General features: G+C 42.7%; 3 protein-coding genes and 4 pseudogenes across 3 annotated transcripts; 4 read left to right on the top strand and 3 right to left on the bottom strand.

The window, feature by feature from the left end:
• The first annotated feature begins 29,537 nt into the window (after nt 1-29,537).
• On the top strand, nt 29,538-30,473 carry LOC140897062 (olfactory receptor 10C1). The gene has a single exon (XM_073309338.1). The coding sequence runs from the start codon at nt 29,538-29,540 to the stop codon at nt 30,471-30,473; it is 936 nt and encodes a 311-aa protein (XP_073165439.1).
• Nucleotides 30,474-42,527: 12,054 nt separating this feature from the next.
• Nucleotides 42,528-43,463, top strand: LOC140897061 (olfactory receptor 10C1). Its single transcript, XM_073309337.1, has one exon. The coding sequence runs from the start codon at nt 42,528-42,530 to the stop codon at nt 43,461-43,463; it is 936 nt and encodes a 311-aa protein (XP_073165438.1).
• A 5,713-nt stretch (nt 43,464-49,176) lies between these two features.
• On the top strand, nt 49,177-50,091 carry LOC140896758 (olfactory receptor 10C1-like; annotated as a pseudogene).
• Nucleotides 50,092-61,629: 11,538 nt separating this feature from the next.
• Nucleotides 61,630-62,586, top strand: LOC140896757 (olfactory receptor 10C1-like). Its single transcript, XM_073308801.1, has one exon. The coding sequence runs from the start codon at nt 61,630-61,632 to the stop codon at nt 62,584-62,586; it is 957 nt and encodes a 318-aa protein (XP_073164902.1).
• Nucleotides 62,587-73,895: 11,309 nt separating this feature from the next.
• On the bottom strand, nt 73,896-79,104 carry LOC140896756 (olfactory receptor 14I1-like; annotated as a pseudogene).
• A 6,611-nt stretch (nt 79,105-85,715) lies between these two features.
• Nucleotides 85,716-86,706, bottom strand: LOC140896755 (olfactory receptor 11A1-like; annotated as a pseudogene).
• Nucleotides 86,707-91,532: 4,826 nt separating this feature from the next.
• On the bottom strand, nt 91,533-116,346 carry LOC140896753 (olfactory receptor 12D1-like; annotated as a pseudogene).
• Nucleotides 116,347-144,179: the final 27,833 nt, after the last annotated feature.

Genomic DNA, 144,179 nt, shown 5'->3' with positions numbered 1-144,179 from the left:
CAAAGTTTGTATCTTGGGGAAGTTTTTAATCTAAGCTGGTAAGAATAAGCTTAGGGGGTCTTTCATGCAGGTCCCCACATTTGTAACCTAGAGTTCAGAGTGGGGAAGGAACCTTGACACCTTCCTTCCTCCGGTTCTGATTAGCAGAAATTAGCATTTGACCTTGCCTCCAGAATCCCTGCTTATTCATATTAACCCGTAACTAGGTGGTTTTCTATTTTATCAATTTGTGGTAGCTGAATGCACACAATATGGTTCCAATTAGCTTAATCAAATTCTGGGGTACACACACCCCTCAAATCTGGGACAATATGTACCATGATGTGGTGGGAAGGCTTGTGTGCTCCAATGAGCCCGAGACCCATGCCTGTGGGCATTGTAATTCATGGTAGAGCCAGCCAGCTCCTAGGTGGGAGCCAGATGAAAACCAGTCTGCTCAGCCTCCAGATTGGGAGTTGACAACCTGTCTTCATAAACAAGTTAAGTCATAGAAAGATAGCAAGATATAAAACAGCCTGATATACAGGATTAGTGAAGCCTTCTTCATGCCTTCTGTGATGTCTGATGGCACAGAAAATGTTGAAATTCAGATTCTGTATGTACACGCCAGTGTGAGGGACTCCAGAGTCTATGCATGAGGAGTGGGCCAGGTGAGTGAGGATGGTCTGCAGTCAAATGGTACACAACTGGTACAACAGAATGGTAGGATTGGACCAGAGGCCCTGCTGTCAAATGAGCAGATTCTTGTGCATTTAAAAAAAAAAGGCTTTTCCATATTCCAGAGTGAGTGGGAAGCAGTAGGGTCACATTCTCCTCTCACTGATGTAAATCAGGAGTGATCCCATTGGAATCAATGACCCTGATTGTCCCCTGTAATTTACCCTGGTGTAAATCAGGACTAACTCCATTGGAGTCAATGGATTTGTCAGTAGAGTAAAACTGGTGTACAGGCACAGTTAGGCCCTAGGAGTCTGTTATTCTGTCCTCTTCTTCACTGGGGTAGAGTTAGTCAGGAATAAATCTACAGATGCCAAAGGTGATGCTCTGCCCCTACAGGCTAATATGTGGTTTTACCCCCACCCCCCATAAAACATGATGAAAAAATTGGTAAGGGAAAATCCATCAGCTATCTAAGCTGCCATTCCTCTAGGATCAGAGGACCTCACAAAATCCAGTGTATTTATCCCCACACTGTCCTTTATGCTATGGCTGTGCTATTATTCCCATTGCACAGATGTGGAATTGAGGCACACAGAGGCTAAGCAAATTGGCTAAGGCCAAGCAGGAAGTCTGTAGCACAGCAGGCAATTGAACCTGTATTTCCTAAGTGACAGGGGAGACTGCTAACCATTGGATAATTCTTCCTCTCTGTCACCCTTGATAATAGTGCCAGACTGCCCTCTCACTTGTGCCGAAGTGCAATGGACATCTGTAGAATTTCTCCATGTCAACCAAGTCCAGAATCACTTACTATTATTCATTTGTGCTGGGCACTGTATGGACATCTAATAGAGACAATCCCTGCCTCAAAGCGGTTAGAGTCTGTTTTTCCCAGGTTCTTTGATGATCAATTCAGTATAAAGGTGCATAGAGATAGATAGATTAGATTAGGTAGATGTGTGCCTGAGATGTATGGATAGTCAGATAGAAATGTTCATAGGGATGGATTGATAGATGGATGTGTGCGTGAGGATGGATGGATAGATAGATGTGTGCATGAGAACTGACATATATCTGGATAGATTGATGTGTGCATGAGGACAGATGGATAGACATGTGCATGGAGATGGAACTAATGCTAATGGAACTGTTATCATATAGGCAAGACTTCCTGAAGCTTTGGAAAAGTAATAAATACTTTACTAATAAGTAGAAAGATATTGCTTATAGAGGAAAAATATGTTTAAGAACCAGTTTCATAACAGAATTTTAAGGTTGTTTTTATGACTGGGATTGGCTAAAATAGTTGGAACTGAAACCACAAGCAAGTGATAACTAGGTAAACACCTTATAAAAGGAGAAACAATGTAAATTGCTAGCCAAAGAGTTTTATTATTGGTACATGAATCGTCTTGTGGAAAATGTTAAATCTGAGTCTGTCGCCAGCCGTAAAGGGCAAAATGAAATGAGTGGTTAAGACTCTTGTTTTGAATCCACGCTAAGTTCTTGATAAATATGTCAAAGTAGTTCCAGTTCTTTGGAACTGGAAATTTAAGTCAATCCTATCTTTCAGGATGTCACAGTTCAAGGCTGGATGAACCTTTGACCCCTCTCAGTCTCCTTGAGTGAATTCTTCCAGATGGCAAATGCTGAGCCTTCATCTCTATGGAGCAAACCACACAATTCTCCCACTCTTTAGACTGGATCCTTGGGGTGCATCCCCTGTGTACCAACCAGGATTACTCTGCAGGGCTAACTGTATTTGGCTTCCCTGCAGGACTTCCCTTTTGGAGCTGTGACCAGTGTGAACAGAATGACAGAAAATAGCTTTTTCCAAAGAAACTACTGTTTAATCTCAACAATAGGAAAAAAGGGCTTTCAACGCAACTGTCAGTGTTCCTTCCCCACTCTGAATTCTGGGGTACAAATGTGGGGACCCTCATGGAAAGATCCCCTCAGCTTATTCTTACCAGCTTAGGTTAAAACTTCCCCAGGCACAGATTCCTTTCTTGCCTTGGGATCGCTGCCATCACCAAATGATTTAACAAACAATCAGGGAAAGGACCTCTTGGAGTCCTATTCCCGCAAAATATTTTCCCAAGCCTACACCCTCTTTCCTGGGGAAGGCTTGAGCATATATTCTCACCAATTGGTTACAAAGGGACTACAGATCCAAACCCCTGGGTCTCAGAACAATGGAAAATCAGTCAGGTTCTTAAAAAGAATGATTTTATTTAAAGAGAAAAAGGTAAAAGAATCACCTCTGTAAACTTAGGCTGGTAGTTAACCTTACAGAGTAGCAGAAAATTCAAAGAGCACAGAGAAACCCCCTCTAACCTTAGTTTCAAAGTTACAATAAAACAGGGATAAACCTCCCTCTAGCAAAGGGAAAATTCACAAGTTGAGAAAACAAAGGTAAACTAATATTCCTTGCCTGGCTGTTACTTACAAGTCTGAAATATGAGAGACCTGTTCAGAAAGACTTGGCGAACATGGATTGATGTCCTCTCCCTCTTAGTCCCAAGAGCAAATGGCCCACAGAAAACAAAAACAAAACACAAAGCCTTCCCACCCCCCACCCCCGCCCAGATTTGAAAGTATCTTTGGCCCCTATTGGTTCCTTTGGTCAGGTGCCAACCAGGTTACTTGAACTTCTTAACCCCTTACAGGTAAGGAGGAATTTTAGGCTACCCTTATGGTTATGACAGCAACAAACGGCCTACATGCATTTGTGTGAGCTTAGATTGGCTTTGTATATCCAGAGACACCCCCTGTTCTGGTACTGTTGGAGTCAGATTCACTTGCTCAGCAGATGGGTCTAAGAAATCTTAATTAAAGAAAAACCCTCAGCAAGTGATGATCAAATACAAGTGGGACGCAAATCAGGACTATCTTATTACAGTTGCCTGCAGCACCAGACAATACAACTTCAACCTCCCTTTGTTACACTGACATATTTATACTTTTTGTAATTTTTTCTTTTCTTTTACATACGTATTAGTCTCTCATTTCCATGGTAACGCACCTCCTCTGTCAGTAAAGGTTTAGTTTGAGTTCACACAGGTCTTTTCTATCTTTTTAGTTATTTTATCTTTTATTTTCCTCAGAGACATGATTACTCTGCCATGTCTTACACATGTGCAGTTCTACTTATGGTTATGCTGCTAAATATTATTAGAACAGTCTCTTAAAATTCAGAGCAGGCTTTTCTCAGGCCTATATTTGCTTTCACTGCCAACAGGGTTCAGTCTGCTGCCCCACAGTCCCTATGCTTCCCTCCCTCTGTTTTCAGGAGAAGAAATTGTATCCCCCTTCAAGTTCCTTTGTCTGTCCAGAGCCTCCTGAACTTGATCAGATGAGTTTATTTAACCCAGCAGGAGGAGGTCAGGGATGGACTTCACAGTTCTAAGTAGTGCTCCTGTTGAATTTCAATGAGAGTTGGACACCTAGCTCACCTTTGAAAACCCCAGCCTTAATCTGTCAGTGCCCTCCTCCATTCCCCATTGATGGGAGAGACTTCTTTCTCCAGTGCTTCTGCATGTCTTGCAGATTATCATGTCTCAGGAACTCTCACTATCTAGATCAGGTATCACCCACATTTACCACAGCATCTGAGCACCTTAAAATCCGTAATGATTTTCAGAACATAAGAATGGCCATAGTGGTCATTCCAGAGGTCCAGTATTCTGTCTTCCAACAGTGGCCACTGACAGATGCTTCAGAGTGAGTGAACAGAACAGACAATCCGTGAGTGATCCATCCTGTTGCCCATACCCAGCTTCTGGCAAACAGAGGCTAGGGACACCATCCCTGCCCATCCTGGCTAGAAGCCATTGATGGACCTATCCTCCTTGAATTTATCGAGTTCTTTTTTGAACCCTGTTATAGTCTTAGCCTTACCAGCATCCTCTGGCAAAGAGTTCCACAGGTTGACTGTGCATTATGTGAAGAAATATTTCCTTTTGTTTGTTTTAAACTTGCTACCTAATAATTTTATTTGGTGACCCCTAGTTCTTGTGTTATGAGAAGGAGTAGATAAAACTTCCTTATTTACTTTCTCCACACCAGTCATGATTTTCTCGACCTCTGTCATATCCCCCCTTAGTCATTTTTTTCAAAGCTGAAAAAGTCCCAGTCTTATTAATATCTCCTCATATGGAAGCTTTTCCATACCCCATTTCTGTTGCCCTTTTCTGTACCTTTTCCAATTCCAATATATCTATTTTTAAGATGAGATGACCATATCTGCATGCACTATTCAAGATGTAGGCATACTATGGATTTATATAGAGGCAATATGATATTTTCTGTTTTATTATCTATCCCTTTCCCAACATTCTGTTCGCTTTTATGACTGCCGCTGCACATTGAGAGAATGTTTTCAGAGAACTATCCACAACGACTCCAAGATCTCTCTCTTGAGTGGTAACAGCTAATTGAGACCCCATCATTTTATATGTATAGTGTTGATTATGTTTTCTGATGTGCATTACTTTGCACTTAACAACACTGAATTTCATCTGCCATTTTGTTGCCCAGTCATCCAATTTAGTGAGATCCCTTTGTAATTCTTGGCAGTCTGCTTTGGACTTAACTATCTTGAGTACTTTTGTATCATCTGCAAATTTTGCCACCTCACCGTTTACCCCTTTTTTTCCAGATCATTTATGAATATGTTGAACAGTATTCGTACCGACACAGACCCCTGGAGGACACCACTATTTACCTCTCTCCATTCTGAAATCTGGCCATTTATTCCTACCCTTTGTTTCCTAGCTTTTAACCGGTTACTGATCCATCAGAGGACCTTCCTTCTTATCCCATGACAGCTTACTTTGCTTAAGAACCTTTGGTGAGGGACCTTGTCAAAGGCTTTGTCATAAATATAAAGGGAAGGGTAAACACCTCCTGGCCAGAGGAAAAACCCTTTCACCTGTAAAGGGTTAAGAAGCTAGGATAACCTCGCTGGCACCTGACCAAAATGACCAATGAGGAGACAAGATATTTTCAAAGCTGGAAGGGGAGAGAAACAGAGGCTCTCTCTGTCTGTGTGATGCTTTTGCCGGGAACAGAAAAGGAATGGAGTCTTAGAACTTAGTATGTAATCTAGCTAGATATGCGTTAGATTCTGCTTTGTTTAAATGGCTGATAAAATAAGCTGTGCTGAATGGAATGTAGATTCCTGTTTTTGTGTCTTTTTGTAACTTCAGGTTTTGCCAAGAGGGATTCTCTATGTTTTGAATCTAATTGCCCTGTAAGGTATTTACCATCCTGATTTTACAGAGGTGATTCTTTAACTATTTTTCTTCAATTAAAATTCTTCTTTGAAGAACCTGATTGCTTTTTCCTTGTTCTTAAGATCCAGGGGTTTGGGTCTGTGTTCACCTATGCAATTTGGTAAGGATTTTTATCAAGCCTTCCCCAGGAAAGGGGGTGTAGGGTTTGGGGAGGATCTGGGGGGGAAAGATGTTTCCAAGCGGGCTCTTTCCCTGTTATATATCTGTTAGATGCTTGGTGGTGGCAGCAATAAAGTCCAAGGGCAAAAGGTAAAATAGTTTGTACCTTGGGGAAGTTTTAACCTAAGCTGGTAAAAATAATCTTAGGGGGTTTTCTTGCAGGTCCCCACATCTGTACCCTAGAGTTCAGAGTGGGGAAGGAACCTTGAGAGGCTTTGTGAAAATCTATGTACACTATGCCCACTGGATCCCCCCTGTCCACATGCTTGTTGTGCCCCTCAAATAATTCTAGAAGATTGGTGAGGCATGATTTCCCTTTATAAAATCCATATTGACTCCTCCCCAACAAATTGTGTTCGTCTATGTATGATCATTCTGTTCTTTACTATAGTTTCTACCAATTTGCCTGGTACTGAAGTTAGGCTTACTGGCCTGTAGTTGCCGGGGTCACTTTTCGAGCCTTTTTAAAAAATTGGCATCACATTAGCTATCCTCCAATCATCTGGTACACAAACCAATTTAAATGATAGGTTACATACCACAATTAGTAGTTCTGCAAATTCACATTTGAGTTCCTTCAGAATGCTTGGGTGAATACCATCTGATCCTTGAAACTTATTACTATTTAATTTATCAATTGTTGCATAACCTCTTCTAATAACACCTCAATCTGGGACAGTTCCTCAGATTTGTCACCTAAAAAGAATGGCTCAGGTTCGGGAATCTCCCTCACATCCTTTCTGAACCCAGTTATAATGTTAGCGTTCACAACACTCCCTGGCAATGAGCATCACAGGTTGACTGTTGTGTGAAGAAGTACTTATTTTTGTTTGCTGTATCCCCACAACAGGCTCGTGTGCTATTGCAATGCCATTATCCCCATTGTACAATTGTGGAACTGAGCCTGAGGGCCAGCTTTCTAAAGATATTTAGGTGCCTAGTAAGATTTTCAAAAGCACCTAGCTTCCCATCTCATTGATATTTAATGGGAATTAGAAACCTACATAGGTGACTTTAAAAATTCCATTAGGCACCTGTCTGCATCTGTTGGCACCTGAATACTTTAAAAAATCTCTCTCATACATAAGTTGCCCAAAGTCAGAAAGGGAGCCTCTGGTAGAGCCAAGACTTGATCTGAGATCTCCCAAATCTTAGGCAAATGCCCTAATTACTGGGCAATCCTTCCTCTCTGGAACAGACTGCCCCCAGTCTCTACTGGAGCATTTAGGTGCCACTGCAATGTGAAGGAATAATATGAAGCCTACATCACGCAGCAAGCCAGGATGTCATCCTTAGGATGGTAAAAGCAGACCATGGAAGCAGCTATCCTTTAAAGGGCTGAACCAGTTTTCTGCAGTGTGAAATAAGTGGCCCACAAGAACTACACTACATCCAAGCCAAGAATCCATCCTGCAAAGGCTACCAAAACCATGAGCCTGGTTCTGCCACCAGCCAGATGTTGCCCCTTGGCAACATCACACATGGAGTAGTATCTTACTCCATTGGTAGTCCTGTTGAAATCAGTAGGACTAATCACAGACTGAGGTACTATTCCATGTGAGTAAGGAAGGCAGAACTGGACCTTTAAATTGCTCGTGGCTGCAGTGCTAAATAAAGGCCAGATTGTGAATCCTTTGCTCATACTGGCAAGCAATTACTCTCATCATGGAATTCATTTGCAAATTGGATACTATTAATTTAGGCTTAAATAGAGACTTGGAGTGGCTAAGTCATTATGCAAGGTAGCCTGTTTCCTCTTGTTTTTTCCTACCCCCCCCCCCCCCCAGATGTTCTGGTTTAACTTGGATTTAAACTTGAAGAGCGGTCAGTTTGGATGAGCTATTACCAGCAGGAGAGTGAGTTTGTGTGTGTATGGGGGTGGGGGGGATGTGAGAAAACCTGGATTTGTGCAGGAAATAGCCCAACTTGATTGTCATGCACATTGTGTAAAGAGTTGTCACTTTGGATGGGCTATCACCAGCAGGAGAGTGAATTTGTGTGGGGGGGTGGAGGGTGAGAAAACCTGGATTTGTCCTGGAAATGGCCCACTTGATGATCACTTTAGATAAGCTATTACCAGCAGGACAGTGGGGTGGGAGGAGGTATTGTTTCATATTCTCTGTGTATATATAAAGTTTGCTGCAGTTTCCACGATATGCATCTGATGAAGTGAGCTGTAGCTCACGAAAGCTTATGCTCAAATAAATTGGTTAGTCTCTAAGGTGCCACAAGTCCTCCTTTTCTTTTTACTCTCATCATTAGCTCCCTTGATTTCAAAAGGACTATTTGCCTGAGTAACTAGTCTCCTGTTTGCAGAAGGGATTGACAATCTAACCCTCAGTTAGCACCCATACTGGTCACCAGTATCCTAGTGGACAGATATTAACCAGTGTGATGTAGATTTGAAACACCATGTGTAACCCATTCCCTGAGCTGTGCAGCCCCTTAGCTGTTCTGAGGGTTCTCCTAAAAGCATATAGGGCTAAACTCATCTCTGGTGTAATCCCACTACCCAGAATGGCGTCACTCCAGGGATGATTTTGGCCCCCGGATGTTTACATAGATCTGTCTGGATTCCCCTTGATGCCTTTTGAGTAACGACTATCCATAGTTAATAGCTGTTTTGGCTCTTTTGAAGACGAATTGTCCGTCTCCAAAGACAGCTCCACCACTTGCTACTCTGGGACTCAGTGCGGAGGATATTTCTCTTGTGAGAATGAAGTCTTCCATCAATTCTACTACATTTAATGGGTCAGCTCCTCAGCTGATGAAAATTAACATAGCTTCATTGACTACCATGGGGCGATACCAACACCAGCTGAGGATCTTGTCCAGAGAGTTTTGTGCTTCTTGTTTCTCAGAAGGTTGCTTTTAGTTGCTTAATATAACATCAATTTTGTTTTATCCTTAATTATCACTGCAAAGTCCATAAGGATCGTCTGTTGCTAGGCATGTAATGCCATGGGCCAAATTCATCCTGGATGCAACTTTGTGGACTCCAGTAGTGCTACATCAATTCAGCCTGCTGAATTTTAACAATCCCCTTTGCGACCTCTTTGAAGTTGAAACTTTGTTTCAGGATCTCTGTAAAGACTTTTTAATAATGCCCAGTGGGACCCATTAAAATTAACCTCCATTCACTGTTAGCTGATCAGCAGAAGAGATACATTGAAGAGATTCATTGGAAGAGATACATTGATACAAGTTACAAGTTATACAGATCAATAACATTATTATAATAAAATCCACGTGGGCCCTATATCAGGTAGCTATCAAGCTTAGATACCAAGGTGATGGGCACATTAGCTATATATAAGCTGGATAGATAAGAAGTCTCTTAATCCCCATTTCAAATGCTGACTGCAGAGTCATTATCTCTGAGGCTATGTGGCTCAGGAGAATGCTAATTTGTCATTTGAACAGAGCACGGCAGCAGTGAAGTCTGTAGAATTGTTCATGTTAGATGATTTGCAGGGTCTCAGACTAGTTCACAGTGGAATGATGGAGTTCGTGGAGGATATGTCCATCAATGGCTATTGGCCAAGATGGTTAGGGATGCAACCCCATTTTCGGGGTGACCCTAAACTTCTGACTACCAGAAGCTGGGAGTGGAAGAGAGGAGTAATTGCCCTGTTCTGTACACACCCTATGAAGCTTTGGTATGATTGGGAGAGACAGGATACCAGGCAAGATGGACCATAGACTGACCCAAAAAGGCATCACTTATGTTCTTATAAAGATGTCCACATGAAAAAAAGGAGACTGGGATTTTCCAATGGATTAAGGGAATTAAGCATCTGTTTCCCATTGACTTGCAATGATGTTAGGTGCCTAACTCCTTTAGGTCTCTTGGAAAAGCCCCGGCTAACTCAACATCACAGTTAACTCTAATTAAACAGCCTTCCATGCAGGTTTAGCTGAGAAGCCAAGAGTGTATGGACACAGAAATACAGCTCCCCTGCCACCTGAAATTCTATCCAATTAATGGTCACCATAGCCAGTTCCAGCTGCCACACAATTCAGTTTGTTCCCACACTTTAGCCATCACAACTGTGTTTGTGCACAGGGTATGTGTGTGTACCAGTCCATTGTGGGAAAATTTGTGCAGCTATCCTATAATGCCTGTGATGGGGCAGGTGTTCCAGAAAGACTTACACGTAGATCTGTGCATGGGGTAAACCCCTATGAGATGTCCTAGTGCACAGAGAGCTGGAAGGAAGGACTGGACATATTTGTCAAGGACATGATTAGAAGATGCTTTCTCCACTGCAGAAAATCAGTGTGACAGATCACTTACAGGAAGAAAAGCACTGGCCAGCTCATGCATCAGACAGGAGTGATATAATTTTAGCAACCATTGGCCTGGGTTTTCTGAAGTGACTAATGATTCTGTGGGCCTCAGTAATCGGCAACCTATGCTGAGACGCCTGAAAAGGATCCTGATCTCCAGAGGATTAGGTCCCTGTTAGGTGTCTCCATTAAGATACCCCAAATCTCTTGTCACTTTTGAATATTTAGGGTGGGATTTTCAAAATGGCGAAGGAAGGCAGGTGCTCAACTCCTACTGTAGGTCAATGGGAGTTGGACTCCTAAATCCCATAGGCTCAATTGAAAATCCCAGCCTAAGCATGGAGCATGCAGGTACAAGCCATATTTAGAAACACCCTGGACATCAACTCCGTTAGAAGTTGTATGGTGGGAAGGGACTTAGAGCGGGGGCTACCTAAACAAGATAGAGACATGTTTAGGGAGTATGCCCTGAAAGAAATCAGTGGGTGTTAGGTGCCTACTTGCTTTTGAAAATCTCACTAGGTTTTGAAATACTTTTAAAATCTGGCCCCAAAATACTTGCTCCTGGTTATTCAGCAGAGCTGGGAACTCCCATCTCCCATCTCCTGAGTTGACTGTTTTACTAATTAGCCCAGACAACCTCTAGAAGGCAATGGAAAGAAAGGGAGTTTAAGTTAAATTAATGCATTTAGGGCCAGATTTTTTAAAGGTATTTACATGCCTAATGGGATTTTCAAAACTGCATTTAGGCAGTTAACACTCATTAAAATCAATGAGTTGGAGGCACTTAGGTATTTTTGAAAATCACAAATAGATGCCTAAATACCTTTAACATTCTCGGCCTTAATCTTAGCCATTTAAAATATCTTCCTATCTGTGGATAGCAAAAGCACATGAATTTATAAATGGTAAGCTTAAAATTTTCAAAAGTGTCTAAGTGGCTTAGGAGCCTATGTCCTATTTTCAAAAGTAATTGAGGGACAAATTTTTAAAGGTATTTAGGGGCTGTGAATTAGGTTCCTACGTATCTTTGTCATGGAAAAAATTAACCATGAGTTGTGTTTGGATCAGAACAAAGCCTGACGTCTGTTTATTCAAGCATGCACATACAGGGAGAGTCAGCTGAAGCTGCTCTGATGTATACAGAAAATACAGGAGCTTATATTGCTGAAAACCACAATTTGTTAACCCCACTTCCTTTAACAGCATTTTCCTTATTTGTCATATAGTGCAAGTTTCAACAGTAGATTTGTCTTATTTGGAGTTTAGCAAAACCAAGCTTTTTCTGTTATTGACAGGAGTTTTTCTTTGTGGTTAATGGTTTTTTCTAACTTCTAGCGGTTATGGTTACATTTCTTAAGCTGAGCTGTTTGTAATTGCCCCTTAATGGAATTTTCCACACTCTTTTCTTATGCTTCATATACACAGTTAAATTGACCAAAGTTTTAGGCCTACTTGGGAAGTTTAGGCCTACTTGGGAAGTTTAGGCCCTCTTGGGTCCACTGAATTCTTCCTCCACATTCCCCTCTTTTGGTGCCTTTTTTGGCACCGCAAATTGGGCCTAAACTTCTATAGCCATGAGCTTGTTAATTTTTTTTTCTTTTTGTTCTTTTGTGTTCAATTCCATTCCCCAAACTGTGTCACACACTTTATTTACAATTATTAGTGCCACCTGCTTCCTTGCACTGATGTTGGCAGGTCTAGGGCTGGATAGGTAATGATAAATACATTTATTACAGCAACAATAACATAACCCTATGCTAAACAGCAGTAAAAGCAACAACATTTTCCATCATAATAATATGATGTGGTTGGGATTGGTGAATAGCTTTAGTCACAAAACACAGTACATTAGTCTGGGTACACAAAGGAGACATTCTAAAGGCAGTATAAAAGGCATTCTTTTTGGCTTGACATATATTTTGGAGCATGTAAATTTGTCCCTGTAATTTGGAAATTTTCTGAACCTTTAATAGGACTGAAAACAAATTTTGGAATCGGTTAGATACTAAAGCAGTCCAGTGAAAGGGTATCTGGAACCTAAGGGCTAATTGTAGAGTTTTATCTGCAGGCCAATAAATGATATGATTGTCTGAGGCTGTGGTGAGATTAAAATGTACATCATTTAAGGTAGTGGTCTTAACATGCACACAGCTATTATTAGCTTGGAAAAATAGATGTCCTGTCAGTGTAGTCCCATGTCCCATACCCTCCCAACAAATGTTGTCATGAACAGTGACAACCTCTTTTGGTTTTAGTTTATGTACATACTGAAGTTGAGGGGATTTTAATGGCTAGAGTGTCCACTGGCTTCCAATCCCTACCCAAATGTCAGGCGTTACTCCAGGAGCAGTGACTACGAATCGGTTGGGCATACCAGGTAGTTTAAGTTCCCAAAAGTCTTGGTGAATTATCCAATCCCACATGCATCCTCCCCACGGACCCAGCAGGATTCGGTAGGTGGGAGCCCATACCCCTCCGACTGGCCCGTATGCTTGGAAGGAGCACTGTGATCATCTGCATTTCCATTCAGAAAATCTTCAAACTCTTCACTGCCACAGATTAGATGGAACTCCTGAGGTATTTGTAAGGACAGTAGGCCACACCAAATGTTTAAGATCCCTCTGAATGGCAGTGAGCTGGTCATTCAGAAAATCCTGAACCTCTGAACGAGCCAGATCCCACTGCAATACCTTTTCAGCATTGGTGATACCCAGTACCATTTCTATTAACAGTTTTTGGGTCATTGAACTAAGGGTGGAGATAACGTGTAATTCACCAACACCAGCCTGAGCCTGGGCTAGCTGTGCTCCAGTAATAGGGCCCATGGCTTTTTCTAACTGTCCCACTTTTTCCTTATGTTGCTGACCTTTATAGATATTTTAGATTGCAGCTATGCTATTTGCACATTCCATAGGTGTCCAGCCAAGTCTCTTCTTTCTAGGGGAAATCCAGGTCCATTGCTGTGCCAACATAATGGCACCTCCCTTTGAACAATTAGGATATATAGAGGTAATCTGAAAACTAGATAAGGATAGTGTAAATTTTACAGTCCCTAGTGTAGCATTAATTACAGTCCATTGAAACTTTAACCCATCTCTTTTTGATGAAGTATTATACCACATTTGATGGCTGAACACCCTTATATACTTTTGAGAGGCCTCAGCATCAATATCATAGGACGGGGTGTACTGCAATATGGTGCAGGTTAAATTATTAGTTATTGGGACATTTTTAGTACAGGTAATTTTAATTTTAGCAGCAGAACAAACCTTTTGTGTATTTGTTTGATTATTTACCAGTTGGGTGACCAAATAACAATAAGGGCCTTTTTTATCTATCATGCGACAAACTTTGGGAATGGCCATTTTATCAGTCCCGCTATGGGCCCCATTAATTTTAATTTTTGACTTTTGGGGATCAGTTTCAGTGATATTATATATTTTTCTTTCCACCAACCCACCTGTTTTCCACTTTATTATTTGCTTATATGAACTATTTTGAACTTTAAAAAATAATATTTTTTAACAAAATTTTAGTAAATTACTAAGATGTGAAGGTGTGGGCCATTGGGTTTCATTAGAATATACAGTATTATTTGTATTCGGGTAAATTTTAGGGGTGGCGACAGAGATGGAGGGAATGATAGGAGCAATGTCGATGGCAGCAAGGTGTTTTTGGTATTCATTCTCCGGAAGCAAATTAGGGAGGGCAGTGCATTTTGATGGTACTTGTCAGTAAGCACAGAGCCCAGCCCCCGGAAAAAACAAACCCACCCCACCACTTAACTCCACATTTCCAAGCGTGGTTCCCACAATTCCCTCCCTGCCAATTAACAATACTTTGTCTTTTTCATCAGGACCGATTTTCAATATGTTTTGTAGTCAGGAATCCCTGGACTTTCGTGGTTTCAGCAGAGCGAGTTTTCCTTCTTTCTTGGAACAGCCGTGGTTTAGCATTATGCAGGGGAGAGGTTACTAGCACATCACCCCGTAATGGTTTGGTTCTTTTAGCAAAGTCCAAATGCACAGTAGTTCTGTCAGTGGATAACGGAGAGGTTACCTGCTTTTCACCTTGTTCTTTACTCCTGCTGTCCAGAAGGAGCAACAAAGCCAGAAGGAAAGATAGACCGATCATCAGTCAGGGAGACATTACAGTGAGAAACACGGGCAGGTAGTCAATTTTGGCACTTCACAGCGGTGTTGATAATTAACAGGACTTGATAAGGGTCTTTCAGCATGGGGCCAAGGCAGTTCCTCGCTGATGCACCTTTATGTAGATCCAGTCTCCTGGTTTCAACAAGTGGCAGGGCAGCTGTATATAAAAAGACCTAACACATTTTGTTAGTGCCTGACAATAATTAAGCATTGTGTCATCCATTAAATGACTGTCCATCTGAGCCAGGGCCAGTGGGGGCGCAGCCAGTAGTCGCATCGGGTGCCCTGCTAGAATTTTACGAGGGCTGAATCCAGTCTTTCGATTTGGAGTGGCCCTTATATTCATTAATGCTAGTGGGACAGTATTTGGACACTTTAAATTTGTTTTTAGCACACATCTTGGCCAGTTTATTTTTTTAAAAACCCATTTTGACGTTTTACTGTCCTGGCAGACTGCGGGTGGTGGGGGCAATGAAGATTGTATTGGATCTGTAAAGCTGCACATACCTTGTTATAATTTGTCCAATAACATTAGGTCCACTATTACTGTTGCTACTCACAGGTATGCCAAATTGTGGTACAAAATCCTTAAACAAAGTTTTACAACAGTTTTGGCATCTGCCTTTTTACAGGGAAAGGCCTCAACCCAGCTGGAAAATACATGAACTAAAACTAACACACTTATAATTGCAACATTTAGACATTGAATTAAAATCAATTTGAATATTTACAGAAGGTCCCCAGGAAGGGGGATGTGCTGCCTGCCTAACCTTGACAGCTTTATCAACAGTATGTAACTGGCAGATTACATACTGTTGGCAGTATTGCTTAAAATATACATATATATATATTTACAAACACCCTTGCTGATTGCAAGCAAAACTGAGGAATTACTCCCCATATTTTCCTGTATTTGTTTTATAGGCAGGTTAGGTTTTAATGGCTTCTATTTTTATTATTTAGGAGATTTACATTAACACAGACATTTTTAGCTTGCTTTTGGATTCAACATTATTAGCCACTTAGAGACTTTGTCTTAAAAGCACAATTAACTTTTAACTTTTGCTTTTAAACACACATTGATTTGAAAAGGAAAACACAACCCATTTTGGTTTCCTTTTGGCAAAGTGACCATTGATTACAGAGAACCACCTTAGGACTTAGTGTGGGGCACTGATTACAGCTTTTATCTGCTATTTGTTACCAAAACAGATTTAATTTTTTTTTTAATTTTTCTGGCTTTGACTGCCCTGCTGCAGCCACAACTTTGGTCTTTATTTAAAGACATTTTAAATCTTATAAAGCATTAAGTCACCTTAAGGATTAAATGCTAAATACCAAAATTAAATAACACTCGGTTTTTTTGTCTGGCAAAAGTATTTTTTGGTTTTACAATTTTCAAAACAACACCAATTTATCTTAAACTTATCAAACAAAGATTGTACACACCAGGAGTGTTTTTTTAGCAAATTTGACTAACTTGTTCATAGTTAAATGATTTTACTTAAATAACCTTTTGCCTGGATTATTTACAAAAAATCTTCCAGAGAAATGTGCCCTTTCTCCAAAGGAATGGCTGCAAAGAAACCAAGAATTTTCTTTTCATAACACCTTTTTCTAACATTTGTACAAAGTTTCACTGCTTAATTTCCTCCAGTAACTACAGAGTTAACGACAGGTTTCAGAGTAACAGCCGTGTTAGTCTGTATTCGCAAAAAGAAAAGGAGTACTTGTGGCACCTTAGAGACTAACCAATTTATTAGAGCATAAGCTTTCGTGAGCTACAGATCACTTCATCTGATGAAGTGAGCTGTAGCTCACGAAAGCTTATGCTCTAATAAATTGGTTAGTCTCTAAGGTGCCACAAGTACTCCTTTTCTTTTTTTACAGAGTTAACCTCTCACTTTCTTTCTTTTAACTTCCTCAAACTGTGGTTGCCTGCTTGTTTGGGCCAGATCCTTTATTTTTTTTTTTGTTGCCTTATTTTTTTCCATGGGCACAGGCATTGTTTCACTACCAATTAAGCAAGGAGGGTGGGCTTTTTGACTAACCCCCCGTTTATTTATGTATACACATCTATTTACATACACACACATTTATTCCTCATATCTAGATGCATCTTATTTAACAATAACCTTAATCCTTTTATGTTCTGACTTAATACAAACTTTCCCTTATTTGAGGCGGTAACAACCCCTCAGCACTGGTGCTTTGCAGGAAAGCATAGTAGCAGGGCTAGGGACAACGGGAAAGGTAGGAAGAACAGCAGCATTAACAGCACGGTAAAATGGGGGAGTTACACTCACTGACCATAGGAATAATGACTCCTGGCTGAATGCAGGAGGTAAGAACAGGTTGGATTTTTCCTTGGCCTGTTTTGATAGAGGGTACTGCTGCACCTCGGGAGGGGTTGCTGGGTTTAGGTGAATTTTAACTGGTTGGGCAGACCCAGTTCACCCAATCTGGTTGGCATGATTGGCTCACAAGGCTTAAAAGGAGGGAGACACCTTAGCCAGCAGTTCCTGTTGCAACGAGGAAGGGCTGGGGTCGGTCTTCTCCTGTAAACTGCCAGGACCTCATTGTGAGTGGGATCAGGCACATCCAGATACACACCATTTGGGGTACAGCAGATTATACCATTTAATGTACACAGCAAGTGTTTTCCCAAAAGGTTAGCAGGTGAACAAGGGCTTAGGAGGAAAGCATGACGGTCAAACAAAGGACCAATAGAAATGGACAGAGGTGAAGAGATGGGGTGGGGAATAAAAGTATTGGATCGACCAGGGCTGTAGGGACATTTACTCTATTTAATGGCCCATTTGTTTGCTATAGTAACACGCACCATCACTGGGTTCCTATGGGAGGTGGACGGTGGGGACCTTGGTTTGGCCTTCCCCTTCTTCCCTGCAATGGGCGGCTATTACAGAGTCCCTGTATGTTCTGGAGCTGGGAAGTCATTAACATAGTTTTAATGTGGCTGTGAGAGTATTTGGGCTTTATTTAAATTTTTATTTTTACTTTGTTTATAGGTGCTATTTTTTGCTCCAGTGGGCTGGCTGTCTTTGGGCAGACTGTGAGAATTTTATTTAACAACTTTTTTCGGATTTTATTTAACTTTTTCTGGTTCTGGCCTGGATTTTGCTTGGGCCACTAAGCTTTTTCACAAAGGCGACACAGTGTTTCCCTAGGCATGACCCCTCGTAGAAGCTGGTTTAAATCTGCCCATGTAGGGTTGTAACAGTTTATAATAATTTGCAATTCCTTTTTTAATTTAACAGGATCCTCTCTTATTTTTGGAAATTTTTAAATTAAATTATACAATTTTGTAGGAGACCAAGGTGCATGTGCAGACACTGAGGTCTCATGACCTGAAGCACCAATGCCCGGGAATTGGCGCAAGGGGAACATTTCCTCAGTACAGGTTTCAGAGTAACAGCTGTGTTAGTCTGTCTTCGCAAAAAGAAAAGGAGTACTTGTAGCACCTTAGAGACTAACCAATTTATTTGAGCATAAACTTTCATGAGCTACAGCTCACTTCATCGGATGCATACTGTGGAAACTGCAGAAGACATTATATACACAGAGACCATGAAACAATACCTCTTCCCACCCCACTCTCCTGCTGGTACTAGCTTATCTAAAGTGATCACTCTCCTTACAATGTGTATGATAATCAAAGTGGGCCATTTCCAGCACAAATCCAGGTTTTCTCACCCTCCGCCTACCCACACACAAACTCACTCTCCTGCTGGTAATAGCCTATCCAAAGTGACCACCCTCCCTACAATGTGCATGATAATCAAGGTGGGCCATTTCCAGAACAAATCCAGGTTTTCTCACCCCCCCCCCCCCGCACAGACTCACTCTCCTACTGGCAATAGCTCATCCAAACTGACCACTCTCCTTAAAATGTGTATGATAATCAAGGTGGGCCATTTCCAGCATAAATCCAAGTTTAACCAGAACGTCTGGAGGGGGGGTAGGAAAAAACAAGGGGAAATAGGCTACCTTGCATAATGACTTAGCCACTCCCAGTCTCTATTTAAGCCTAATTTAATAGTATCCAATTTGCAAATGAATTCCAATTCAGCAGTTTCTCACTGGAGTCTGGATTTGAAGTTTTTTTGTTGTAAGATAGTGACCTTCATGTCTGTAATTGCGTGACCAGAGAGACTGAAGTGTTCTCCGACTGGTTTATGAATGTTATAATTCTTGACATCTGATTTGTGTCTATTTATTCTTTTACGTAGAGACTGTCCAGTTTGACCAATGCACATGGCAGAGAGGCATTGCTGGCACATGATGGCATCTATCACATTGGAGGATGTGCAGGTGAACGAGCCTCTGATAGTGTGGCTGATGTTATTAGGCCCTGTGATGGTGTCCCCTGAATAGATATGTGCCTACCTTGATTTTCATACACATTGTAAGGAGTGGTCACTTTGGATAAGCTATTACCAGCAGGAGAGTGAGTTTGTGTGTGTGGTTTTTGGAGGGGGGGTGAGAAAACCTGGATTTGTGCTGGAAATGGCCCACCTTGATTATCATACACATTGTAAAGAGAGTAGTCACTTTGGATAGGCTATTACCAGCAGGAGAGTGAGTTTGTGTGTGGGGAGGCGGAGGGTGAGAAAACCTGGATTTGTGCTGGAAATGGCCCTACTTGATTATCATACACATTGTAAGGAGAGTGATCACTTTAGATAAGCTAGTACCAGCAGGAGAGTGGGATGGGAGGAGGTATTGTTTCATGGTCTCTGTGTATATAATGTCCTCTGCAGTTTCCACAGTATGCATCCGATGAAGTGAGCTGTAGCTCACGAAAGCTTATGCTCAGATAAATTGGTTAGTCTCTAAGGTGCCACAAGTACTCCTTTTCTTTTTTCCTCAGTACAGGGAGACACTGTCTGAGGGGTGAACTCAAGGGGCTTCTGTTGCTTAATATTTCTTGCTGGCTTAGTTGGATTTAAATTCTTTGCCAATTTTTTTTATCTCTTTTAATTGTGTTGTAAGTTTCTCCTAAAAGTCCTTGAGACTCCTTACTTGAGATTCACAGCACCATTTCTTCTCTTCTTCTTCTTCTTTTGTTTTTTTATGCCAATAGAAATATGCCTCACACTGACATTGGCCAGAAGCGCACTTCTGAGGTCCACAATCTTGTCAAGGTCGAAGCTTTTCCTCAAAGGGAAACCATAAATTTAAATGATCCCTTTCCCTGGTATACCAATTTCAATTTTTCCAGAAACTTGCAAATGAACTAGAGTGTGCCTTTTGGCGGGATGGTGATCCTTCTTGACTCACCAGCCCCCATCTGTACCTGGCGAGAGGGGAATACTCTTGGATCCTCCGTCCCCCAGTACTTAACTCAATTCACTTGTCACACTAACACAGGGACCTGGTGAGGCGGGGATCCTCTTGGACCCTCCGGCCCCCAGTGTCTGATTCAATTTACACTGGCATGCAGAACCAGGTCTAACCATGATCTGCCCAGGTCTATTGACGACCTGCCCAGCCACCGTCAGTGGCTCTTCCCGGTGAAACCAAACCTGGATGGGACTCTGACCCTCCCCAAGGGTGTCAGGCGTGTCTGGCAGCAAAAGTCCGAATAGAGTGTACAACTTACCCAAGCGCACCAGAAACCCAGAAAAATATAGAGATTTAAAAAGGTCTCTTACCTTTTCAGATGGGCCCGGGGTCTGGTGGGGAATAGCTCGCGGTCCAGCTCTCGGGGGTCACTGTCTATCCTAGTCATGGCACCAAGAATTGTCGTGGAAAAATTAACCATGCATTGTGTTTGGATCAGAACAAAGCCTGACGTCTGTTTATTCAAGCATGCGCGTACAGGGAGAGTCAGCTGAAGCTGCTCTGGCATATACAGAAAATACAGGAGCTTATATTGCTGAAAACCACAATTTGTTAACCCCAATTCCATTAACAGCATTTTCCTTATTTGTCATATAGTGCAAGTTTCAACAGTAGCTTTGCCTTGTTTGGACTTTGGCAAAAACAAGCTTTTTCTGTTATTGGCAGATGTTTTTCTTTGCAGTTAATGTTTTTTTCCAACTTCTAGCTGTTACGGTTACATTTCTTAAGCTGTGCTGTTTGCAATCACCCCTTAATGGAATTTTCTACGCTCTTTTCTTATGCTTCATATACACAATTAGTTTGACCAAAGTTTTAGGCCTACTTGGGAAGTTTAGGCATATTTGGGTCCACTGAATTTTTTCTCCACACCTCTAAAATCTGGCCCCTAGGAACATAGCAGTCTAAATTTAATGGAAAATCAATGGGTTTTAGGTTCCTAAGTGGCTAAATCAGTTTTGAAAATGGGATTTTGATTTCCATGTCATTGGGCTCAGACTTTTCAAAGTATTTTGGCACCTAAAGATGCAAATAGGTACCTGGCAGGATTTTCAAAACCACCTTGGAAACTAACTTCCTTTAAAACCAATGGAAGTTGCACAGCTAGGTGTTTTTGAAAGTCCCTTTAGGCATCTATCTACTTCTTTAAGCACCTAAATATCTTTGAAAATCTGGCCCTTTGCCAATTTTGAAAATTTTGCAATGTGTCAATATCTCCATTTTATAGATTAGGGAAACATGACTTGATTTAGATCACACATAAAGTCTCTGGCAGAGTCAGGAATAAATCTCAGGGTTCTTGACTTTTAGGCCAATTCCCAAATTATTATATGAAGGTCACTGTTGCACTTGATGCTGTGGCATGGAAAATAAACTATCCCAGATGTTTCCTGTTTGCAAAAATTGGGAAAAAGAGCATGTTTAATGTCCAGTATTTAATTCCCCTTGTTTTGTCATACACAAACATATCTGTGTTCATGTGTCTCTCTACAGTTGGCACAGTGTCATAGAGTCCATGTACTTATGACCCAAATCCACCCACGCCCCATCTGTTGACAAACTGCCTTCCCTGTGCTGTAGTGTTGTAATTCCATTACTGAACCCCATTATCTATATCTTGTGGAATAAGGAGTTTAAAGGAGCCCTGAGGAAAATCAAGGAAAATGGTTTTTATATGAATATCCAGTAGAGCTGGACAAAATTGTCAACATTTTGAAGATATTTTTCATTATAAATTTCATTTTCTATGAAAATAAACTCCAAATAAATGTCAAAGAAAGTTTTTATTGAAAATCATTGGGGTTTATTTGACCAGCCACAGTGCTGGTCAATTATTTTTCAGCGATTGTAAAGTTTCAAGAAAACTTTGAAATGTTAATTAACATTTTTCAAAATTTTGAAAAACACTGAATTTAAACAAAATCCTGTGGGTTTTCCCCCCCTGCTTTTTGTTTGGTTTTGATTTTTTAACAGTTCTAACCTCAAAAAGATGGTCTAATGCAGAAAGAACCAGATTGGTAATTAAATTATGTAAATTATTTTATTATATTAATGGGGAAAATGAGGGCTTCTGTCAACATAGCTAGCATCTTTTGTTGAGATAGTGTTCCTACACTGGAAGAAAACACTTTTGTTGGTGTAAACAGCATCTACATAATGGTTATAGGTAAGGACTGAAAAAAAATAGGTAAGGGCTTGAAAGATTGGCCCTCACTCATCACTTCGTTGGTACTGTTTACACAGATCTTAGAACTACAAAAGAAATCGGAGAAGAAAAAAAGAAATATTGGGCATGATTAATGAATGAAACCCCTGTTTTATGTTGGTGCAACTCATCAAAGTCAATGGACCTGCTGCTCACAAACCGGGTAGAATTAGTGGGGGAAGCAAAAGTGGATGGGAATCTGGGAGGCAGTGACCATGAGTTGGTTGAGTTCAGGATCCTGACACAGGGAAGAAAGGTAAGCAGCAGGATACGGACCCTGGACTTCAGGAAAGCAGACTTCGACTCCCTCAGGGAACGGATGGCCAGGATCCCCTGGGGGACTAACTTGAAGGGGAAAGGAGTCCAGGAGAGCTGGCTGTATTTCAAGGAATCCCTGTTGACGTTACAGGGACAAACCATCCCAATGAGTCGAAAGAATAGTAAATATGGCAGGCGACCAGCTTGGCTTAATGGTGAAATCCTAGCGGATCTTAAACATAAAAAAGAAGCTTACAAGAAGTGGAAGGTTGGACTTATGACCAGGGAAGAGTATAAAAATATTGCTCGGGCATGTAGGAATGATATCAGGAGGGCCAAATCGCACCTGGAGCTGCAGCTAGCCAGAGATGTTAAGAGTAACAAGAAGGGTTTCTTCAGGTATGTTGGCAACAAGAAGAAAGCCAAGGAATGTGTGGGCCCCTTACTGAATGAGGGAGGCAACCTAGTGACAGAGGATGTGGAAAAAGCTAATGTACTCAATGCTTTTTTTGCCTCTGTTTTCACTAACAAGGTCAGCTCCCAGACTGCTGCGCTGGGCATCACAAAATGGGGAAGAGATGGCCAGCCCTCTGTGGAGATAGAGGTGGTTAGGGACTATTTAGAAAAGCTGGACATGCACAAGTCCATGGGGCCGGACGAGTTGCATCCGAGAGTGCTCAAGGAATTGGCGGCTGTGATTGCAGAGCCATTGGCCATTATCTTTGAAAACTCATGGCAAACGGGGGAGGTCCCGGATGACTGGAAAAAGGCTAATGTAGTGCCAATCTTTAAAAAAGGGAAGAAGGAGGATCCTGGGAACTACAGGCCAGTCAGCCTCACCTCAGTCCCCGGAAAAATCATGGAGCAGGTCCTCAAGGAATCCATTCTGAAGCACTTAGAGGAGAGGAAAGTGATCAGAAACAGTCAGCATGGATTCACCAAGGGCAAGTCATGCCTGACTAATCTAATTGCCTTCTATGATAAGATAACTGGCTCTGTGGATGAAGGGAAAGCAGTGGATGTATTGTTTCTTGACTTTAGCAAAGCTTTTGACACGGTCTCCCACAGTATTCTTGTCAGCAAGTTAAGGAAGTATGGGCTGGATGAATGCACTATAAGGTGGGTAGAAAGCTGGCTAGATTGTCGGGCTCAACGGGTAGTGATCAATGGCTCCATGTCTAGTTGGCAGCCGGTATCAAGTGGAGTGCCCCAAGGGTCGGTCCTGGGGCCGGTTTTGTTCAATATCTTCATAAATGATCTGGAGGATGGTGTGGATTGCACTCTCAACAAATTTGCGGATGATACTAAACTGGGAGCAGTGGTAGATACGCTGGAGGGGAGGGATAGGATACAGAAGGACCTAGACAAATTGGAGGATTGGGCCAAAAGAAATCTGATGAGGTTCAATAAGGATAAGTGCAGGGTCCTGCACTTAGGACGGAAGAACCCAATGCACAGCTACAGACTAGGGACCGAATGGCTAGGCAGCAGTTCTGCGGAAAAGGACCTAGGGGTGACAGTGGATGAGAAGCTGGATATGAGTCAGCAGTGTGCCCTTGTTGCCAAGAAGGCCAATGGCATTTTGGGATGTATAAGTAGGGGCATAGCGAGCAGATCGAGGGACGTGATCGTTCCCCTCTATTCGACATTGGTGAGGCCTCATCTGGAGTACTGTGTCCAGTTTTGGGCCCCACACTTCAAGAAGGATGTGGATAAATTGGAGAGAGTCCAGCGAAGGGCAACAAAAATGATTAGGGGACTGGAACACATGAGTTATGAGGAGAGGCTGAGGGAGCTGGGATTGTTTAGCCTGCAGAAGAGAAGAAAGAGGGGGGATTTGATAGCTGCTTTCAACTACCTGAAAGGGGGTTCCAAAGAGGATGGCTCTAGACTGTTCTCAATGGTAGCAGATGACAGAACGAGGAGTAATGGTCTCAAGTTGCAGTGGGGGAGGTTTAGATTGGATATTAGGAAAAACTTTTTCACTAAGAGGGTGGTGAAACACTGGAATGCGTTACCTAGGGAGGTGGTAGAATCTCCTTCCTTAGAGGTTTTTAAGGTCAGGCTTGACAAAGCCCTGGCTGGGATGATTTAACTGGGAATTGGTCCTGCTTCGAGCAGGGGGTTGGACTAGATGACCTTCTGGGGTCCCTTCCAACTCTGATATTCTATGATTCTATGATTCTATGATTTCCAGCAGTGTAAAACAGGAATAAAGCCGTGCCGTGTTAGAGCCTAATGTAAATAATCTGGCAATATTGACTGGTATTTGGCTCACTGACTCCAATAAAGAACTGATTTACCCCAACTGTGAATCTGCCCCAGTGACTTCAATGAAGGTACACCAATTTGAATTAGATGGGGACATGGTTTATTGACTTCAATGGAGCTATGTTAATTTACAACATCTGTGGATCCGGTACCATTCACTTTTAGGGATGCACACTGAATTACACCAGCTGGCATCTGGTCCAAAGACACACAAACAAGTTAAATGCCAAGTCTACTCCCACTGAAACCAACAGATGTTTTGGCACTGATTTCAAGGGGAGAGAGAGTAGTCCCTTAATAATTACGTTATGCATTCATATAATGGGGTGTCTGAGATGCCTCAAAGACCAGCTCCCTAGGGCTGCTAAAGAAGCTGTTAAATATACCAGTTCCATCCACAATAAAATTCTTTGGTAAGCAGAGAGATGAGACCAATGTGGGTTGCACAGGTAGGTGATACATTTCTTTATTTTAGTAGAGTCATGCTGAATTCCTTTGGATTATTCTGAAGGATGAATCTAGATGAGCCTTGTTATGTTCCTTTTGTCTTCTAGACTGAAATGTTCACTGTTTTTAAGTTTGAAGCCCTGATTCTTGTGTCACAGTGAAGGCTTGTCCAAACAAACACGTAATTCATGGCCAGCTGGGGTGTAGATCAACCTTGCGCTAGCCTGCCATGCACTACTGCCCAGGTGGACCCAGCAGCCACACACTAAAATTCCTTAGTATGCTTTCATCTACTCCTGTTTCAAACCAGGGATGGTCAAAGTGCACAAAGGAAATTGTAGTGTTAGGCAGCAGGGTCCACATAGGTTGTTAGAACAGAGCAGCTAGCACAAAATGGATTTTCACTCCAGCTTGCTGCAGACTAAGGATGTGTCTACATTTGAGCTAGGGGATTGATTCCCAGCTTGAGTAGATGTACCCTTGGTAGCTCTGCCCGAACAAGTGCCTAAAAATACAAGTGTGTCCAGAGTAGCCTGGGCAGCTGCTCGGGCTAGCAGCCCTATGCAAAATCCTGCCTGACCTTTTGGGTACGTAGCTGGAGCCGCTGCCTCTGCCATCACAGACATTGCACTAGCTCAAACAAAGCTATCAGGAGTATATCAATGTGAGCTGGGAACCACACATCCCAGCTCAAATGTAAACGTACCCTAAATGTTCGTATAGATAAGTAAGACTGGAAGGGACCTTGGGAGGTTATCAAATCCATCCCATGCAATGAGGCAGGACCATGTTTACTTAGACCATCCCTGAGAAGAGTTTGTCTAACCTGTTCTTAAAAATCTCTAATGATGGGGATTCCACAACCCATGAATGCCTATTTCAGAACTTAAGTACCCTTAGAGTTAGAGAGTTTTCCCCTAATATCTAACCTAAATCTCCCTTACCGAAGATTAAGCCCAAAACTTTTTGTCCTACCTTCAGTGGACAGTTGATCACCATTCTCTTTGTAACAGCCCTTAACTTATTTGAAGGCAGTTCATAGATTCATAGATACTAAGGTCAGAAGGGACCATTATGATCACCAAGTCCGACCTCCTGCACAACGCAGGCCACAGAATCTCACCCACCCACGCCTGCAAAAAACCTCTCACCTACGTCTGAGCTATTAAAGTCCTCAAATCGTGGTTTAAAGACTTCAAGGAGCAGAGAATCCTCCAGCAAGTGACCCGTGCCCCATGCTACAGAGGAAGGTGAAAAACCTCCAGGGCCTCTTCCAATCTGCCCTGGAGGAAAAATTCCTTCCCGACCCCAAATATTGTGATCAGCTAAACCCTGAACATATGGGCAAGATTCACCAGCCAGAAACCCAGGAAATAATAACCCAGAAAGTAATAACTCAGATCCCACCCCATCTAACATCCCATCACAGGCCATTGGGCCTATTTACCATGAATATTTAAAGATCAATTAATTGCCAAAATCATGTTATCCCATCATACCATCTCCTCCATAAACAGGTATCAGGTGTTCCCTCAGTCTACTTTGCTCAAGACTAAACATGCCCAGGTTTTTTTAACTTTTCCTCGTAGGTCAGATTTTCTAACCCTTTGATCATTTTTGTGGCTCTCCTCTGGACTCTCTCCAGTTTGTCCACATCTTTCTTAAAGTGTGGTGATTGGAAATGGACACATTACTTTCACTGAGGCCTCACCAGTGCCGAACAGAGCAGGACAATTACCTCCCATGTCTTACATACAACAAGCCTGTTAATACACCACAGAATGACGTTAACCTTTTTCATAACTGCATCATATTAGTAAGGGACAAAGTAGGTTAGTAATATCTTCTATTGGACCAACATCTGTCAGAGAGAGACACAAGCTTTTGAGCTACACAGAGCTCCTCTTCAGGTCTGGGAAAGGTACTCAGAGTGCCCCAGCTAAATAAAGGATTGAACAGATATTTTAGCCTAAATAGTTAGCTCATATTCTAAATGACCATTCATGGTGAAGTGGCCCGTTAACAGCCCTGTAGTTATAGGACAAAAAGAGAGGTTAGTGGGTTACAGATTGTTGTAATAAGCCATAAATCCAATGTCTTTATTCAAACCAGGATTTTTAGTGTCTAGCAAAGTTATGAATTTAATGAGTAACTCCCCTGGAGTTAATAGTAGAGTTCCTGGAAAAAAATCTAGCAGAACAGTTTTCCATCCAAAAATGCTGATTTGATGAAATCAGAACATTTTACATGGGAACATTTTAATTACATCTACGTTTCCAAGAGGCAATTATAAAAATGTTTTGACCTTAATATAATATAATATAAATGATAAAGTTGAAACAAAATGATTCAACCTTATGAAAATTAAACAAATGAGCCTCATCTAAATGCCAGAAGCTAGGAATGGGTAATGGGATGGATTATTTGATGATTACCTATTCTGTTCATTGCTTCTGAATCACCTGGCACTGGCCACTGTTGGGAGACAGGATACTGGGCTAGATGGACCTTTGGTCTGACCCAGTGTAGCCATTCTTATGTTCTTATGATTTGTTCTGACTTCATCAAAACAACATGTTTTGATAAGATTGAAATGAAATATTTTCAGATTATTTTGTTTTGCAAAAAATCTGATATTTTGTTTTTTTGTCCTGATTTAACATGAAATGAAATTTCAAAGTTTGAGAATTTACTATAGGTTGTAAATTCTGTTGTTCAACCAGATGTAGTTGATGGTATGAAGCCCCACCCACCTCTGAAACACATGAATTGCTCTATTCTGATCTCGCTTACATTACATTTACACTGATGTATCCACATTGATTTCAATGAAATGACTATTTACATTAACTGAAGATCTGCTCTGAGAGATATAGATCCACCACACCATTACTCCTGTTTTACATGTAACTGAACTGATTTCAATGCTTTGCACCAGCATCCAACTGTGGTATCAGCAATGAATCATAATTCTTTTCTGTTTGAGAAAGAGGAAAATCAAGCCGTAAATAATCACAGTTAGACAAAGATGTGGGAGACTGTACAAATATTTTTATATAATTATGGAGGTTGGGATTTTCATAGGACATAGGACTGAAAGGGACCTTCTGGGTCATCAAGTCTGATCCCCAGCTTTGGTAGGCAGTCCTGTCATATAATCCTGTTCATAAATGTATCAGGCTACATCTTTGACTAGTTAGGTTGTTTGTCCACATTACTCCTACTGGGAGGCTTCCAGAATGTTACAAACATTCTTAATTTCCAGCATAAATGTATCTGTGGCCAGTTTATTTCCATTTGTTTTTATGCCAACACTGTCCTTTAGCTTCCAATACTCTTCTCCCTCCCTGGTATTTACCCTCCTGACGTATTTGTAGAGGGCAATCAGAACCCCTTTCAGCCGTGATTTAGGCTAAACAAGCCAACCTCTTTCAGTCTTCTCTTGAAAGATACGTTCTCCATTTACCTCCTCTTCCTAGAAGCCCTTCTCTGCAACTTTTCCCATTTGAATGAGTCTTTCTTGAATTTGAGTGACCAGAATTGTACGCAGTATTCCAGATGAGATTTTCACAATGATTTGTATGATGGCATTCATAATTGCCTATATCTAGCAGAAATACTTTACCTGATACATCTTAGAATCACATATGTTGTTTTCACAGACACGACACATCATTGGCTCATACTCATTCTGTGTTTTACTAATACACCATGGCCTTTCTTCTCCTGTGTCACTTTCAGCTGATGAGCTCACTGTTTATATCAGAGGTCTGTGTTATGGGCTCCTCAGTCTATGACCTTTCACTTTGCAATATTAAATTTCATCCCATTTCCATTACTCTGGCCCTCAAGGTTATCCATTTCTTTCTGTATAATATTCTGATCTTTCTCAGGATTAACAATGCCTCCCATGAGGCATTTCCTGAACCAATGAGGCATTTCCATGCACAATTTCCATGAGGAAATTTCACGCCGAGGCCACTAATGATAATATTAAATAAGATCAATCTAAAGACTGATCCTTGAGAAAGTCCAGTAGTAACCTGATTCCAGTCCAGCGGTTCACCTTTCATCAGAACCTGTTGCTGTCTCCCCTTTACCCAGTTTGTTATCTACTAAACATAGTCTTCTCCAATTTAATTAATATTTCCCATGTGCTATTGCCTCAGGTGCCTTGCTGAAATCCAGACATTTTAGATTTAACACAGTCTCCTTGTCTAATAATCAGTTATTTATAAAGGAAAGAGACCAGATTAGTCTGGCATGACTAAAAGATAGATAGATAGATAGATAGATAGATAGATAGATAGATAGATAGATAGATAGATAGATAGATAGATAGATGCCAATTTTACTTTACATAAATCATATATCAAACTCATGTATAGTCTTTTTTTTTTAATTCTTAAGACAAAATATGCTGAAGAAGAGATGAGAAATGACACCTCCGTGGCCAAATTTGTCCTGCTGGGGTTCTCTAACCACCCAGGCACGAATCTCATTCTCTTCATGGTGTTTCTATGCATTTACATCATCACAGTGCTGGGCAACATCCTCATCATCATCATCATAAATGTCGATCCAGCCCTTCACACGCCTATGTATTTCTTCCTCAGGAACTTGTCCTTCCTGGAGGTCTGCTACACCTCGGTCACCCTGCCCAAGATGCTGGCCAACCTCCTCTCAGAAGACAAAACCATATCGTTTGTTGGCTGTGCAGTACAGATGTATTTCTTTCTATTCTTTGCTGTTACTGAGTGCTTTCTCCTTGCATCTATGGCATATGACCGCTACAGTGCCATATGCAACCCTCTGCGCTACACGGCTATCATGGACAAGAGGGTTTGCATCCAGCTGGCTTTAAGCTCATGGATCTGTGGCATCCTGGTGGCCCTGGGGCACACAATCTTTGTCTTCACACTTCCTTTTTGTGGGTCCCAGGTGATCAACCACTTCTTCTGTGAGATCCAGCCGGTGCTGAAGCTGGTGTGTAGGGACACCTATTGGAACGAGATCCAGATCATTGTGGCTGCTGCCTTCGTCCTCATGATGCCTTTCATGATGATCCTGGTTTCCTACATCTGTATCATCTCCACCATCCTGAAAATGCAGTCCGCCGAAGGCAGGCGCAGAGCCTTCTCCACCTGCTCCTCACACCTCATTGTGGTGACCTTGTTCTACGGGACGGCCCTTATCATGTACGTGCGCCCCAAGTCCAGCTTCTCTCCAGATGTGAACAAGTTACTCTCTCTGTTCTACTCAGTGGTGACTCCGATCTTGAACCCCATTATCTACAGTCTCAGAAACAAGGAGGTGAAAGATGCCTTGAGGAAAACAGGGATGAAAATATTCCATCCACAAAAATAGACATTTTTCCTCCAACTGAATTATTCCCTGGGGAATATCTCAGCTCTCAAGAGACTCTATGTTGCTAAAGAGACTGAGAGACAGCTCAGCATCACATCGAATGTAGTGTTGGTCTACTTTTTCTGAAATTTGTATTTTAATGACATTTTGTCATTAAGATTCTGAATTTCAACAAATAAATCTGTGAATCTTGTAGAAAACAAAAGAAAATAAATGAAAAATGCAAATAAAAAATAAAAGGAAATTACACTGCTGCCTCCTCCCATTGTTTCACCAGTTCTAATTGAAGTATATCTGCATTGCATAGTACCGCCCCCCCCCCATTTTAATTAGAGTTGGTTGAAATTTTCTGAGTTTCCCAAATATTTCTCCTCCCAAAAGTTAATGACAGAAATGGGTAGAGAAACTTGAAAATGTTTTGCAATTTTCTCTTCTCCCTCAGTAGATTAGTTCAATTATTTAGAACTTTCCATTAAATTTCAAAAAACGCTTACAAAGGAATTTCAGATATCTCAAAAAGAATGTCAACAATCACTCTCTCCCATTTGTCAATCTTTTCTAATTCAGCAACATCTTAGACTATCCTTAATATCAGAATATCCTTAATCATAAGATTGCACATGGGTCACCTGAGGTCTAAGAGGAAACCTCTATTGCTGGTCAATTCATTTTTGTCATTCTCTGGTCCTGGGACATGCAAAATCATTAATCACGGCATCTTTTCCCCCAGGAATTCATTGTGAGTAAAGGCTACATCCAGTTTGATGAGTTTTTCTCCCTCTCACAAAACCTAACTTTTAGGTACATAGAAAACCATTTGGATTCACAAAGCCTGGGTTAGGGGCTCAGGTTCCCTACTCAATGAGTGGAGGTATATAGGCACCAAATAATAGGTTCCACAAAAGCCAGGATGGTGAGTGGGGAGCTGCCTAAACTAGCTAACAGGAGATGCTGAGTAGAGCGGTGTGTGCTAAGCCCTGCCCCTCAACAGGAACGCAGCACCTAGGTCCAGGATGAAGTTAAGTGCATATCTTTGCTTGGGGTCTACAGCCAGGAACTGTCTCCTGGAGGTAGGTTCTGGAGGGGTCTCTTGCATGAAACAATGTAGGAGGAGTTGGGTGCCACAGCAGCTTCCTTATAACTTTTAGCTTAGAGGCTTTGGTACTTACCTGGGAGGTGGGAGACCCCCCAGTTCAGTTCTCCAACTGTCTGATGAGGAGAAGGTATTTGTAGAGGGGTTTTCACCTCCGGGTGAGTGCCTTAACCATTGAGCTGTGGGATATTCTGCTGGGGGGTTCCCTCAGCCTCTCCTATTGATTGAAGTTCTGCTTTACATAGATAATTAAAGAGTCATCAGAGCAGGGAAATTGGGTCCTTGGGCTGTCACCTTCCAGTGGTGTACCCCAACCACTGCCCTGCAGGGTCATCCTCACATGCTCTCTGGCCCAATTAATATGTACGCTTTTATTAAAAAAATGAAACAGCTGTAGCTGGAGAGATTGAGGGGGACCTCTGTTAGAACATCCCATAGCCCAGTGGTTAGGACATTGCCCTAAGAGGTAGGAAATACATGTGCAAATCCTTTCTACTTGTTGTTGTTGGTTGTTAGCCAGTACAGGAGATGGTGATCAAACTGCCCAAAAAGTCCACAGACTCAGTTCAGTGGTGAAGGTGCTTGGCCAGGTTTATTGTTAATGAAGTCTGGTCCTAGTGCTCTGGCTCAATGGTTACAGTAGCACATGTACACCCATTACAATGGACAAGCTCAGCGAGCAGCAGGACTTCCCACTCCTACCTAGGCCAGACTAAGAGTTAAGGTGAGGCATCCCAACATTTATAGACTGAGACAAGCAATCTGGGATAAACAACTTACATACCACGTTACATGTTTCATGACATGTTTGTTATCTCCTATTGTACCTTTCTCCTGATGTTTCAGACAACATATCCTTATTCATCACCTCAGTCAAACCATTTTATCGTGTTCTAGGTTGGGGTGTTCTTGTGGTGGCCTGCTGGAATGTGTTTCATATTCAGTGTGTTTTAGTGATGCCAGCAACGATGTTTGCTTTCTTTGCAACAGCATTACACTGTTGACTCATATTTAGCTTGTGATCACTATGTGATCCAGACCCCTTTCCGCAGTACCCCTTCCTAGGTAGCCATTTCCCGTTTTGTATGTGTGCAAGTGATTGTCCTTCCTAAGTGGAGTACTTTGCATTTGTCCTTATTGAATTACATCCTATTTACTTCAGACCATTTCTCCAGTTTGTCCAGATCATTTTGAATGTTAATCCTATCCTCCAAAGAACTTGAAACCCCTTCCAGCTTTGTATCACCCCCAAATTTTAAAAGTGTACTCTCTATGCCATTAACTAAATCACTGATGAACCGGACCCAGAACCGATCCCTGCGGGACCCCACTCGTTATGTCCTTCCACTTGTTTTGACTGTGAACCACTGATAACCACCACCTGGGAATGATTTTCCAACCAGTTATGCACCCACCTTACAGTAGCTCCATCTAGGCTGTATTTCCCTAGTTTGTTTATGAGAAGGTCATATGAGACAGTATCAAAAGCTTTACTCAAAAAACAAAAGACAAGATATACCACACCTACCAGTTTCCCCCTATCCACAAGGCTTGTTACCCTGTCAAAGAAAGCCATCAGGTTGGTTTGACATGATTTGTTCTTGACAAATCCATGCTGACTGTTATTTATCACCTTATTATATTCTAGGTGTTTGCAAATTGATTGCTTAGTTATTTGCTCCATTATCTTTCTGGGTACAGAATGAACTCCCGGTATGACACTTTGGCCAAAAGAACTAATTCCATCCTGTAATGTATAAACAGTGGAATCTTGAGAGAAGGAGAGAGGTTATTTCACCACAGTATTTGCTATTGTTGTCACCACTGCTGAAATACTGTCTAGTTCTTCTGTCCACAATTCTATTGATAATTTTGAGAGGTTTCAGAGAAGAGCCATGAAAATGATTAAGGGATTAGAAAAGCCTGCCTTATAGTGATAGACTAAATGAGCTCAATCTGTTTAGCTTTAGAAAGAGAAAATTAAGGGGTGACTCAATTGCAGTGTAGAAGTATCTACATGAGGAACACATATATAATGATGGGCTCTTCAGACTAGAACCAAAAATTCTTACATTATCCGATAACTAGAATTTGCAATAAGACAAATTCAGACCAGAAGTAAGGAGTAACATTTTTAATGGAGGAGGCAATTACCCACTGGAACAATTAACCAAGGGTCATAGTGGATTGTCCCTCACTGACAATTTTTAAATCAAGGTTCTATGTGTTTCAAAAAGATCTGTTCTACGAATTATTTTGGGGAAGTTCTGTGGACTGTGTCATACAGGAGGTCATACTCGATCATCACAATGGTCCCTTATGTTCTTGGAATCTTTGAATCCATTGGGGTAAAGAGAGGCTGCTGTGCTCACGCCCAGAGCCTTACAACAGGGTACCTAGGGCTTAGGCATTTAACTACCTTTGTGAATCTAACCCTAACTCTTCCTCAAGTTAAAGAAGTATGGGCTGGATGAATGGACTATAAGGTGGATGGAAAGCTGGCTAGATTGTCGGGCTCAACGGGTAGTGATCAATGGCTCCATGTCTAGTTGGCAGCCGGTATCAAGTGGAGTGCCCCAGGGGTCGGTCCTGGGGCCGGTTTTGTTTAATATCTTTATAAATGATCTGGAGGATGGGGTGGATTGCACCCTCAGCAAGTTTGCAGATGACACTAAACTGGGAGGAGTGGTAGATACGCTGGAGGGGAGGGATAGGATAGAGAGGGACCTAGACAAATTAGAGAATTGGGCCAAAAAAAAATCTGATGAGGTTCAACAAGGACAAGTGCAGAGTCCTGCACTTAGGACGGAAGAATCCAATTCACCGCTACAGACTAGGGACCGAATGGCTTGGCAGCAGTTCTGCAGAAAAGGACCTAGGGGTTACAGTGGACAAGAAGTTGGATATGAGCCAACAGTGTGCCCTTGTTGCCAAGAAGGCCAATGGCATTTTGGGCTGTATAAGTAGGGGCATTGCCAGCAGATCGAGGGACATGATCGTTCCCCTCTATTCGACATTGGTGAGGCCTCATCTGGAGTACTGTGTCCAGTTTTGGGCCCACACTACAAGAAGGATGTGGAAAAATTGGAAAGAGACCAGTGGAGGGCAACAAAAATGGCTGGGGCCTGGAACACATGACTTATGAGGAGAGGCTGAGGGAACTGGGGATGTTTAGTCTTCAGAAGAGAAGAATGAGGGGGGATTTGATAGCTGCTTTCAACTACCTGAAAGGGGGTTCCAAAGAGGATGGCTCTAGACTGTTCTCAGTGGTAGCAGATGACAGAAGAAGGAGTAATGGTCTCAAGTTGCAGTGGGGGAGGTTTAGGTTGGATATTAGGAAAAACTTTTTCACTACGAGGCTGGTGCAACACTGGAATGCGTTACCTACGGAGATGGTGGAATCTCCTTCCCTAGCAGTTTTTAAGATCAGGCTTGACAAAGCCCTGACTGGGATGATTTAGTTGGGGATCGGTCCTGCTTTGAGCAGGGGGTTGGACTAGGTGACCTCCTGAGGTTCCTTCCAACCCTGATATTCTATATTCTCACAATGAGGATATGAGTCGTGGGGCAATGTTTCCATGTTCCCATTGACTTGCATTAAATGCCAGATTTTCAAAGTATTCAGGTAATTCAGGTGCCTAATTCTGAGTCAACTCAATGGGAATTAAGAACATACATACCTCAATAAACGTGGGCCTGGCTGCCTAAGTCACTTCCAAAAATGGTACTTAAGCTTGTAAATCAAAAAGATGTTTAGAACATTATTTAGATTAGCTTGATTAGCAAATTTCACTCTTGATTAGTTAGGAGCAGGTTTTGCCAGTCTTATTCACATTGAAAATAATGGGGCTTCTGCAGATGAAGGAACAATTTATTGTTTTTAAGAATCTTCCCTCTGCCCTTGTGAAATTGTCATCTGTTGAAAGCAGCACTGGCTCAGTCCATTAATTGTGGTGCGATGCCAGCATTCTGCCATTGTCCTTGGGTGGGAATTGCATATACTTAGTGGCATTTTGCTGGAGGCATCCTGCATTTGAACCAAACACTGAGGTCCTTGTTTGGTTATGAGAGGTGGAATTTGGAAATTTGTCCATGGGATTTAGGAGCTAAGGCACCAGCTGGATGTCTGTCCCAAAGATGCAGAACATTCAATGCCATATTCTACTCTGTTGAAATCATTAAATGTTTGGCACTGATTTCAAGAGGAGAAAAAGTACAGTATTCCCTTAATAATTATGTTGTCACTTTATATAATGAGGCATCTGAGGTGTATCAAAGCTCAGGTCCCTGGGGCTTCTAAAGAAGCTGTTAAATATTCCAGTTCCATCTGTGACAGAATTCTTTGGTAATCATAGAGAGGACATGAATGTGGGATACAGACCAGGTGAGAAATTCCTTGATTTGTCAAGAATTATGTATATCTCCTTTGGATTGTTCTAAGTGAGCTCAACCTAGATGAGTCTTGTGAAATCCCTATTATTTCTTGAATTGAAATGTGCTCTGTTTTAAAGTCCTGAGTTCAATCGTATTTAACGTAAACACTGGGTAACTCTAGTGCAGTTAATTGTAGAACTGTGTGAAAATATTCCAACTGAACAATTTTCCATCAGATAATTCTGGTTGGATGGAATGAAAGCCTTTTACATGGGAATGTATTAATTTTATCTACATTTTGAAATATCATTATCAAAATGTTTTGTCTGCTCTATTCTTTTCTAATCAAAATGATAACACTGAAAGATATTATTTGACCTTATTAAAATGAAACATTTTTACATTATTGAAATGAAACATGCTAACACATGCTTGTAAGGTTCAAAGAAAATATTTTTGACTATATCATTCCTCATAAAAAAATCTGAGCATTTGCCTTTCATCCTGATTTGAGATTTAATGAAATTTTGAAAACTCAGCATTTACCATGGGTCATAAATTCAATTTTTTGACCAAATATACTTAATACTCTGAAACAGGCAGATGAATTGCTTGATTTTGATCTCATTTTCCTTGGTTTTCCACTAATGGAACCACAAGACATCAGAAGAAGATCTGATGGGATAGATGTAGAGCTACCATGTCTTCACTCCTGTTTTTCACTGGTGTAACTGGATCAATTTGAGTGAGTCACCCAAGGAGAAACTATGGTATCAGTACTTATTCATGATTTTCCTCCATTTATAGACAGGAGAAACATGCCCTAAATAATTGTTGATTGACAAAGGCATTTGGGAGACTCTCAAAATATTTATTCAGTTCAGTTTGGGACTTTCAAAGGAGCATAAGGAAGTTAAATTTCAGTGAAGAGTAGGTCTCATACATATGATAAGATAAAATCAAATAAAATTAAAATAAAAACTGCATTCAGTAATGTTATACCAATAAAATAAAGACCAGTAGGATCTTATTAAAGGGGATACGGCAAAATGCCACGTGTATTGTGAATACAGAAAGAACCAGAGTAAGCAGTCAGCTACAGCTATAACATTCCATTCACTCACACATGCACACACAAGTTCTGAAAGGTTGTTATAGTTACCAGCCGAGGAGTTGCTGGTGCCAAGTCACTGGCCAGGTAGCCTGGACACGAGGGTGGAGCCATGTCAGATGCGCATCCAATGCTCCTGGAGGGTGGTTGCAGAACCAAACTGAAAGTTCTCAGTTTTTAGGTTCTGTTTTTATAGGAATTCACTACTATACCAGTCTATGGAATCTGCTTCATCACGCTGCTTTTACTTTTGAAGTGATAATCAATCACCATTCCCTCGTTTGAAGTGATGTTTAATCAGCACATGGTACATCTGTGACAGCTTGGTGTTATCTCATTCTTCGGTTCTTCATTCCCATCTTCACTCTTGGGGGTGTTTGGGGGTGGAGTGTGGATTCCAGTTTGCCCTCAGGGTCACCCGGTCATTTCACTCCATACTTTCTTTAGACAAGTGATATTAGGGGTTGTAATTTTCAAGCTGGCACTTCGAAGCTTTTATCATCCATCCAAGCCAAACATACATTTACATTCACCCTCTATTTCACTTAACATACTTCCTATTACATCTCCATTTTATTACCTATCCTTCCTTTAACATAACCCTCCTACAATCATGACAGGTCTCAATATATCTGTCCATACCACTTGCTACATAGGAAGAGAAAACAAAGAAGATAAAAGAAACTAACACGGCTGTTCCTCTGAAAGAAGATAAAGAGTACTAAGGGTGAGAGCCAACAAGCCTTTTGTTATGTTCCGGAGGACAGATGTTTTTACAAAGTTCTTATCACTTCTCAGAACAGACTGTTTGTCTAGGGATGCGCTGGTACAATTAGCACTGACCTTCTAAATTTCACAGAGAAGCATTTATTTCAATTAGTGCAGCCTTGGTGTGTTAGCTGCAAAATGCCACATTTTTTTCCAATGGTCAGGCTCAGTTTAGGTCCTGCTCTGAACTATGCTGTTCTATATCAAAATGAACATTGATTTCTATTTTAATCCAACAGTAATACCGATTCCTTTTTAAGGTACACATTCAAGAGAACAATAACCCTTTCCAAGCATGACTAGATGTCTTACATCAAGGCTTTGTCTTCAGTGGTGGCACAGGGTAGAGTACAGGACGATGTGTATATCTCTATGCCACAGTGAAAGGAAGTCCATGATCACACTGCTGTGTGTAGTTATTAGGGCTGTTGATTAATTGCAGTTAACTTGTGATTAACTAAAAAAATTAACAGTTATTAAAACAATTAATCATGATTAATCACACTGTTAAACAAATAGAATACCCATTATAATTTATTAAATATTTTTGGATGTTTTTCTACATTTTCAAATATATTGATATCTATTACAGCACAGAATACAAAGTGTACAGTGCTCACTTTATATTATTATTTTATTACAAATATTTGCACTGTAAAAATGATAAAAGAAATAGTATTTTTCAATTCACCTCATACAAGTACTGAAGTGCAATCTCTTTATTATGAAAGTGTAACTTAAATGCAAATTTTTTTGTTCCATAACTGCACTCAAAAACAAAACAATGTAAAACTTTAGAGCCTACAAGTCCACTCAGTCCTACTTCTTGTTCAGCCAATTGCTAAGACAAACAAGTTTGTTTACATTTACAGGAGATGCTGCTGACTGCTTCTTATTTACAATGTCACCTGAAAGTGAGAACAGGTGTTTGCATGGCATTTTTGTAACCGGCGTTGTAAGGTATTTACATGCCAGGTATGTTAAGCATTCATATGCCCCTTCATGCTTCAGCCAGCATTCCAGAGGGCATGCTTCCATGCTGATGATGGTCCTTAAAAAAAAGGTGTTAATGAAATTTGGGACTGAACTCCTTGGGGGAGAACTGTATGACTCCTACTCTGTTTTACCCACATTCTGATATATATTTCTTTTTATAGCCATCTCAGATGATGACCCACCATATGTTCATTTTAAGAACACTTTCACAGCAGATTTAACAAAATGCAAAGAAGATACCAATGTGAGATTTCTAAGGACAGATACAGCACTTGACCCAAGGTTTAAGAATCTGAAGTGCCTTCCAAAATCTGAGAGGGACAAGGTGTGGAGAATGCTTTCAGAAGTCTTAAAAGAGCAACACTCCGATGGGCAAACTACAGAACCCGAACCACCAAAAAAAAATCAACTTTCTGCTGGTGACATCTGACTCAGATGATGAAAATGAATATGCGTTGGTCTGCACTGCTTTATCATAGAATCATAGAATCACAGAATATCACAGTTGGAAGGGACCTCAGGAGGTCACCTAGTCCAACTCCCTGCTCAAAGCAGGACCAATCTCCGACTAAATCATCCCAGCAAGGGCTTTGTCAAGCCTGACCTTAAAAACTTCTAGGGAAGGAGATTCCACCACCTCCCTAGGTAACGCATTCCAGTGTTTCACCACCCTTCTAGTGAAAAAGTTCTAGGGAAGGCAAGAAGGGTTTGATGTTTCCCTCTGTTGTTATCAGGACCAGTGATCTCCTAGATCACTCCAATCTTCGACTCTGGGAGCCAGCCTTACCCTGCTCTGCTGTGATCAACCCTGATCTTAAAAACTTCTAAGGAAGGAGATTCCACCACCTCCCTAGGTAACGCATTCCAGTGTTTGACCAGCCTCGTAGTGAAAAAGTTTTTTCCTAATATCCAACCTACACCTCCCCCACTGCAACTTGAGACCATTACTCCTTGTTCTGTCATCTGCTACCACTGAGAACAGTCTAGAGCCATCCTCTTTGGAACCCCCTTTCAGGTAGTTGAAAGCAGCTATCAAATCCCCCCTCATTCTTCTCTTCTGAAGAATAAACATCCCAAGTTCCCTCAGCCTCTCCTCATAAGTCATGTGTTCCAGTCCCCTAATCATTTTTGTTGCCCTCCGCTGGACTCTTTCCAATTTTTCCACATCCTTCTTGTAGTGTGGGCCCAAAACTGGACACAGTACTCCAGATGAGGCCTCACCAATGTCGAATAGAGGGGAACAATCATGTCCCTCGATCTGCTGGCAATGCCCCTACTTATACAGCCCAAAATGCCATTGGCCTTCTTGGCAACAAGGGCACACTGTTGGCTCATATCCAACTTCTTGTCCACTGTAACCCCTAGGTCCTTTTCTGCAGAACTGCTGCCAAGCCATTCGGTCCCTAGTCTGTAGCGGTGCATTGGATTCTTCCGTCCTAAGTGCAGGACTCTGCACTTGTCCTTGTTGAACCTCATCAGATTTCTTACGGCCCAATCCTCCAATTTGTCTAGGTCTCTCTGTATCCTATCCCTACCCTCCAGGGTATCTACCACTCCTCCCAGTTTAGTGTCATCTGCAAACTTGCTGAGGTTGCAATCCACACCATCCTCCAGATAATTTATAAAGATATTAAACAAAACCGGCCCCAGGACCGACCCCTGGGGCACTCCACTTGATACTGGCTGCCAACTAGACATGGAGCCATTGATCACTACCCGTTGAGCCCGACAATCTAGCCAGCTTTCTATCCACCTTATAGTCCATTCATCCAGTCCATACTTCTTTAACTTGCTGGCAAGAATACTGTGGGAGACCATGTCAAAAGCTTTGCTAAAGTCAAGGAACAACATGTCCACTGCTTTCCCTTCATCCACAGAGCCGGTTATCTTGTCACAGAAGGCAATTCGATTAGTCAGGCATGACTTGCCCTTGGTGAATCCATGCTGACTGTTCCTGATCACTTTCCTCTCCTCTAAGTGCTTCAGAATTGATTCCTTGAGGACCTGCTCCTTGATTTTTCCAGGGACTGAGGTGAGGCTGACTGGCCTGTAGTTCCCAGGATCCTCCTTCTTCCCTTTTTTAAAGATGGGCACTACATTAGCCTTTTCCCAGTCGTCCGGGACTTCCCCCGATCACCATGAGTTTTCAAAGATAATGGCCAATGGCTCTGCAATCAAATCCACCAACTCCTTTAGCACTCTCGGATGCAGCGCATCTGGCCCCATAGACTTGTGCTCATCCAGCTTTTCTAAATAGTCCCAAACCACTTATTTCTCCACAGAGGGCTGGTCACCTTCTCCCCATGCTGTGCTGCCCAGTGCAGTAGTCTGGGAGCTGACCTTGTTTGTGAAGACAGAGGCAAAAAAAGCATTGAGTACATTAGCTTTTTCCACATCCTCTGTCACTAGGTAGCCTCCCTCATTCCGTAAGGGGCCCACACTTTCCTTGACTTTCTTCTTGTTGCTAACATCCCTGAAGAAACCTTTCTTGTTACTCTTAACATCTCTTGCTAGCTGCAACTCCAGGTGTGATTTGGCCTTCCTGATTTCACTCCTGCATGCCCGAGCAATATTTTTGTACTCATCCCTGGATCCCTTTGGATCGTCATTGAGCAGAACCCCTCATCAGCATGAACGCATGTCATCTGGAATGGTGGTTGAAGCATGAAGGGACATACGAATCTTTAGCCCATCTGGCACTTGCCGGCTTGCAATGCCGGCTACAACAGTGCCATGTGAACGCCTGTTCTCACTTTCAGTATGAAATCCCTGTATGCCTCCATAAGTACTGTGCAGTATAGATGTATCCATACAGCGAAACATGGACCCTAATCTTCCTTACTATACTGTAACATTTGTGCAACCCACTTGGGTCCAGTGAAGCTACTCCTAATTTTAGTCGTAGTGTCAGTAAAAGGACAATTGGTGGAAAAGAAAGGGATTGCAAAAGGTTTAGAATGTACGAAACAGGGAAAGGTTCATGGGTAGATAATGAGAAGCACAAACAGAGGTGCAGGCATGAACGATGAAGGGACAAAGTGAATGAGATCAGGATTAAGGGCACTGAAGTCAATGGACTGTTGCCAACCTCATGAAAAGGAGATGAGAAGCAAGCCATCTCTCTAGCACAGTGTATAACATAATCATGCAGTGAAATTATGATAAACAAAGTCTGTGTTCTCAGCTGATGTATATTGACCTAGCTTCCCTGATTGTGCCACATGCCAGGAGAAAATCTGCTAAGGGGTCATATGTTATTTTAACATACATCTTCCAAAAGACTTGGAAGCAGATTTTGATGTTAGTTCCACCAGAGTAAATCCATTGAAGGCATTTCAGATCACACTCGTGGTTTACACAAGTACAATTTTATCAGTCAAAGTTTTTTTCCTTTGATGCTAGTAAAAAGGTGCATTTACACTGAGGTTAGGAACATGCACCAATGTAAAGCTGTTGTGACTGAGAGGAGAATGTGAACCATCAGCCTTATTGAAGTTACTCTGGATTGACAGTGTTGTGACAGGAGAATTGGAACAAAATAGTGTTGGTCCTGATTCATATTAGACAGAGGGATGTATGTGTGGAGAGATAGGGGAAAAGTCATGATAGATAGATCAATTAGATTGGATGTCAGTTTGACTTGATTTAAAGTACCAAACTAATATGTAGTTTTTCTTTTCAAGTCTCAAGTTGAATTATACTGAAGAAGAAAATGAGAAAAAACACCTCTATGACTGAGTTTGTCATACTGGGCTTCTCTGATCATCCAGACATGAATCCTGTTTTATTCTTGGTATTTCTATGTATCTACATCATCACAGTGCTGGGCAACATCATCATCATTATCATCATAAGTGTGGATCCTGTTCTTCAGATCCCTATGTATTTCTTCCTCAGGACCTTGTCTTTCCTGGAGATCTGTTACACATCAGTCACTCTACCCAAGATACTGGCCAACCTGGTCTCAGAGAGTAAAACCATGCCCTTTGCCAGCTGTGCTATACAGATGTATTTCTTTCTATTCTTCGGTGTTACTGAATGCTTCCTGCTTGCTTCTATGGCATATGATCGCTACAGTGCTATATGCAACCCACTACATTACACTGCCATCATGAATAAGAGGGTTTGCATCCAGCTGACAGGTGGCTCATATATCTGTGGCATCTTGGCAGCCATGGGGCACACAACTTTTGTCTTCACACTTCCTTTTTGTGGATCCAATGTAATCAATCACTTCTTTTGTGAGATACAGCCAGTGTTGAAGCTGGTGTGCGGGGACACCTCTTGGATCGAGATCCTGATAATTTTGGGTGCTGCCTTCGTCCTCATGATGCCTTTCATGCTGATCCTGGTTTCCTACATCTGTATCATCTCCACCATCCTTAAAATTAGGTCCACTGAAGGCAGGCGCAGAGCCTTCTCCACCTGCTCCTCACACCTCATTGTGGTGACAATGTTCTATGGGACAGCCCTTATCATGTACGTACGCCCCAAGTCCAGCTTCTCTCCAGATGTGAACAAGTTACTCTCTCTGTTCTACTCAGTGGTGACTCCAATCTTGAACCCCATTATCTACAGCCTCAGGAACAAGGAGATGAAAGGTGCTTTGAGGAAAACAGGGATGAAGATATTTCATCCAGAAAAATAGACAATTTCCCTTCAACTGGATTATCCCCTGGGGAATATCTCACCTCTCAAGAAACTTTACAGCATGGAAGAAACCAAGAAACATTTCAGCATTATAAAGAAATTTATCTAATGTAAATTTATCAAATGTAGTGCTGGAGAACTTTTTTTGAAGTTTGTATTTCAATTAATTTTTGTAATTAAAATTATTAATTTCAGCAAAAGAAACGAGGTTTTTTTTTTTCAATCCCCTTCTGGTCTAAAAATCTGTGACTATTTAGAAAAGAAAAGAAAATTACACTGCTTCCTCTTCACATTTTTTGACCTGTTCTAATTCCAGTATATCTATATTTTGTAGGAAAATCTCCCATATTTAAATTAGATGTGACTGAAATTTTCTAAATCCTCAAAGATTTATCTTCCCTAAAGTCAAAGAGAAAAGCATATATTGGGTGGAGGAGCTTGAAAACGTTTTGCTATTATTTTTTCACCTTCAGTAGAAGTATTTCAAATTTTTAGCACTTTGCAATTAATGTCAAAATATACTTTCAAAGGAATTTCAGATATCTCAAAAAGAATGTGAACTATTATTCCCTACCTGCATGAATAGCTATGATATGGCTTCATATAATGGGGCATTTGAGGTGAAACAAAGACCAGGTCCCCAGGGTTTCTAAAGAAGCTGTTGAATTTTCCCATTCCTTCTGATACTGAATATGTTGTTGATGACAGAAAGGAGATGAATGTGAGCTATGGAGGAGGTAAGAAATTTCTTGTTTTGACTATATTTCCTTTGGATTCTTCTAAATGTGCTGAATCTAGATAAGTCTCCTTAAATTCCTATTATTTCTTGAGCTGAAATGCGCTCTGTTTTAAAGTTTCAAGCACAGATATTAAACTAGTGCAAAATCACAAGTGACTGTATTGCAGGTTGTCAAGGTTCCTTCCCCACTCTGAACTCTAGGGTACAGATGTGGGGACCTGCATGAAAACCCCCCCTAAGCTTATTTTTACCAGCTTAGGTTAAAACTTCCCCAAGGTACAAACTATTTCACCTTTTGTCCCTGGACTTTATTGCTGCCACCACCAAGCGTCCAACAAATATAACAGGGAAAAAGCTCACTTGGAAACGTCTTTCCCCTCAAAATCCCCCCAAGTCCTACACCCCCTTTCCTGGGGAAGGCTCGATAAAAATCCTCACCAATTTGCATAGGTGAACACAGACCCAAACCCTTGGATCTTAAGAACAAGGAAAAAGCAATCTGGTTCTTAAAAGAAGAATTTTAATTGAAGAAAAAGTAAAAGAATCACCTCTGTAAAATCAGGATGGTAAATATCTTACAGGGTAATCAGATTCAAAACATAGAGAATCCCTGTAGGCTAAAGTTGATTGCTTACTGACTTTTTACAGTAGTTCTGACCTGCATTCCTGCTCTGGTCCCTGCAAAAGCATCACACAGACAGAGAGAAACCTTTGTTTCGCCCCTCTCCAGCTTTGAAAGTATCTTGTCTCCTGTCATAAATATAAAGGGAAGGGTAAACCCCTTTAAAATCCCTCCTGGCCAGAGGAAAAATCCTCTCACCTGTAAAGGGTTAAGAAGCTAAAGGTAACCTCGCTGGAACCTGACCAAAATGACCAATGAGGAGACAAGATATTTTCAAAGGCTGGGAGAAGGGAGAAAAACAAAGGGTCTGGATCTGTCTGTGTGATGTTTTTGCTGGAGACAGGACAGGAATGGAGTCTTAGAACTTGGTAAGTAATCTAGCTAGGTATGTGTTAGATTATGATTTCTTTAAATGGCTGAGAAAATAGCTGTGCTAAATAGAATGAATATTCCTGTCTGTGTGTCTTTTTTGTAACTTAAGGTTTTGCCTAGAGGGATTCTCTATGTTTTGAATCTTATTACCCTGTAAGGTATTTACCATCCTGATTTTACAGAGATATTATTTTTTATTTCTATTAAAAGTCTTCTTGTAAGGAAACTGAATGCTTTTTCATTGTTTTAAGATCCAAGGGTTTGGGCCAGTGGTCACCTATGCAAATTGGTGAGGATTTTTACCAAACCTTCCCCAGGAAGTGGGGTGCAAGGGTTGGGAGGATTTTGTGGGGAAAGACGTTTCCAAACTACATTTTTTTCAGGAACCCAGATAAAGTTTGGTGGTGGCAGTGGAAGTCCAAGGACAAAGGGTAAAATAGTTTGTACTTTGGGGAAGTTTTAACCTAAGCTGGTAAAAGTAAGCTTAGGAAGTTTTCATGAAGGTCCCCATATCTGTACCCTAGAGTTCAGAGTGGGGAAGGAACCTTGACATCTCCTCATTGGTCATTTTGGTCAGGTGCCAGCGAGGTTATCTTAGCTTCTTAACCCTTTACAGGTGAAAGAGTTTTTCCTCTGGCCAGGAGGGATTTAAAGGTGTTTACCCTTCCCTTTATATTTATGACACAGGTAATAGTAGAGCTGGTGGAAAATATTCCAACAGAACAGTTTTCCACCAGAAAATTCTGATTTGATTAAATCAAAACCTTTTACATTGCAACATATTGATTCTGTCTAAATTTGGATAGGACATTATCAGAAAATTTTGGCTATTCTATTCAATTCAAAATGATTGCATAGGAAGATATTATTAAAATGTACCAAAATGAAATATTCTTAGATGATAGAAATGAAACATTTCATCATGTATTCATAAGATTCCAACACAATATTTTTGGAACATATAATTTTGTAAAGTAAAATCAGAGATTTTTGCCTTTTCATCCTGGTTTGTGATTAAATGAAATTTTGAAATCTTAGTATTTACCGTGGGACATAAATTCTGCTTTTTGAGCAAATGTAGTTAATAATATGAAAAAGGAAATTAATTCCTCAACTCTGATCTCACTTCATTGAGTTTACACTGATGGAACCATGTGGACTTCAATGAAATGACTGTGTGCAGCAGAAGATGATCTCATAGGGTAGACGTTTAGCTACCTCAGCTTTCCTCCTGTTTTTTACTGGCGTAATTGCATTAATTGCTGTGAGTTTCATAGGGATAAGAGAGTGGAGAACCATGCTCTAAATAACTGTAATTTGATAAAGAGACTTAGACGACTATCAAAATTTGTCACTATTTGTTCAATATCTTCATAAATGATCTGGAGGATGGGGTGGATTGCACTCTCAGCAAATTTGCGGAAGATACTAAACTGGGAGCAGTGGTAGATACGCTGGAGGGGAGGGATAGGATACAGAAGGACCTAGACAAATTGGAGGATTGGGCCAAAAGAAATCTGATGAGGTTCAACAAGGACAAGTGCAGAGTCCTGCACTTAGGACGGAAGAATCCAATGCATCGCTACAGACTAGGGGCCGAATGGCTCGGCAGCAGTTCTGCGGAAAAGGACCTAGGGGTGACAGTGGATGAGAAGCTGGATATGAGTCAGCAGAGTGCCCTTGTTGCCAAGAAGGCCAATGGCATTTTGGGATGTATAAGTAGGGGCATAGTGAACAGATCGAGGGACGTGATCATTCCCCTCTATTTGACATTGGTGAGGCCTCATCTGGAGTACTGTGTCCAGTTTTGGGCCCCACACTACAAGAAGGATGTGGATAAATTGGAGAGAGTCGAGCGAAGGGCAACAAAAATGATTAGGGGTCTAGAACACATGACTTATGAGGAGAGGCTGAGGGAACTGGGATTGTTTAGTCTGCAGAAGAGAAGAATGAGGGGGGATTTGATAGCTGCTTTCAACTACCTGAAAGGGGGTTCCAAAGAGGATGGCTCTAGACTGTTCTCAATGGTAGCAGATGACAGAACGAGGAGTAATGGTCTCAAGTTGCAGTGGGGGAGGTTTAGATTGGATATTAGGAAAAACTTTTTCACTAAGAGGGTGGTGAAACACTGGAATGCGTTACCTAGGGAGGTGGTAGAATCTCCTTCCTTAGACGTTTTTAAAATCAGGCTTGACAAAGCCCTGGCTGGGATGATTTAACTGGGAATTGGTCCTGCTTCGAGCAGGGGGTTGGACTAGATGACCTTCTGGGGTCCCTTCCAACCCTGATATTCTATGATTCTATGATTCTATGAAAATATGTATTCAGTAATAATTCATTATTGGACTTTTGGTGAAGACTCAGGGTGCAATTTTGGTGAGAAGCAGGTCTGAAATATAACTAAAATAAAACAAAATTTAAAATTGCACTCAGTAAAAATGGATTCCCTTATATATACACATTCAAGAGGACAATACTTTTTACAGTCATGATCTAGATGGTTTACACAGGGAGAGACATGTGTCTTCCTTACCATAATGTAATGTTACTGCAACTCATTTAGCTCCAGTGAAGCTACTCTTAATTTATCGTACTGTAATTAAGCATAGAAAAGGGACAACTAAGGGAGGAAATGTTAGACTTCTATAAAATCATGAATGGTGTGGAGAAAATGAAAAGGGAAATCTTATTTATTCCTTTGCATAACACACAAACCAGGGATAACTCAATGGAATTAATAGGTAGCAGGTTTAAGACAAGCATAAGGAATTATTTTTTCATATGTACACAGCGATCGTGCAGAACTCATTGCCAGGGATGTTGTGAAGACCAAAAGTATAACTGGGTTAAAAAAAGAATTAGATAAATTCATGGAGGATACATTCATCAATAGCTATTTTTGAAGAAAGCCAAGGACACAACCCCATGCTCTGGGTGTCCCTAAGTTTCTAACTATTAGAAGCCAGGACTGGATGAGAGGGGATGGATCACTCATTAATGGCTCTCTACTTGTTCACCCCTTCTGAATCATATTGCACCGTCCACTGTTAGAATACAAGATACTGGGCTAGATGGACCATTGGTCTGACTCAGCGTGAGCACCCTTACTTTCTGAAGTAAGAGTAGAATTGGTGAAATGAACAGGATTAGTAAAGTTTTAGGATATGTTTAGGAAGGTTAATGGGTAGATGAAATGGGGCACAAACAGAGGTGGAGGGATGAAGAAAGAGGGGACAAAGTAAATGAGATCAGGATTACTGGCACTGAAGTCAATGGACTGTTATCAGCTTAGTGCAGAAGAGAGGAGAAACAGTCCATTAGAGTATGTGTATATCTATCTATCTATCTACCTATCTATCTGCTATAGAGTAGCACAGTGAATAGCATAACCCCCACACATGCTTTTCATATCAAGAGTTGGAATTCCCATGTAGTGAAATTATGATAAACCAGTCCATATGCTCAGTTGAAGTATATTGGCGAGGCTTCCCAGGTTGTGCCACATTCCTGTTGAGAATAAAAAAAAACGGTGACATATTATTTTAACATACATGCTCCAAGAGACTTGAGTGCATATTTTGAAATTACTTACTCCAGTGTAACTCCATTGAACCTGATTCTAGTTGTACCTGTTTCATATAATTATAACATCACTGATTCAAGTATTTTTCCTCTGATGCTAGTATAGAACAGGTGCATTTCCACTGAGTTTATTAACATACACCAATATAAAGCCAGGGATACTGAGAGAAGAATGGAAACCATTGACTTCAGCAAAGTTATTCTGGATTTACTGTGTTGTGATAAGATATTGGTCCAAAATTATGTCAGTCCTGATTCATATCAGACAGGCAGAGGGATGGTTCCATGGAGAGTTAGGTGAAAGAACATAGATTAATAGATAAATTGATAACTAGTACCAAACTAATATGTAGTTTTTCTTTTTATTTCTCAAGATGAGCTATGTTGACCGAGAAAATGAGAAATAAGACCTCTGTGACTGAGTTTGTCATACATTGCTTCTCGAACCACGCAGATGGGAATATCATTCTGTTTGTGGTGTTTCTATGCATATACATCATTACAGTTCTGGGCAACATCCTCGTAATTGTTGCCATAAGTATTGATCCGGCCCTTCACATCCCCATGTATTTCTTTCTCAGGAACTTGTCCTTCCTGGAGATCTGCTACACCTCGGTCACTCTGCCCAAGATGCTGGCCAATCTCCTCTCAGAAGACAAAACCATCTCCTTTGCTGGTTGTTGTATTTCTTTCTATTCTTTGGTGGAACAGAGTGCTTCCTCATAGCTGCTAAGGCTATGACTGCTACTGTGCCATATGCAACCCACTGCACTACATGGCCATCATGAATAAGAGGGTTTGCATCCAGCTGTCTGGTGGCTCATGGATCCGTGGCACTCTGGTGACCCTGGAGCACACAATCTTTATATTCACACTTCCTTTTTGTGGATCCAATGTTATCGACCACTTCTTGTGTGAGATTCAGCCGCTGCTGAAGCTGGTGTGCGGGCCACCTACTGGATTGAGATCCAAATCATTGTGGGTGCTGCTGTCATCCTCACTCTGCCATTGTTGCTGCTCCTGGTGTCCTACACCTGTATCATCTCAACCATCCTTAAAATTAGGTCTGCCAAAGGCAGGCTCAGAGCCTTCTCCACTTGCTCCTCACACCTCATCATGGTGATGTTGTTCTACGGAATGGCCTTTATTATGTACGAGCACCCTAAGTCCAGTTTCTCTCCAGATGTGAACAAGTTACTCTCTCTGTTCTACTCAGTGGTGACTCTGATATTGAACCCCATTATCTACAGCCTCAGGAACAAGGAGGTGAAAGACGCCTTATGGAAAACAGGCATGAAGATATTCAGTTAAGACAGAGATTATTTTCCTTCATCAGGTTTGTCATCCGTGGGCTGTCTAAACTCTAATGGGACTTTACAGCTCTGAAGAGACCAAATGGCATTTGAGCTCTACAAAGAATTTCCCTTTACCGAACTGGTCAACCTGTTCTGAAGTATTGTATTTCCAGTAAATTTTTCATTAATATTTTGAATGTTGACAAAACAAATGAGGAAATATTAATTAATTTATTCCTTTTAAATCCCCTTCTGGTCTTAAAAACAAATAATTCTATTAAAATAAAGAAAAAGAAAGGAAAACTTTGATATGTCATCTCTTCCCTTCCCATTGTTTGAGCAGCTCTAATTCTGTAATTCAAGGATACCTGGATTTTATGAAAAAAGTCTCCCTTATTTTAATCAGAACTAGTTTAAATTTCGCATATGACCTTTTTCTCCCAAAAGCTGATGATAGAAATGTGTGTTGGGTAGAGAAACCTTTATGGGACATCCGAGGTCTAAGAGTAAATTTGCATTGTTGCTGTGATGCTTACCAGGGCAATCTAGGGTTGCTTATAGTGAAATCAAATGTAAGTTTATTAAATAAAACACAGATATTCAAATGATAGTAGGCAGAAGCATTGGAAACCAATGGTTACATATAAAATACAATCATAACTGTGGTGTAGAAACCCCACACTGGGCAAGAAGGGGTTAAGGGATTATTTTGGGCTGAGCCAGTAGTCTCCTCCACTCCTCACACCCCCGCCCCCCCAATGCAGCAAATGCTCCATCTGATGGAGGCATTAAAAAACAGGGAATGAATTCATTTGAATCACAGAGCTGGAGGTGTGCAGACCTGCAGCCCATAGCTCCAGCAGTGCAGAGCAGAGGGAAGTCTAAAGGCTCTCACACAACTGCCCAAAGGGACCCTCCCTGAGGGAAGGGAGGACCTCAACAGAGGGAAAATTACTTTTTGGAGTGACCCAGCCCCTTTTTTTGCCTTCCTCATCATGCAGCATGGGTCACTTGCAAGCTTAAACTAGTGTAAATGGTGAATTCTCTGTAACTTTAAGTTTTTAAACCATGATTTGAATTTTACAAGCCAGTTTTTTTTTAACTCTTGGGAATAGCTAGGTTAAAAACAGAGTGGTTAAGATGACAAAAAGCAATATCTAACAGAAACTGGAATTAGCCAGATTGGAAGCTGAGGAAAGACAGAAGGAACATGAAAGACGGGCAGAATTCAGACAGATGGAGATTGATGCACAAGCGGCCAAAGAAAAAGCCAGGGTGGAAGCACAAAAAGCTGCCAGTGAGGCAGAAATGGCCAAAAAAAAAAGGCAGGGTGGAGGCAGAAGAAGCTGCCCACAGGAGAACTATGGAGGCAAAAGCAAAAGAAATGGAGGCAAAAGGAAAAGAAATGGAGGAGAGAGAAAAAGAGAGGAAGCATGCACTGGAGATAGAGAAGGCAAGGGCTCAGCAGAATATACCAGATAACTCTAAGAATCCTTCCCCAACAATCCACAAATGGGAGTGACTATGTCCACAGTATGATGAATCCAGTGATATTACTGAATATTTTCTCACCTTTGAGAGACTGTGCTCACTCCATAAAATTCCTAACGCTCACAAGATGACCACATTGGTAGCAAAATTGACTGGAAGAGCTCTAGACATATTCAATAAGATGCCTATAAGTGAGGCTTCTGATTATGGTAAATGTAAGGATTTGGGTTTAAGACAATTTCAAGTTACACCTGAAACTTACAGAGTAAAATTTAGAGCCCTTAAGAGAGGGCCTGGACTAAGTAATGTGGCTTAGGTAAACCAGACGATAGATCTGTTTTCATAAATGGCTCAAAGGACAGGATATCACTAGCTGTGGAGGAATGCGGGATTTGATGATACAGGAGCAATTCCTGAATATGTCCAAGGATGATATAAAACAGTGTTTATGGGATAAGGAAATGGACTCAGCAGGAAGTCTTGCTTCTTATGCTGATCAATACAAGCAGTCCCAGACTGCCAGAGAGGCAGGGCAAACCGGAACAAAACGGGTGGAGGGAGGAGAGAGAAACAACCCTGGTCACAGTTTGAGTGGATACCAGAAGGGACACCCGGAGACCACATCCTACTACCTGGGGCAACCCAAAGCTCCAGCTCCACCCCTAGAAAAACCTCAGACACCTTATTGTCTCACCACACCATTCTCCAGCAACCCACCTCACCCCAGTGACCAGTCAGCTGGCCGATGTTTTAAATGTAATGAGCTGGGGCACGTAAAGGCCAACTGCCCTAAGAACTCCAACAGATTACAGTTCATTGCATTGGGGTCCCACCAATGGTCCTCAGGCCCAGATGCCTCGCAGATACCCTCAGAGCAGAAGGAAATTGTGAGTGTGGGCGGGAAGAAGGTTACAGCGTGGAGGGACATGGGAGCACAAGTGTCGGCTATCAATGCTGCCTTAGTGGACCCCAGTTTAGTTGACCCAGAGGTCCAAGTGATGATTCAACCCTTCAAGACAAACTCTTTTGACTTGCCTACAGCGAAGTTGCTGGTCCAGTACAAGGGCTGGTCAGGAACGTGGACTTTTGCAGTCTATGATGATTATCCCATCCCCATGCTGTTGGGGGAAGACATGGCCAATCATGTGAAGCTAGCCAAGAGGGTGGGAATGGTCACTTGCACCAGACCCATTGCCATCACTGAATCCAGTATTTGCAACCCCAACACCAGTGGGCCCCACCGAACCTGCACTGGCAGCAGCAGATAATCCGACACAAGATGCTCAGCTGGAGCTGGGCTGGTCACCTTCTCCCCATGCTGTGCTGCCCAGTGCAGTAGTCTGGGAGCTGACCTTGTTTGTGAAGACAGAGGCAAAAAAAGCATTGAGTACATTAGCTTTTTCCACATCCTCTGTCACTAGGTAGCCTCCCTCATTCCGTAAGGGGCCCACACTTTCCTTGACTTTCTTCTTGTTGCTAACATCCCAGAAGAAACCCTTCTTGTTACTCTCAACATCTCTTGCTAGCTGCAACTCCAAGTGTGATTTGGCCTTCCTGATTTCACTCCTGCATGCCCGAGCAATATTTTTATACTCCTCCCTGGTCATTTGTCCAGTCTTCTACTTCTTGTAAGCTTCTTTTTTATGTTTAAGATCAGCAAGGATTTCACTGTGAAGCCAAGCTGGTCGCCTGCCATATTTACTATTCTTTCTACACATCGGGACGGTTTGTCCCTGTAACCTCAATAAGGATTCTTTAAAACACAGCCAGCTCTCCTGGACTTCTTTCCCCCTCATGTTATTCTCCCAGGGGATCCTGCCCATCAGTTCCCTGAGGGAGTCAAAGTCTGCTTTTCTGAAGTCCAGGGTCCGTATTCTGCTGCTTTCCTTTCTTCCTTGTGTCAGGATCCTGAACTCGACCATCTCATGGTCACTGCCTCCCAGGTTCCCATCCACTTTAGCTTCCCCTTCTAATTCTTCCCGGTTTGTGAGCAGCAGGTCAAGAAGAGCTCTGCCCCTAGTTGGTTCCTCCAGCACTTGCACCAGGAAATTGTCCCCTACACTTTCCAAAAACTTCCTGGATTGTCTGTGCACCGCTGTATTGCTCTCCCAGCAGATATCAGGGTTATTGAAGTCTCCTATGAGAACCAGGGCCTGTGATCTAGTAACTTCTATAAGTTGCCAGAAGAAAGCCTCGTACACCTCATCCCCTTGGTCCGGTGGTCTATAGCAGACTCCCACCACGACATCACCCTTGTTGCTCACACTTCTAGTCTGACCTCCTGCAGAACGCAGACCACTGAATCTCACCCACCAACTCCTGCGATAAACCTCTCACCTATGTCTGAGCTATTGAAGTCCTCAAATCATGGTTTAAAGACTTTGAGGTGCAGGGAATCCTCCAGCAAGTGACCCGTGCCCCATGATACAGAGGAAGACAAAAAGCGCCCAGGGACTCTTCCAATCTGTCCTGGAGGAAAATTCCTTCCTGACCCCAAATATGGTGATCAGCTGAACCCTGAGCATATGGGCAAGATTCACCAGCCAGATACCCAGGAAAGAATGCTCTGTAGTAACTCAGATCCCACCCCATCTAACATCCCATCACAGGCCATTGGGCCTATTTACCATGAATAGTTAAAGATCAATTAATTGCCAGAATCATGTTATCCCATCATACCATCTCCTCCATAAACTTATCAAGTTTAATCTTGAAGCCAGATACGTCTTTTACCCCCACTGCTTCCCTTGGAAGGCTATTCCAGAACTTCATTCCTCTGATGGTTAGAAACCTTCATCTAATTTCAAGTCTAAACTTCCCGATGGCCAGTTTATAGCCATTTGTTCTTGTGTCCACATTGGTACTAAGCTTAGATAATTCCTCTCCCTCTCCGGTATTTATCCCTCTGATATATTTATAGAGAGCAATCGTATCTCCCCTCGACCTTCTTTTGGTTAGGCTAAACAAGCCAAGCTCCTTGAGTCTCCTTTCATAAGATGGGTTTTCCATTCCTTAGCTCATCCTAGTAGCCCTTCTCTGTACCTGTTTCAGTTTGAATGCATCCTTCTTGAACATGGGAGACCAGAACTGCACACAATATTTCAGATGAGGTCTCACCAGTGCCTTGTATAACGGCACTAAAACCTCCTTATCTGTACTGGAAATACCTCGCCTGATGCATCCCAAGATCGCATTAGCTTTTTTCATGGCCATATCACGTTGGCGGCTCATAGTCATCCTGTGATCAACCAATACTCCAAGGTCCTTCTCCTCATCTGTTACTTCTAATTGATGTGTCCCCAGCTTATAACTAAAATTCTTGTTATTAATCCCTAAATGCATGACCTTACACTTCTCACTATTAAATTTCAACCTATTACTATTACTCCGGTTTACAAGGTCATCCAGATCCTCCTGGTCCTTCTCTAAATTGGCAATACCTCCCACCTTTGTAGCATCCAGAAACTTTACTAGCACACTCCCACTTTTTGTGCCAAGGTCAGTAATAAAAAGATTAAATAAGATTGGTCCCAAAACCAATCCCTGAGGAACTCAACTGGTAACCTCCTTCCAGTCTGACAGTTCACCTTTCAGTATGACCCGCTGTAGTCTCCCCTTTAACCAATTCCTTATCCACCTTTCAATTTTCATATTGAACCCCATCTTTTCCAATTTAACTAATAATTCCCCATGTGGCACGGTATCAAATGCCTTACTGAAATCTAGGTAAATGAGATCCACTGCGTTTCCTTTGTCTAAAAAAATCTGTTACTTTCTCAAAGAAGGAGATCAGGTTGGTTTGGCACGATCTACCTTTTGTAAAACCATGTTGTATTTTGTCTCATTTACCATTGACCTCAATGTCCTTAACTACTTTCTCCTTCAAAAATTTTTCCAAGACCTTGCATACTACAGATGTCAAACTAACAGGCCTGTAGTTACCCAGATCACTTCTTTTTCCTTTCTTAAAAATAGGAACTATGTTAGCAATTCTCCAATCATACAGTACAAACTCTGAGTTTACAGATTCATTAACAATTCTTGCTAATGGGCTTGCAATTTTGGATGCCAATTCCTTTAATATTATTGGATGGAGATAATCTGAGCCCCCCGATTTAGTCCCATTAAGCTGTTCGAGTTTTGCTTCTACCTCAAATATAGTAATATCTACCTCCATATCCTCATTCCTATTTGTCATGCTACCATTATCCCTAATATCCTCATTAGCCTTATTAAAGACTGAGGCAAAGTATTTGTTTAGATATTGGGCCATGCCTAGATTATCCTTAACCTCCACTCCATCCTCAGTGTTTAGCGGTCCCACTTCTTCTTTCTTTGTTTTCTTCTTATTTATATGGCTATAGAACCTTTTACTGTTGGTTTTAATTCCCTTTGCAAGGTCCAACTCTACTTGACTTTTAGCCTTTCTCACTTTATCCCTACATGTTCTGACCTCAATAAGGTAGCTTTCCTTTCTGATCCCTCCCATCTTCCACTCCCTGTATACTTTATGATTCACATAACCATCATCTGCTGCATGCTGCACGAGTTGTGTGAGAGTAAGCAGGAGAACTTCCATGCAGAGTAGGCAGAGAGCATGTCTGGTTCACAAACAGTCTACAGGCAGCCAGATACCAGCCACATGCAGACTGCTCTGGATTGGAAATGGGCAAGAGAAATCAGGGATGACTTTTGTGCATGTATTTGGCACGACCTCTTCTGCCTGTTCCAAAGGAAACTTTCACAATCTTTGCAGCCACTGGAGAAACACATGAGGGATCACTGGCACTAATCGCTCTGTTAGCATTTTGTTCCCTTGTAGCTGACGGTCATTAGCCATTTGTTCCTGTGACTATTCACCCATTACAGACGATTACTGCAGGGTGCCTCTATTGTGGTAGGGTTGGGTTTGTGGCGTGTAGCATGGCAGCCAGGTTGTATTGCAATCAGATTGCAAATCTCTTTGTGTTTATGTTCTCACTTGTTCATGAACCTTTTTGGAATGGGGAACACTCAATTGGTCTGAATGACTCACCAAGATTCTTTTCTTTCACCATTCACTCTTTGGCAGTGCTAAGTGTACCTAGGGCATGTCTGCACAGCAAAGAAAAATCCATGGCTGGCCTGTGCCAGCTGATTCGGGCTCGCAGAGTTCGGGCTGTGAGGCTGTTTCATTGCTGTGTAGCCTTTCAGGCTCAGGCTCTGGGACCCTCCCACCTCGTAGGTTCCTAGAGACCATAGTCCAGCCCTAATCCAGACTAGACAGCAATGAAGTCTAAACAGCAATGAAAAAGCCCCGCAGCCGGAGTCCTGCATGAGCCAGAGCTGGCAGGGATGGATGAGCCACAGATGTCTATTTGCTGTGTAGCTGTGCCCTAAGTGGCTGTAATGGAGCACTTAACAGAAGGCTGAAACTGGTCAAGGTTTGTGAGGGTATGTAGTTTGTGGGGGAAAAGGGGCTGTTTCATCACTGGTTGCCGCATTGTAACTTGAATTGTGTCTCATTGTTCTGTATTATTTAAGCCATAAAGACATTTATCTACCCTTTTTCTTTGTTGTGAGTTCTGCTGCTTTTAAAACTACCGGTGCTTCCTAAGCACATAACAATGCACTTCCCCCATCCCTCTCATGTATCCTTGAGACTTGAGATATATATGGACCTGGGGGTGGTGGTTAGTGAGGGTGGAATGGACAGAAAAATGCTTTCAGTGTGATGACATCAGACAGTTACACTATTCTTACGAATGTGCTGGGAATAATGGGGCCCAGTTCCCAACCTGACAACATCTTATGTTCACCATACTTAGGAAGGAAGGTTCACACACAAATAAAGGAAAGTTGTAATGTTTATTAAAACTGAAATATCGGATGTGTAACTGAAACTTTTGTAAAAGGATGTGTAAATAAACAAAACACGGTGGGACAGATTCCCTGAACGATGGACAACTGTCAGAGTTTCTGAACCTGTCTCCTTGCCCTTCCCTACCACCTCACCCTGAGAAGGGGAGAACGACTATGGGGGACAACCAGCAACGTGTCCTGTGTGGGGTTTTGGGGTTTGGCACTTGATGGGCTTCCAGCACTGCTTTCAGGCTCTTTGTTAGCCTCTTGAAAACTGAGGTGGTTCCCTCTGTGAGGGGATTTGGGTTCTGGTGTAGGTTGTCCTGGGATTCCTGTGGTCTCCTCTTGGTCTCATGGGCCCTGGGTTCTCTGCCAAAGCAGCACCATTTGTGCCAGCTGGAGAAGGAGGAGATGGTGCCTGTTCCCAAAGAGATCCAGCGGCCATGGCAGCAGGCAGATTCCGAACTCATTGGCCCACCACACCTGTGAGTCTCTCCACTAAGGTCCAGTGAATCCCTGATTGCTCCAGCCTCTATGAAAGTTCCCTGTACAGGTGTACATCCTTCTTACTCCAGGGGAAGTCATGGACATCAGTGTACAGTGGCCACACATGTGTGCTCAGCTGGCCAAGCGGCCACTCTAGGAGAAGGTTCCATGTTCACCTGGAGTGATCAAAAGAATGTAGCAGAAAAGTGTTCTGGTGAGGCACTGCAGCTCACCATTGCCAGTTAAATCGAGGGGGAGGGACAGGGACAATTACAGACTGGGTAAGGGTCAGGCAGAAAAGGGTACAATGCACTGGGGGAAAGGGGGTAGAGGACTATTAGAACTCAAATCCTGGTGAGTACTTCTTCCCCCTTCTACATTGCACACTGGCATGGACACAGGGCCATTCCACAGCCTGAGGCATGTACTTATTCACACCACCCAGGCATGCTAGCTTACTCACCCCATACTCACCCTGAGACAGGTGATACTGGGTTTCATGGTGGGCAAGAGAGAACTATCGCACAACCACACAGGTACATGTAGACACATGAACAGCCAGTACTATAGATGTATTTTGAGCCACCTCCAAAATTTTGCCAGAAGCTTGGAGTGGGTGACAGGGGATGGATCACTTGATGTTTACTTGTTCTGTTCACTCCCTCTGGGGACCTGGCACTGGCCACTGTCAGAAGACAGAATACTGGGCTAGATGGACCTTTGGTCTGACCCAGTCAGGCTGTTCTTATATTCTTATGTTAATGGTACTGAAGTTTCCAAGTCACTTAGGTTTTGAAAATTTTACCCTGAATTAATTAGGGCCAATTTCTGCCAATCTTACTCATATTGAAAATGTTGAGGCTTCTGTACATCAAAGAATTATTGTTTGTAAGAATCTTCCCTTTGGACTGGTGCTGTTGTCATTTGTTGAAACCTTTATGGGCCCAGTCCTGTAACTGTGGTGTGTTGCAACCATTCTGCAAGTCCTTGGATGGGAATTGCATGTACTCAATGGCTTCTCGCTGGAAGCATCCTGCACTTGGACCAAACCCTGAGGTCCTTGCTTAGGTATTAGAGGTGGGACTGGAAAATGTGCCCATGGGATTTAGGAGCTTAAGTGCCAGCTGGATGTCTGTCCCTAAGATGCAAAACATTCAATGCCATATTCTACTCTGTTGAAATCATCAGATGTTTGGCACTGATTATAATGGGAGCAAAAGTACTCTCTTAATAATTATGTTATGGCTTCATATAATGAGGCATCTGGGGTGTAAAAAAGTATATGTCCCTGAGGCTTATAAAGAAGCTGTTAAATATTCCAGTTCCACCTGTGACTGAATTCCTTGGTAATCACAGGGAGGAGACAAATGTGGGATACAGACCAGGTGAGAAATTTCTTGATTTGTCTAGAATTATGTTTATTTCCTTGGATTCTTCTAAATGAGCTCAATCTAGATGAGTCTTGTGAAATCCCTATTACTTCTTGAACTGAAATGTGCTCTGTTTCAAAGCTCTGATTTCAATCCCACTTAGCGTAAAGCCATGGGTAACACTACAGCAGTTAATTGTAGAACTGTTTGAAAATATTCCAACACAACAATTTTCCTGCAGAAAATGCTGGTTGGATGGAATCAAAACATTTTACATGGAAACATATTGATTTTGTCTGCATTTTGAAATAACCATATCAAAATGCTTTTTTCTATTCTATTCCGGTCCAATCAAAATGATAACACTGACCTTATTTGACCTTATTGAAATGAAACATTCCAATATGTGTTTATAAGATACAAACAATTTTTAAAAAATATATAATTCGTCATAAAAAAATCAGAGACTTTGCCTTTCATCCTGATTTGTGATTAAATGAAATTTTGAAAACTTAGCATTTACCATGCATCATAAATTCAAATTTTCTACCAAATATACTTAATACTCTGAAGCAGGCAGGCAGATTGCTTGATACTGATCTCATTTACATTGGTTTTCCACTAATGGAACCACAGCGACATCAGAAGAGGATCTGATTGGATAGGTGTAAAGCTATCACAGCTTTACTACTATTTTTATTGGCATAACTGCATTAATTTCAATGAATTACTCTAGGAGAAACTGTGGTATCAGTAGTTATTCATGATTTACGTCCATTTAAGAGAGAGGAGAAACATGCCCTAAATAATTGTAGATTGACACATACATTTGTCAGACTCTCAAAATATTTATTCAGATCAGATTGGGACTTTCAAAAGAGCCTAAGGAAGTTAGACAACCAACTCTATGTCACTGAAGAGAAGTCCTCATATATAGCTAAATATAATAAAATTACAATAAAAAGCTGAACTCAGTAATGCTGATTCCTTTTTAGGGTACACATTCAAGAGGGTAATCACCCTTTCCAAGCATGATCTAGATGTCTTACATCTTGTCACTGGTGGCAGTGAGTAGGGTACAGGAACTACCCATGTATCTATATGCCACAGGGAAAGGGATGCTGTGTCCTAACTGCAGGGTGTGGCAGTGAAAGGCTCTAGCAATGGGAGGCTGTAGGGAGCTACCGGAGCTTTTCGCCATTTCCAAATTTGTTGCCTGTGGTAGTGAAAGGCTCCCAGCAGTGCGGAGGCTGCAGGACACTACACTGCTAGAAATAAAAGTGTATGTGTGTCAAGCACTGCTTAGGAATGTTGAAAGCCGTGTAGGGTACATATGCTAAGGCTCTCAAATGTCTTTCCTGTAAGCCATGCCTCACCATCTACACTGCTGTGTTAAGGGACTCATACAGTGTATGTACTCCAAACACCTCCAAACATCTGTGCAATATAGACATACCCATAGAGAGAAACACAGACCCTGATCTTCCTTACCATACTATAATATTGGTGCAAATCACTTGGGTCCAGTGAAGCTATTCCTGATTTATCTTAGTGTCATTAAGAGGAAAATTGGTGGAAAAGAAAGGGACCAGAAAAGGTTTAGAATGGGGAAGGTTAATGGGTAGATAAAGAGGGGCACAGAGGTGGAGGCATGACCAAAGGGGGCTAAGTGAATGAGATCAGGATTAAGGGCACTGAAGTCAATGGACTGTTGTCAATCACATGGAAAGGAGAAGAGAAGCAGACCATCTCTGTAGCACATTGTATAACGTAACCCCCATGTCTGTTCCCATGTAGTTAGTAGGAATTGCCATGCATTGACATTATGATAAGAAAGTCTATGTACTCAACTAATGTATATTGGCCTAACTTCCCTGATTGTGCCACTCACAAGCCAAGAATCTGGTAAAGGGTAATATTTTATTTTAATATACATGCTCCAAGAGACTGGAGGCAGATTTTGACATTTAGTTCCACCAGTGTAAATCCATTGAAGCTGTTTTATACAATTATAATTTCATTGGTCAAAGTTTTGTTCCTCTGATGCTAGTATAAAACTGTATTTCTACTGAGGTTAGGAACATACACCTATATAAAGCTGGTGTGACTGAGAGGAGAAAGCGAACCATTAACATTTTTGAAGTTACTCTGGATTGACAGTCTTGTGACAGGAGAATTGGTCTCTTTCATGGTTCATATCAGTTTGAGGAATGTATGTGTGGAGTGATAGGGACAGGTCATGAAAGAGAGAGAGAGAGAGAGAGAGAGAGAGAGAGAGAGAGAGAAGCCAATTTGACTTGATTTAAAACATCAAACTAACAAGTTTTCTTTTTTACTTCTCAGGATGAAATTTGCTGAGGGAGAAAATGAGAAAAAACAGCTCTGTGACTGAGTTTGTCATTCTCGGCTTCTCTAATGACCCAGACACGAATCTCATTCTGTTTGTGGTGTTTCTATGCATTTACATTGTCACAGTGCTGGGCAACATCCTCATCATCGTCATCATATATGTCGATCTGACCCTTCACACGCCCATGTACTTTTTCCTTAGGAACTTGTCCTTCTTGGACCTCTGTTACACCTCAGTCACTCTACCCAAGATGCTGGCCAACCTCCTCTCAGAGAATAAAAATATTTCCTTTTCCAGTTGTGCTGTACAGATGTTTTTCTTTCTATTCTTCGGCATTACTGAATGCTTTCTCCTGGCTTCTATGGCTTATGACCGCTATAATGCAATATGCAGCCCATTGCGCTACACTGCCATCATGAATAAGAGGGTTTGCATCCAGCTGACAGGTGGTTCATGGATCTGTGGCACGCTGGTGGCCATGGGGCACACAACCTCTGTCTTCACACTTCCTTTTTGTGGGTCCAATGTGATCAACCACTTTTTCTGTGATATCCAGCCGGTGCTGAAGCTGGTGTGCTGGAACACCTACTGGATTGAGATCCAGATCATCGTGGGTGCTGCCTTCGCCCTTATGATGCCATTGCTTCTGAGCCTGGTGTCCTACATCTGTATCATCTCCACCATCCTGAGAATTAGGTCCACTGAAGGCAGGCGTAGAGCTTTCTCCACCTGCTCCTCACACCTCATCGTGGTGACATTGTGCTACGGGACTGCCTTTATCATATACGTACGTCCCAAGTCCAGCTACGGTATGGGTGTGGACAAGCTGTTCTCTCTTTTCTATTCAGTGGGAATTGCGCTCTTGAACCCCATTATCTACAGCTTCAGGAACAAGGAGGTGAAAGATGCTTTGAGGAAAATAGCAATGAAAATCTTTTTAAAAGAATCAGATAATTTTCCCTCAGTCACATAAGCCTCCGAGAGTAGTAGTAGCACTCTCCCAAGTAGTGTCTCAGCCACAATGGAGAAGTTTCCCTTGTGTGACATAGCACTGGTAAAATTTACCGAGTTTTGTTTTTCCATGAAATGTTTCCTTTAATATTTTTATTTTAACAAAAGAAATTAGGAAAAAATGTCATTTTTAGAATTTTGTTGTATTATTACTTGAATCCTCTTCTGGCCTTAAAATATATTAATATTTTAGGGAAAAAACAAAATACAAAAACAATATGAATGGACACATCTCAGTTCTATAGAAAAGAGCCCTTGAGTGGTTAACCTTTTTTTCTGAATTTCCCAAATATTTTCTCAGAATGTTGATGTTAGAAATTGGTAGGGGGAAAAGGAACTCAAAATATTTTACATTTTTTTTTATAATGAGCCAGCTAAAACCATTATATTTTATGTCATCACTGGTCCCCTTTCCTATAAGTAGTTTGGCTTGGGCTACTGTACCGGGGACCTCAGAATTGCGTAAGTGTTATAAAAGCCGAGCTGGAAAATAACCAGAATTCCTGTCCCCCAGGAAAAGCTGGCATTTCAACATTTGTTTTTATTCCAAATGAGGATAAACAAAATTAAAATTTTGAAATTTTTCACAGAATTGAAATTCTGAAAAATTGTGACTTGGAAATATTGAAACATTTTATTAAGAATATAAGAAAGGCCATACTGGGTCAGACCAATGGTCCACCTAGCCCATTATCTTGTCTTCCGACATTAGTCAATGCCAGGTGCTTCAGAGGGAATGAACAGAACAGGTAATCAACAAGTGATCCATCCCCTGTCGCCCCATTCCCAGCTTCTGGCAAACTGAGGCTAGGGACACCATCCCTGCCCATCCTGGCTACTAGCCATCGATGGACCTATCCTTCATGAATTTATCTAGCTCTTTCTTGAACTGTGTTATAGTCTTGGCCTTCACAACATCCTCAGGGAATAGTTCCAAACGTTGACTATACATTGTGTGAAAAAATACTTCCTTTTATTTCTTGTAAACCTGCTGCCTATTAATTTCATATTGTGACCCCTAGTTCTTGTGTTATGAAGAGGAGTAAATAACACTTCCTTATTTACTTTCTCCACACTAGTCTTCATTTTATAGACCTATCATATCATAACACATTTTGAGATTCCAGCAATAAAAATATTTATTTTTGGTTCATTAAGCTGACCAGATGGCTCCATTCTCCCATCTGAAAGAGGCTCATTGAATGTACTACCTCTCTGATAATCCACCCGGAGACATATGACTCCATCATGCACCATGGAATGTGGGCAGGTGGAATTCCACATTGTATTACTGGTGATGTAGACCTCCAGAGAGACTGGCCCTTAAGAAAGAATGGGGGCTGGAATTACATCTCCCAGAAGGTAATGCAAAATGCAGTTTAATGTTTTGTTGAACGGCTTTGAAACAAATCATTTTGGGTCAGTTTCAAAAAACAAAATATTATCATCTGAGTCGAACAGACCCAAATCATAACATTCCTATTTTAAATTTTCCAACGGAATTCATTTTTGCGGAAACTGCATTTTTTGCCAGAAAATCCATCCTACAAAAAATTCCCAAGCACCTCTACTTAAAAGCCTTCCCTATGTGACTTTGGTCTTAAATTGAAGCATTGGAGGTTTTAAAAAACAGGTTAGACAATCACCTATCAGGGATGCTCTAGATAATACATAGTCCTGCCATGAGTGCAGGGGATTGGGCTAGAAGATCTGTCGAGGTCCCTTCCAGTCCTACATTTCTATGACTCTATTATTCTCTGCTATTTTGAATAGATAGCAATTCAGTATTTTCTCCCAAGTAGATACTTACAGACAGTAATCAAGTCATTCCTCATCCTTCTCTTTGTGAAGAAGAATAGACTGTTGTACAGTGTATACTGGACAGTAAACCTTAGGGTGCAGCAGAGGGTGAGGGACTAAAAAGGGGTGGCTATACTGTATAATGCACAATAGGAGCAGCAGACTTTGAAGGATAGGGAACGGGCGGCTATATTGTATAATGGGCTCTAGGGGCAGGAGGGGTGGGGGTGGGAAAGGGGTGACTATACTGTACAATGGGCACTAGGAGGCAGCAGAAGATAAGGAAGAGAAGGGGACAGGTGCACACTGTACATTTGCAAGGTCATGTCTCAAATTGCACAAAACTAGAAGCTGAGTTGAGAAGCTTTTAGAGCAGTAAAAAGAAAAGGAGTACAGTGGGGAGATTTATATACCCAGAGAACATGAAACAATGGGTGTTACCATACACACTGTAAGGAGAGTGATCACTGAAGGTGAGCTATTACCAGCAGGAGAGCAGGGAGTGGGGGTGGCTTTTTGTAGTGATAATCAAGGTGGGCCATTTCCAGCAGTTGACAAGAACGTCTGAGGAATAGAGGGGGGTGGGAGGGAATAAACATGGGGAAATAGTTTTACTTTGTGTAATGACCCATCCACTCCCAGTCTCTATTCAAGCCTAAGTTAATTGTATCCAGTTTGCAAATTAATTCCAATTCAGCAGTCTCTCATTGGAATCTGTCTTTGAAGTTTTTTTCTTGAAGAATTGCAACTTTTAGGTCTGTAATCGAGTGACCAAAGAGATTGAAGTGTTCTCCAACTGGTTTTTGAATGTTATAATTCTTGACATCTGATTTGTGTCTTGGGTAGAACCATAAACCTGGAAATCCTGGACGCCCCATCATCTCAGGCATTGGCACCCTGATAGCAGGATTGTCTGGCTATGTAGACTCCCTCCTCAGATCCTACACTACCAGGACTCCGAGCTATCTTCGAGACACCACTGACTTCCTGAGGAAACTACAATCCATCGGAGATCTTCATGAAAACACCATCCTAGCCACTATGGATGTAGAAGCCCTCTACACCAACGTTCCACACAAAGATGGACTACAAGCCATCAGGAACAGTATCCCCGATAATGTCACGGCAAACCTGGTGGCTGAACTTTGTGACTTTGTCCTCACCCATAACTATTTCACATTTGGGGACAATGTATACCTTCAAATCAGCGGCACTGCTATGGGTACCCTCATGGCCCCACATCATGCCAACATTTTATGGCTGACTTAGAACAACACTTCCTCAGCTCTCGTACTCTACTTGCGCTACATTGATGACATCTTCATCATCTGGACCCATGTAAAAGAAGCCCTTGACGAATTCCACCATGATTTCAACAATTTCCATCCCACCATCAACCTCAGCCTGGAGCAGTCCACACAAGAGATCCACTTCCTGGACACTATGGTCCTAACAAGCAATGGTCACATAAACACCACCTATACCAGAAAACCTACTGATCGCTATTCCTACCTACATGCCTCCAGCTTTCACCCAGACCACACCACATGATCCATTGTCTACAGCCAAGCTCTACGATACAACCGCATTTGCTCCAACCCCTCAGACAGAGACAATCACCTACAAGATCTCTATCAAGCATTCTTACAACTACAATACCCACCTGCTGAAGTGAAGAAACAGATTGACAGAGCCAGAAGAGTACCCAGAAGTCATCTGCTACAGGACAGGCCCAACAAAGAAAAGAACAGAACGCCACTAGCCATCACCTTCGGCCCCCAACTAAAACCTCTCCAACGCCTCATCAAGGATCTACAACCTATCCTGAAGGACGACACATCACTCTCACAGATCTTGGGAGACAGGCCAGTCCTTGCTTACAGACAGCCCCCCAAGCTGAAGCATATACTCTACAGCAACCACACACCACACAACAGAACCACTAACCCAGGAACCTATCCTGGCAACAAAGCCCATTGCCAACTGTGTCTACATATCTATTCAGGGGACACCATCATAGGGCCTAATCACATTAGCCACACTATCAGAGGCTCTGTCATAAACATAAAGGGAAGGGTAAACACCTTTAAAATCCCTCCTGGCCAGAGGAAAAACCCTTTCACCTGTAAGGGTTAAGAAGCTAGGATAACCTTGCTGGCACCTGACCAATGAGAAGACAAGATATTTTCAAAGCTGGAGGGGGGAGAAACAAAGGCTCGCTCTGTCTGTGTGATGCTTTTGCTGGGAACAGAAAGGAATGGCATCTTAGAACTTATTAAGTAATCTAGCTAGAGATGCGTTAGATTCTGTTTTGTTTAAATGGCTGAGAAAATAAGTTGTGCTGAATGGAATGTAGATTCCTGTTTTTGTCTCTTTTTGTAACTTAAGGTTTTGCCTAGAGGGATTCTCTATGTTTTGAATCTGACTACCCTGTAAGGTATTTACCATCCTGATTTTACAGAGGTGATTCTTTTACTTTTTCTTCAATTAAAATTCTTCTTTTAAGAACCTGATTGCTTTTTTCATTGTTTTTGAGATCCAAGGGTTTGGGTCTGTGTTCACCTATGCAAATTGGTGAGGATTTTTATCAAGCCTTTCCCAGGAAAGGGGGTGTAGGGTTTGGGAGGATTTTAGGGGGAAAGACGTTTCCAAGCGGGCTTTTTCCCTGTTATATATATTTGTTAGACGCTTGGTGGTGGCAGAAAAAAAGTCCAAGGGCAAAAGGTAAAATAGTTTGTACCTTGGGGAAGTTTTAACCTAAGCTGGTAAAAATAACCTTAGGTGTTTTTCATGCAGGTCCCCACACCTGTACCCTAGAGTTCAGAGTGGGGAAGGAACAATTTTTCACTCTCTTCCTTGTAACAACCTTTTATTTACTTGAAAACTGTTATCATGTCCTCTCTCAATCTTCTCTTCTCCAGACTAAACAAACCGATTTTTAATCTTCCTTCATAGGTCATGTTTTCTTGACCTTTAATAATTTTTTTTGTTCTTCTCTGGACTTTCTCCAATTTCTCCACATCTTTCCTGAAATGTGGCACCCAGAACTGGACACAATACTCCAGTTGAGTCCTAATCAGCTCAGTGGTGGGGCTTCCTCGGCACTCGTGGCCTTCCACCCTCCCGAGTTACCTAGTATGATGCCCAGTGTCACCAACAACTTTATACCCCAATACAAACAAGTTAGTATTGCCCCTCTGTCATAGTTACTGTAGTTACTGCCTCCTAACATGGCTAGTTATTATTCATTACCTTTTACATATTGGTTTAATTAAAACATTTTTATAAAGTACTGTTATCCTGACCTTATCTTTTAGGAGCCATCAGTATGTTTCTTTTGTCCTTGGGGAATGTTTTTGTACCATCCTTAATATCAGAATGTTCTGGTACCACTTAATATTAAAATGTGTTTGCGTAAGTACTCTGTGACTAGTACTTCTTAGAAATGTATATTTCTGCAATATTAGTCCCGTTCTTGCCAGATTTCGTGAGCACGTACTGTCTCATACCAGGCCTTATGTCTCACGCTCTTTTGCTAATACAGTGGCCAATGGAAGAAATTCATCACCATGGAGGTCCACTTCTGGAGGTCATTTAATTGTGGCATGCAACTGCTGTCTGGGAGCATGCAAGCTCCATGCATACATTAGCGTGACCAGGGACAGCTGCTGGTGAGCCTGGTGCTTGCACCCGTGGGCCATGCTGGGGGCAGTACAGCCATAAAGAAAGAACTGCCTGGGCTGGGTGCTGGCTCTTGCGAGCGGAGGCCCGACATTCTGCTGCTTTGGCCGCTGCAGTTTATGGTCCAGTTGCTGGCCTTGATCCTGCTGGTCTCACACATTGTCACTAGAGCCCTGCAGCTCCACAAAGGTCCAATTTATATGTGTGGATATACACAGCCACGGATATACATTTTGTATCTGTGCATAGCTCTAAGTGCAGATAATCTCAAATCAATGGACCAGATCCCCAACTTGGGTAAATCAGTGTAGATCCATTGAAATCAGGTGAGTTCCCCAGATCCCCAGTATAGCTCCAATGAAGTCAGTGAGGCCAGGGGTATACAATGGATTTATGGATGTCAAGGTTCCTTCCCCACTCTGAACTCTAGGGTACAGATGTGGGGACCTGCATGAAAAACCCCCTAAGCTTATTTTTACCAGCTTAGGTTAAAACTTCCCCAAGGTACAAACTATTTTACCTTTTGTCCCTGGACTTTATTGCTGCCACCACTAGGCACCTAACAAATATATAACAGGGAAAGAGCCCGCTTGGAAACGTCTTCCCCCCAAAAATCCTCCCCAAACCCTACACCCCCTTTCCTGGGGAAGGCTTGATAAAAACCCTCACCAATTTGCATAGGTGAATACAGACCCAAACCCTTGGATCTTAAGAACAAGGAAAAAGCAATCAGGTTCTTAAAAGAAGAATTTTAATTGAAGAAAAAGTAAAAGAATCACCTCTGTAAAGTCAGGATGGTAAATACCTTACAAGGTAATCAGATTCAAAACATAGAGAATCCCTCTAGGCAAAACCTTAAGTTACAAAAAGACACAAAAACAGGAATATACATTCCATTCAGCCCAACTTATTTTCTCAGCCATTTAAACAAAACAGAATCTAATGCATATCTAACTAGATTGCTCACTGATTTTTTTTTACAGGAGTTCTGACCTGCATTCCTGCTCCGGTCCTGGAAAAAACAACACACAGACAGAGGGAACGTTTGTTTCTCCCCCCTCCAGCTTTGAAAGTATCTTGTCTCCTCATTGGTCATTTTGGTCAGGTGCCAGCGAGGTTATCCTAGCTTCTTAACCCTTTACAGGTGAAAGAATTTTTCCTCTGGCCAGGAGGGATTTAAAGGTGTTTACCCTTCCCTTTATATTTATGACAATGGAGATTTAAGGAATTTGAGAACATGGCCCATTCTGAGGACACAAATCCCAAATGAACATAGGCTAAGGCACGGCTAGGAATATTACAGAACTTTCTTCATAAGAAGTGTGATGTTGCACCTCATAATGCTTTATGGAAATATACTTATGAATGTAAATATGACATAACTGGAATATGTTTTATGCTACATATGCCTTGTAACATATCTCTGCAAAGATTATGTTCTACTGAATATATTCATCCTATTTGTATGCATGTATCATTTTTGTATTCAAAGTTATGAATATTGGCTGTGTACTTGTTTGATTTTAAGTAGCCTGTCACGGAGTGTGGGGGAGTCCAGGCCCTGCACCCCTCTTCCTGGGATTCACTGAGACTCTCAGCCAGCCAGTAAAACAGAAGGTTTATTGGACAACAGGAACACAGTCCAAAACAGAGCTTGTGGGTACACCCAGGACCCCTCAGTCAAGTCCTTCTGCGGGAGCAGGGAGCTTAGACCCCAGCCCTGGGGTTCCCTGTGTTCCTCCACCCAGCCCCCAAACTGAAACTAAACCCCCCCCCCCCCCAGCAGGCTCTCTCCTGCAGCCTGTCTTCACATTCCTGGGCAGAGGTGTTACCTCCCCCTCCCCCTCCTGGCTCAGGTTACAGGCTCTCAGGTCTCCCATCCCCAAGGCACATTCCCAGGTCAACACTCCCCCCTCCCTGCTGCGTCACATCGTCACATAGCCTTAGTGAGGTATTTGGTCAGCTTCTTTAGAAAGGAATTTGCAAGTTAAGTGCCCAATCAAGGAACACTTAATGGATGATGGATCTTGGAAGGCGACAATCCACATAAGAAGTCTACTTGAGGATGTTCAAGATAGCATGTAAACAATGACTGCTGCCTGTAAAAACTGAGTCATGCACGGACATGTGACTTGCCCATGTGACTCCAAAACTCCATATTGGAGCTAGATTTTGCATACGAGAGAGGAGGGGTCTCCACCCACAAGGGAGAGTCTGTTTAAGCCCCCGGGAGACCCCTCCATTTGGTATTCAGGTGGCTCAAGTGATAGCTTCTCCATCCCCAAAGGATACTTGAAAGAAACTGGAACAAAGGACAGTAACCGCAGGGGTGTGAGTGATTGCTGGACCCAGACTAGAAGGAGCCTAGTCTGTAAAAGGAGCTTACTGGAACATCTCTGAGGGTGAGATTTCATCTGTAAACACTTTCTTACTGTATTAGACATAGACTTGCATGTTTTATTTTATTTTACTGGGTAATTCACTTTGTTCTGTCTGTTATTACTTGGAACCACTTAAATCCTACCTTTTGTATTTAATAAAATCACTTTTTACTTATTAATTAACCCAGAGTATATATTAGTACTGGGGAGCTGGAATGGGGGGGGGCAAACAGCTGTGCATATCTCTCTATCAGTGTTATAGAGGGCAAGCAATTTATGAGTTTGCCCTGTATAAGATTTATACAGGGTAAACCAGATTTCTTTAGGGTTTGGACCCCATTTGGATCTGGGCATCTGAGTGTTGGAGACAGGAGCACTTCTTAAGCTGTTTTCAGTTAAGCCTGCAGCTTTTAGGGGACATGTTTCAGACCTGGGTCTGTGTTTTCAGCAGGCAAGCATGTCTGGCTCAAACCAGGCAGGGCCCTGAAGTCCTAAGCTGGCAGGGAAAACAGACTCAGAGGTAGTCAAAGCACATTTGGTGGCAGTCCCAAAGGGGGTTTCTGTGATCCAATCCGTCACAAGAAGGTGAAGAAGAGATAACTGCATGACACAGTACAAGATAAAGGGTGCATGAGACTCCACAATGTGCAGTGATCAGGAATACATTTCTAAGTGGCCTATCCTTATCAGAGACTGGGTTGCAGTACAGAGCATGGTGAGGGCAGTGTCTCCATCCAAATGTAGGGATGCTGAGGCAACCTCAATGCACTGCCAAATCTACAGCACCTATCCCAGGGTTGGAAATGTCCAAGTAAAGTGCACTACAGCTGCTTGGGAGATGACAAAAGTAACTACAACCAGGAAGGAGGTGAGACGTTTTCCCACAGTTTCTGACTCCCTGTTGTCCTGTGGAAAGGTAATGGACCCTGAGCTGGGCAGGAGAGGAAATCTGCTCTCCTTGCCTGAGTGTTTGGGGAACAACAGGCCATCCCCGTGGAGTGGGGAATCAATATCCCTCCAGCTTCCCCCAGAAAAGCTGAATTTAGACCACCAGAATTCCTGGGCCCTGATTGCCGGTGAGATGGGGCAGAGAGAGGAATTTAGCCAATGGGGAGGTCTGAATAATCTCCCTTGCTAGACCTCTCTGATGTTACAAGCAGTGCATGGTGGAGAGCTACTTGACAGGGAGGCATCCCTGCCTTATTTCTACTTTTGGTTGAAAAAATTGCCATGTATAATATTTCCATGGTGGGGAGATGTTCAATCCATTGTGGGGTAGCCATCCCCTTGAGGGACAATGGAACGCCACACACAAGCCTTACAAACCAGATGGGAGATGGGAGTGGTAGGACAAGGTTGCATGTTTACACCCAATTATTTGGGGGCAAGAAGGGTTTGATGCAGCATCCAGTGGACATAACTGGATACTGTAAGAAGGAGGTTCGTAGGATTGTGTCTAGGACTGGAGATATTGGCTAGTGTCATTCGGTTGCACAATCCATGTAGCTTACATGCCAGAGGCTGTGCGTGAACAGCCCAGGAGAGCAGCAAGAAGGCAAGAAGGGTTTGATGTTTCCCTCTGTTGTTATCAGGACCAGTGATCTGCTAGATCACTCCAATCTTTGACTCTGGGAGCCAGCCTCACCCTGCTCTGCTGTGATCAACCCTGATCTTAAAAACTTCTAAGGAAGGAGATTCCACCATCTCCCTAGGTAACGCATTCCAGTGTTTGACCAGCCTCGTAGTGAAAAAGTTTTTCCTAATATCCAACCTACACCTCCCCCACTTCAACTTGAGACCATTACTCCTTGTTCTGTCATCTGCTACCGCTGAGAACAGTCTAGAGCCATCCTCTTTGGAACCCCCTTTCAGGTAGTTGAAAGCAGCTATCAAATCCCCCCTCTTTCTTCTCTTCTGCAGGCTAAACAATCCCAGTTCCCTCAGCCTCTCCTCATAAGTCATGTGTTCCAGTCCCTTAATCATTTTTGTTGCCCTCCTCTGGACTCTTTCCAATTTTTCCACATCCTTTTTGTAGTGTGGGGCCCAAAACTGGACACAGTACTCCAGATGAGGCCTCACCAATGTCGAATAGAGGGGAACAATCACGTCCCTCGATCTGCTGGCAATGCCCCTACTTATACAGCCCAAAATGCCATTGGCCTTCTTGGCAACAAGGGCACACTGTTGACTCATATCCAGTTTTTCATCCACTTAACCCGTAGGTCCTTTTCTGCAGAACTACTGCCGAGCCATTCGGTCCCTAGTCTGTAGCGGTGCATGGGATTCTTCCATCCTAAGTGCAGAACTCTGCACTTGTCCTTGTTGAACCTCGTCAGATTTCTTTTGGCCCAACCCTCCAATTTGTCTAGGGCCCTCTGTATCCTATCCCTACCCTCCAGCATATCTATCTCTCCTCCCAGTTTAGTGTCATCTGCAAACTTGCTGAGGGTGCAATCCACACCATCCTCCAGATCATTTATGAAAATATTGAACAAAACCAGCCCCAGGACCGACCCTTGGGGCACTCCACTTGATACTGGCTGCCAACTAGACATGGAGCCATTGATCACTATCTGTTGAGCCTGACAATCTAGCCAGCTTTCTATCCACTTTATAGTCCATTCATCCAGCCCATACTTCTTTAACTTGCTGGCAAGAATACTGTGGGAGACCGTGTCAAAAGCTTTGCTAAAGTCAAGGAACAACACGTCCACTGCTTTCCCCTCATATATACAAATATATACAAATATTACACAAACTTTGCATTCATTACAATGGACTCCAAAGACTTTGAAACTTAATACAGTCAGGTTTTTTCAATGCTATTGCAGGAACTTGCGAGATCTGTCCCACGCACCATGTTTAAACACTGCTTAGAGACACATTACTGATTTTAGTATGTAATGAAGACTCCCAGAATTGTGTTCTGCTGTACATGACTTTTCATAATATACCCATCATCACAGTACCTTAGCACTGTCCTGTAGTGCAGGGGTTCTCAAACTTCATTGCACCATGACAACCTTCTGACAACAACAATTACTAAACAACCTGAAGCCTGAGCCCGCCCGAGCCCCTCCACCCAGGGCAGGGGGTCAAATCCCAAGGGTTTCAGGCCCAGTCAGGGATCTACAACCTGAGCCCCTCTGCCCAGGCCTGAAGCCCTCCAGCTTTGACTTCAGCATTGGATGGTGGAGCTCAGGCTTCTGCCCTGGGCCCCAGAAAGTCTAAGTGAGCCCTGGTGACCGCATTAAATTGGGGTCAGGACCCATTTTGGGGTTCCGACCCACAGTTTGAGAACTGCTGCTGTAGTGAATTTAAAAGCATCTCTGCATTTGAAAGGAATTCCGCCATTCATTTATGAATACGAGACCCTGGACAGGGGAGGGAATATTAACCTATATACATATTAAGAAGTAAAAAGGCTCTTGGTAAAAAATATCTTGCTTGAAATTTTGCCCAGAGCTTCTTTTATCTCTTTGTTTCTCAGGCTGTAAATGAGTGGATTTATTACTGGGGTAACCACAGAATACAATATAGTAGCCAGCATGCCCTGATATGGGGAAGATTCTGATCCTGGCCTTAGCTACATGTATATTCCAGTGCTGATAAACAATGAAAACACAACTAGGTGTGGAGAAGGCTTTATACCTGCCCTGTGCAGAGGGAATTCTCAGCACAACAGAAAAGATGTGAATGTAGGACACCAATATGGAGATTAAGAAAAATAACCCCACAAAAGCACTACATACAATATCCACTATTTCATTAGCACTTGTATCAGCACGAGAGTTTCAGTAGCTGTGGGATATCACAGAAGAACTGATCAACAACACTGGACACACAGAAAGGTAATAGGAAGGCATTAGCAGTGAGGAGCAATGAATAAATACAGCTGCTGATCCAGGAACCAGCTGCCATCTGTGCACATGCCCCTCTGGTCATGATGACCCTGTAACGCAAAGGATGGCAGATTTCAATGTAGCAGTCATATGCCATCACTGTGAGAAGGACCAACTCTGAAAAGGCAAAGAAGATACCAAAATAGACTTGGGCAACAGAGCCAGAGAAAGAGATCTGTCTGGTGTTGGTTAGGGAGTTCACCATGGACTTGGGGATGGTGACGGAGATGTCTAGGAAGAAATACATAGGGCTGTGAAGATGGTGGTCAAGGGCTACAGCTACGATGATAAGAAGATTGCCCATCAGGGCTGCCAGGTAAATCACCAGGAACACCACAAAGTGCAAAATCTGCAGCTCCCGAACATCAGAGAATCTCAGGAGAAGGAACTTGGTCACGGTGCTTTGGTTGGACATTTCCTGCTGTGTGGAGAGAAATGCAAGATAAAACCAGATGAGGGTAAAAAAGAAGAAAAGAGGACACTATATGTAGTTATTCTTCTGTAGAAAAGATTCTGGATTCTAGAACTAGTGCAAAGAATAGTCCTTTTCTAAGGTCATTCAGATCCAAGGAGAAAGTATTAGTGACAAATTATTCTCAATGAAACATTTATTCAGATACATTTTGCGAATTTAATGTTCATGCTATGTCCTATAGTCGATTGAAATTTTCCCAAATTTATTTGCTCTTCAAAATGATTCAGCCTCATTTACAGCTAGAGAAATGCATTGGGACAAATTCTGTTTCACAGTTACAATAATTCATGAGTTTTAAGCATTTTTTCCTTGCATTTTATCTATTTAAATTTTCACAGTTGCTGGAAATTATTTGGAGGACAACATAGAATGGGGCACAGACAATATTTGTGTAATGACATTGAAACTGAAAAAATTAAAGGTTTGTAACCGTTAAAATGCAAGTTGTCAATATCACGTCAAAATATTCAAAGTAAATACCCTGAAAACGAAGCACAACTAAGTTCTCAAGTAGGATTTTTCTTATTTTACATTGCTGCACATTTTTATTATTATCAGTGGAAATATTTTTCATTGGTTTTTGTGTATATATTGAAATTAATATTTACCGACTTTTCTTGATAAATCTCTTATTCTTCCAAGCATTCTTATAATTCAATAGAGAGGACATTGGCACACTCCATGGCCATGTATTTACAGTGTTATATAGGGTATGTCAGCATTGCAAAAAAACTCCCTTTAGCGATGAGTATCAGAGGCTAGGTCAACTGATTTGAGCTCGTGATACTAGGCTAAAAGTAGCAGTGTAGACATTCCCGGTTGGGCTGGAGGACCGGCTTTAAAACCCAGTGAAGTGAAAGGATCTCAGACCCCAGCTCCAGCCTGAATGGGAATGTCTACTCTGCTATTTTCAGCCCTGTAGCCTGAGCCCCATGAGCTCGTGTCAGTTGACTGAAGCTTGAAGCTTTGAAGCTTGCTGCTGTGGGGCATTTTTATCCCCCAGTATGGACGTACTTATGGTGTTAAAAAAAAAACAATGATGCTGTTTTTGGTGGGATAACCAAAAGAAACAGGTGGTGGTGGCTGGGAGTCTCATTCTATCTGATTCCCCAGGGCACCTTGAACAGTACATTCAGTGCTAGGCATAAAAAAGAAAGATAATGAAAAATGAAGACAGAAGTGGGGAGGAACAGAGTTTTTATAGGTTGGAAGGAATCAACTGTGAAGAAAATGTATTATGTCCCCATAAGCAGATATCTATATAACTGTCATAAATATAAAGGGAAGGGTAACCACCTTTCTATATACAGAACTATAAAATCCCTCCTGGCCAGAGGCAAAACCCTTTCACCTGTAAAGGGTTAAGAAGCTAAGATAACCTCGCTGGCACCTGACCAAAATGACCTATGAGGACAAAAGATACTTTCAAAGCTGGAGGAGGTGGTGGTGGGGAACAAAGGGTCGGGCTGTCTGTGTGATGCTTTTGCTGGGAACAGATCAGGAATGCTCTTCAGAACTCCTCTAAAAAGTTAGTAAGCAATCTAGCTAGAAATGCGTTAGATTTTCTTTTGTTAAATGGCTGGTAAAATAGCTGAGCTGAATGGAATGCAGATTCCTGTTTTTGTGTCTTTTTGTAACTTAAGGTTTTGCCTAGAGGGATTCTCTATGTTTTGAATCTGATTACCCTGTAAGGTATTTATCATCCTGATTTTACAGAGGGGATTCTTTTACTTTTTCTTCAATTAAAATTCTTTTTTATAGAACCTGATTGCTTTTTCCTTGTTCTTAAGATCCAAGGGTTTGGGTCTGTGTTCACCTATGCAAATTTCCAAATTTCCAAATTTCCCCAGGAAAGGGGCTGTAGGGCTTGGGGGGATATTTTAGGGGGAAGATGTCTCCAAGTGGGATTTTTCCCTGTTCTTTGTTTAATACGCTTGGTGGTGGCAGCATAGGGTTCAAGAACAAGGCAAAGTTTGTACCTTGATGAAGTTTTTAACCTAAGCTGGTAAGAATAAGCTTAGGGGGTCTTTTGTGCAGGTTCCCACATCTTTAACTGTAGAGTTCAGAGTGGGAAAGGAATCTTGACATGGTGGCAGAACGGTGGGATTAGTTTGAGATTATTTTTTGAGATCATTTTGAAACAGAAGCACAGTAGGATTTTAAAAGGAATTTTCTTCCACTTTGGGCTGCTTAGAAGCAGGTTTTAAGCTGAAAGCAGTTAGAGTTTCGCTGTCTCTGCCTGGGGGCCAGAGCAGCAGGCATAACAAACGGGATTTATCCTTTTTGAGCTGGAGTTTTTTCTACCTCAAGGCAGGGTAGTTAACCTCCTGCAGGAAAATTCACAAGTTTTTCACAGACCTGAAGAGGTTGTTTTTTTTCTTTTAAGCTAAGAGCAACTAGAGGGTTTTTCTGTCTATTTGTCTGGAGAAAAAAGATTTTTCTGTAGGCTAAGAATAGCTATCAGAGAACATAGGTATCACATTACAGCACAAAAATTTTACAAGCCAGTTTTTTTTTTTTTAACTCTCAGGTGTAAAGTTAGTAAAAAAAGGAGAGGCTAAGATGACAGAACCCAAGGCAGAAAAAGCCAAAGAGGCTGCCCACAGGAGAGAAATGGAGGTAAAGGAAAAAGAAATGGAGGCAAAGGAAAAAGAGTGAAAGCATGCACTGGAGATGGAGAAAGCAAAGGCTCAGCAGAATATACCGGATAACCCTAACAATCTTTACCCAACAGTCCACAAATGGGAGCAACTATGTCCACAGTATGATGAATCCAGTGATATTGCTGAATATTTTCTCACCTTTGAGAGACTGTGCACACTCTACAAAATTCCTGAAGCTCACAAGATGACCATGTTGGTTGCAAAATTGACTGGAAGAAATCTGGACATATTCAATAAGATGCCTATTGATGAGCCTTCTAACTATAATAAATTCAAGGATTTGGTTTTAAAGGAATTTCAAGTTACACCTGAAACTTACAGAGTAAAATTTAGAGCCCTTAAGAGAGGACCTGGACTAAGTAATGTGGCTTATCTAAACCAGATAAAGGATCTGTTAGATAAATGAGTCAAAGCAAGGGGTGTAACTAGCTTTTAAGGAATGTGTGATTTGATGGCTCAGGAGCAATTCCTGAATATGTACAAGGAGGAAATGAAACAGTGTTTGTGGGATAAGGAAATGGACTCAGCAGAAAGTCTTGCTTCTTATGCTGATCAATACGAGCAGTCCCAGACCACCAGAGAGGTGGGGCAAACCGGAACAAAACGGATGGAGGGAGGAGAGAGAAGCAACCCTGGTCGCAGTTGGAGCGGATACCAGAAGGGACAACCTCAGACCTCACCCTACTATCGGGGGCGCCCAAGGCCCCAACTACACCCCAAGGAACACTCCAGACACCTTATAGTCCCGCCACACTGTTCTCCAGCAACCCACCTTGCCCCAGTGACCCGTCAGCTGCATGATGTTTTAAATATAACGAGCCGAGGCATGTAAAGGCCAGCCGCCCCAAGAGCCCAAACAGTTTACAGTTCATTGCACCAGAATCACACCAGAGGTCCTCAGGCCCAGTTACCTCCCAGATACCCTCAGAGCGGAGGGAAGCTGTGAGTGTGGGTGGGAAGAAGGTCACCGTGTGGAGGGACACTGTAGCACAGGTGTCGGCTCTCCATGCTTTCTTAGTGGACCCCAATTTAATCGACTCAGATGTCCAAGTGACGATTCAACCCTTCAAGTCAAACTCTTTTGACTTGCCTACAGCCAAGTTGCCAGTCCAGTACAAGGGCTGGTCAGGAACATGGACTTTTGCAGTCTATGATGATTATCCCATCCCCATGCTGTTGGCCAATCATGTGAAGCTAGCCAAGAGGGTGGGAATGGTCACCCGCAGCCAAGCTAAGCAAGCTGTCACGCCTAGCTCTGTTCCGGAAACTTCTACCAGGACCCGGTAAGAGGTGATGGAACCAGACCCCATGCCAAAGTCTGCAAAGCAGTAGTGGATCCAGTCTCAGAGACCCAGACAGAGCCAGTCTCAGAACCGGAACTGGCAGAACAAACAGCAATAGAACCATTCCCAGCACTGAATCCAGTACTTGCAACCCCAACACCAGTGGGCCCCACTGAACCTGCACTGGCAGCAGCAGATAATCCGACACAAGAGGCTCAGCTGGAGCCTGAACCCCAACATAGTGCACCAGCGGAGAGCTGTTCACAGGCAACAGAAACAGCCCTATCACCTGCATCGCTTCCAGAGGAACCAAGCCCAGATCCACAATCCAGTGAGGAACTGATATCTTCAGCATCAAGGGAACAGTTCCAGACCGAACAGGAAGCAGATGAAAGCCTCCAAAGAGCTTGGATGGTGGCACGGAGCAACCCACTGCCTCTCAGCTCTTTTCAGCGATCAAGGTTTGTTGTAGAAAGAGGACTTTTATTCAAGGAAACTCTTTCTGGTGGACACCAGAAAGACTGGCATCCTCAGAGACAGTTGGTAGTTCCAACTAAGTACCGGGTACAGTTCTTAAGCTTAGCCCACGATCATCCTATTGGCCATGCCGGGCTGAACACTGGGAGGGAATGGGCAAGGATATTTCTCCCTATGTCCGGACTTGTGAGGTGTGAAAAGAGTGGGAAAACCCCAAGACCAGGTCAAAGCCCCTCTCCAGCCACTCCCCATCTTTAAGGATCCATTTCAGCAAGTAGCTGTGGATATTCTGGGTCCTTTTACGAAAAAGGCACCCAGAAGAAAGCAGTACACGCTGACTTTCATGGATTTTGCATCCAATGGCCGGAAGCCGTAGCTCTGAGCAACACTGGGGCTAAAAGTGTGTGTCAGGCACTAACAGACATTTTTGCCAGGGTAGGTTGGCTCTACAACATCCTCACAGATGCAGGGACTAATTTCCTGGCAGGAACTAAGGAAAGCCTTTGGGAAGCTTATGGGGTAAATCACTTGGTTGCCGCTCCTTACCACCATCAAATAAATGGCATGGTGGAGAAGTTTAATGGAACTTTGGGGGGCATGATACGAAAATTCGTAAATGAACACTCCAATTATTGGAACCTAGTGTTGCAGCAGTTGCTCTTTGCCTACAGAGCTGTACCACATCCCAGTTTCATGTTTTCACCATTTGAAGTTGTATATGGCCGTGAGGTTAAGGGGCCATTACAGTTGGTGAAGCAGCAATGGGAGGGGTTTACACCTTCTCCAGGAACTAACATTCTGGACTTTGTAACCAACCTACAAAACACCCTCCAAACCTCTTTAGCCCTTGCTAAAGAAAACCTACAGGATGCTCAAAAAGAGCAAAAAGCATGATATGATAAACATGCCACAGAGTGTTCCTTCTAAGTAGGGGACCAGATCATGGTCTTAAAGGTGCTCCAGGCCCATAAAATTGAAGCGTCATGGGAAGGGCAATTCACGGTCCAGGAGCGCCTGGGAGCTGTTAATTATCTCATAGCATTCCCCACCTCCAACCAAAAGCCGAAGGTGTACCATATTAATTCTCTAAAGCCCTTTAATCCAGAGAATTAAAGGTTTGTCAGTTTACAGCCCAGGGAGGAGATGATGTTGAGTGGCCTGAAGGTGTCTACTATGAAGGGAAAAGTGCTGGTGGTGTGGAAGAGGCGAACCTCTCCATGACCCTTGGGCGTATGCAGTGACAGCAGATCAAGGAGCTGTGCACTAGCTACGTGCCAACGTTCTCAGCCACACCAGGACTTAGTGAACAGGCATACCACTCCATTGACACAGGTAATGCTCACCCAATTAAAGTTCAACCTTACCGGATGTCTCATTAAGCTACAACTGCTATAGAACGGGAGATGCAGGATATGCTACAGATGGGTGTAATCTAGTGGTTCTAGTGTAATCCAGTGGTTCTAGTTCCCAAACCAGGTGGGGAAATATGTTTTTGCATGGCCTACTGTAAGCTAAATGCTGTAACTTGCCCAGACAACAATCCAATGCCATGCACAGATGAACTTTTGGAGAAACTGGGAATGGCCCAGTTCATCTCTACCTTGACCTTAAGCAGTACTGGCAGGTACCACTGGATGAATCCGGAATGGTAAGCCCTCACCACACATGTCGGGATGTATGAATTTAATGTACTCCCTTTCGGGCTGTGGAATGCACCCACAACCTTCCAAAGACTTGTAGATGGTCTCCTAGCAGGATTGGGAGACTATGCAGTCGCCTACCTTGACAATGTGGCCATATTTTCGGATTCCTGGGCAGAACACCTGGAACATCTACAAAAAGTCTTCGAGCACATAAGGGGGGCAGGACTAACTGTTAAGGCTAAGAAGTGTCAAATAGGCCTAAACAGAGTGACTTACCTTGGACACCAGGTGGGTCAAGGAACTATCAACCCCCTACAGGCCAAAGTGGATGCTATCCAAAAGTGGCCTTTCCCAAAGTGAAAGAAACAGGTCCAATCCTTCTTAGGCTTGGCCGGATATTACAGGCAATTTGTACCACAATACCGCCAAATTGCCATCCCACTGACCCACCTAGCCAAAAAGAAACAGCCAAATGCCGTTCAGTGGACCCAAGAGTGTCAGAAGGCCTTTAACGAGCTTAATGTGACACTCATGTCTGACGCTGTGCTAAGGGCCCCAGACTTTGACAAACTGTTCCTAGTAACCACAGATGCATACCGAGCATGGTGTGGGAGCAGTTTTAACGCAGGAAGGACAGGGTCAAGAATTCCATCCTGTAGTGTTTCTCAGCAAGAAGCTGTCTGAGAGGGAAAGCAACTGGTCAGTCAGTGAAAAAGAATGTTACGCCATTGTCTACTCTCTGGAAAAGCTACGCCCATATGTTTGGGGATGGCGTTTCCACCTGCAAACAGACCATGCTGTGCTACAGTGGCTTCATACCACCATGGGAAATAACAAAAAAACTTATTTGGTGGAGTTTAGCTTTCCAAGATTTCGACTTCGACATCCAACACATCTCAGGAGCTTCTAACAAAGTGGCTGATGTACTCTCCCATGAAAGTTTCCCAGAATCAACTGGTTAAAATCATCCTTGAGATGTGGAAAATATTGTTAGTCTTTATATCCTTGGTAGTATATTTAGAGGTGCATGTGTCTTATTAACTCTGTTTTCTCCTAGAGCTCCAGGAAGAAATCCCAGCCAGTGTTTCACCCTAGCTGAGATTTGGGGGGCGTGTCATAAATATAAAGGGAAGGGTAAACCCCTTTGAATTCCCTCCTGGCCAGGGGAAAGCTCCTCTCACCTGTAAAGGGTTAAGAAGCTAAAGGTAACCTCGCTGGCACCTGACCAAAATGACCAATGAGGAGACAAGATACTTTCAAAGCTGGGGGGGCGGGAACAAAGGGTTCTCTCTGTCTGTGTGTCTTTTGCCGGGACCAGAGCAGGAATGCAGGTCAGAACTCCTGTAAAAAAAAAATCAGTGAGCAATCTAGTTAGATATGCATTAGATTCTGTTTTGTTTTAATGGCGGATAAAATAGGTTGTGCTGAATGGAATATATATTCCTGTTTTTGTGTCTTTTTGGAACTTAAGGTTTTGCCTAGAGGGATTTTCTGTGTTTTGAATCTGATTACCCTGTAATGTATTTATCATCCTGATTTTACAGAGGTGATTCTTTTACTTTTTCTTCAATTAAAATTTGTTTTTGAAGAACCTGATTGCTTTTTCCTTGTTCTTAAGATCCAAGGGTTTGAGTCAGTGTTCATCTATGCAAACTGGTGAGGATTTTTATCAAGTCTTCCCCAGGAAAGGGGGTATAGGGCTTCGGGGGATTTTGTGGGGAAAGACGTTTCCAAGCGGGCTCTTTCCCGGTTATATTTTGTTCGATGCTTGGTGGTGGCAGCAATAAAGTCCAGGGACAAAAGGTAAAATAGTTTGTACCTTGGGGAAGTTTTAACCTCAGCTGGTAAAAATAAGCTTAGGGTTTTTTTCATGCAGGTCCCCACATCTGTACCCTAGAGTTCAGAGCGGGAAAGAAACCTTGACAGCTGCTTAGCAGCCTCTTGTTCATATTCTGACCTATTCATGATGACGACAGCACCTCCTTTGTCAGCCTTTTTGATTATGACGTCAGAGTTGTTTCTGAGGCTGTGGATGGCATTGTGTTCTGCACAGCTGAGATTATGGGGCAAGTGATGCTGCTTTTCCACCATTTCAGCCCATGCACGTCGGCGGAAGCCATCTATGTAGAAGTCTAGTCTGTTGTTTCGACCATCAGGAGGAGTCCACACACAATGCTTCTTTTTGTAGTGTTGGTATGAAGGTATCTGTGGGTTAGAATGTTGTTCAGAGGTGTGTTGGAAATATTCCTTGAGTCTGAGATGTCGAAAATAGGATTCTAGGTCACCACAGAACTGTATCATGGTTGTGGGGGTGGAGGGGCAGAAGGAGAGGCCCCGAGATAGGACAGATTCTTCTGCTGGGCTAAGAGTATAGTTGGATAGATTAACATTTTTTAGAGATGAATTGAGTTTACTCTAGCAGCACCTCTTTGAGGGTGGTCTATGTTATTCGCATGCAGATGGGGAAACCAGAGCATGGGTGTTTGATACACAGCTTCCCAACAGGGGGTGGTAGAATATGATATTATGCTTCGGTTTTGTGCTCTCTTTTCTTATGGATGACCACTGAACAATAAAGAACATTTGGGTGGAGGGATAGCTCAGTGGTTTGAGATTTGGCCTGCTAAACCCAGGATTGTGAGTTCAATCCTTGAGGGGGCCATTTAGGGATCGGGGCAAAAATTGAGGATTGGTCCTGCTTTGAGCAGGGGGTTGGACTAGATGACCTCCTGAGGTCCCTTCCAACCCTGATATTCTATGATTCTAAGTGACTCAGCAAAGGTCATCCAGGGGGTCTGTGGTTGAGCCAAAAATGTAACCAGGCCTTCTGAGTTCCACAACGATGCCTTCTAAATTAGTTGGTTGAAAAAGGAACGTTTTCCAGCCTAATTTACCAAATGAAACATAAGGGCAAATATGACCATTGTTACTGGTTTCCAACTGGAGTAAAGTTGGTGATGTATAAGAAAATCTGCAGGAAATTCCTTTTTCACACTCTTTTTACTGTTTAAAGCAATAAAACCACCTGATTAATGTATTGTCTTTGAATGTAAATGGGATTTGAGCATCTAACTTCCTTAGTCTCCTTTGAAAATCCCAGCCATAGTTCATAAAGTCTACAATGTTATTGACTAACCTGAAAACAAATAAAAATAATAATACCAGCAAAACTCCACAAAATTATGGATCTTTTGACATGTACCATAGCTAATGTGGAACATTTCTTACCATTAAGCCATGATTTGAACTCTGGAAGCTCTCTGGAAGCCGTTTTGTGAAATGTTTTGTTCAATGGAAGGACCTGATATGGTCATCATCTCTTCTAAAATAATTCTTCTTTCTGCTCAGCCTACCGGAAGGATCAATGAGTAAGTGGCTGAGATTTGGGAGGTGGGCAATCCTGAATTTGACAGCTGTGTCCTACTGGTTCAGGAGGCATTGATGAGTTTTGATGTATTGATGAATTTAAGCTCCCAAGCTCATCTTTTGAAAGGTTTCCTTTGAGGATGAGGACTGAGAGGTCAGATATGGAGTGATCATTTTGTGAAAAGTGTTTGCTCATCAGTGATAGTTTGCTTTTGTCTTTTATCATTTTTCTGTGTGAGTTCTTTCATGAGCGTACTGATTGTCTCATTTCACCGATATTGTTGCTGTTGGGGTAGTTGGTGCTTTGGATGAGTTTTACACCATATGTTATGATTGGCATGTGTAGGCCTACAGAGTCTTAGAAGGACAAGCTTGTGTGACCAGAGGCTGGTGGTTTCAGGGAGCTAATCCACATCAGGCACAAACAAGTCTCCCTTGCACCAAGGACAGGTGTTGGCAAAGTGCCTCCCAAACCCAGGTTCCTCTGGGAAGCATCACAATGGCCATGGGAATTTAACCTGAAAGTTTCACCAAAATGACCAGCACTTCATCCATCCACTCATCCACCCCTCCATGAATGATTGTGATGTATGAAAAATATCAGTCCAGAAAGTTAATGAGAAATCTAGCTCAGTAGTAGAAATGGTTGAGATTTTCCATTAGAAACATGGGGGGGGGCAGAGGGGAGGAGTTTGGGCAGAAAATGGCTATTTCATCAAAATGGACTTTTCCTTGGGGAAATGTCTATTTTCAATTTTTAAAAAATAGTGGTTGATTTTTGTCGTTGAAAATCTCAAAAAAATCATCAAAAAATGTAGCTGAAAATGGATTTTTTTTCCAAATTTTTTCATGGGGTGTGTGTGGATGGAATTCCTGATTAGTTCTATTCAGAAGAAACCACAGCATGATAGGCACTGAATTTTATGCTCACAGCACAAACACAGAAATTTAGATGCAAACATAAAACACTCTTGCTGGAAGGTTGCAACATAATATGACTTTATTTCTTAGAATACAGAACGATAGTTCACAAAACCCCCAAACCAGTGAGAGACAAAGCAGGCTTCTCCCTCAGGCATAATTCACTGCATCTTGCTCTAGGTTGGCTCTGTGCAGACTGACTCCTACTCCTAGATTGCAGGCTTCTCTACAGAGCCCTTTGCCTGCATGCAGGACCAGTAAACCCCTTCCAAACTTGGAATGATAACTTGTGATTTTAACACACTTGTCAATACACAATACAATTCAATACATGGCACATTCAGTGAACACCTGTAAATCACATTGATTTCAGTAGGACTGACATTCCATATAGTTTGTTTCAACGGGATAACGTTCATGAAGGACTGACTTGAGCCAAAGATAGCAGGATCGGACTCCGAGTTCAGATAACATGAGCTGCATCACATGGTCTCCATTTTCATTTTGATCTAAAGGCATTAGCTTGAATTCTCTGAACTGCTGTGAAAGTCCCAAGTTTCCTGACAACTTTCCTCAGGGCCTCCTTTACTTCTTTGTTTCTCAGGCTGTAGATGAGGGGATTGACCAGTGGTGTAAGGATGGTGTAGAAGACAGAGAAGACTTTGGTCATGCCTCGCAGTGTGTTGATGTCTGGGAGCAAGTAAACAATGATTAGGGTCCCATAGTAAATGGTCACCACCATGAGGTGAGAGGAGACAGTGGAAAATACCTTTTGCCTGCCAGTGCTGGAAGGGATTCTCAGGATGGTGGTGATGATAGAAATGTAGGAAGTCAGGGTTAATAGAAATGGTGGTAGTGTGAATAAGGAGGACAGCAGGAAAGCCACAAGTACCATGCTGTGGGTGTCACTGCAGGAGAGTTTTATCACTATGTTGAATTCACACAGGAAATGGTCAATTTTATTGGGACCGCAGAACATTAACATCGATATCCCAGATACTATTATGGAAGCAGCCACAAATCCACTAATCCAAGACCCTACCACTAGCTGGAAGCAGAGCCTATCATTCATAAGGGACACATAGTGCAGTGGTTTACATATCGCTAAATACCTATCATAAGACATCGCTGCCAGGAGATAGCATTCTGAACATGCCAAGACTCCAAAACAATAAAGCTGCATGAAGCAGCCACTCACAGAAATCCCCAGTCTGGAGACTGGCCAGCATCCTGGGCAGGATGTTGGAGGTGTAGCAAGTCTCTAAGCAGGACAGGTTCCCCAAGAAGAAGTACATGGGGGTCTGAAGGTGCGGATCAGCCACAACTAGCACAACAGTGAGGATGTTCCCGGCCATGGTCATGATGTAGATCACTAGAAACAACAGCAAGAGAAGAACCTGCAGTTCTGGTACATTCCCAAATCCCAGGAGGATAAATTCCATGATGAACGTTTGATTTCTGCTTTCATGTGTGCCAGGGGGAGTATCCATGGGAGGGGGGAAGAGAACGCTGCAATGATAATAAAGAGACATTTGCTTTTGTAGTACAGTGCCAACATTTACAATTCAATTATTGCAAAAAAGGACCCCTCTGATGATTACCATCCCTAGTCTTACTTGAAGAAACTGGACTGGGGTGTTTACCACCAGCTATCACTGCTGCTGGAGAAATCTAAACATTTTCCTCAGCAATATTGCTTGTATATTTCTCTTGCCACATGATCCGTTGCTGGAGTGACACCTCTCCAATGCACTGTGGGTGGGCTGCATTGTAGCATGGAACTGAGAAGACCTGGGTTTTGTTTCCAACCTTTGGTCAGTCATTCCACCTCTCAGCTGAGAGACCATGCACAATGTTCTGCATTCAGAAATATAGAAACAACTTCCTCTTGCCATCATGTCTGCTGTTTATATTTATGCCCATCAGTGTAGATTTTTTTATAGCCATTTCACTCTGATCATTCTTAATGGAGGACAGATGGAAGGATGCATTGATTTCTCTACACTGGACCTTTTGGCAACCACATCACTTTACAACCACTCATTTTATTTTTAGTTTTTCCCCATATCACCCTTGGAGCCCAATAGTGCAATGAATGGAAGTCAATGGGACTGATTATAGTGTGCAAAATTAAATATGTGGGCAATTTTTGTAAGATCAGGGCCTTAGTTGTGATACCATAGTAATGTAGATGGATAGATAGATAGATAGATTTTTCTGTCCGTGTTACTAACCTCTAGCTCTGTCTGTTTCCTTCTGTCGTGTATGTCATTCAGAGATGTATTTGAAAATACTTTGGGTATTTCATTAACATGCCCCTTTCAGATAATTAACGCAGACGTTAAATGAAATGTGAGGTAACACTGGCCCTCTAACTTCCATTTTTTTAAATCAACGCCCACTTGTATGGTCTGTTGGCCAATTCTCCACCACTGGCATTTCTCGAGAGGATTGAATAACACAGAACAAAGAAGTTATTTCATGAATTGCAGCTTTTCATCATTTCTATTACTTTCTTTTTTGAATTGTCTGAGAACAGAAACAAAAATTCTCCAATATATTCATGATATAAAAGTGCTCATAGAGTTCATCAGTAAAGAATATTTTGTCTCCAGATCATTCTCAGAAAGTGTGTTACTCAAAATTTACACAGAGGTGTTCTGTTACATTTCTCTGGCGGTGTTTCCTCCACCCTTCATTGGATGACTGCCTAGCCTGGCATGTACTATAAGTTGAGGCTTAAAGGTATCATTTAACTTTGTCTCCTGGGCTGTATTTCAGCTTGTTAATCTTAAGGGTCATGTCCTCAGCTGATATAAATCACAATAGCTCCACCGGCATTAATGCAGCTACATCAGTTTATATGAGGTGTGGGTCTGGCCTTGTGTGCTCATATGTTCATGGAACGCAAATGCAAAAGGGTTGTGTGACCGAATGCACCCCTCTATTGCAGTAATCTTGGTACAACTTATGCCTTGTGAGGTATCATTTGAAAACTAATAACTTGCTGGTCAATACTATTCTGGTGAAATGTATGTAGCAACATGATATGTCAAATTATGAAATCTCCCTCTATGATGTTATAAGCCCATGTCCAAAAGCACATAGCCCAAAACAAAGAAATGCATGTTTACATATAAATAGTAAACAGGGTCCTCTGGACAGCAAGAGGGGGTAGACTGGTTTCTCAAAGACAAAGGACAAGCTGATGCCTCTAGCCATGTGTTATCAAAGTTGATGGGCAATCGCCTTTCAGGTGGCCATTCTTTGAGCAACTGGTTTGGAATGCAGTATCCAAAACAGAGATGAGAAAAGTATAGAACAAAGCAACAAGTTATGGAGCTGTTACAAACTGGTGGGTTGGATTTTCATGATGTATAGCGTTTTGTAACTTGTCAAAACGTATTATAAAGGTAACTAGCTTCAATGCATATTTCTGGAGCATATCTTTTGATTTCCATCCTCTTTGAAACAGCCCGTCACATATCAGAAGACTGTTCTCAGGTCCCCCCTCGGTCGTCTTTTCTCAAGCGTGAACACGCCCAGTTTTTTTAACCTTTCCTCACAACTCAGATTTGCTAAACCCTTTGATCATTTTCATTGCTCCCCATTGGACTCTATCCACTTTGTGCACATCTTTCTTAAGCCCTACACACAGTTGTTAGGGAAAAAGGGTTTCCCTCCCGTCTAGGGTTGAGGGGGAGCCTTCCCTGGACTTCTGTATTAGCCAAACAAACACAGAGTCAGGACTCTTAGATAAAATGAGGCACTTTAATGCTAGCAAGTACGACAGCTGAAGGGCTCACCAATTCCTACACAGAGAAATATGGTGAAGCCGAGAGCAAAGAACAAGGTAGAGCTTTTATAGCTTGGTTCAACATATTTTGTGATACCTCTTCCAGTTCAAACCGGTCAACCCCTGTTGGTCTGAGTCCTGAGGTATGAACATGGAGGCCCATCTGTATAAGGAATTCTTTCCCCAAACGGGGAACACAGGTTACACATAGTTCAAATTCTTTCTACCCATAAACATAGGGAAAGGACAGATAAGCATAGAAAAAAGACAGAAGCCTAGCTGTACATGATTATAGGGTTGTTTTCTGGTTCTTTTCTTTATCAGTTCCCCCCTTTGAGCCTGAAGATAATTATCTTACATGGCTCATTATTCATTGTTTAACATGTTCATATGCTTTTCATCTTGGTTAACAGCACCCTTTCTTACATATAATATCTTCACTGGGCTCATGGCTTTTGTACATACCCGGTGGAAGAGGGCACAACAACTGGACACACAGCAGAACAGCAGACCTACAATCATAAGGAATCCCACTCCATACACAAACAAGGTTTTTAGCCATCCAAAGTTAGGCAACCAGCTGGTGAGCCAGCCCCATAAGTCAAATATAGGAGAAAATATAGGTCTGCTTATGAAAGAAGACTGACACGTTTGCAATTATATTGGCACATTTATTTGGGCATAAGCTTTCTTGGGCTAGAGCCCACTTCATCAGATGCATCTGATAAAGTGGGCTCTCGCCCATGAAAGCTTATGCCCAAACAAATTTGTTAGTCTCTAAGGTGCCACAAAGATTCCTCATTGTTTTTGCTGATGCAAACTAACACAGCTACCACTCTGAAACCTTTAATCTATATATTACTGTGGAATCAGCATTGTACAATTTTATTAGATAGATAGATAGATAGATAGATAGATAGATAGATAGATAGATAGATAGATAGATAGAGCTTCTCAAAAAAATGGAAAATTGGAGTTTTGGTTAAAACTAAATTTTTCACAGAAAATTAAATTTTCATCAGAAAATCCAAAAAAAATGTATATACTTTTGTTTTAGGGCTGAAATATTTTCACTTCTTGGTAGTTTTTTGCCCTTTTTTAAAAATTTAAAGTCAAAATTTACTGGTGCTAATTTTCCCTATTGGGAAAAAAATCAACCAGCTTTGTCAGACAGTTAGATACATTGATTAAATGGCTAATCTTGCACACAATGTGTCAAAATATCCAATGGATGGAAGCTTATTCTAGAGAAATTCAAACTGTAAATAAGTAATATCTCTTCAACAGTGAGATTAAGTAACAATTGGAACTACTTATCCAGGGATGTGATGGATTTCTATCACCTGAAGTGTTTAAAGTATCTGGCTGGTGAATCTTGCCCATATGCTCAGGGTTTAGCTGATCGCCATATTTGGGGTCGGGAAGGAATTTTCCTCCAGGGCAGATTGGAAGAGGCCCTGGAGGTTTTTTGCCTTCCTCTGTAGCATGGGGCACGGGTCACTTGCTGGAGGATTCTCTGCTCCTTGAAGTCTTTAAACCACGATTTGAGGACTTCAATAGCTCAGACATAGGTAAGGTTTTTTGCAGGAGTGGGTGGGTGAGATTCTGTGGCCTGCGCTGTGCAGGAGGTCAGACTAGATGATCATAATGGTCCCTTCTGACCTTAGTATCTATGAATCTAATGCAAGACTAATGTAGGAAGTACTGAGAGAAATTATATTCCATATAATATGCAGACTAGATGATTGTAATGGCCCCATTTGCCCTTAAAATCTATAGAAAGATAGATAATTCTTCACTGTATTGGAACTGACCTGCAAGGTAAATTGTTAAAGGAAAAGAGTGATTTCCTGACCCAAAGACATAGTGAGAACAAGGTTTTCTTCCCTGATGAATTTGCACATTTAGAGAAAATATTGTGTTAAGACAAAATAAAAAAATCGGGAATATTTTCATTTCAAGGGGTTAAAAACAAGTTTATTTCAATAGTTTTTGTACAATTTTTTCAATCCTTTTTTTTTCATTTTGTTGAACATATTATTGAAATGGCTATTAATTCTTTTCATTTACCAAACAGTGGATAAATGAAACATTTTAAGAATCCTTTAAATGTGATTTTCTTTGAAAAAATATTAAAAATGTCATGATATTTTTTGCAGAAAATTACATTTTTTGATTATTTTCATAGGAAAAAACACATATAACTAAGGACCACACACATGAACAAGAGTTTACCAGAGGGGTGGGTGTTAAGGGATGGGGCACAGCATGCTGAGCTCTGATTGGGCAGGGATGGTGTCCCTAGCCTCTGTTTGCCAAAAGCTGGGAATGGGTGACACAACGGGAGACACAACAGGTATCACTTAATGGTTACCTGTTCTGTTCATTCCCTCTGGGGCACCTGGCATTGGCCACTGTGATAAGACAGGATACTGGGTTAGATGGACCTTGGGTCTGACCCAGTATGGCCATTCTTATGTACCTCCATTTCATGCAAATGTTAGCAAATCGAGTTTGCCTTTACTGATTTTTGTGGGAAAGGCACACATTTACCAGAGCTTTCCTCAGGGCCCTGTTCACCTCCTTGTTTCTCAGGCTGTAGATGAGGGGGTTGACCATGGGAGTCAGGACTGTGTAGAAGACAGAGAATACTTTGTTCAGGTTTCCCACTGTAGCACGATCTGGTAGCATGTAGACAATCATTAGTGTTCCATAGAAAATTGTCACCAAAATGAGGTGAGAAGAGCAGGTGGAAAAGGCCTTTTGCCTCTTGGTGGTGGAAGGGATTCTCAGGATAGAGGCGATGATAGAAATGTAGGATGTCACAGTTAATAGGAATGTGGGAAGAGTGAAGATGGAGGCAAGTATGCAGGTCACAAGTTCCATCTGGCTGGTGTCACTGCAGCAGAGTTTGATCAGAGGGGTGAAATCACAGAAGAAATGATCAATTTCATTTGGGCCGCAGAAAGTGGACTGTGCTAACAAAGATGTTGTGACAGTGCTAGCCAGAAAGCCACTAATCCAAGACAAAGATGCCATCTGGAGGCACAAGCTGACATTCATCTGCATTGCATAGTGCAGGGGTTTACATATTGCTAAGTACCGATCATAAGACATCACTGCTAGGAGAGCACATTCTACAGCTACCAGGGAGCTGAACCAATTAAATTGCATGATGCACCTGCTAACAGAAATGGTTCTGTCCCCTGTCAGGAGACTGGCCAGCATCCTGGGCAGGATGGTGGAGGTATAGCCGATCTCCAAGCAGGACAAAAGCAGGACAATTTCCCCAGGAAGAAGTACATGAGGGTGTGCAGGTGTTGATTAGCCACAATTAGAACAACAATGAGGATGTTCCCAGACATTGTCACAAAGTAGATCACTAGGAACAGCAGGAAGAGAAGAATCTGTAGTTCAGGGAGATCCCCAAATCCCAGCAGGATTAATTTTGTGATGGGCGTTTGATTTCCAGCTTCTGCATGGGTCTGGAAGTGAAGCTGGGGGAAGAAAAGAAACTTTATAGTATGTTTAGTATTAACTAAGTATCAACTAGTATTGCAAGGAGATCAGTTTTATACAAAACTGGTTTACATGTGTTCCAAATTTTATTTTTATTTTTTCTTGTGGAGTTTTCACTCAGATCTCTCCTTACGGCAATCATATGGAGGCTCAGTGTCTCTACAAAAACCATTACTGGCTTTATTGGTAACTCGATTATACTGAAAATGCATGTCCACTTTTTTGTCCTTTGATAAAGCACTCAGACACCGCAGCAATGATCATGTGAGAGAGAGAGAGAGCTTGTTTGAATCAAAGAATGGGAAGTCAGACAAACAGAGATAGATTGAGATTGATGGACAGAAGAATGGATAGGCAGACTGACAAAGAGAGAGACAAAGTGACACACACTCAAGAATGAATGAGCAGAGAGAGAGAGTAATTGTTGGAAGTGAAGTATAGTGAGGCAGATGAACATAGATAGATATCTTTCATTATTACCGCTTTCCAGGTTTTGCCCTCTGTCAAGGTTCCTTCCCCACTCTGAGCTCTAGGGTACAGATGTGGGGACCTGCATGAAAAAACCATTAAGCTTATTTTTACCAGCTTAGGCTAAAACTTTCCCAAGGTACAAACTATTTTACCTTTTGTCTCTGGACTTTATTGCTGCCACCACCAAGCGTCTAACAAATATAAAACAGGGAAAGAGCACGCCTGGAAATGTCTTTCCCCCCAAAATCCTCCCCAAACCCTACACCCCTTTTCCTGGGGAAAGCTTGATAAAAATCCTCACCAATTTGCATAGGTGACCACAGACCCAAACCCTTGGATCTTAAGAACAAGGAAAAAGCAATCAGGTTCTTCAAAGAAGAATTTTAATTGAAGAAAAAGTAAAAGAATCACCTCTGTAAAATCAGGAGGTAAATACCTTACAGGGTAGTCAGATTCAAAACATAGAGAATCCCTCTAGGCAAAACCGGCGGAGGGTGAGAAAACCTGGATTTGTGCTGGAAATGGCCCAACTTGATTATCATACTCATTGTAAGGAGAGTGATCACTTTAGATAAGCTATTACCAGCAGGAGAGTGGGGTGGGAAGAGGTATTGTTTCATGGTCTCTGTGTATATAATGTCTTCTGCAGTTTCCACAGTATGCATCCGATGAAGTGAGCTGTAGCTCACGAAAGCTTATGCTCAAATAAATTGGTTAGTCTCTAAGGTGCCACAAGTACTCCTTTTCTTTTTATAAACAAAACAGAATCTAACGCATCTCTAGCTAGATTACTTACTAAGTTCTAAGACTCCATTCCTGTTCTGTCCCCGGCAAAAGCATCACACAGACAGAGAGAACCTTTGTTTCTCCTCCCCACCTCCTCCAGCTCTGAAAGTATTCTGTCTCCTCATAGGTCATTTTGGTCAGGTGCCAGCGAGGTTATCCTAGCTTCTTAACCCTTTACTGGTGAAAGGCTTTTTCCTCTAGTCAGGAGGGATTTTAAAGGTGTTTACCCTCCCTTTATATTTATGAGACCCTCCAATTCAATACATATTCAGTTTGGCTTTCCCTCTATGAATTGCCTGCATCTTCCCAGGCTGAATTTTGTTTTCTCCTTTTCTACCCATATTTCTAACCTCTGACTCTTTCTTCATCCTGACTTCAAACGCTCAATGGAATTCAGTTCCAAACCAATAATGGAGGAAGACATTCCTATGAAACCCCTTCTACTTTCCCTCTTGCTAATACTGACTCTAAATCAACACAGTGATTTACATCTGCTACTCCCTGGTGAAGGAAATGTCAAAAAAAAGGTTATGACTCCTTTCTGTCTAAAGTATTATGACCCCAATTCAAGAAGATACTCAACTTGCACTTAGCTTTTAGCACAGGAGCAGTCCGATTAACTTACATGGGATTGGTCATAAGCTTAAAGTTATGCATATGTTTAAGTACCTTCCTGAATCAGAGTCTATAGTGGTTTCCAACTTAGAGGGGCAAATGTTGCAGTGGAAACAAAGGATTCCGCAAGATGATCTATCAAATCTTTTATCTTCCCTAAAGAGGATAGAAAACTGGAACTACTTACAAAGGGATGTGATATAGTCTCTGTCACTTAAAGTTATAAAAGTCATGACTGAATATGTTTCTTAAAGGTATGCCCTAATTTCAACCAGAAGTTGTCATTCTATGCAAGAATCACTGGCTGAAATTATCTTGCCTGTATTATGCAGGAGGTCAGACTAGATGACCATAATGGTTCTTTCTGTCCTTAAATTCCATAAATCTGTAAATTGGTTTACCTTTAAGAAGGAGGTATTACCAGCCAAAATCTCTGATGTGAACTCTTCACTCATAGTATTGACACCAGGATATGGGTTCTGCTGTCTATCTTCCATCCTCCTCATCATCATTATGATGCATGGGTGCCGGCTTCCTCTGGAGGAGCACCCATGGAGTCAGCGACTATGTTCAGGTGAGATCGTTCAATAAGGAGTTTTGCCTATGCTTGACTATATGTGTCAGTTCTGCTACCCAGCTGCATTCATTTTGCCTTCTATCCGTCTATTGAATGTCAGCGTCTCTCCTAATTCCTTATTTATTCGTTGTGGGAGAAGGGGAAACCTCCCTTGACATTTTAGCTGATGGCGGCAATAACAATGGCAGGGGTTTCCATGTGGGATTTGAACACAGTCCTCCCTTTTGTTCTTTTGAAAAAATCAGCCATTTTATTTATCGTTAGATATAGAGATGGTCCAGACTCTTTTTTAAAAACTTTTGTTTTCCACTGGAAAATGCCAGTTTATCAACACTGACACTGTTCTTTCAGAAGAGAAAGTTTTGACACATTTCCTTGTGTTGGGAATCCAAAATGACTGAGCTTGTCCTCATCCACAAAAATCCTCATCTCAACATTTCCTAAATGAAAAGCTTCCAATTATTGTTGCAGCCACATTTGCATTTTTGCATTTCACATTGAAATTTATTTTAACTTATTGCAAAAAATAAAAAGGTCAAAATTGAAATGAAACATTTTGAAATTGTGGGAGCAATGCATGTCAGCTGACCCAATCCCAGTTTTGTGGGAGGTGGGGGGGATTATCTTTTCACAGTAACATTCAGGTTGAGATTTTCAGAGTTGCCCAAGGGAGTTAGATGCCTAATTTCCATTAGAAGGAAGGGGAATGGACGTCCCATACCTTAAAGGGCTCTGAATCTCTCATACAACCCTTGTCCACTGATCAAAGGCAAAGTATGTTATCTCAGTATGGTTTCTATATTTCTGTTGTTATTGGTTTAATGCCAAGAGATCTCAGCTGAGACCAGGGCCCCATTGTGCTAAGTCCTGTGCGTGCACATAGTAAAAAACAGATCCTGCCGTGCTGAGAGTACAATCTAAATGGATTAAAGGTGGGAGTGGAAACTGAGTCACATAGCAGGGAAGTGACAGTGCTAAAAGTCAGTGGTAGCGTTAGAAAAGGAGCCCAGGTTTTCTGACTCCTTGTCCCAGGCTCTATAAAGTGTGCACAGCATTACTTCTACAAACTTTTGGCATTATCGAGTCATTTAAAGGCTCATATTTTCAAAGTTTCAAAGTTGCCCAGAAGATACGAACATACAGTTCCAACCACATCATGTGGGCATCTCTAAAAATCCCAGCTAAAATCTGTACATTTAACCCTGCAGGAAACTCAATATTTGTGACTTTATTTAGTCACAGGAACATGCAAACTCAGACTGACCAAAATCACAAACACTTTTAGAGCTCATGTAGGGAATTTTGTGGATCTCAATTTAAATGTCAAGGTGCTGTTAAGTTATCAACATCATCTCTATGTCGAGCTCTGCAGAGATTCTTTACAGCCTATGGACTCAGGCTTACAAGCACTTTCAATAGACTATGATCAATGGCTCCATGTCTAGTTGGCAGCCGGTATCAAGTGGAGTACCCCAAGGGTCGGTCCTGGGGCCGGTTTTATTCAATATCTTCATAAATGATCTGGAGGATGGTGTGGATTGCACTCTCAGCAAATTTGCGGATGATACTAAACTGGGAGGAGTGGTAGATACGCTGGAGGGGAGGGATAGGATACAGAAGGACCTAGACCAATTGGAAGATTGGGCCAAAAGGAATCTGATGAGGTTCAATAAGGATAAGTGCAGGGTTCTGCACTTAGGACGGAAGAACCCAATGCACAGCTACAGACTAGGGACCGAATGGCTAGGCAGCAGTTCTGCGGAAAAGGACCTAGGGGTGACAGTGGACGAGAAGCTGGATATGAGTCAGCAGTGTGCTCTTGTTGCCAAGAAGGCCAATGGCATTTTGGGATGTATAAGTAGGGGCATAGCGAGCAGATCGAGGGACGTGATCGTTCCCCTCTATTCGACATTGGTGAGGCCTCATCTGGAGTACTGTGTCCAGTTTTGGGCCCCACACTTCAAGAAGGATGTGGATAAATTGGAGAGAGTCCAGCGAAGGGCAACGAAAATGATTAGAGGACTGGAACACATGACTTATGAGGAGAGGCTGAGGGAGCTGGGATTGTTTAGCTTGCAGAAGAGAAGAATGAGGGGGGATTTGATAGCTGCTTTCAACTACCTGAAAGGGGGTTCCAAAGAGGATGGCTCTAGACTGTTCTCAATGGTAGCAGATGACAGAACGAGGAGTAATGGTCTCAAGTTGCAGTGGGGGAGGTTTAGATTGGATATTAGGAAAAACTTTTTCACTAAGAGGGTGGTGAAACACTGGAATGAGTTACCTAGGGAGGTGGTAGAATCTCCTTCCTTAGAGGTTGTTAAGGTCAGGCTTGACAAAGCCCTGGCTGGGATGATTTAACTGGGAATTGGTCCTGCTTTGAGCAGGGGGTTGGACTAGATGACCTTCTGGGGTCCCTTCCAACCCTGATATTCTATGATTCTATGATTCTATGATTCTATGATTCTATGTGTTGGTATGACCCACTCATGAGTGTATATTACCAGCCTCCGTCCCTAACCCCGAAGCCCCATGCTAATTCATAGAGTATATGACTTTTACAGCCCATACTTACAAAGGTTTGGCTTTTTAGCTCATTCTGTACTGGTTCATATATTTAGCCCTTAACACTCCCTGTTCAGTTCTGGATGTGCCAGCCACAAGGGTGGTTGGAATATTTAGGACTAGGTCTCAATGAACATATATTAAAGCAGCAATCCTAAAAGTACAGTGCAAACCTTTGATCCTTAAAATTTGAGGGTTTCCAAGCTGCCTAGGAGAATGGGCCCCCAATTCCCATTAGATTTAATGGGATTTGAGTATCCATATCAGCAAGGCAGCTTTGAAAATCTCAGCTAAAATCTCTAAGTTTAAAATGACATGAAACTCAGCATTTATAATTCTATCAAGCCATATTAAGATGCAAAATTTGGACTGACAAAAAACACAGAAATCTTGTCCCTTTTTTGCTTGCAAAAAACCCCATAACTACCAAATAACAAACAAAGAAAGAAACAAAAAACCCTCTTAACTGAAAAATCTGAAAACCAAACATTTTCAGTCCAAACACAACTTTTGTTTTCAGCTGAAATGTCTTGGTTTTCAACCAAACCCCTAATATTTTCATCTGGAAAACCCTAAATATATTTTATTTTGAGAAAAAAATTTTTTTTTGGTTGGGGGAGCTAAAAAAAAAAGGATTGTCAGGGTTTCTTTTTGATAAGCAGAGTCACTTCTTTCCAGTATAAGTCCCCCATCCTGCAAGTATGACCAGTTTTTCTTTGTCCTAGATGTATAACCTCTATTCAGCACTGGTGAGGCCACATCTGGAGTACTGCATCCAGTTTTCGGCCCCCCACTACAGAAAGGATGTGGACAAATTGCAGTATGGGCTGTAAAAGTCATATACTCTATGGATCAGTATGGGGCTTTGGGGTTAGGGACGGAGGCTGGAAAAAATGTCATTTTTTCAGGAACCCAGATAAAGTTTGGTGGTGGCAGTGGAAGTCCAAGGGCAAAGGGTAAAATAGTTTGTACCTTGGGGAAGTTTTAACCTAAGCTGGTAAAAGTAAGCTTAGGAGGTTTTCATGCAGGTCCCCACATCTGTACCCTAGAGTTCAGAGTGGAGAAGGAACCTTGACATGGTGGCAGAGTGGTGGGATTAACCTGAAATCAATTTGAGATCAATTTAAGATTTTTTTGAACCAGAAAAACAGATTTTAAAAGGAAATTTTTAAAATCCTTTGGGCTGCTAGAAAGCAGCTCTCCAACTGGAAATAGTTGGAAAGGTGGTTTTTTTTGCTTTGCTTCGGGGCCAGAGCAGAGATAAAAGGGAATTATCTTTTCTGAATTGCAGTTTTTTTCTACCTAAAGGCAGAGTAGTTAACCTCCTGCAAGGAAATTCACAAGTCTTCACAGACCTGAAGTTTTTCTTTTACCTAAAAGTAACTAGAGGGGTTTTCTGCCTATTTGCCTGGAGACAAAGGTGTTAGGGTTTTTTTTTTTTAAGGATTTTTTTTAAGGATTCTGTAGTTTTTGGTTTTTTTTAGGATTTCTCTGCAATCACTATCAGAGAATATAGGTATCATATTCAGCACAGCAAAATTTTACAAGCCAAGTCTTTTTTTTTTGTTTTGGTTTTCTGTCTAACTCTTGGGTGTAAAGTTAGTTAAAAACAGAGAGGTTAGGATGACAGACTCCACAGCTCAACAAAAGCTGGAATTAGCCAGATTTGAGGCTCAGGAAAAATAAAAGGAACATGAAAGACAGATAGAACTCATGCGGATGGAAATGGAGGCAAAGGACAAAGAAATGGAGGCAAAGGACAAAGAAAGGGAGGCAGCGAAAGAGACAGAACAACACCAAGCGGCTGCTCACAGGAGAGCTATGGAGGCAAAGGAAAAAGAACTGGAGGAGAAGGAAAAAGAGAGGATGCATGAACTGGAGATGGAGAAGGCAAGGGCTCCGCAGAATATACCAACAAACCCTAGCAATCCTTCTCCAGGTACCACTTCCCAGCCCAGTAAGTTCCCCACCTACAAGGCAGGCGATGATATCGAGGCCTTCTTAGAAACTTTGAAAGGGCCTGCCACTAAATTTCACCCAAGTACCCCATTCTCCAAGCCTAATATGTTGACTAAAGCACCTTCTGGACAAGAATTCAGTCTTGATCTGAAGACATCAAGAGATGAAGAATCTCACTCTTCCTTGGTAGTTTGTTCCACTGATTAATCAACATCAGAAAGTGTGCCTAATTTCTAATCTGGATTTTTCTGGCTTCAGTTTCCAGCCATTGGTTCTTGTTACGCCTTTCTCCACTAGATTAAAGAACACTTTCATACTCAGTATTTTCTCCCAGTGAATGTAATGTAATTTCTCCCTGTGATCGACTCCCCTCTCAATCTTGATTGAATTATCTAGCTCTCTCACTGTTGGGCATATTCTCCAACCCTTGGATCATTTGTGTGTGTGTGAGTTTTTCTTTCTTTCTTTCTTTCTTTCTTTCTTTCTTTCTTTCTTTCTTTCTTTCTTTCTTGCACCCTCCCATTTTTTCATGATGCTTTCGAAGGATGCAAAACTGGATGCAGTATTCCAGTACCAGTCTCAGCCAATGCCGTATATGCAAATAAAATCCTCACCTCCTCATTACTCCCCTGTTTATACATGCAAGGATCACATTAGCCCTGTTTTTCATATCATTGCACTGGGAAATTTTGTTCAGTTCTTTGTCCACTATGACCTCTAAATCCTTCTCACTCCTTTTTTCCTGGATAGAGTCTCCCATTCTGTACATATGTCTGGGATTCCATACTGGAAAACTTTGCCTTTTTCTCTTTTAAAATATATTCAGTTTGTCTAGGCCCAACTTACTAAAAGCTTCAGATCACTCTGTGTGACTGCGTTTTTCCTCATCTTGATTTACCACTCTGCTAACCTTTGTGTCTTCTATAAATTTTATCAGCAATGATTTTGTATTTTCTTCCAGATCTTTGATGAAAATGTTGCAATGCTGCAATGACCTATTGGCCATGTTAAAACTCTCCTGTAGTGATACACACCAGGTCAGGCTGGTTACCTTTGTGTTGGTGTCTGTAGGGACATTACCCCATTTCTGCTATCAGTGGCCTCCTACGTTTATACCATCATCAGCATCCTGAGAATCTAGACCACCACCGGGAGGAAAAAGGATTTCTCCACCTGCTCCTCTCACCTGATTGTGGTGACCATCTTCTAAGGGACCTTGATCGTTGTGTATCTGTCACCGACAGCTGACACTTGGAGAGAGCTGAATAAAGTCTTCCCTCCCTTTCACGTGGTCCTGACTACTGCCATCAACCCCCTCATCTGAATCAGTGCATGCCTTTCAAAAAAAGCCACCATGTTCCATGTGTATTTTAGAGGCTTTTCAATGCTGAGATAAAATGGTCATTTTAAAAATAGCATGGGAAGACAATGAAAATATAGCTTGTCTTGTCATTTATTGAGGTTCTGTTTCTTCTCAAGAAAGTCATACGGGGAAAATTCTGCCTGGCCAACACAATTATTATTATATACAGTAGAATTTCAGAGTTACAGACACCTCGGGAATGGAGGTTGTTCATAACTCTTAAGTGTTATGTAACTCTGAACAAGACGTTAAGGGGTTCAATGGGGGAGGGGGATTGAATCATAGAATCATAGAATCATAGAATATCAGGGTTGGAAGGGACCTCAGGAGGTCATCTAGTCCAACCCCCTGCTCAAAAGTAGGACCCATCCCAAATTAAATCATCCCAGCCAGGGCTTTGTCAAGCCTGATTCCACCACCTCCCTAGGCAACGCATTCCAGTGTTTCACCACCCTCCTCGTGAAAAAGTTTTTCCTAATATCCAACCTAAACCTCCCCCACTGCAACTTCAGACCATTACTCCTTGTCCTGTCCTCTTCCACCACTGAGAATAGTCTAGAACCATCCTCTCTGGAACCACCTCTCAGGTAGTTGAAAGCAGCTATCAAATCCTCCCTCATTCTTCTCTTCCGCAGACTAAAAATCCCAGTTCCCTCAGCCTCTCCTCATAAGTCATGTGTTCCAGACCCCAATCATTGGATTATTTTATATTACAAATTGTATATTATAGTCATGCCTAGAAGCCCTACCTGGGATTGGGGCTCCATTGTACTAAGTACCGTACATACAAACAGTGAGAGACAGCCCCTACCCCAAAGAACTCACAGTCCAAATAGACAAGGCAGACACAGGGTGGGAGGAGGAGCAGAGGCACTGGGAGGGGAAAGAACTTTCCCAAGATTACACACTCAAGCCTGGGCTACACCTAAAAATTAGGTTGACCTAGCTACATTGATGAGGACTGTGAAAAATGTCATGTCCTGTGCGATTTAGGGGGTCTAATGAAGACCCACTAAATTGACAGCAGAGCACTCTCCGGTCGACCACTGTACTCCAATCATAGAATCATAGAATTCTAGAAGGAAGGAAGGAGATTCCACCACCTCGCTAGGTAACGCATTCCAGTGCTTCACCACCCTCCTAGTGAAAAAGTTTTTCCTAATATCCAACCTAAATCTCCCTCACTGCAACTTGAGACCATTACTCCTTGTTCTGTCATCTGCTACCACTGTGAACAGTCTTGATCCATCCCCTTTGGAACCCCCTTTCAAGTAGTTGAAAGCAGCTATCAAATCCCCCCTCATTCTTCTCTTCTACAGACTAAACAATCCCAGTTCCCTCAGCCTCTCCTCATAAGTCCTGTGTTCCAGACCCCTAATCATTTTTGTTCCCCTCCGCTGGATGCTTTCCAACTTTTTCACATCCTTCTTGTAGTGTGGGGCCCAAAACTAGACACAGTACTCCAGATGAGGCCTCACCAATGTCAAATAGAGGGGAACGATTACATCCCTCTATCTGCTGGCTATGCCCCTACTTATAGAGCCCAAAATGCCATTGGCCTTCTTGGCAACAAGGGCACACTGTTGACTCATATCCAGCTTCATATCCACTGTCACCCCTAGGTCCTTTTCTGCAGAACTGCTGCCGAGCCATTTGGTCCCTAGTCTGTAGCGGTGCATGGGATTCTTCCGTCCTAAGTGCAGGACTCTGCACTTGTCCTTGTTGAACCTCATCAGATTTCTTTTGGCCCAATCCTCCAATTTGTCTAGGTCCCTCTGGATCCTATCCCTTCCCTCCAGCGTAACTACCTCTCCTCCCAGTTTAGTGTCATCTGCAGACTTGCTGAGGGTGCAATCCACACCATTCTCCAGATCATTTATGAAGATATTGAACAAAACTGGCCCCAGGACTGACCCTTGGGGCACTCCACTTGATACCGGCTGCCAACTAGACATGGAGCCATTGATCACTACTTGTTGAGCCCGACAATCTAGCCAACTTTCTATCCACCTTATAGTCCATTCATCCATCCTGTACTTCTTTAAGTTGCTGGCAAGAATACTGTTGGAGACTGTGTGAAAAGCTTTGCTAACGTCAAGGAAGATAGGACAACTGACCAGGGAAGAGTATAATATTATTGCTCGGGCATGTAGGAATGAAATCAGGAAGACTTTAGCTTTGCTAAAGTCAAGAAACAATATATCCACTGCTTTCCCCTCATCCACAGAGCCAGTTATCTTATCATAGAAGGCAATTAGATTAGTCAGGCATGACTTGCCCTTGGTGAATCCATGCTGACTGTTTCTGATCACTTTCCTCTCCTCTAAGTGCTTCAGAATGAATTCCTTGAGGACCTGCTCCATGATTTTTCCGGGGACTGAGGTGAGGCTGACTGGCCTGTAGTTCCCAGGATCCTCCTTCTTCCCTTTTTTAAAGATTGGCACTACATTAGCCTTTTTCCAGTCATCCGGGACCTCCCCCGTTTGCCATGAGTTTTCAAAGATAATGGCCAATGGCTCTGCAATCACAGCCGCCAATTCCTTTAGCACTCTCGGATGCAACGCGTCCGGCCCCATAGACTTGTGCACGTCCAGCTTTTCTAAATAGTCCATAATCACCTCTTTCTCCACAGAGGGCTGGCCACCTCCTCCCCATGCTGTGCTGCCCAGTGCAGCAGTCTGGGAGCTGACCTTGTTCGTGAAGACAGAGGCAAAAAAAGCATTGAGTACATTAGCTTTTTCCACATCCTCTGTCACTAGGTTGCCTCCCTCATTCAGTTAGGGGCCCAAACTTTCCTTGGCTTTCTTCTTGTTGCCAACATACCTGAAGAAACCCTTCTTGTTACTCTTAATATCTCTTGCTAGCTGCAACTCCAGATGCGATTTGGCCTTCCTGATCTCCAGGTGCAATTTGGCCTTCCTGATTTCACTCCTACATCCCCGAGCAATATTTTTATACTCTTCCCTGCTCATTTGTCCAATCTTCCACTTCTTGTAAGCTTCTTTTTTGTGTTTAAGATCAGCAAGGATTTCACTGTTAAGCCAAACTGGTTGCCTGCCATATTTACTATTCTTTCTGCAGTTCGGGAGGGTTTGTCCCTGTAACCTTTAAAATACAGCCAGCTCTCCTGGACTCCTTTCCCCCTCATGTTATTCTCCCAGGGGATCCTGCCCATCAGTTCCTTGAGGGAGTCAAAGTCTGCTTTTCTGAAGTCCAGGGTCCGTATACTGCTGCTCTCCTTTCTTCCTTGTGTGAGGATCCTGAACTTGACCATCTCATGGTCACTGCCTCCCAGGTACCCATCCAATTTTGCTTCTCCTACTAATTCTTCCCGGTTTGTGAGCAGCAGGTCAAGAAGAGCTCTGCCCCTAGTTGGTTCCTCCAGCATTGCACCAGGAAGTTGTCCCCTACACTTTCCAAAAACTTCCTGGATTGTTTTGCACCGTCGTAGTGCTCTCCCAGCAGATTTCAGGGTGATTGAAGTCTCCCATGAGAACCAGGGCCTGTGATCTAGTAACTTCCTTTAGTTGCTGGAGTTCCAGCTCTCCAAGAAGATTGAGAGGGGACATGATAACAGTTTTCAAGTACATAAGAGGTTGTTACAAGGAGGAGGGAGAAAAATTGTTCTTCTTAACTTCTGAGGATAGGACAAGAAGCAATGGGCTTAAACTGCAGCAAGGGAGGTTTAGGTTGGACACTAGGAAAAATTTCCTAACTGACAGGGTGGTTAAGCACTGGAATAGATGCCTAGGGAAGTTGTGGAGTCTCCATCACTGGAGATTTTTAAGAGCAGCTTAGACAAACACCTGTCAGGGATGGACTAGATAATACTTAGTCCTGCCTTGAGTGCAGTGGACTGGACTAGATGACCTCTCAAGGTCCCTTCCAGTCCTATGATTCTATGTTTTTGACACAACTTTGTTCAAAAACATAAAGTAAACCAAATAAACAAACAAATAAAAATGCAATTCACTATGGTTGAAATATTCCATTTTCACTTTATTAGGATGGAACATTTTGACTTTTTTATTTGAAATATCTTCTTTTGTTTAGAAATGAATTTTATGTTATATCATAACTTGTAGTGGAATATAATGTAAAATACTACACAATGCAATTAAAATAACATAAAAATAAAATATCACAAATTCGAATACAAAAATAAAAGTAAAATTATATATAATGAACTTTAAAAAGTCAAAATTGAACCAATGTGTTTTATTATTTTGTATCAGGTCTATCTCTGCTATATACCAGAAAGAAAGAAAAAAATCCTGACCATCATTTGATAATCACATTGGTTGATAGCGCTAAATACGCCAGTTTGGTTCACTTCAGGTGCTATTCCCATTCATTCTCACCACCAAATATATTTTTACCATCTTTTTAAGCCACTGGCCTGTATAACATCCTCAGTTAAGGATGCACTGAGAAGAAGTGGACTTTCACTTACTCTGCTTTTAACCTTATTTTCTATTTTATTGTTTCACTATTTCTTTCTCTTGAGAAAGTTTGGCCTTCTCTAATAATTCATTACATTATATATGGGCTGGTCAAAAAAATTCTGCTGAAACTTCTTTTGAACAGAAAATTAGATTTTCAAGGAAATATTTCATGAAAAGTGTCTTTTTTCCATAGAAAATTGCCTTGAAAAATTAATACTCTAAAGATTCAATGGGAGATGGGCACCTAATTTCTATAGGAAATGTCCTCAAATCTCAGGGACATCTGAGTTCTCAGTGGGAATTGGGAGCATTTAAGGGCAATTCCCAGCACCTTGCAGGATTGAGCCCTGTACAGTTGTGGTGTTTTCAATCTCTCTGGCTGGGATTCTCAAAGAAACCCAAAAGATCAATGAATCTGTAAACTTCAGGGGTCGTACCCTATGACTGGAGAATTGCTAATATAGGTCCTATTTTTAAGAAAGGGAAAAAAGTGATCCAGCAAACTGCAGACCTTTTAGTTTGACCTCAATTGTATGCAAGGTCTTGGAACAAATTTTGGAAGACAAAGCAGTTAAGAACATAGAGGTGAACAGTAATTGGGATAAAATGCAACACAGTTTTACAAAAAGTTGATCATGCTGGACCAAACTGATCTCCTTCTTTGAGAAGATAACGGATTTTTTAGACAAAGGAAATGTAGTAGATCTAATCTACCTGGCTTTCAGTAAGGCATTTGATACAGTTCCACCTGGGAAATTATTAGTTAAATTGGAGAAGATGGGGATTAATATGAAAATTGAAAGGTGGATAAAGAACTGGTTAAAGGGGAGACTACAATGGGTCATACCAAAAGGTGAACTATCAGGGTTGAAGGAGGTTACTAGTGGAGTTCCTCAGGGATCGGTCTTGGGACCAATTTTATTTGACATTTTTTATTACTGATCTGGGCATCCCTGTAAACTGGAATTAATAGAAATGGAATGAAATGTAATAGTGCAAAGTGCAAGTTCATGCATTTAGGAACTAACAACAATATTTTTTGCTATAAACTGGGGACGTATCCGTTGGAAGTGGCAGAGGAGGAGAAAGACCTGGGTATATTGGTTGATCACAGGATGACTATGAGCCACCAATGTGATGCAGCTGTGAAAAAGGGCTAATGCAGTCCTAGGATGCATCAGGAAAGACATTTCCAGTAGAGACAGAAAAGTGTTAATATATTATACAAGGCGCTGATGAGACCTCATCTGGAATACTGAGCAATTCTGGTCTCCCATGTTTGAGAAAGATGAATTCAGACTGGAACAGGTGCAGAGAAGGGTTACTAGGGTGATCAGAGGAATGGAAAACCTACCTTGCGAGAGGAGGCTCAAAGAGCGTGGCTTGTTTACCCTAACTAAAAGAAGACTGAGGAGAGATATGATTGCTCTCTATAAATACATCAGAGGAAAAATATCAGGGAGGGAGAGGAGTTATTTAAGTTAAGCCCCAATGTGTACACAAGAACAAATGGATATAAACTGGACATCAACACGTTTAGACTTGAAATTAGATCAAGGTTTCTATCCACCAGAGGAATGAAGTTTGGAACAGACTTCCAAGGAGAGCAGTAGGGGCCAAAAAAAAACTAACTGACCATCTTATTTGGGACTAGGAAGGAATTTCCCCCAGGTCAGACTGGCAGAGCCCCTGGGGGCTTCCACCTTCCTCTGCAGAATGGTGCACGAGTAACTTGCTGGTTTAAACTAGTGTAAATGGTGAATTCTCTGAAACTTGAAGTCTTTAAATCATTATTTGAGGTCTTCAGTATCTCAGACGGAGGTTAGGGGTCTATGAGAGGAGTGGGTGGGTGAGGTTCTGTGGCCTGCAATGGGTAGGAGATCAGACTAGATGATCATGATGGTTCCTTCTGGACTTAAAGTTTATGAATCTATGAGGCCCATAGCGATATTTAGGTGCCTAAAAAAGCAGCTGGGTGTCCAGAGGGATATTCAATAGTGCCCAAGCCCCTAACTCCCACTTGTATGCCTTTAAAAACTGTCCCTTATGCTCCTAAATCACATAGGTGCTTCTGTAAATTGCACTTGTTAGCTTCCAGTTTCCCGAGCCCTTACAAAGTCCTGAGGTGGGCTGCGGCTGCAGGTGCTATCATAACCTGCTGGGCTATCATTCCTGCCCAGCAATTCTCAGCTGCTAGTTCAGTTGCAGAGCTTCCCAAGGGGCTTTCCCGGTACTTGTGTACATTGAAAATGCTGTGAATGACCCAGCTCGACTCAAATCACAGGGGATGCACAAGGGGAGGGTGGTTTCACACATAATTCAATTACGGGCTCTGGCCAGGGATGTGGGACCCACAGTGAGAGGTTGATTAGATGTGAAATGACAAGCGACAGGAGTGTCAGTCATTGCAGCTACAGACACATCAAAGATGCTCCCAGCTTTGCCTCTGGGATGCCCAGCTGGTAAGAACCCCATTCATCTAGTCTAATGAGACCCTACAGGACATGCAAAGCTACACTGTTTCCTTGCCGTGACTTCCTACCTTAATTAGCAGGGAGGCAATTTTTAACCAAGCTCTAAAAAGTCCCTGTAGACCCAGGGCACTGACTGGGCTTAGGGCCAAGAAAATCCTTCACCTAATGAAACACCCAGAAAAAAAAGGCTTCTGATTTTATTCTTTCACAGCTTGGTTCCCAACTAGCAAAAGACAGCAGAGAGACAAATCTCTGTTAGCATGCCTGCTTAATACATTAGGTGAAAGCAAGGGGAACAATCATAATACAAACACAACCCTATTGTCATTATTATTAATAAATTGGGCACATATTACAACAATAGTTTACTTTTATAGTCTTATTGATGATGATCAGAAATTGGCCTATGTTCATATGCCTATTGTCATATAGCGATAATAATAATTGGAATTGTGCTGTCTCTCTGCACAAGGGATGGAGTTTCCAAAGGGCCTAAGGGAGTTAGGCACTTTACTCCATTGTGATGCATTAGGAGTTGGGTGTTTTAACTGAAAATCCCCAGCTTGGGGAATTTCACCCAAAGTGATATCAAATGCATGTATTAGACAAAGTGACTCAGTCGAGGACAAGACAATTTTCCTCTAAACTCTTTCCATTCTACCAATCTTAGGCGTCTGGCAACGACAATCATTTATATTTAGGCTCAGAATGATTTGAATTTTATTAGTAAAAGTTGATTTCATCACATACATACAAACTGATGTAAGGTCTGAATGGAAAAGTTACAATTCATAAAATATTATTATCCTGGTTAAATCTATGTGTCATCTTTATAGCTAAAGTAATGAATATTGACTATGTATTTGTATCTCAGATGTGTCTGTTCTTTGGTGACACCTCAAAAATAGATTCATAGCAAGGCCAGACAGCTATGTGTTGATTTTCCATTGAGGACACTTCACTCTAACAATGGGTCATAGAAGAAACTCATTCCACCCAGATAGCTCTCCGTGAGGATGCTTTAGACACTGACCACCAGTGACCACCCCCTGTGATTCAGCCAACTATGTAAGGACATGTGATATGCTCATGTGACCCTGGACACCATCTTGCTCCAGTAACTTTCCAAAAAGCTTTCACGAAAGCTCATGCTCAAATAAATTGGTTAGTCTCTAAGGTGCCACAAGTACTCCTTTTCTTTTTTGCGAATACAGACTAACACGGCTGTTACTCTGAAACCTTTCCAAAAACAGGGGCTGATGTCTGTGTTTGGAACTCTCAAGGTTCCTCCCCCACTCTGAACTCTAGGGTACAGATGTGGGGACCTGCATGAAAAACGTCCTAAGCTTATCTTTACCAGCTTAGGTCAAAACTTCCCCAAGGTACAAAATATTCCACCCGTTGTCCTTGGACTGGCCGCTACCACCACCAAACTAATACTGGTTACTGTGGAAGAGCTGTTTGGACGCGTCCTTCCCCCCAAAATACTTCCCAAAACCTTGCACCCCACTTCCTGGACAAGGTTTGGTAAAAAGCCTCACCAATTTGCCTAGGTGACTACAGACCCAGACCGTTGGATCTTAAGAACAATGAACAATCCTCCCAACACTTGCACCCCCCCTTTCCTGGGAAATGTTGGATAAAAAGCCTCACCAATTTGCATAGGTGACCACAGACCCAAACCCTTGGATCTGAGAACAATGAAAAACCATTCAGTTTCTTACAAGAAGACTTTTAATAAAAATAGAAGTAAATAGAAATAAAGAAATCCCCCCTGTAAAATCAGGATGGTAGATATCTTACAGGGTAATTAGATTCAAAAACATAGAGAACCCCTCTAGGCAAAACCTTAAGTTACAAAAAAGATACACAGACAGAGATAGTTATTCTATTCAGCACAATTCTTTTCTCAGCCATTTAAAGAAATCATAATCTAACACATACCTAGCTAGATTACTTACTAAAAGTTCTAAGACTCCATTCCTGGTCTATCCCCGACAAAGACCAGCATATAGACAGACACAGACCCTTTGTTTCTCTCCCTCCTCCCAGCTTTTGAAAGTATCTTGTCTCCTCATTGGTCATTTTGGTCGGGTGCCAGCAAGGTTACCTTTAGCTTCTTAACCCTTTACAGGTGAGAGGAGCTTTCCCCTGGCCAGGAGGGATTTCAAAGGGGTTTACCCTTCCCTTTATATTTATGACAGGAACAGTAATTTTCCACTCACATGGCAGAGGATATGAACAAACACCTGATACATCTCCATTTTCTCTTTATTTCCTGCTTCATTTCCCTGGGCCAGATTTCTACCAAGGAAGATCTAAAGAACGTCTCATGACCCCCAATCTGTTTGAGTGATTCCAGAGAGACTTTTGTAAACTAGTAGTTTATTCCATTAGTGCTGTAATCCTGTGAAAATCACTTGTAAGTATATGATCATTTCACCATTCAATAACAACCTTTTTTTCTTTCTTTTTTTATATTATTAAATATAATAAATGAAATATTTTTTGGTTACTAAAAGGATTGGCATCCGCATGATTATTAGGTAAAATCGGAGTTATATATTGACCTGACTAAGTAGCTGATCTCTTGGGATTGGAAGCACCCTATATCTGATAAAATTGGTTTTCAGCAACCACGCATCATAAAGTCCAGTGGCTGGGTGGTGAGCCAAGGGTTGGACTATGTAAGGAGACTGCATTTTTGACTTCTTGTTAACGAGTGTGGTGAGACAGAAGTTCACTTTTGTTGCTGGCTTGGTATAATCTAATGAGAGTAAAACCACAAGTTTGGGGTAATCTGCCCTATTTCTCATCAATTTGTCCTGAATTTGGCATTCTCAGTTGTGATCTATAGAGGCACGGAGACATAGCTTATTGCCCTTCCCAGGGGGTAATAAGTGATACTGATATAGAGCACCATTGTACAGCATAACTGCATCCACACTGGGGTGGATGTGTGTGCTGGTTTATATCAGTATTGCTAAAGCAGTATAACTCTGGTGTAGAAACAGCTCAGGATGGCAGAGTTTGGACTTCAACCCCCGTTATCTGCCCAGGGCAGCAGGGATCCGGCTCTGGCTCCAGCTCTGGCCACATGTCCCCTCCCGGGGTAATGTAGTCATTTTTGTTGTCAGAAGCGGGTTGCAATGAAGTCTGAAAACTGCTGCCTTAGTCATTGACAGAGATGGGACTAGAGCCTCAGGTTACATCTACACTGCAAAGTCGGTGGTGCTGAGTCTGAGAGCCTTGTTCAGTTGACTCAGATTCATGGGGCTCAGGCTGTGGGAGTGTAGACATTCAGTCTTGGGCTGGAGCCCAATCTCTGAATCCTGTTGAGGGGTAAGGGTCTTGGAGACTGGGCTCTAGACCAGCTGGGAATGTCTACACTGAACTGTTTTGTTCTACAGCCCAAGCTCTGCGAGTTCTCATCAATTGTCCCAGACTCTAAGACTTGGTGCTGTGTGGTTTTCGTTGCAGAGTAGACATACACACTATCCCCTAACCTAATGCTCGGTTCCCTGGACCACACTAGCAGTCCACTACAGAGGTATGCAGGAAATGGTTTTCCCATTGCACTAAACTTTTCAAGTTATGGAAAAAATGTTCCCATCCAGAACTGGGATGAACAGTAGAAATCTCAGGTTTCAGAGTAACAGCCGTGTTAGTCTGTATTCGCAAAAAGAAAAGGAGTACTTGTGGCACCTTAGAAACTAACCAATTTATTTGAGCATGAGCTTTCGTGAGCTACAGTTCACTTCATCGGATGCATACCGTGGAAACTGCAGCAGACTTTATATACACACAGAGATCATGAAACAATACCTCCTCCCACCCCACTGTCCTGCTGGTAATAGTTTATCTAAAGTGATCATCAAGTAGGGCCATTTCCAGCACAAATCCAGGTTTTCTCACCCTCCACCCCCCACCACACAAACTCACTCTCCTGCTGGTAATAGCCCATCCAAAGTGACAACTCTCTACACAATGTGCATGATAATCAAGTTGGGCCATTTCCTGCAAAAATCCAGGTTCTCTCACCCCCTCACCCCCCTCCAAAAAACACACACACAAACTCACAATCCTGCTGGTAATAGCTCATCCAAAGTGACCACTCTCCCTACAGTGTGCATGATAATCAAGGTGGGCCATTTCCAGCACAAATCCTGGTTTTCTTACACCCCCCTCACCCCCATACACACACAAACTCACTCTCCTGCTGGTAATAGCTCATCCAAAGTGACCACTCTCCCTACAATGTGCATGGTAATCAAGGTGGGCCATGTCCAGCACAAATCCAGGCTTTCTCACCCCCCCCCCATTTCTTTTTTCCCAGGGACACACACACATGCACAAACTCACTCTCCTGCTGGCAATAGCTCATCCAAACTGACCAATCTCAGAAATGTTCCTGAACAGAAAATCTGCAAAAAACTTTCCATTTGTGTCTGTTGAAAGATTTTGTTTTGATAATTTCCAAATGTGTTGTTTCAGCTTTGACCATTGCTTTGACCATTGCTTATATAGTTTTCTCTAATTAGCTTAAATTTTGAAAAGAAAGGTAGCTTTGAACGGGAAAATCCCATTTTCTGACCAACTCTACCAGTTATCACTCCACCTCTTTGCTAAATACCTCTACACACTCACTTTATTAAGAACACCCTTTAAGTTTGCCTTCACTCTACTGCTGTTGGCTTGTGTGTCTGAATACTTTAACATTTGCAGAGTTGTTGTAGCCATGTTGGTCCCATAATATCAGAAGAAGAGCTCTATGTCTCTTTCACCAATCGAAGTTGGTCCAATAAAAGATATTACCTGACCCACCTTCTCTCTTTAATGATTTAAATTATCTCATCACACAATAGACCACATCTCACTCTCAGATATACTGGCAACTCCAGACTACTCTAAGCACACAGGAATTGCAGGCTAGTGGTTAAGACTTTTCAGGAGACCAAGGTTCAGATCTTTCCTCTGCTATAAACTCCCTATGTGATAATAAACAAGTCACCTGGGGTTGGTTTTTTAAAGGTATTAAGGCACCTAGTGGGATTGTTAAAAGCCTTTCGGCACCTACAGTGGATAACAGGCAATAGAGGTGCCTTACATAGATTGACATTAAGGAACTTACTTCAGATTTACACCAGTATAGTTGAGAACAAAATTTCCCCCGTGTCTTTACACCACTGAGATGTATTATTTATACCCAACAGTGTCCTCTGCCTCCTGTTATTTGATTTTGTGCTAAACATTCTCTGTAGCCCAAATGAGTCAGACTCTTCCCTCACAACTAGTGTAAGTGCATTAACTCCAATGGAGTTACTCCTGCTTCACACTAGGGGCCATGAGTTGGGAATCAGCTCCCTTGACTCCAGTAGCGTTATTGGAGAATTAGAGTAAGTGAGAGGGGAATCAGACTCATAGACTCTCATGGAGTCACTCCTGATTTACACCAGGATGGGTGAGGGGAGAATCAGGCATGTTAGAACTTCTGTTCAAGGAAGGATTTCAAGATTAGCACCATAGGCAGTGACTCCAAGGGTGCTCTGGGGCTGGAGCACCCACAGAAAAAATTGTGGCATCCCCCCAGATCAGCACCTCTTCCTCCCCGCAGCACCTCCTGCCCACAGATCAGCTGTTTAGCAGTGTGCAGAGGGTCTTGGGAGGGAGGAGGAGGAGAAGGGAGGGATAGCTTAGTGGGTTTAGAGGGAGGGATAGCTTAGTGGGTTGAGCATTGGTCTGCTAAACCCAGGGTTTTGAGTTCAATCCTTGAGGGGGCCATTCTGTTTGACAGTTGTTTTTGGGGGGAGGGATAGCTCAGTGGTTTGAGCATTGGCCTGCTAAACCCAGGGTTGTGGGTTCAATCCTTGAGGGGGCCATTTGGGTCAAAAATTGGGGATTGGTCCTGCTTTGAGCAGGGGGTTGGACTAGATGACCTCCTGAGGTCCCTTCCAACCCTGATATTCTATGATTCTATGATTCTAAGGGAAGGAAGAGGTGGGGCAGGGTGGGGGCTTGGAGAAAGGGGTGGAGTGGCGGTGTGGCCTGGGATGGGAAGAAGTGTGGTGAGGAGGGAACTTGGAGGAAGGGGTGGAGTGGGGGTTGAGCACCCCCCAGGATCTGAGTAAGTCGGTGCCTATGATTACCACTATAAAATTGATGTGAGAAGCATTTCAATAACACACCGATAGGTGCTATATACGAAACTAAAACACATAGACAGACAGGTTATTATCGAATGATCAATTGCTCAATCCATAGGGACCATCGCTTTCTGGGGAAGTCTGCTAAAGAAAGCCACTGAAAGTGACACATCAGGTGTTACATTTTCTAACCATTCACCCAGGGATTAGTTACTCATTAAATATTTCATTTCGAAACAAAATATTGAAATTTTCAATTCTGACAATGGAACGTTTGAACCTTGTCAGGTTCAATTTCTATGCCCTGTACTATACAGGCGGTCAGGTTACATTATCACAAAAAAGTCCCTACTGGCTGCAGAATCTATTAATCGATTAATGTTTTTTTCCAATTTTTTCAAAACAAAAAGTTCGGCACATTATCACAGAAAGTTTCAGTGTCACTGAAACAGCAGTTTCTGATGGAAAAACATTGCACAGGAAAACTTTTGACCAGCTCCAGTCAAAACCGGCTTCAATGAGGCGCTGACTGCACACAAGCATGCACTGTTTTAACTGAAGGTGTGTTTGTAAAACAAATGTCAGGTGAGATTTTCCAAAGCACCTAAGGTGTTAGGAGCAGAAGTCTAATTGAGATTAGCCTCTCTTAAATCCAAATAAAAAACATCCGCACATGGTTTTACACTGGGTCTGCTAAATAAGTTTCAAACCAATTTAAATAGAAACCAATGCAACTCTGAATATGGACAAGGTCGGGCTTGGCCCTGATAGAATAACATCAAATAATAATCTCACAACGCGGGCAGTGGTAAACTTAAAAGGAGTGGAGTACATAGATATACATATTCCAAGGCCAGAAGGGACCATTTTGTCTGACCTCCTGTAGAACACAGGCCATAGAATTTCCCCACAATAATTCCTAGAGCAGATCTTTTAGAAAAAACATCCAATCTTGATTTAAAAATTACCAGTGATGAAGAATCCACCACGGTCCTTGGTAAATTGTTCCAATGGTTAATTACTCTCACTGTTAAAAATTTAGACATTTTTTCCAGTCCGAATTTGTCTAACTTCAGTTTCCAGCCATTGTATTGTGTTTTACCTTTCTCTGCTAAATTGAAAAGCCCAGCATTAAATATTTGCTCCCCATATAGGTACTTGCAGACTGTAATCAAGTCACCCCTTAACCTTCTCTTTGTTAAGCTAACTAGATTACGCTCTTTGAGTCTACCACTACATGGCAAGTTTTCTCATCCTTTGATCATTCTCATGGCTCGTCTCTGACCCCTCCCCAATTTATCAACATCCTTCTTGAATTCTGGATGCCAGAATTGCTCACAGAATTCCAGCAGCAGTTGCACCAGTGCCACATGCAGAGGTCAAGTAACCTCTCTACTCCTACTCGAGAGTCCCTTGTTTATGTATTCCTGGATCACATTAACCGTTTTGCCCACAGCATCTTGATGGGACCTCAGGTTCACCTGATTATCCACCCCCGACCAAATCTGTTTCAGAGTCACTGCTTCCCAGGATTCTGCCCCCCATCGTATAGACATGGCCTACATTCTTTGCTCTGAGATTTATGTTTACATGTAGCCATATTAAAATGCAAAAGTTCTCCCACATTTGTTCATTGACTTTGGAAGTGTAACAGGCTGAGAGTAATTGTCTATGTCTTGGATTTTCAATGGAGCCCAAGGAAGTTGTGTGCCCAAATCACATTGATTGTGATTGTGATTGGACCTTCAGGAAGAGGAAGAAGATGATGTAGAGGTAGGAGAGGAGCGTGATGATGAAGGGACTCAGAGCGATGGTCCCCGTGACGATGTTGAGGAGGCTCAGGTTGAAGCGGTTGCTACTGCAGGCCAGGCTCAGCAGGGGCTTGATGTCACAGAAAAAGTGGTGGACATGGTTGCAGCCACAGAAGTGCAGTCAGGAGGTCATGACATGTGCAGCAGGGCATGTAGGAAGCCGGTGGTCCAGGTGGCTGCTGCCAGGAGCAGGCAGACCTGTGGGTTCATGACCAGCATGTAGCGAAGCGGGTTGCAGATGGCCACATAGCAGTCATAGGCCATGACAGCCAGAAGAATGACCTCACTGCTTCCCAGGAAGTGGAAGAAATGGAGCTGAGCCAGGCAATCAGTGAAGGAGATGGTCTGGTGCCCTGAGAGGAAACCAGCCAGCATCTTGGGCACGGTGACTGTTGAGTAGAAGATGTCCAGACAGGAGAGGTTGCCCAAGAAGAAGTACATGGGGGTGTGAAGCCGGGGTTCAGCCATTACAATGGCCATGATTGCCCCATTCCCCAGAATGCTGGCCAAGTAAAGCATCTGGAAGAGAATGAAGAGGAAGCACCACAGCTCCTGGAGATTGGTCAGGCCCAGGAGGATGAACTTGCTTATCTCCGTCTGGTTCTCCATCACTGGAATATACAAGAAAAGGAGACAGAATAGCTGCAGGGTGTCTCATATCATTCCACATGAGGAGTAGAGCTGAAAGTTTTCTCTTTTTGAATAAAAAAATTAAATGAATAATTTCAAGAAAAAAATAATTCTTTTGAAATTTACTTCAGCATTCTCTTAGTTTGATAGAATCTCAGAATCAGTTATTATACTGGAGGCTAATAAATGTTTTCCCTACATTTTTAAAAGTCCTTAGAGGTGATCCAGGGAATTACAGACCAGTAAGCCTAACATATGAGCCCGATAAAGAGGTTGAAAGAATAATTACAGATAGATTAATAAAAGACCCAGAGGATCATGATATGATAGTGTCTAAGCAGCACAGATTTTGCAAAGGAAAATTGGGTTTCACTTATCTGTTAGAATTACGTGACTGTGTGACCGAAACAGTAGATAAAGCAGAATGGGTTGACATTTATTTAGACCTTCAAAATTCCTTTATGTGCCTCACAGTAGGCTATGAAAGGATCTATGAGGTCATGGGGTAAGCGGAAAAGTATGAGAGATAACAAAGGGCAGCATTAAAGGGCCAATTTTCATGAAGTAACAAGCTTAGCAGCTCTTCACTCTTTGGATCCATCCATTGGCTTCCCACTGGATATTGTATCAAAGCTCAGGTTCTAGGCACCAGTTGGAAAGCTCTAAGTAACTCTGCCTTTCCCTGTATATCCTCCCTTGTCATGCTTTCTGATGCCTCCAGTTCCTTTCACTCCATCAATGCTCTCCAGTTCATAGTCCTTCTGTTTGTCCCATTCTCACACCGTGCCATGTATTGTAAACCTCTGCAAACTCATCCATAAATCCCCTATTCTACCCGCATTTAAGTCCCTCTCACAGCCCCATTTCTGCTGTGTTGCCCACCATGATCAAAGCTGACTTGTTCATACACTAAAAAGTTGGAGAGGGTTCAGAAAAGAACCACAAAAATGATTAGAGAAAATGCCTTTCAAGGGAGGCTTGTCTACACGAAAGCTGTATGTTGACCTAAGTTATGCAGGCCAAGACTATAACAGGGTTCAAAAAAGAACTAAATAAATGCATGGAGGATAGGTCAATCAATGGCTATTAGCCAGGATGGGTGGGGATGGTGTCTCTAGCCTCTGTTTGCCAGAAACTGGGAATGAGTGACAGGGAATGGGTCACTTGATGATTACCTGTTCAGTTCATTCCCTCTGGGGCACCTGGCATTGACCACTGTTGAAAGACAGGATACTGGGCTAGATGGACTTTTGGCCTGACCCAGGATGGCCATTCTTATGTTCTTACGTATAAGTTACATAACTGAAGTCAACATAACTTAGGTCAACTTACAGTGATGTCTACACCACGCTATGTTGACAGGAGACACTCTCCCAATGACTTACCTTATGCCTCTTGGGGAGGTGGAGTACAGACATTGATGGAAGAGTGTTCTGCTATCGACTTAGCTTGTCTTCACCAGACCCTCTAAATTGATATTGCTGCATTTATCACAGCTGTGCTGATTTAGCTGGAAGTATAGACAAATCCTGAGTGACTCAAAGAGCTCAGTCCATTTAGTTTATCAAAAGGGAGGCTGAGAGGTGACTAAGTACTTTCATAGGGAGAGGTTTCAGAGTAGCAGCCGTGTTAGTCTGTATTTGCAAAAAGAAAAGGAGTACTTGTGGCACCTTAGAGACTAACAAATTTATCTGAGCATAAGGTTTCATGAGCTACAGCTCACTTCATCGGATGCATTCAGTGGAAAATACAGTGGGGAGAGTTATATACATAGAGAACATGAAACAATGGGTGTTACCATACACACTGTAACCAGGGTGATCACTTAAGATGAGCTATTACCAGCAGGAGAGCGGGGGAGGGGGGGTGCAGTAAACCTTTTGTAGTGATAATCAAGGAGGGCCATTTCCAGCAGTTGACAAGAACATCTGAGGAACAGAGGACAACAAAGAAAATAACAGAACGCCACTAGCCATCACCTTCATCCCCCAACTAAAGCCTCTCCAACGCATCATCAAGGATCTATGACCTATCCTGAAGGACGACCCATCACTCTCACAGATCTTGGGAGACAGGCCAGTCCTCGCTTACAGACAGCCCCCCAACCTGAAACAAATACTCACCAGCAACCACACACTACACAACAGAACCACTAACCCAGGTACCTATCATTGCAACAACCCGTTGCCAACTGTGTCCACATATCTATTCAGGGGACACCACCATAGGGCCTAATCACATCAGCCACACTATCAGAGGCTCGTTCACTGCACATCTACCAATGTGATAAATGCCATCCTGTGCCAGCAATGCCCCTCTGCTATGTACATTGGTCAAACTGGACAGTCTCTACGTAAAAGAATAAATGGACACAAATCAGACGTCAAGAATTATAACATTCAAAAACCAGTTGGAGAACACTTCAATCTCTCTGGTCACTTGATTACAGACCTAAAAGTTGCAATTCTTCAACAAAAAAACTTCAAAAACAGACTCCAATGAGAGACTGCTGAATTGGAATTAATTTGCAAACAGGATACAATTAACTTAAGCTTGAATAGAGACTGGGAGTGGATGGGTCATTACACAAAGTAAAACTATTTCTCTCCCCCACCCCCCACTGTTCCTCAGACGTTCTTGTCAACGGCTGGAAATGGCCCACCTTGATTATCACTACAAAAGGTTTACCACCACCACCCCGCCCCCGCTCTCCTGATGGTAATAGCTCATCTTAAGTGATCACTCTGGTTACAGTGTGTACGGTAACACCCATTGTTTCATGTTCTCTATGTGTATAAATCTCCCCACTGTATTTTCCACTGAATGCATCCAATGAAGTGAGCTGTAGCTCACAAAAGCTTATGCTCAAATAAATTAGTTAGTCTCTAAGGTGCCACAAGTACTCCTTTTCTTTTTTCATAGGGAGAAAATACTGGATACTAAAGGGCTCCTTAATTTAGTGGAGAAAGGTAGAACAAGAACCAATGTCTGGAAGTTAAAGCCAAACAAATTCAAAATGGAGAGTTAGGCACAATGTTTTTTTTAACAGCAATAATGCTGAACCATAAGAAAACACTAACAAGGAAATCACTAACAAGAGATGGATTCTCCATCTCTTGATGTCTTTAAATGAAGACTGGTTGCCTTTCTGCAAGCTATGCCTTAGCCAAACACAAATTATTGGGCTATGTACCGAGGCGGCAGGGTGAAATGAAATGGCTTGTACTATAAAGGTGATCAGACTAGATTATCTATTGGTCTCTTCTGGATTTACACTCAATACAATTTCCCGTTGTTATTCCCCTTTCCCTGATTTCTTTGTATTCATTTGACCTGAGACTATGAGCTCCTTCTGAGCAGTGACTGTCCTTCGTAAGCACTAGGAAAAGTGAAATAATTTAAGCACCACAAGGTTCCCTATAGGAGCTGGTGTCGTTATTTTATGTTTATTAACAATCCAGACAAGCAGGTGAACATTAAATACAGGGACAACATTTTGCAGATGACACAAATCTACAAAGAAATGTGGGAGATGACCGTGACAACAATGATGATGATTCTGCACTGATACGGCAGTTTCACCTGCAGTCTGCAAGAGAGCAGGTTGAAATATTTGGCTGAGAAACATTTCCATACATATTTAAGTTCTTGGGCTATTTCCTTTGCTTTGGCAGTGTCTCTCCAGCAAGCAGCAGCTCAGGAGTGCAGGAGGATGGGATGACAATCAGTCAACCACACACCTCATTTGGAACCAGGAGTATGCAATCATGCAGCAGTAGAAGCAAAAAAAAAAAAGCAAATATAGTACAGTACTGTGTTATATGTAAACAACTAAAAAAAGGGAAAGCAGCATTTTTCTTCTCCATAGTAAAGTTTCAAAACTGCATTAAATCAATGTTCCATTGTAAACTTTTGAAAGAACACCCATAACCAGTGGTGAGCTGGAGCTGGTTCGCACCGGTTCGCGTGAACCAGTTGTTAAATTTTGGAGCAGTTTTAGAACCGGTTGTTAACCCGCTTCCCTGCAGGGGGCGCTGAGGCTTTGATGGGCTCTGGCCGGGAAGTGATGTAATTCCTCCTCCGGACGCCGGGGGCGCTGCGCTGTGGGAGCCACGTGGGCTGCTGCCTGGCCCTGGGCACGAGCCCTGTTGCTGCTGCTGCTCCCCTGGCCCTGGGGCTCCTGCTGTTGCCGGGTGGGTCCCCGGCTGCTCTGCTGGGCCTGGGCTGCGTCCTGCTGCTCGGGCTGCTCTGAGCCGCTCTCCCTGTGAGCACCCACCACCCTGCCCACACCAGCCCCTGTCTCCAGCCACCCCTGCACCCTCTGCCTGCAGCCGGCCCCTGCCGCACCCCCTGCCCTGTATCCAGCCAACCCCTGCTGCACGCACCCCCTGCCCTGCCCGCACCAGCCCCTGCCGCACCCCCTGCCCTGCCCACAGCCAGCCTTTGTCTCCAGCCAGCCCTGCACCCCCCTGCCTTGCCTGCAGCCAGCCCCTACCTCCAGTCAGCCCCTGCCCTGTGTCCAGCCAGCCCGACACCCCCTTGCCTCCAGCCAACCCCGCACCCTCCAGTCTCCAGCCAGCTCCGCACCCCCTGCCCTGCCCATAGCCAGCCCTGCTCCCCCTTGTCTCCAGCCAACCCCGCACCCTCCAGTCTCCAGCCAGCTCCGCACCCCCTACCCTGCCCGCAGCCAGCCCTGCACCCCCGCCTCCAGCTATCCCTGCCTCATGCCCCTTTCTGCAGCTGGCCCCACGTCCACTGGTGCCCTGCAGTTCCCAGGGCAGTTACCCTGCACACCTGGTTCAATGAGGGGGCCAGGAAGCAGCTGGGACCCACACATGTGCACACCCTAGGGTGACCAGACAGCAAGTGTGAAAAATCAGGACAGAGGGTGGCGGGTAATAGGAGCCTATGTAAGAAAAAGACCCCAAAATCAGGACTGTCCCTATAAAATCGGGACATCTGGTCACCCTAGCAGACCCCCAGGGCGTGGCGGGGCCCCACACATGTGACACGGAGCTCATTTCTAGTTCAGGCCCATCTTTTTAACAAAGAACTTTAGACAGGGTTAACACACACCCGTATTTTCCCGGACAGGTCAGGCTTTTTGGTTCTTAAATCGCCGCCCAGGAGGAATTTTTAAAATTTTTTAAAATTTAAAAATTCCTCCCAGGAAAATACGGACATATGGTAACCCTGTTGGGACAAAAAATACATACTGGGGCACATCCCTTAAATCAGAGCTTTTTATAGGGAACCGGTTGTTAAGATTTTGGCAGCTCATCGCTGCCCATAACGTTTTGTTCAGAGTTATGCACATTTCAGAATTACGAACAACCGCCACTCCCGAGGTGTTTGTAACTCTGAGGTTCAACTTGCTCTCTTGTAGACTGCAGGTGAAACTGCCGTATCAGTGAAGAATCATCATCATTGTTGTCACGGTCATCTCCCACATTTCTTTGTAGATTTGTATGTTCACTATAGCGATGGGGAAGCAGGTGCCAAACTCTCACTGACATTCAATGGGAGGTACTTTGGTGTCTAACTTTCTAATCCCTAAATCTAACCTTAATTTGCTGTGCACTGCACCATTCTCATGTGTATGGAGGCAGCCTAGCAAATAAGGGACCTAACTGTGTTAAGGAATTTCCCATAACCTTGTCTTAGTGCAGTGGTTTTCAACACATGGTACAAGGACCCCTGGGGGTCCACGGACTATGTCTAATATTTCCAATGGGGTACACACATCCATTTTTAGGGTTCTGCAAATGAAAAAAAAAGTTGAAAACCGGTGCCTTAGGACATGTCCACAGTTTGGACAACAGGAGTGTAAGTCACAGCACTCTCTAGCATGATTGGTTGTAAATGCCCCATGTACCCCCTGCAAGTGTGAACTAAAAGCTACTTGATTTGCATTTGCACTCACAGGACAATTACAGTCCAGCATACTAGTGAACTCTGCAATTCATGCCCCCATAGACCAAAACACGGGGCCATGTAGACAAGCTCTTACTCAGCCTCTCCTTTTTATAATAGAAAGAAAGAAAGAAAGAAAGAAAGAAAGAAAGAAAGAAAGAAAGAAAGAAAGAAAGAAAGAAAGAAAGAAAGAAAGAAAGAAACCAGTAATTCCAGACATCAGGAACATACTTGTATTTGTGGATTTAGAAAACTAGCGGGCGCTTTCCTGCTATTTCCCCTTCCAGCACTTACCTGAGTGATACTGGTCCTCTTTCTAGATGAGTTGTTTCAACAGTGACAGGTGACAAAGTGTGTTGTGGGGAAATTGCAGGAATTTCAGTCAGTTCAGAACATAGGAGAGGAGTGAGCCCTGGTTGTTCTGAAAACCTTTGGTGACTGAGCAGGCAAGAAACATTTTTATTATGTCCATATTCCATGGAGTACCCATGGCATTATCAGGGAAGCAAGATTTCCATTCAGTGGATGGCTCTTCTGGGACAGGATTCATGCACCACTGGAGAGTTACTGAATGAACAAACAAGCCAAGTGTTCCTTCAAGAAACTGAGATCGACATAGATGACCTGGTTGAACGGTAAAAAACAAACAACAAGGTTACAGCTCTGGCTGAGTCCTCCAGGTGGATGCTTTGAAATCAATTAGGTCTAAGAAGAGTCCAGACACAGTCTCTAGTTCTGGCCCTTACTCAGTATCACTCCAATCTTTGTTAATAAACTCTTTGAGTGGGAGTTCTGCACAGACAGCTGCAGCGGCACAGGAGCTAGCAAACAGAGCTGTAAACAGGGGAGTTTGAGTGGGAGTTCTGTTGGAGGAGAAGGTATTTGTGTGTGTTTGGTTTTGTATTGGTGGTATCTGTATGTGTAGAGGCTTGTAGGGGCTTTGTGCTGGGAGAGAAGCTGAGCCCTGATTAGGGGGCGGGGCTTCACTGACTAGGGGTCCTATAAAGGTAGCAGCCAGTCAGGCAGCGGCACAGGAGCTAGCAAACAGAGCTGTAAACAGGGGAGTTTGAGTGGGAGTTTGAAAGGGGAGTTTGTCTTGTGGTGCTTGTGTGGGGTTTGGTTTTGCTGTGGGTGGTGGTGTTTTGGTGTGGTTTGTGTTTCCCAGATTAACAGGATTTAGGTGGGAAGGCTATGACAGATTCAGAGGTGGCAGTGGGAGTGACCCATGTAGCAGATGACACAATGAAGATGACTGGATGTGGAAGCTGTGGTATGTACATGATCCTGGAGGTGGCACCTGGTAAGAGTTTTGTCTGCATGAAATGCCGTCTGATAGAGCTGATGGAGGAAAAGATCAGAGGTTTGGAGATGCAGGTGGAAAGTCTGGTAGAGTTTAGGAAGGGGTTTGAGCAGATTATGGAGCAAAGACATGAGGTATCCGAAGGGAAAAGCTCAGACTTGCAGATGGAAGCAGGACTAGGGAATTCTGAGGGGAGACTGGGTGAGGAAAGTGGTCAGTGGAAGCATGTGACTAAAAGAACTAGGCAGAGGAAAAGACGGGCTAGTGAAGGAGAAATAGAGCTTCAGAATAGGTTTGCAGAGTTGGAAAATGAAGAAGGGGCTCAGCAGGTAGTCACTGAAGGTGACAGGGCAAGGAAGAAGAGAAGAGCGGTTAGTCCTATAGGAAAAGGGGAAGAGTTAATAGAGATTACACCAAATATGAGCCCCAGGAGGATACAGGATGGGTTAAAAAGAATTACAAGGGAGAATGGGAATGGAAAAAACTTGCAGCCAGAGGGAACAGGGGATAGACTGGAGAATAGCACCGTCACTAGGAAAAGGCAGGTCTATGTGATTGGGGACTCTTTACTGAGAAGAATAGATAGGCCTGTAACCAGAGCTGATCCAGAAAATAGGAGGGTGTGCTGTCTTCCAGGTGCTAAGATACGGGATGTAGACCTGAGGTTGAAAAGGATTCTAAAGGGAGCGGGAAAGAATCCCCTAATTATCCTTCATGTGGGAAGAAATGATACGGCTAGATTCTCGCTGGAAAGTATTAAGGGAGACTATGCTAGGCTGGGGAGGACGCTTAAGGAAATTGAGGCTCAGGTGATCTTTAGTGGGATTCTGCCTGTTCCTAGAGAAGGGCAACAAAGGTGTGACAAGATTATGACTATCAATAGATGGCTTAGGCAGTGGTGCTATAAGGAGGGCTTTGGGATGTATGGCCATTGGGAGGCATTCATGGATAGAGGACAGTTCTCTCGGGATGGACTTCATCTGAGTAGGGAAGGAAATAGACTTCTAGGATGGAGGCTGGCACAACTGATTAAGAGCTTTAAACTAGGAATTTGGGGGAGATGGTTGAGAGATGTCCAGGTAATCTCCACGCCAGAATTTAGCATAGAGTGGAAAGAAAATGAAGTAAGAGTGGATACAGCTGTAGGTAGGAGGAAGGGCAGTGTAGATACAAGTCTAATAGGTTATACTGGTAGTAAAATAACCGTGCCTAACAGGGTACAGAATGTGAGTGAGGCCAAACAGCAAAAATTAAGATGTTTGTACACTAATGCAAGGAGCCTAGGTAACAAAATGGAGGAACTAGAGTTACTGGTGCAGGAAGTGAAACCAGATATTATAGGTATAACAGAGACCTGGTGGAATAGTAGTCATGACTGGGCTACAGGTATTGAAGGGTATGTGCTGTTTAGGAAAGACCGAAATAAAGGTAAAGGTGGTGGAGTAGCACTGTATATCAATGATGAGATAGAATGTAAAGAAATAAGAAGCGATGAAATGGATATGACTGAGTCTGTCTGGGCAACAATTAAATTGGGGAAGAAAACTATTAGAGCCTCCCCTGGGATAGTGCTTGGGGTGTGCTATAGACCGCTAGGATCTAATTTGGATATGGATAGAGCCCTTTTTAATGTTTTTAATAAAGTAAATACTAATGGGAACTGTGATCATGGGAGACTTTAACTTCCCAGATATAGACTGGAGGACGAGTGCTAGTAATAATAATAGGGCTCAGATTTTCCTAGATGCGATAGCTGATGGATTCCTTCAGCAAGTAGTTGCTGAACCGACTAGAGGGGATGCCATTTTAGATTTGGTCTTGGTGAGTAATGAGGACCTCATAGAGGAAATGGTTGTAGGGGATAATCTTGGCTCAAGTGATCATGAGCTAATTCAGTTCAAATTGAATGGAAGGATTAACAAAAATAAATCTGCAACTAGGGTTTTTGATTTCAAAAGGGCTGACTTTCAAAAATTAAGGAAATTAGTTAGGGAAGTGGATTGGACTGAAGAATTTATGGGTTTAAAGGTAGAGGAGGCCTGGGATTATTTTAAATTAAAGCTGCAGAAGCTATCGGAAGCCTGCATCCCAAGAAAGGGGAAAAAATTCATAGGCAGGAGTTGTAGACCAAGCTGGATGAGCAAGCATCTTAGAGAGGTAATTAAGAATAAGCAGAAAGCATATAGGGAGTGGAAGAAGGGAGGGATCAGTAAGGAAAGCTACCTTATTGAGGTCAGAATATGTAGGGATAAAGTGAGACAGGCTAAAAGTCAAGTAGTTGGACCTTGCAAAGGGAATTAAAACCAATAGTAAAAGGTTCTATAGTCATATAAATAGGAAGAAAACAAAGAAAGAAGAAGTGGGACCGCTAAAAACTGAGGATGGAGTGGAGGTCAAGGATAATCTAGGCATGGCCCAATATCTAAACAAATACTTTGCCTCAGTCTTTAATAAGACTAAAGAGGATCTTAGGGATAATGGTAGCATGATAAATGGGAATGAGGATATGGAGGTAGACATCACCATATCTGAGGTAGAAGCAAAACTCAAACAGCTTAATGGGACTAAATCGGGGGGCCCAGATAATCTTCATCCAAGAATATTAAAAGAATTGGCACAAGAAATTGCAAGCCCATTAGCAAGAATTTTTAATGAATCTGTAAACTCAGGGGTTGTACCGTATGATTGGAGAATTGCTAACATAGTTCCTATTTTTAAGAAAGGGAAAAAAAGTGATCCAAGTAATTATAGGCCTGTTAGTTTGACATCTGTAGTATGCAAGGTCTTGGAAAAAATTTTGAAGGAGAAGGTAGTTAAGGACATTGAAGTCAATGGTAAATGGGACAAAATACAACATGGTTTTACAAAAGGTAGATCGTGCCAAACCAACCTGATCTCCTTCTTTGAGAGAGTAACAGATATTTTAGATAAAGGAAATGCAGTGGATCTAATTTACTTAGATTTTAGTAAGGCGTTTGATACTGTGCCACATGGGGAATTATTAGTTAAATTGGATAAGATGGGCATCAATAGGAAAATTGAAAGGTGGATAGGGAATTGGTTAAAGGGGAGACTACAACAGGTCCTACTGAAAGGTGAACTGTCAAGTTGGAGGGAGGTTACCAGTGGAGTTCCTCAAGGATCAGTTTTGGGACCAATCTTATTTAATCTCTTTATTACTGACCTGGGCACAAAAAGTGGGAGTGTGCTAATAAAGTTTGCAGATGATACAAAGCTGGGAGGTATTGCTAATTTAGAGAAGGACAGGGATACCCTACAGGAGGATCTGGATGACCTTGTAAACTGGAGTAATAGGAATAGGATGAAATTTAATAGTGAGAAGTGTAAGGTCATGCATTTAGGGATTAATAACAAGAATTTTAGTTATAAGCTAGGGACGCATCAACTAGAAGTAACGGAGGAGGAAAAGGACCTTGGAGTATTGGTTGATCATCGGATGACTATGAGCTGCCAATGTGATATGGCTGTGAAAAAAGCTAATGTCGTCTTGGGATGCATCAGGAGAGGTATTTCCAGTAGGGATAAGGAGGTTTTAGTACCGTTATATAAGGCGCTGGTGAGACCTCACCTGGAATACTGTGTGCAGTTCTGGTCTCCCATGTTTAAGAAGGATGAATTCAAACTGGAACAGGTACAGAGAAGGGCTACTAGGATGATCCGAGGAATGGAAAACTTGTCTTATGAAAGGAGACTCAGGGAGCTTGGCTTGTTTAGCCTAACTAAAAGAAGGTTGAGGGGAGATATGATTGCTCTCTAAATATATCAGAGGGATAAATACCAGAGAGGGAGAGGAATTATTTAAACTCAGTACCAATGTGGACACAAGAACAAATGGATATAAACTGGCCACTAGGAAATTTAGATTAGAAATTAGACGAAGGTTTCTAACCATCAGAGGAGTGAAGTTTTGGAATAGCCTTCCGAGGGAAGTAGTGGGGGCAAAAGATCTATCTTGCTTTAAGATTAAACTCAATAAGTTTATGGAGGAGATGGTATGATGGGATAACATGGTTTTGGTAATTAAATATTCATGGTAAATAGGCCCAATGGCCTGTGATGGGTTTTTAGATGGGGTAAGATCCAAGTTACCCGGGAAAGAATTTTCTGTAGTATCTGGCTGATGAATCTTGCCCATATGCTCAGGGTTTAGCTGATCGCCATATTTGGGGTCGGGAAGGAATTTTCCTCCAGGGCAGATTGGAAGGCCCTGGAGGTTTTTCACCTTCCTCTGTAGCATGGGGCACGGGTCACTTGCTGGAGGATTCTCTGCTCCTTGAGGTCTTCAAACTACAATTTGAGGACTTCAATAGCACAGATATAGGTGTGAGGTCTTTTTTAGGAGTGGTGGGTGAAATTCTGTGGCCTGCATTGTGCAGGAGGTCAGACTAGATGATCATAATGGTCCCTTCTGACCTAAATATCTATGAATCTTTGTTTTATCAGAAGTAGATCTCAGTGCTGTAACATTAAGCAAAGTGTGACTGCATAGCTAGATCAAACAGGCTGGTGTGTCCACTGTCTCTTTGGTGGCAGCTGACTTGGTAATTACTGTGACCATCCAGTGGCAGGGGCACAGAGACACAGAGAAGGAGAGGTCTGCAGAGACCTGGAGGACAGAGGCTGTTGGTTTCCAGGAGCGGAACCACAGCAGGCATAGAAAAAGATTGCTTCACGCTAAGGGCAGGCACTGGCAAGGCATCTCACAACCTTGAGTACCTCTGGGAGGTGCCACACACAAAGGTCAACAGGGGATAAGATTTTTTTGGTGAGGTGTCCCATTATACCTGATATCTCAGTGGTTAGAGCACTCAGCTGGGATGTGGAAGACCCACAGCCCTGGATCCCGCTCTCTGCCTAATTTGGAGGCGGGTCTGTGTGACACTACACCCCGTATTCATCATAGTGGTATCATTATGATAGATTTTGACATAATTAAGATGCATCCTGTACCAAATGTGTCATGTGAGGTGTCTATAAAAATGTTATGATTTGCTGAATATGATTATCCTATTTGTGTGCATGTATCATCTTTATATCTGAAGTTATGAATATTGACTATGTATCTGTATTTCAAATGTACCTACTCTGGGTGACACACACAACAAGCCTTTCATGCACAACAATGAAGAAGCTAGACAGTGCTAATGGCCCATCAGCAAAGACAATGGACCATGGAAAAGATTTGTCCTCACCTGGGAACGTTTCAACCAGCCTATGAATAATGGCTGCTGTGACTCAGCAAGGCCGGCAAGGGCATGTGACCAGACCACATGATACTGAACTCCATTTTGGTACCTGTATTTTTCCACAAACTGGGCTGAGAACTTAGCTTGTAACAAAGGGTTCCCACCATATGGAGAAACTCTATACGGTGTGCAGCGACAACATGATTTGTTCTCATTCCCCCACAATTCAACACCTGAAAGAAGTAATGGAAGACAAAGGACTTGGAATGAAGGAGGGGAACCCAAAGTGCAAGGCAGATGCAGCTTGTGCCTCAAGAATCTGCAAGCCTGCTTGTATCACCAGACAGGGTGAGATAGTGCTAATTCAAATCGTGTCTAGTTTGTAAAAGACTTAGTTTGCAGTTTTGTTTATCATAGAAGATTAGGGTTGGAAGAGACCTCAGGAGGTCATCTAGTCCAACCCCCTGCTCAAAGCAGGACCAATCCCAAATAAATCATCCCAGCCAGGGCTTTGTCAAGCTGGGCCTTAAAAACCTCTAAGGATGGAGATTCTACCACCTCCCTAGGTAACGCATTCCAGTGCTTCACCATCCTCGTAGTGAAATAGTGTTTCCTAATATCCAATTTAGACCTCCCCCACTGCAACTTAAACTATTGCTTCTTGTCCTGTTATCTGCCACTACTGAGACCAACCTAGCTCCCTCCTCTTTGGATAGTTTGGATATCCCTCTTTGGATATCCCTTCAGATAGTTGAAGGCTGCTATCAAATCCCTCCCCCCACACATTCTTCTCTTCTGCAGACTAAATAAGCCCAGTTCCCTCAGCCTCTCCTCATAAGTCATGTGCCCCAGCCCCCTAATCATTTTTGTTGCCCTCCACTGGACTTTGCACAGATCCCTGTGCAGTGCAAGATGGTATAATTCTGGGTTTATCCCTCAGTAGGGGTGAAAGGCTGGGGAGCTGGGAAGCTGGCTAGGGGCCCCCTGTTTGTCCATGAGTGGGGTACATAAAGCACTCAGTTAATTCAGTTAGGTGTGTGGCACCACCTGCTGTCATGTTGGGTGATAACAGGGCCTGGAGAGGCTGGCAGAGTCACCAGCAGAGCAGTGTGAGAGAGGCCAACCCAGCTGAATGGCTAGGGGGCACAACGATTCCAACTGCTCCCAGACTACACCCCAGGGTAACAACCCATCACAGTCTGAAACCCATTTCTCCTGGCTCCCAGCAGAATGCCCTAACCACCAGGCTATTTGGTGGGACGAGGTCTCTTTCTCTGTGTGTGTGTGTGTGTGTGAGGAAGGGCTGAGATGGCATGACCCACCCAATCTGGATTACACAAGTACCCACAATAATTCCATTTTAGAGCAGGAATGGTGAGTGAGTCTGGTATGTTTTGACCATGGAACTCCCTCCTGTGGATAATACCACATCAGACAAATATGCAAATTGGGACAGTCATGGATGCCTGTAACCTGAATTGGTCCAGTTTGGAAGAAAGAAACAACATTGCAGCAAAGGGGCTCCAACTAAAAAAAATCTAGATATTTATAAGAGGACAATTTCAGGGTTATTGAAGACTCCTCATAAATCTAAACACAATCTTCTCATTACAGCAACACAGCAGGTACTATGCAAACAAACAAATAATAGTATTTAACATACAGATTTTTTCAGTACCAGTCCATATGCAGGCCACAAATCCTATGCATTTAAAACAATGCAGCATTGATTTGGAATTAATGTTACCGCACCGTCCTGAGTTGAACAAGCAGCAAGGGCCTAGTTCTTTGAATAAGCTGCTGTCCTTATCCATGGGGTTATATTCTGGCTGCAGTTAGTAAAAGCAGGCCTGTGAGCATCAGTCTTCCCTGTAAACCCATATGCACCCCCTCTGCCCTCTGCCAGTTGGCATCAAGAAATCCCTGGGTCACAGATTCTTCCATAGACGATCTATCAGGTACCAAAGGCAAAGTGTGCCCTTTGGCTTGTTTCTTCTGATACTGACTGAATAAGAGACACCTGAGCCATTGACTCTGGTATTCTCTCAGGTACTATGGGGTCTGGATAATTCTTTGACACAGCAGTCTTTCCTGATCACTGCAGGTCAGCAGGCCACATTGGTACTGACTATGTCAGATGCTTACCCCGCGGATAGCGACTTATTCCACCTGCTTATTGCTCTCGCCTTTGCTTCAGCATGAAGACCCTCATCTGACACCAATGACGCCTTCTATATTGTCTGCACTGGGTTGCTTGACCATGGCATCATGCGCCTCTGTCTCAGTACCTCCTCTTTCCACAGAACTGGCTCCAGATCCCTACCACCACGTTACTGTGATCCTGGCTTGGGCCCTGTTCAAGGTCTCCAGGTACCCTTCCCCACATTGCACCACCCTTGTTCTCCAGATACTCTGAGTCATCACTGGACTCTCAAGCTATCTCTTTAATTTCCCAATACTGAGTGCATAGAGCTTACTCATAGAATCATACAATCATAGGACTGGGAGGGAACTCAACAGGTCATCTAGTCCAGTCCTCACTGTGGCAGGACTATGCATTCTCTAGACTGCCCCATCTGGTGTTTGTCTAACCCATTCTTAAGTTTTTTTCCTAATGTTTAACCAAAATCCACCTTGCTGAAATTTAAGCCCATTACTTCTTGTCCTGTCCTCAGTGGTTCCAGAGAACAATTAATCACTAACCTCTTTATAACAAACGTTTACGTACTTGAAAACTGTTATCATGTTTCCCCCTCAGTCTTCACTTCTCCAAACTAAACAAACCCAGTCTTTTCAACCTTTCCACGTAGGTCATGTTTTAGTCATTTTTGTTGCTCTCTTGTGGATTTTCTCCAATTTGATGGAGACGCCTACATGCCTTTGTGGATCTAGTCCAAAGCCTGCTCTGTGAGAGCCTCAACTGTAGAAGAAGCTCTGCCCATAGAATCATAGAATATCAGGGTTGGAAGGGACCCCAGAAGGTCATCTAGTCCAACCCCCTGCTCGAAGCAGGACCAATTCCCAGTTAAATCATCCCAGCCAGGGCTTTGTCAAGCCTGACCTTAAAAACCTCTAAGGAAGGAGATTCTACCACCTCCCTAGGTAACACATTCCAGTGTTTCACCACCCTCTTAGTGAAAAAGTTTTTCCTAATATCCAATCTAAACCTCCCCCACTGCAACTTGAGACCATTACTCCTCGTTCTGTCATCTGCTACCATTGAGAACAGTCTAGAGCCATCCTCTTTGGAACCCCCTTTCAGGTAGTTGAAAGCAGCTATCAAATCCCCCCTCATTCTTCTCTTCTGCAGGCTAAACAATCCCAGCTCCCTCAGCCTCTCCTCATAACTCATGTGTTCCAGTCCCCTAATCATTTTTGTTGCCCTTCGCTGGACTCTCTCCAATTTATCCACATCCTTCTTGAAGTGTGGGGCCCAAAACTGGACACAGTACTCCAGATGAGGCCTCACCAATGTCAAATAGAGGGGAACGATCACGTCCCTCGATCTGCTCGCTATGCCCCTACTTATACAAGTATATACCCATCCCTCTTCCTTTTAGATCCAAAATAGCCCTGTTCTGTTGACCCTCATGGCACACTGCAAGGAACAACTACTTGTCTGTGCTGCAGTAGGGAACATGGGTTTGGGACCTATGTGGGCTTGATATAGGTTAGATCTCGGTGGGAGCTTGATGTTCTTTAGGGATTGAGCTCTGCAGTATGTTGGGGGCTGAGCTTGTTATGCAATTGTGCATGGAGGATGAAATTTTCAAAGGGATTTAAGGGTGCCCTTAAAACTCTCATTAACAGCCAATAGGTGCCCTTCTGAACCAGACACCTTTAAAAATCCGAGACTCCACCCACAGATGCAAATGAAGAAGGCTTCTTGATAGGTATGAGTGAATTTTTCCATTGAAATCTTTCTGATGGAAAATGGGTTTTTCAACATCCTTCTTTTTTTTACTACATTTTTTGTGCAAACTGTCTGCTTTTCTCAAAAAGAAAGACTTTCTATTGGGAAACCAACACCGCTGAACCACAAAACCGCTCAGTTATGGCAGTACATTTTTGAGTTTTGGCCATTTTCATTTCTTCCATGAAAAATCAAGATTTTCTACTGAAAATGTTGGCAAATTATTCAGTTTGTTTCTTTTTGTCAAATGAAAAGGTTCCCCATCAATTTCCAATGTATTGTTTATTTCCACCCAGGCTTCTTATTCCCTACTGTCAATTTTCTGCTGACCAGTGCACAACTAGTGTCAGTGGTGAATTCTCTTTTACTTGAAGTATTTAACCCATGATTTGAGGACTTCAGTTACTCTGCCAGAGGTTAGGGGTCTATTACAGGAGTGGATGAGTGAGGTTCTGTGGTCTGCAATGTACAGGAGGTCAGACCAGATGATCACAATGGTCCCTTCTGACTTTAAAGGTTTCAGAGTAGCAGCTGTGTTAGTCTGTATCCACAAAAAGAAAAGGAGTACTTGTGGCACTTTAGAGACTGACCAATTTATTTGAGCATAAGCTTTCGTGAGCTACAGCTCACTTCATCGGATACATTCCGATGCATTCATCGGATGCCACAAGTCCTCCTTTTCTTTATGACTTTAAAGTCTCCCTTGTTATTAACCTCCATTCTTGCTATTAACCTCCATTGCTATTAACCTCTCCCTTACTATGGTTACGAATTATACCTGATAGGACACTCACACAACTGCTGCAAATTATACCTGGTAGGACACACACACAAATGCTGCGAATTATACCTGATAGGTCACGCACACAAATGCTACGAATTATACCTGATAGGTCACACACAGTTCGAATCTAGGCTGAGGCACATAAATAAAGTCCAAACTGCAGAGTTCCCAAAAAACACCAAGTTTATTACGCTCGAGCGTGGTGCCCCCCTGCTAGCCAGGAGGGGACCCCGAATACAGATTATACAAAGGTTATATACCTCTTAGCAAAGCATGTTGCCCTCGTGCATTGGAAACCTTAGCCAATAAACAAACCCTTTTCTTATCTATCACCTATCCCTGCTTGGTGCATTCCTCGTGCTAAACTAGTATGTTAATTACACAACATGGTCCTAAAGCAATGCATCAGTAACTTTTATTATCAGGCTGGGAGGCCTCACATCAAAGGCCAGGAGATAGGGAGTTAGGGACAGACAAAGAACAGATACCGGGAGTCAAGGCAGGCTGGAGACAAGAAGGAGGATTTTCACAGGAATGCAGTATCTAAGGAACACTCCTCCTGGTACATGATGTGTTTGCTTTTAGACAATGGATGGGCCCCAAACCAAAATGAAGTCACATATGCACATATGCTAACTTTTCTTTAACACTATTAACCTCCATTCTCCAGTTTAGGAAGGTTATCTACAGCCTATTTCCCAGTGCCCAATGCACAGTGATTCCTTGCACATTAATGGCCAGCTCCCAGTGCACAATAGACTCAATGGGAGAAAGCACATTACCCACTCTCATTCTCAGCCTTAGAGACAGAGAAAAACATTCAGTTTTTTCATGTCCTTCCAGGGAACAGTTTTCTTCCTACCACTTTCCTCAGGGCAGATTTCACCTCCCGGTTCCTCAGGGTGTAGATCAGGGGGTTCAGGACAGAGGTGATGATGCTGTACATGAGGGTGGCTATCATGTTGAATTGCTTTTCAGCTGGCATCAGTTTTCTCTGATTTTCTGAAAGACAAAAAATATTTTTTTTTGTTCGTTAAGCTGACCAGATGGCTCCATTCTCCCATCTGAAAGAGGCTCATTGAATGTACTACCTTTCTGATAATCCACCCAGAGACATAATACTCCATCATGCACCATGGAATGTGGGCAGGTGGAATTCCACATTGTATTACTGGTGATGTAGACCTGCAGGGAGCCTGGCCCTTAAGAAAGAATGGGGGCTGGAATTACAACTCCCAGAAGGTAATGCACTGATAGGAAATTACAGTTTAATGTTTTGTTGAACTGCTTTGAAACAAATCATTTTGGGTCAGTTCCAAAAAACAAAATATTATCATCTGAGTCGAACAGACCCAAATCATAACATTCCTATTTTAAGTTTTCCAACGGAATTCATTTTTGTGGAAACTGCATTTTTTGCCAGAAAATCCATCCTACAAAAAATTCCCAAGCACCTCTACTTAAAAGCCTTCCCTATGTGACTTTGGTCTTAAATTGAAGCATTGGAGGTTTTAAAAAACAGGTTAGACAATCACCTATCAGGGATGCTCTAGCTAATACATAGTACTGCCATGAGTGCAGGGGATTGGACTAGAAGATCTGTCAAGGTCCCTTCCAGTCCTACATTTCTATGACTCTATTATTCTCTGCTATTTTGAATAGATGGCAATTCAGTATTTTCTCCCAAGTAGATACTTATAGACAGTAATCAAGTCATTCCTCATCCTTCTCTTTGTGAAGAAGAATAGACTGTTGTACAGTGTATACTGGACAGTAGACCTTAGGGTGCAGCAGAGGATGAGGGACTAAAAAGGGGTGGCTATACTGTATAATGCACAATAGGAGCAGCAGAGTTTGAAGGATAGGGAAGGGGTGGCTATACTGTATAATGGGCACTGGGGCAACAGAGGGTGGGGGTGGGGAAGGGGCGGCTACACTGTATAATGGGCTCTAGGGGCAGGAGGAGTGGGAGTGGGAAAGGGGTGACTATACTGTACAATGGGCACTAGGAGGCAGCAGAAGATAAGGAAGAGAAGGGGACAGGTGCACACTGTATATTTGCAAGGTCATGTTGCAAATTGCACAAAACAAGAAGCTGAGTTGAGAAGCTTTTAGAGCAGTAAAAAGAAAAGGAGTACAGTGGGGAGATTTATATACCCAGAGAATGTGAAACAATGGGTGTTACCATACACACTGTAAGGAGAGTGATCACTGAAGGTGAGCTATTACCAGCAGGAGAGTGGGTGGTGGTGGGGGGGGCTTTTTGTAGTGATAATCAAGGTGGGCCATTTCCAGCAGTTGACAAGAATGTCTGAGGAACAGCGGGCGGTGGGAGGGAATATTACTTTGTGCAATGACCCATCCACTCCCAGTCTCTATTCAAGCCTAATTTAATTGTATCCAGTTTGCAAATTAATTCCAATTCAGCAGTCTCTCCTTGGAGTCTGTTTTTGAAGTTTTTTTGTTGAAGAATTGCAACTTTTAGGTCTGTAATCGAGTGACCAAAGAGATTGAAGTGTTCTCCAACTGGTTTTTGAATATTATAATTCTTGACATCTGATTTGTGTCTTGGGTAGAACCATAAACCTGGAAATCCTGGACGCCCCATCATCTCAGGCATTGGCACCCTGACAGCAGGATTGTCTGGCTATATAGACTCCCTCCTCAGGCCCTATGCTACCAGCACTCCCAGCTATCTTTGAGACACCACTGACTTCCTGAGGAAACTACAATCCATCGGAGATCTTCATGAAAACACCATCCTAGCCACTATGGATGTAGAAGCCCTCTACACCAACGTTCCACACAAAGATGGACTACAAGCCATCAGGAACAGTATCCCCGATAATGTCACGGCAAACCTGGTGGCTGAACTTTGTGACTTTGTCCTCACCCATAACTATTTCACATTTGGGGACAATGTATACCTTCAAATCAGCGGCACTGCTATGGGTACCCTCATGGCCCCACATTATGCCAACATTTTATGGCTGACTTAGAACAACACTTCCTCAGCTCTCGTACTCTACTTGCGCTACATTGATGACATCTTCATCATCTGGACCCATGCAAAAGAAGCCCTTGACGAATTCCACCATGATTTCAACAATTTCCATCCCACCATCAACCTCAGCCTGGAACAGTCCACACAAGAGATCCACTTCCTGGACACTAAAAATTCGCGTTTACAGTGCCACAATATAATAATCAGCAACCCTCTCATAGGTATCAATGGAAAGTCTTGCCCCAGGGAATGCAAAATATTCCGACCTTGTGTCAGCTCTTTGTGGATCGGGCCCTTGCCCCTTTTCGTGCCCGGTACCCCTCACTAAAGGTCTACCATTATATGGATGACATTTTGCTTAGTGGTCCCCAGGTTACGGCAGAACAACTTGAATCTCTGTCCGAGATTCTCGGCCAAAATGGCCTATTAGTGGCACCAGAAAAAATCCAACACTCTTATCCCTAGCACTACCTCGGACATAGGGTTTTACAAACCTATGCTGCTCCGGTTCGTCCGGAATTAATTCTACCTCAACCCCTAACCCTTGTTAAATTACAACAAGTTTTGGGTCATTTAAATTGGATTCGGCCCTACTTTCGTCTCCCCACTTCAATGCTGCAGCCGTTGTTCGAGCTCCTGCGTGGAGCCCGGGCACCGGGTGCGGTTATTGCCATCACTGAAAAGCATACTGCCTGCATTCGACAAATCAATGCAGCATTGAGTCAGCAGTTTGTGGACAGACTCCCAGAGGTCCGTCCCTTATGGTTGGTTCTTCTTGCCACCCCTCATACGCCAACTGCGGCTCTGTTTGTACCCCGTACAGACACAGCCGTCTCTATTATAGTGTGGCTATACCTTTCATCCACCCCTCCTCGAAATATTTATCCGTATTTAGATGCCCTATCTGATCTTGTTCGTAAAGCCCGCCACCGTGCAATGCAACTTACTGGCACTGATTTAGTTGCCATTGTGCTCCCCTTGTCCCGTACTGAATTTGACTCTTTGTGCGACACCTCCTTGGCCTGGCAGGTTGCTCTTTGTGATTATATGGGAGAGATCTCTTATAATCCCCCTAAAGATCCCCGATTGGTAATTACCCAACAGGTGCCCCTGGTTGTCCATCGTCTTAGTCGCTCTCAACCCATTGTTTCAGCCGTCACTCTTTTTACTGATGGCTCTCCACGTCGTGGTGTTGTCACCTATCAATTAGGTGACCCCCCTCGTTGGCATTCTCGCTTTACGCTGCCTCAGCGTTCTGCGCAGCGCTCAGAATTGGCTGCTGTTGTTTTGGCCTTTCAACTTTTTGTTGATTGTCCCTTTAATTTGATTGTGGACACCCATTATGTTTATCAAGTAATTGATCATTTACCCCTAGCCCTCATTACCCCTCAGGTCGATGCAGACCTCCTTCGCCTGTTTTTGTCTTTACAGTATCTCATCACCACTCGTAATTTCCCGTACTTTGTTGCTCATATTTGCAGTCATACCCCTCTGCCTGGGCTACTCACTGAAGGCAATGCGCGCGCCGATCGCGCGTTACGTGGTGAGGTAAATTCTCTTTTTTCTGACCCCATTGAAAGCCATGCCTTTTTTCATCAGTCTGCCTCTGTTTTGGCCTGACAGTTTCACATTCCTGCTGATCATGCACGTTCCATTGTTCGTTCCTGCCCCCACTGTGCTGCTGCTGCCCCTACCTTTTCTTATGCCGTTAACCCCAGAGGTACCGCAGCGAATCAGCTGTGGCAAATGGATGTCACTCACGTGCCACAATTCCGCCCCTATTCGTTTTTACATGTTTCCATTGATACCTATTCGGGATTCCTCTGGGCAACCCCACAGTGTGGGGAAGCCACTCCTAAAGTTATTCACCATCTGCTAGCCTGTTTTGCTGTTATGGGTTGCCCGAGCCAAATAAAAACATATAATGCCCCAGCCTACTGCTCCACAGCCCTTTCCACCTTTTGTGTCCAATGGGACGTCCGTCTCACACACGGGATCCCTTATAACTCCACGGGCCAAGCCATTGTTGAACGTGCAAATCGCACGCTAAAAACCTTGCTTGACAAACAATTAAAACAAGGGGAGCTGTGTCTCCGAACCTTGGGAGACATTCAGCAACAATTGCATATCCTTTTGTTCACTTTAAATAACTTAACGCTAAACGCAGATCAGCAGACCCCCGCGGATCGGCATTTTCATAAATCCGAGGTGCTGGAAAGACCACGTGTCTATTACCGTCAGCTGCCTGATCCGCAATGGCTGGGCCCAGTACCTCTAATCACTTGGGGTCGGGGATATGCTGCTGTGTCTCTCCCTGAAGGACCGTTGTGGGTTCCGGCCCGGTGTGTGCGACCGGCACTGAAGCAGCATGGCGTGGCACCAGGGACTATCGAACCCCATACCGGAGTTTCAGCTGACCCTGGAGGAGAGCGCGGTGCCTCCCGGGTCGACAACGAAGGGACGGAAACGGAAGAGGCGTAGTGTCCCAAGCCAGCCCGTGACATGGGGAGCAGTAAAAGCATTGGTCGCCGCGAGTCAACGACGGCTGGCAGCAAACCAACAGCCAGAGACTCCTGAGACTTTGTTTGTGGCAATTCTTGCCCAAATTACTGCTAATTCTGTATTGGTTGTATGCCTTTTGTGCCTGCTATTTCCTGTAGGGGTTGGCTCGGGAGCGCTTTCTCCGTTACGAGCCCGAATGACATATAACCTATGGGAAAGATTGGCTTCAATAGCAAATGTTACCCACTTTTGTGTGCTAATTCTGTAGCAGCTGGAGAATTGTTGGGTACATGCCTTATCCCAGTATGTCATCACCCTGAAGAAATAGGGAATGAGACGATGCTCGCTGCTTACACGAATCTCTCTTCCCAATACTCTGGTATGGCTAATTGGGGCCCGGCCAATTATACTTTGTCTCACCCGGCCATATCCCTCCACACACCGTACCCGGCCGGGGCCAACAATGTCACCTGTGCACATGTGGTTAACTGCACTAGTACAAGGGTGCCCTTGGGCTGTCGGCAAGTTTCTCAACCCTTTTTAAATTGTTCCCATGCCGTAAATGTTTCATACAATTATGGCCATATCATCCTACCATCAGGATGGTTTTTTACTTGCGGTTCACGCACCTTTAATTATATTCCTGCAAATTTAAGTGATGGCACCCTTTGCTGTCTTAGTAGAATGACACTTATATTGCCTTTTGCTGGTCAAAAACCTAGTAGAAGAAGTGTACCCCTTTCAGATGATTGTATTGCAGATGTTGAGCTTTTTAGTCGTGCTGAGTATACTGCTTTAGCGGCCTCTATTGTTGGGGTCCCCGCGCTTGCCATTTATACAGCCAGAACTTCAAATAACCTGGCATGCTTTGCGGCAAAGGCAATAAATACAACATCCCAGGCAATTGCCCTACTTAACACAGAGCAACACGAATTAAGGGATGTAATTTTGGATAACAGAGCAGCCATTGATTTTCTGCTCCTGAAACACCATCTAGGCTGCTCCACGTTTCAGCACATGTGTTGCTTTAATTTAACTGATAATAGTCGCTCCATAGAAACTAGACTGGCCGAATTGGCCAATCTTACAGCACACATACGCCAAGATCTGGGGTTTGAGGGCTTTTGAAATTGGCTTACAGGATGGCTGCCCTCTCTAGGATGGCTGCGACAACTTTTCACTTATGCTGTGTTTGTAATTGTTGGGCTTATATTTTGCTGCTGCTGTATATAATGTATTCCCTCCTTGCTAAGGCTTTGCAGAGATCTGCCCTGGTAGGCTCCCCGAGTTATGTCCTTGTCTGTCCGGGAGTTGAATCACTTACAAAAGCAAATTGATGGCTACCATGAGATGGCTGAGCATAAATAATAACAAAAGGGGGGATGAAGGGTTCATGTAGCGTTCATGCACCTGAAAACAGTCAGGGCACACCCTGACTGTTGTGTAGGAGCAATGCACACATTGCTCTGTTCTGTCCAAGGACACGGACCATGAAAACATGGACCATCTGGGAAGTCAAAATAAGGACATCAGCTGTGGGAAGCTTCCTCGGCCGAAGCTCAAGGCCTGAGAATAAAGATTGTAGTAGATAGAGGCTAGTAAATAGGAATATTAATCAAAGTCATATTATTTCCTTTGTTGATGCCTTTTGCGGTCGGTTGGGGTATGTGATGCGCAGGGGGGGAGAGAAATAAAAGAGGTGGAAAAGCTGACAGGGACGATCCCATCAGCAGACCAGCCTGCTTGCTTGCCTAAAGCCGTGTCCTGTCTTGTATTGAACCGCCACAAACCTCAGCCTGGACCAGTCCACACAAGAGATCCACTTTCTGGACACTATGGTCCTAATAAGCGATGGTCACATAAACACCACCTATACCAGAAAACCTACTGACCGCTATTCCTACCTACATGACTCCAGCTTTCACCCAGACCACACCACATGATCCATTGTCTACAGCCAAGCTCTACGATACAACCGCATTTGCTCCAACCCCTCAGACAGAGACAATCACCTACAAGAGCTCTATCAAGCATTCTTACAACTTCAGTACCCACCTGCTGAAGTGAAGAAACAGACTGACAGAGCCAGAAGAGTACCCAGAAGTCACCTGCTACAGGACAGGCCCAACAAAGAAAAGAACAGAACGCCACTAGCCATCACCTTCAGTGCCCAACTAAAACCTCTCCAAAGCCTCATCAAAGATCTACAACCTATCCTGAAGGACGACCCATCACTCTCACAGATCTTGGGAGACAGGCCAGTCCTTGCTTACAGACAGCCCCCCAACCTGAAGCATATACTCACCAGCAACCACACACCACACAACAGAACCACTAACCCAGGAACCTATCCTGGCAACAAAGCCCGTTGCCAACTGTGTCCACATATCTATTCAGGGGACACCATCATAGGGCCTAATCACATCAGCCACACTATCAGAGGCTCTGTCATAAATATAAAGGGAAGGGTAAACACTTTTAAAATCCCTCCTGGCCAGAGGAAAAACCCTTTCACCTGTAAGGGTTAAGAAGCTAGGATAACCTCGCTGGCACCTGACCAATGAGGAGACAAGATATTTTCAAAACTGGAGCGGGGAGAAACAAAGGCTCGCTCTGTCTGTGTGATGCTTTTGCCGGGAACAGAAAGGAATGGCATCTTAGAACTTAGTAAGTAATCTAGCTAGAGATGCATTAGATTCTGTTTTGTTTAAATGGCTGAGAAAGTAAGTTGTGCTGAATGGAATGTAGATTCCTGTTTTTGTGTCTTTTTGTAACTTAAGGTTTTGCCTAGAGGGATTCTCTATGTTTTGAATCTGATTACCCTGTAAGGTATTTACCATCCTGATTTTATAGAGGTGATTCTTTTACTTTTTCTTCAATTAAAATTCTTCTTTTAGGAACCTGATTGCTTTTTTCATTGTTTTTGAGATCCAAGGGTTTGGGTCTGTGTACATCTATGCAAATTGGTGAGAATTTTTATCAAGCTTTTCCCAGGAAAGGGGGTGTAGGGTTTGGGGGAAAGACATTTTCAAGCAGGCTCTTTCCCTGTTATATATATTTGTTAGATGCTTGGTGGTGGCAGCAAAAAAGTCCAAGGGCAAAGGGTAAAATAGCTTGTACCTTGGGGAAGTTTTAACCTAAGCTGGTAAAAATAAGTTTAGGGGTTTTTCATGCAGGTCCCCACATCTGTACCCTAGAGTTCAGAGTAGGGAAGGAACCTTGACAGGCTTGTTCACCTGCACATCTACGTTTGGGATAGATGCCATCGTGTGCCTGCAATGCCCCTCTGCCATGTACATTGGTCAAACTGGACAATCTCTACGTAAAAGAATAAATGGACACAAATCAGACGTCAAGAATTATAACATTCAAAAACCGGTTGGAGAACACTTCAACCTCACCCACCTTGTCTCTCTCATATCCTGGGACTAACATGGCTACCACAAAACTGCATACATTAACTAATGTGTGTGAGTTTCACAGTTACAGTGCTAGCTGCACCTTGTGCCTTTTCTGACAGCCTCATGTCTTGGGTCTCCGACCCTTCCCTGTCCTGGGATGGTATTTTGTGCTTCTCCCACTGTTAAAAGGGGATAGGAGCACACTGCCCTATGCACAAACTACTTATCACCCTGCAGGGCCAATTGAGCCAGAGAATGAAAATGACGCTATAGCCTGGTAGTTAGCGTGCTCACTTGGGTGAGGGGAGACCAAGGATCCACTCCCTTTGCTGCAATGGATTATACAAAACAGAACAGATTCAAGAGGAGCATTTGAGAGAAAGAGCTCCCCCATAGCCCAGTGGTTAGGGCTCTCCTCCAGTATCCCAAGTTCAAATCCCTCCTTCACTTCAGGCACATTGGAGAATCAAATGTGGGTCTTGCACATTGCATATCAATCCCCTAACCACTGGGGTAAAGCTTATAAAGAAGTAACCACCATCACCTCCCCTTGGTATTTTGTGAATTCTTTTCTTTACTTTGGCCTGAAAAACGAAACACAAAGTTCTAGATCAAAACAAAATTAAGCATTTCTATTTGATATTGCCGAAATGTTTCCACTGTTTTGGTTCCATGAAAACTAGTTGGAGAACTCTGCATGAACTTCAGTCTGCATTTTTCAGTGAATAAACTATTTATCTGAAAAATTTCATCAAGATCTAATTTATACTACTGACAATGTAGAATCACACCTCTGAACTCAAATCAATAGTGATTCTGGATATACATGGGTGTAACTGAAGGCATATTTGAGAGTGATATACCTGCCAAGCAGGCAGAGGGGGATTTTTACTCCTTCCTTTCTGCTGTTTTTCTCCAACACTTCCTCTTGCATGTGAGTTACTATCATTTTGCCACAAAAGCTACCATGACCAATTGGTGCAAATTGCACTGATTTTTCCGTTTAAACCCCCTTTTTGTGTGGTCACCTTATGCCCAAGGTCTGAGTTTGCTGCCCCCTAAGGGCCACTCCAGTAATTTGGATGAAGTTACTCCTGAAAAGATCAGAATTAGCACCTGTCAAGGTTCCTTCCCCATTCTGAACTCTAGGGTACAGATGGGGGGACCTGCATGAAAAAAACCCTAAGCTTATTTTTACCAGCTTAGGTTAAAACTTCCCCAAGGTACAAACTATTTTACCTTTTGCCCCTGGACTTTATTGCTGCCACCACCAAGTGCCTAACAAATATATAACAGGGAAAGAACCTGCTTGGAAACATCTTTCCCCCCCAAATCCTCCCAAATCCTACACCCCCTTTCCTGGGGAAGGCTTTATAAAATCCTTACCAATTTGCTTAGGTGAACACAGACCCAAACCCTTGGATCTTAAGAACAAGGAAAAAGCAATCACGTTCTTAAATGAAGAATTTTAATAGAAGAAAAAGTAAAAGAATCACCTCTGTAAAATCAGGATGGTAAATACCTTACAGGGTAATTAGATTCAAAACATAGGGAATCCCTCTAGGCAAAACCTTAAGTTACAAAAAAGACACAAAAACAGGAATCTACATTCCATTCAGCACAACTTATTTTCTCAGCCATTTAAACAAAACAGAATCTAACACATATCTAACTAAATTGCTTATTAGCCCTTTACAGGAGTTCTGACCTGCATTCCTGCTCTGGTCCCGGCAAAAGAAACACACAGACAGAGAGAAACCTTTGTTTCCTCCGCCCTCCAGCTTTGAA

This window comes from Lepidochelys kempii, chromosome 13 (genome assembly GCF_965140285.1).
Source record: "Lepidochelys kempii isolate rLepKem1 chromosome 13, rLepKem1.hap1, whole genome shotgun sequence".
Lineage (NCBI taxonomy): Eukaryota > Metazoa > Chordata > Testudines > Cheloniidae > Lepidochelys > Lepidochelys kempii.
The sequence above is the reverse complement of the archived record's forward strand: the minus strand, read 5'-3'. Positions and strand labels throughout refer to the sequence as shown.

Coding starts and splice junctions, on each gene's coding strand:
- LOC140896757 (XM_073308801.1), top strand. CDS start 61,630: ATGAGAAAAAACAGCTCTGTGACTGAGTTTGTCATTCTCGGCTTCTCT.
- LOC140897062 (XM_073309338.1), top strand. CDS start 29,538: ATGAGAAATGACACCTCCGTGGCCAAATTTGTCCTGCTGGGGTTCTCT.
- LOC140897061 (XM_073309337.1), top strand. CDS start 42,528: ATGAGAAAAAACACCTCTATGACTGAGTTTGTCATACTGGGCTTCTCT.